The sequence below is a fragment of the Kogia breviceps genome, chromosome X, assembly GCF_026419965.1.
Source record: "Kogia breviceps isolate mKogBre1 chromosome X, mKogBre1 haplotype 1, whole genome shotgun sequence".
Classification (NCBI taxonomy): Eukaryota; Metazoa; Chordata; class Mammalia; order Artiodactyla; family Physeteridae; genus Kogia; species Kogia breviceps.
In genome coordinates, this window is record NC_081330.1 from 66,026,965 (window position 1) to 66,171,143 (window position 144,179).

Here is a 144,179-nt window from a genome sequence, read left to right on the forward strand (position 1 = left end):
TTTACCATTGTTCTCCTTACATGTATCTTGTGAGAAATGAGGTCCAACCAAAAAACTATATGCCTGTGTTTGATTCTTCATTAACTCATGGTTTACATACAGAAAGTTGTGACTGATGATGTTTATAGAGGAATTAATCTAGGCAGACCATGGCACGGTTGATTTTAATGAACGAATATAACAAAATATTTGCTAAATGAGTGTCAGTATATAAAAGCATACATTACATCACACATACAGACATCCAAGCAAAGAGCCTTCATTGCAAACTCTGAAATTCTGCAGTTCGTGAAACACATTAGGATACAATATTATTTTGTGCTTAAGCTGTATGTGTTGTGTGTGAATCTCATGATATTTTTGAGATATTTGGGATGAATCCAAATTATTTATTTCTCTAAGGGGAGAAAATGAAAGTCTCAGAGATATTCCAAGTTATAAGGATATTAATTCCCATAACTCCTAATAATATATTTTTTAACATCTTTATTTGAGTATAACTGTTTTACAATAGTGTGTTAGTTTCTCCTTTACAACAAAGTGAATCAGTTATACATATACATATGTTCCCATAACTCTTCCCTCTTGTGTCCCCCTCCCTCCCACCCTCCCTATCCCAACCCTCTAGGTGGTCACAAACCACAGAGGTGAACTCCCTGTGCTATGCTGCAGCTTCCCACTAGCTACCTAATTTACATTTGGTAGTGTGTATAGGTCCCTGTCACTCTCTCACATCGTCACAGCTTACCCTTCCCCCTCCCCAAATCCTCAAGTCCATGCTCTAGTAGGTCTGTGTTTTATTCCCATCCTACCACTAATCTCTTCATGACATTTTTTTTTTTTTTAGATTCCAGATATCTGTGTTAGCATACGGTATTTGTTTTTATCCTTCTGACTTACTTCACTCTGTAGGACAGACTCCAGGTCTATCCACCTCATTACAAATAACTCAGTTTCATTTCTTTTTATGGCTGAGTAATATTCCATTGTATATATGTGCCACATCTTCCTTATCCATTCATCTGTTGATGGACACTTAGGTTGCTTCCATATCCGGGCTATCGTAAATACAGCTGCAATAAACATTTTGATACATGACTCTTTTTGAATTATGGTTTCCTCAGGGTATATGCCCAGTAGTGGGATTGCTGGGTCATATGGTAGTTCTATTTGTAGTTTTTTAAGGAACCTCCATACTGTTCTCCATAGTGGCTGTATCAATTTGCATTCCCACCAGCAGTGCAAGAGGGTTCCCTTTTCTCTATACCCTCTCCAGCATTTATTGTTTCTAGAGTTTTTGATGATGGCGATTCTGACCAGAGTGAGATGATATCTCATTGTAGTTTTGATTTGCAATTCTCTAATGATTAATGATGTTGAGTATTCTTTCATGTGTTTCTTGGCAATCTGTATATCTTCTTTGGAGAAATGTCTATTTAGGACTTCTGCCTATTTTGGGATTGGGTTGTTTGTTTTTTTTGTTATTGAGCTGCATGAGTTGATTATAAATTTTGGATATTAATCCTTTGTGAGTTGCTTCATTTGCAAATATTTTCTCCCATTCTGAGGGTTCTCTTTTGGTCTTGTTTATGGTATCCTTTGCTGTGCAAAAGCTTTTAAGTTTCATTAGATCCCATTTGTTTATTTTTGTTTTTATTTCCATTTCTCTAGGAGATGGGTCAAAAAGGATCTTGCTATGATTGATGTCATGTTCTGCCTATGTTTTCCTCTAAGAGTTTGATAGTGTCTGGCCTTACATTTAGGTCTTTAACCCATTTTGAGTTTATTTTTGTGTATGGTGTTAGGGAGTCTTCTACTTTCATACTTCTACATGTAGCTGTCCAGTTTTCCCAGCACCACTTATTGAAGAGGCTGTCTTTTCTCCACTGTGTTTCCTTCCCTCCTTTATCAAAGATAAGGTGACCATATGTGTGTGGGTTTATCTCTGGGCTTTCTATCCTGTTCCATTGATCTATATTTCTGTTTTTGTGCCAGTACCATACTGTCTTGATTACTGTGGCCTTGTAGTATAGTCTGAAGTCAGGGAGCCTGATTCCTCCATGCTCCATTTTTCATTCTCAAGATTGCTTTGGCTACTCGGGGTCTTTTGTGTTTCCATACAAATTGTGAAATTTTTTGTTCTAGTTCTGTAAAAAATGCCTGTGGTAATTTGATAGGGATTGCATTCAATCTGTAGATTGCTTTGGGTAATAGAGTCATTTTCACTATGTTGATTCTTCCAATCCATGAACATGGTATATTTCTCCACCTATTTGTATCATCTTTAATTTCTTTCATCAGTGTCTTATAGTTTTCTGCATATAAGTCTTTTGTCTCCTTAGGTAGGTTTATTCCTAGATATTTTATTCTTTTTGTTGCAATGGTAAATGGGAGTGTTTTCTTAATTTCATTCTCAGATTTTTCATCATTAGTGTATAAGAATGCCAGAGATTTCTGTGCATTAATTTTGTATCCTGCTACTTTACCAAATTCATTGATTAGTTCTAGTAGTTTTCTGGTAGCATACTTAGTATTCTCTATGTATAGTATCATGTCATCTGCAAACAGTGACAGCTTTACTTCTTCTTTTCCTATTTGGATTCCTTTTATTTCTTTATTTTCTCTAATTGCTGTGGCTAGAACTTCCAAAACTCGGTTGAATAAGAGTGGTGAGAGTGGGCAACCTTGTCTTGTTCCTGATCTTAGTGGAAATGGTTTCAGGTTTTCACCATTGAGAACAATGCTGGCTGTGGGTTTGTCATATATTGCCTTTATTATATTGAGGAAAGTTCCCTCTATGCCTACTTTCTGCAGGGTTTTTATCATAAATGGGTGTTGAATTCTGTCAAAAGCTTTCTCTGCATCTATTGAGATGATCATATGGTTTTTCTCCTTCAGTTTGTTGATATGGTGTATCACGTTGATTGATTTGCATATATTGAAGAATCCTTGCATTCCTGGAATAAACCACACTTGATCATGGTGTATGATCCTTTTAATGTGCTGTTGGATTCTGTTTGCTAGTATTTTGTTGAGGATTTTTGCATCTATGTTCATCAGTGATATTGGCCTATAGTTTTCTTTCTTTGTGACGTCTTTGTCTGGTTTTGGTATCAGGGTGATGGTGGACTAATAGAATGAGTTTGGGAGTGTTCCTCCCTCTGCTATCTTTTGGAAGAGTTTGAGAAGGATAGGTGTTAGCTCTTCTCTAAATGTTTGATAGAATTCGCCTGTGAAGCCATCTGGTCCTGGGCTTTTTTTATTGGAAGATTTTTGATCACAGTTTCAATTTCAGTGCTTGTGATTGGTCTGTTCATATTTTCTATTTCTTCCTGGTTCAGTCTTGGCAGGTTGTGCATTTCTAAGAATTTGTCCATTTCTTCCAGGTTGTTCAGTTTATGGGCAAAGAGTTCCTTGTAGTTATCTCTAATAATCTTTTGTATTTCTGCAGAGTCAGTTGTTACATCTCCTTTTTCATTTCTAATTCTATTGATTTGAGTCTTCTCCCTTTTTTTCTTGATGAGTCTGGCTAATGCTTTATCAATTTTATTTATCTTCTCAAAGAACCAGCTTTTACTTTTATTGATCTTTGCTATTGTTTCCTTCATTTCTTTTTCATTTATTTCTCATCTGATCTTTATGATTTCTTTCCTTCTGCTAAATTTGGGGGTTTTTTGTTCTTCCTTCTCTAACTGCTTTAGGTGCAAAGTTACGTTGTTTATTCGAGATGCTTCCTGTTTCTTAAGGTATGATTGTATTTCTATAAACTTCCCTCTTGGAACTGCTTTTGCTTTATCCCATAAGTTTTGGGTCGTCGTGTCTCCATTGTCATTTGTTTCTAAGTACTTTTTAATTTCCTCTTTGATTTCTTCAGTGATCACTTCATTATTAAGTAGTGTATTGTTTAGCCTCCATGTATTTGTATTTTTTACAGATCTTTTCCTGTAATTGATATCTAGTCTCATAGCGTTGTTGTCAGAAAAGATACTTGATATGATTACAATTTTCTTCAATTTGCCAAGGCTAGATTTGTCACCCAAGATATGATCTATCCTGGAGAATGTTCCATGGGCACTTGAGAAAAATGTGTATTCTGTTGTTTTTGGATGGAATGTCCTAAAAATATCAAGTAAATCCATCTTGTATAATGTATCATTTAAAGCTTGTGTTTCCTTACTTATTTTCATTTTGGATGATCTGTCCATTGGTGACAGTGTGGTATTAAAGTCCCCTACTATGATTGTGTTACTGTTGATTTCTCCTTTTATGGCTGTTAGTATTTGTCTTATGTATTGAGGTGCGCCCATGTTGGGTGCATAAATATTTACAATTGTTATATCTTCTTCATGGATTGATCCCTTGATCATTATGTAGTGTCCTTCTTTGTCTCTTGTAATAGTTTTTATTTTAAAGTCTATTTTGTCTGATATGAGAATTGCTACTCCAGCTTTCTTCTGATTTCCATTTGCATGGAATATCTTTTTTCATCCCCTTACTTTCAGCCTGTATGTGTCCCTAGGTCTGAAGTGGGTCTCTTGTAGACAGAATATATATGGGTCCTGTTTTTGTATCCATTCAGCCAGTCTGTGTCTTTTGGTGGGAGCATTTCATTCATTTACATTTAAGGTAATTATTGATATGTGCGTTCCTATTACCATTTACTTAATTGTTTTGGGTTGTTCTTCTAGGTCTTTTCCTTCTCTTATGTTTCTTGCTTAGAGAAGTTCTTTTAGCATTTGTTGTAAAGCTGGTTTGGTGGTGCTGAACTCTCTCAGCTTTTGCTTGTCTGTAAAGGTTTTAATTTCTCCATCAAATCTGAATGAGATCCCTGCTGGGTAGAGTAATCTTGTTTGTAGGTTTTTTTCCTTCATCACTTTAAATATGTCCTGCCACTCCCTTCTGGCTTGCAGAGTTTCTGCTGAAAGATCAGATGTTAGCCTTATGGGGATTCCCTTGTGTGTTATTTGTTGTTTTTACCTTGGTGCTTTTAATATGTTTTCTTTGTATTTAATTTTTGACAGTTTGATTATTATGTGTCTTGGCGTGTTTATCCTTGGGTTTATCCTGGATGGGACTCTCTGTGCTTCCTGGACTTGGTTGACTATTTCCTTTCCTATATTAGGGAAGTTTTCAACTATAATCTCTTCAAATATTTTCTCAGTCCCTTTCTTTTTCTCTTCTTCTTCTGGGACCCCTATGATTTGAATGTTGGTGCGTTTAATGTTGTCCCAGAGATCTCTGAGACTGTCCTCAGTTCTTTTCATTCTTTTTTCTTTCTTCTGCTCTGCAGTAGTTATTTCCACTATTTTATCTTCCAGGTCACTTATCCGTCCTTCTGCCTCAGTTATTCTGCTACTGATCCCATCTAGAGTATTTTTCATTTCATTTATTGTGTTGTTCATCGTTACTTGCTTCCTGTTTATTTCTTCTAGGTCCTTGTTAACTGTTTCTTGCAATTTGTCTATTCTATTTCCAAGATTTTGCATCATCTTCACCATCATTATTCTAAATTCTCTTTCAGGTAGATTGGCTATTACCTCTTCATTTGTTAGGTCTGGTGTATTTTTATCTTGTTCCTTCATCTGCTGTGTGTTTTTCTGTCTTCTCATTTTGCTTATCTTACTGTGTTTGGGGTCTCCCTTTTGCAGGCTGCAGGTTCGTATTTCTATCTATTTTTGGTGGCTGTCCCCAGTGGCTGAGGTTGGTTCAGTGGGTTGAGCATGTTTCCTGGTTGGGGGGACCAGTTCCCCTGTTCTGGTGGATGAGGCTGGATCCCGTCTCCCTGGTGGGCAGGTCCACGTCTGGGGGCGTGTATGGGGATGTCGGTAACCTTACTGTGATTCTAGGCAGCCTCTCTGCTAATGGATGGGGCTGTAGACCTGTCTCACTCTTTGTTGGGTATAGGGTGTCCAGCACTGTTTGTTGCTGGTCCTTGAGTGAATCTGGGTCTTGGTGTTGAGATGGAGATCTCTGGGACATATTCGCTGTTTGATATTACGTGGAGCTGAGAAGTCTCTTGTGGACCATTGTCCTGAGGTTAGTTCTCCCACCTCAGAGACACAGCCTTGACACCTGGCTGGAGTGCCAAGAGCCTTTTGGGAGGTTTGAGGTCTTCTGCCAGCGTTCAGTGGGTGTTCTATAGGAGCAGTTCCACGTGTAGATGTATTTCTGATGTCTCTGTGAGGAGGAAGGTGATCCTCCCGTCTTACTCTTCCGCCATCTTCTCGCTCCCCCTTGAATTTCGGTGGATCAGCCCCCTTAGAACCAGTCAGCCCTCCTGTTAGGGATTCGATATCCTGCTGAGCCCTGAGCCCGAGTCCTTCTCGCCACCTCAGGAGGTGCTGGGTCGGTCGCTCGAGGAGCCTCCGCGACTTCTGCCTGAGGAGCTTTCAGACTGCGTTTGAACTTATCTTTTTCCAGGCTCACTGTGGAAACCTCAGACTGGGTCCGACTTAGAAACGGACCGACTCCTAATAATATTAATAAACATTTCTTCTTTAGGCTACTTTTCTCAAATAGTGCATATTTTCTTTTTTTTTACTTTTAATTTTAAAAATTTCCTATAAAGGATTACTTACATGGCAATACACTATCCTTGAGAAAAATGATAGACATAGACACAAATGCCTTGAACCTGTACCATAATTACATTATAAAATTCTGAAATTTGTTTATACTACCATCATGATAATACCAGGCTGCAAGCAATGAAAAAAGTAGGGCATATGTTTTTATTGTCTCAACGTCACAGTACATCCCTACATTTAAATGATCAAATGTATGGAAGATACTACATACACACACATTCACAAATATATTCTTTCCCTCATATATATAAATATTTTAATATGGTTTAATGCTTCCTCAGTTTACTAATTTGTGATCTTGTTATATTGGGGACATATCTAAGAACCCAGGCAAGGTAACTCTAGGTACTCTGCTTTTAATCACAGTAACATTGTGAAACATTATTTTCCTCTCCTCTGCAGACCTTTGATTAACATGTGGCACACCTGTGGTGTAATGTAAGTGTGTTGACTGCATGAAGTTTAGATAAATGCTTATTGTTATTGAGAACAAGGCTGTTCTCCAAAAAGTTTAAATCATCACCTTTGACATATTGTCAGAGAATATAAGTACAAAACAGGGTGATTCAAACAGAATGGAAGACTTTTAAAATGTTCTAGACTACCTGACTTCTTGTGGGGATTCATGAACAACCTTGGGTTTACATCTCCTTGTGGTCTTGAGGAAAGAAGTAACACTGTGGCTTCACTTCTACCTTCAGTGGAGATGTATACTCTAGGATGAATCAGCAACAATACTGATGTGGAACCTTTGACATGAGGGACGCAAAGGGAGCATCTGTAAGATTATTGGAAATAAACATGAAAGTTCCTGTATAAATTTATTTTTATTATATATTCATATAAAAACTATCTATCAAGTACTGAATGTTTGCAAGTGTTCAATTCTTTTTGAATCACTGTGTGTTGCTTTTTATATCTTTGCAGTCCTATGGAGCAACTACTCTAAGAATCACATATATCACAGTATGGTGAAATGGATATCATCCACATGCTCAGGTCCATGAAATCTCACCTTATATAATTTTTATAAATCACATTAATTTTGACTCTGAGCCCCCACTCATTAGAATAGATGGAGGAATGTGGGTGACCTCCCCCTCTTCAAGTTCCTATTCTAGGTACTTTGAGTTGCCTATAAATTAGGAGTGACTGCTGTAAGCCTTGGTGACTGCCATCATTAACATCAAACCTTCTGCTAAATGTTGTTTTCATGGATCCTGACCTTCCACATTTGGCAGGCACTGAAATGCCTCCCAGATTAGTCTTCCAAGCGATCACATGTCACACCAGAGAGATTCTATCAATGTGCTTAAGGTAACAGTGCTTAGAGTCAAGACTCCATGGCCATCCTGTAGTTACCATGCCATGCACAAGGAGCATGACCTTCCAACACTTGCAGAAACTTAAGAAAATCCAAACCTGTATGAGTTTTAAGAAAGGTATTCCTCTTTCCTCTAGTCTTGTCTCTCCAAAGCAGCAACATCAAACCCCTGACCTCTAGGATCACCCAGAGAATTAAGCCTCTTTAAAGGAGATAACTCTCAAGAAAAATTGTTAATTCCCCGGAAAGGAGCTTAGAACTCAACCTTCCTATTTTTAAATGTTTTGGTGAGAGGAAACGTGCTGGGTGTGTATGTAGAGAAACATCATCTATTTAATCTAGTGAGAATCTTTGTCAGCAACAAGAGCAATGTAGAAATTACTATAGAAATACATCATCCTCTCATCCTCTCAGGTAGCTGTTTTTTTTTTAATTCCACAGTGATCAGAATTTCCAGGGAGAAGGAAGAGTATATTTATGAAAGAGCATAGTCTCCAGAGGGAAAATCCTACTTACTAGTCCTGTGTCCTTAGGTAAGTTTCCTCTCTCTGTCTTTTCTCATCTCAGATAAATTGTGACAATTAAATGAGTTGATGTATCAGAAGCACTTACATGCCAGATGCATAGTAAGCGCTCGATAAATATTTTCAATTATTAAAATTGTCAGATATCAACATAAGAAGATATTTATTTCTTAAATATATTCTTTATATGAGAAAAAGAATGTTCTATATGGGTAGTCTGTCCACTGGGATAATTTTTGGTTTTTCACTTTGGAGACAAGAAGTTTCCAATCTGTGTTGAGCAAATTTTTTGATCCTGCCTTTTTTAGCTTGACAGAAACAAATGGTGGAATGATATTTTGTTGTCTTTTTGATACTCTTGAGCACATTTCACTCCTGTACTCCCCTAACAACTATCCAGATTTCTGTTAATACTTGTCACATGTACTTGTAAGACAAGGGTCTGTGTCTTACTTTCTCTTTTCTTCCAGTTTTATTGAGATATAATTGACATACAGCACTGTATAGGTTTATGGTGTACAACACAATGATCTGACTTACATACATCATGAAATGATTACCACATTAAGTTTAGTGAACATCCATCATCTTATATACATATAAAGAATAGCACCTGTCTTTTTCTATTTTATAAAGAAATAGAAAAAAAATTTGCCTTGTGATGAGAACTCAGGATTTTCTCTCAAAAATTTTCATGTATGATGTACAGTTGTTCTAGTTATATTTATCATGTTGTACATTACATCCCTAGTATTCATTTAATCTTATAACAGTAAATATGTACCTTATGACCACCTTAAACTGATTCCCCCTGCCCCCATCCTATGCCTCTCGTAACCACAAATCTGATCTCTTTTTCTATGACTTTGTTTGATTCTTTGTTTCTGAAGTATAATTAACCCACAACATTATGTTAGTTCCTGTTACACAACATAGTGACTTGATATTTCTATACATTTCAAAATGATCACGATGATAATGCTAGTTACCAACTGTCGCCACACAAAGATACTACATAATTATTGATTATTCTCCACACTGTACGTTTCAAACTTGTGATTCATTTATTTTGTAATTGAAAGTCTGTACCTCAATCTCCCTCAACTATTTCTCTCCCCCCGCACCCTCATTCCCTCTGGAAACCACCATTTATTTTCTGTTTCTATGTCTGTTTCTGTTTTGTTGTATTTGTCCATTTGTTTTGTTTTGTTTTTTATATTCCACATATAAGTGAAATCACACAGTACTTATCTCTGTCTGACTTATTTTACTTAAAACAATACTTTCTAGGCTCACTCATGTGGTCACAAATGCTAAGATTTCATTCTTTTTATGATTAAATAATATTCCATTATATATATGTATATACTACATCTTCAATATTCATTCATCTATCGATGGACACTTGGGTTGCTTCCATATCTTGACTATTGTAAATAATGCTGCAAAAACATAGGGGTGCATATATCATATCTAACTATTGTATTTGTCTTTTTAGGATAAATATCGAGGAGTGAAATTGCTAGTTTATATGATAGTTCTATTTTCACCTTTTTGAGGAATCTCTATAATTTTTTCCATAGTGGATGCACCAATTTAAATTCCCAGCAACAGTGCATGAGAGTACCATTTTATCCAATATTTGCCAAAACTTATATTTTTTATTCTTGATAATTGCCATTTGGACAGGTGTGAGGTGATATCTCATTTTAGTTTTTATTTGCATTTCCCTGATGATTAGTGGTGTTGAGCATCTTTTAATATATTAATATATTTGTTGGCTATCTGTATGTTATTTTTGGAAAAATGTATATTCAGTTCCTCTGCCCATGTTTTAATCAGATTTTTAGTTTTTTGATGGTAAATTATATATTTTGGATATTAGCCTCTTACCAGATATATCATTTGCAAATATCTTCTCCCATTCAGTATGCAGCCTTTTCATTTCATTCATAGTTTCCTCTGCTGTGCAAAATATTTTTGTTGATGTAGTCCCATTTGTTTATTTTTTTCTATTGTTTCCCTTGCCTGATGAGACATATCTAAAAAATATTGCTAATGCAGATTTCACAGAGTATTACCTATATTTTCTTCTAGAAGTTTTATGGTTTCAAGTCTTACATTTAAGTATTTAATCCATTTTTAGTTTACTTTTGTATATGGTGTTAGAAATTAATCCTGTTTTATTATTTTGCATGTAACTGTCCAGTTTTCCCAGTAACATTTACTGAAGAGGCTGTCTTTTCTCCATTGCATATTCATGCCTCCTTTGTCATAGATTAATTGCCCATATAAGTGTGTCTGTATCATAGAGTTTTGTTTTGTAGTATAGTTTAGCTTTGTAGTATAGTTTGAAATCAGGGAGCATGATACTTTGGGCTATTCAGGGTCTTTTGTGTTTTGTAAACATTTTTGAATTATTTGTTCTAATTCTGTGAAAAATGCCATTGTTATTTGATAGAGATTGCATTGAATCTGTAGATTGCCTTGGGTTGTATGGTCATTTTAGCAATATTGATTCTTCCTATCCATGAGCATGGTATGTCCTTGAATCTGCTTGTGTCCTCTTCAGTTTCATTCATCACTGAGCTATAGTTTTCAGAGTACAGGTCTTTTACCTACTTAGTTAGCTTTATTCATAGATATTTTACTCTTTTTGATGTGATAGTAAATAGGATTGCTTTCTTACTTTCTTTTTCTAATAGTTCCTTTTTAGTGTATAAAATTGCAACAGATTCCTATATATTAATCTTGTGTCCTGCACTTTACAGAATTCTTTAATGAGTTCTAGTAGTTTTCTTGGTGACATCTTTAGGATTTTCTATATAGAGTATCATGTCATTGGTAAGAAATAACAGTTTTACTTCTTCCTTTCCACATTGGATTCCTGATTGCTGTGGGTAGGACTTTCAATATTATGTTGAATAAAAGTGGTGAGAGTGGGCATCCTTGTCTTGCTCCTGATCTTAGAATAAATGCTTTCACCTTTTTATCATTGAGTATAATGTTATCTGTGGGCTTGTCATATACAGCCTTTATTATATTGAGATATATTCCCTCTATGCCCACTTTCTGGAGAGCTTTTTATCATAAATGGATGTTGAATTTTGTCAAAAGCGTTATCTGCACCTATTGAGATGATCATATGATTTTTTTCTTCAATTTGTTAATGTGGTATATCAAATTATTTTGCAGATATTGAACTATCCTTGTGTCCTTGGAATAAATTCCACTTGATAATTATGTATGATCTATCTAATATATTGTTGGATTTGGTGTGCTAATATTTTGTAGAGAATGTTTGCATCTATGTTCATCAGTGATATTCGCCTGTAATTTTCTTTTTTGTGTGATATATTTGCCTGGTTTTGGTAACAGGGTGATGCTGACCTCTTAGAATTAGTTCAGAAGCATTATGTGCTCTGCAAATTTATTGAATAGTTTGAGAAAACTAAGTATTAACTCTTCTCTACATGTTTGGTAGAATTCACCTGTGAAGCCATCTGTTCCTGACCTTTGTTTGATGGAAGCTTTTAAATTACTGATTCAGTTTCATTACTGATAATTGATCTGTTCATATTTTCTATTTTTTCCTTGTTCAGTCCTGGGATATTGTACATTTCTAGGAATTTTTTCCATTTCTTTTATGTTGTCCATTTTATTGGCATATAGTTGTTCATAGTAAGCTCTTATGATCCTTTGTATTTCTGTGGTGTCACCTGTAACTTCTTTTTCGTTTTTCATTTTATTGATTTGGGTCCTCTCTCTTTTTTTCTTGATGAGCCTGGCTAAAGCTTTATCAATTTGGTTCATCTTTTCAAAGAACTAACTCTTAGTTTTATTGACCTTTCTCTATTTAATTTATTTCAGCTCTGATCTTTATTTCTTTCCTTCTAGTAACTTTGGGTTTTGTTAATTCTTCTTTTCCTAATTCCTATAGGTGTAAGGTTAGGCTGTTTAATTTGAGATTTTTCTTGTTTTCTGAGAAAAGCTGGTACAGTAAGTCCCTTACATACAAACAAATTCCATCCCGAGAGCGCATGTGTAAGTCCAACAAATTTAGCATAGGTACCCAACTAACACATTTGGCTATATAGTGCTAGTTTTACACTTGGCTTGCAGACTTCCTGGGCTTGAAATAAAGATACTGTACTATGGTGCTCTATACAGTACTGTACAGTAAAGTACACAAAAGCAAAACCACTAATAGAGGATGCATGTATGAGACAATGTATGCCAGACAAATGAACTAACTTACGTGATTGGCCCTGCAAACGCATGTTCACATATTTGAAAGATTGCAACTTGAAGGTTTGTATGTATGGAACTTACTGTATGATATTTCTATAAACTACTCTCTTAGAAATGCTTTTGCTGAATCCCACAGATTTTGGATCATTGTGATTTCATTTGCACTTTTCTCCAGGTACTTTTGATTTTCTCTTAGAGATCTTCAGTAATCCACTGGTTGTTTATTGCACATTGTTTAGTCTCCATGTGTTTGTGATTTTTGCAGTGATTTCCATGTAATCAATTTCTAGTCTAGTCTCATAACATTGTGGTCCGAAAAGATGGTTGATATATGATTTCAATTTTCTTAAACTTACCAAGACTTGTTTTTTTATCTAGCATGTGATCTGTCCTGGAGAATGTTTCATGTGCACTTGAAATAATTTGTATTTTGTTGATGATCTAAAGTATCATTTAAGGCCAGTCTTTCCTTACTGAATTTCTGTCTGGATGATCAATCCAATGATGTAAGTGGAGTGTTAAAGTCCCCTACAATTATTGTGTTATTGTCAATTTATCATTTTATGTCTGTTAATATTTGCTTTATGTATTTATGTACTGATGTTGGATGCATATATATTTACAATTATTATATATTCTTCTTGTATATATTCCTTTATCATTATGTAATATCTTTTATTGTCTCTTATTACAGTCTTTATTTTAAGGTCTATTTTGTTTGATGGAAGTATTGCTACCCCTACTTTCTTTTTGTTTCCATTTGCATGGCATATCTTTTGCCATCTTCCCATTTTCAGTTCACATGTGTCTTGAGATCTTAAGGGAATTTCTTGCAGGCAACATATATATGAGCCTTGTTTTTGTATCCATTCAGCCACTCTATGTCTTTTGATTGGAGCATATATTCCATTTATATCTAAAGTAATTTTGGGGTTTCCCTGGTTGTGCAGTGGTTAAGAACCCACCAGCAAATGTAGGGGACATGGATTAGAGCCCTGGTACAGGAAGATCCCACATGTGGCAGAGCAATTGGGCCTGGGCACCACAACTGCTGAGCCTGTGCTCTAGAGCCCATGTGCCACAACTACTGAAGCCTGCATGCCTAGATCCCGTGCTCCCCAACAAGAGAAGCCACCGCAATGAGAAGCCCATGCACTGCAATGAAGAGTAGCACCCACTTGCTGCAACTAGAGAAAACCCACACACAGTGACAAAGACCCCAACACAACCAAAAATAAAAACAAATAACTAAATTAATTTATTTTTTAAATAAATAAAGTAATTATTGATAGATATAGTTCTTTTTGTTCCTTTCTTCTTCTTTTGGTCTCTTCCTTTGTGATTTGATAAATATCTTCAGTGGTATGCTTGGATTCATTTCTGTCTTTGGTGTTCTGTATCTATTATGGATTTTTGGTTTGTGGTTATCGTGGGTTTTATATATAGCTATCTATATATATGCATGGTATATAAGTTGCTGATTTCTTAACTTTAAATGCATTTTTCCAACCATGAATTTTTACTTCTCCCCCATTTATTGTTTTTGACATCATATTAACATCTTTTTGTTTTGTGTATCCCTTTAACTACTTATCATGTATACAGCTGATTTTACAACTTTTGCATTTAACCTTCCTTCTAGCTTTATATGTTGTTGATTTACTACCATTACAACATATTTGCCTTTACCAATGAGATTTTTCATTTTGTAACTTTCATATTTCTAGCTTAGGCCTTTCTTTTTCTACTTAGAGAAATCCCTTTAACAGTTCTTTTAAATCTGGTTTTGTGCTCCTGAACTCTTTTTGTTTTTGCTTGCCTGTAGAAATTTTAATATCTCCTTCAAATCTGAACGTAAGCCTTGTCAAACTGAGTATTCTTCATGATAGGTTTTTCCCCTTCATCCCTTTAAATATATCACAGCCCACACATCTACGTGCAGAGTTTCTGCCTAAAAATCAAAGATAGTATTACGGGGGTTTCATTGTATGTAACTTGTTACATTACCCTTGCTGCTTTTAATATTCTTTTTCTTTTACTTTTTTTTTCATTTTAATTAGAGTGTGTCTTTGTGTAGTCACTTTTGGTTTGATCCTGCTTGCAAACTCTCTGTGCTTCGTGGACCTGGATGGTTTTTCTTTTTTTTTTTCATTTCCCAGTTTAGTTAAGTTTTCAGCTATGATGTCTTCAAATATGTTCTTTGCCACTTTCTCTTTCTCTTCTCATTCTGGGACCGCTATAAAGAGAATGTTATTATACTTCATGTTGTCTCAGAGGTCTGTTAAACTTTTCCCATTTTTAAAAAATTCTGTGTTCTTTTTTCTGTTTAGCTAAAACAATTTCCACTACTATATCTTCCACTTTGCTAATCTGTTCCTATGTATCATCTAATCTACAATCAAGTTTCACTTAATTGATTCATTCAAGTTTAATTTTTAGTTTATTTATTATATTCTTCATCTCTGTTTGGCTCTTCTTTATATTTTCTAATGTTTTTTTAAACATCTTTATTGGAGTATAATTGTTTACAATAGTGTGTTAGTTTCTGCTCCACAACAAAGTGAATCAGTTATACATAAACATATGTTCCCAAATCTCTACCCTCTTGCATCTCCCTCCCTCCCACCATCCCTATCCTACCACTCTAGGTGGTCACAAACCACCTACCTGATTTCCCTGTGCCATGTGGCTGCTTCCCACTAGGTACGCACCCTACATTTGGTAATGTATATATGTCCATGCCACTCTCTCACTTTGTCACAGCTTACCCTTCCCCCTCCCCATATCCTCAAGTCCATGCTCTAGGAGGTCTGTGTTTTATTCCCATCCTACCCCTAGTGTCTTCATGACATTTTTTTCTTAGATTCCATATATATGTGTTAGCATATGGGATTTTTTTTTCTTGTTCTGACTTACTTCATTGTGTATGACAGGCTCCAGGTTCATCGACCTCACTACATATAACAGTTTCATTTCTTTTCATGGCTGAGTAATATTCCATTGTATATATGTGCCACATCTTCTTTTTTTTTTTTTTTTTTTTTTTTTGTGGTATGCGGGCCTCTCACTGCTGTGGCCTCTCCCGTTGCGGAGCACAGGCTCCGGACGCGCAGGCCTAGCGGCCATGGCTCACGGGCTTAGTCGCTCCGCGGCATGTGGGATCCTCCCGGGCCAGGGCACGAACCCGTGTCTCCTGCATCGGCAGGCGGACTCTCAACCACTGCGCCACCAGGGAAGCCCAATGCCACATCTTCTTTATCCATTCATCTGTTGATGGACACTTAGGTTGCTTCCATGTCCTAGCTATTGTAAATAGAGCTGCAATGAACATTTTGGTACATGACTCTTTTTGAATTATGGTTTTCTCTTGGTATATGCCCAGTAGTGGGATTGCTGGGTCATATGGTAGTTCTATTTGTAGTTTTTTAAGGAACCTCCATACTGTTCTACATAGTGGCTGTATCAATTTGCATTCCCACCAGCAGTGCAAGAGTGTTCCCTTTTCTCTACACCCTCTCCAGCATTTATTGTTTCGAGAGTTTTTGATGATGGTGATTCTGACCAGAGTGAGATGATATCTCATTGTAGTTTTGATTTGCAATTCTCTAATGATTAATGATGTTGAGTATTCTTTCATGTGTTTCTTGGCAATCTGTATATCTTCTTTGGAGAAATGTCTATTTAGGACTTCTGCCTATTTGGGGATTGGGTTGTTTGTTTTTTTTTGTTATTGAGCTGCATGAGTTGATTATAAATTTTGGATATTAATCCTTTGTGAGTTGCTTCATTTGCAAATATTTTCTCCCATTCTGAGGGTTCTCTTTTGGTCTTGTTTATGGTATCCTTTGCTGTGCAAAAGCTTTTAAGTTTCATTAGGTCCCATTTGTTTATTTTTGTTTTTATTTCCATTTCTCTAGGAGATGTGTCAAAAAGGATCCTGATGTGATTTATGTCGTAGAGTGTTCTTCCTATGTTTTCCTCTAAGAGTTTGATAGTGTCTGGCCTTACATTTAGGTCTTTAACCCATTTTGAGTTTATTTTTGTGTATGGTGTTAGGGAGTGTTCTAATTTCATACTTTTACATGTACCAGTTGAGTTTTCCCAGCACCACTTATTGAAGAGTCTGTCTTTTCGGTACTGTATATTCTTGCCACTTTTATCAAAGATAAGGTGACCATATGTGTGTGGGTTTATCTCTGGGCTTTCTATCCTGTTCCATTGATCTATATTTCTGTTTTTGTGCCAGTACCATACTGTCTTGATTACTGTAGCTTTGTAGTATAGTCTGAAGTCAGGGAGCCTGATTTCCCCAGCTCCAATTTTCATTATCAATATTGATTTGGCTATTCGGAGTCTTTTTCTGTTTCCATACAAATTGTGATTTTTTTTGTTCTAGTTCTGTAAAAAATGCCAATGGTAGTTTGATAGGGATTGCATTGAATCTGTAGATTGCTTTGGGTAGGAGAGTCATTTTCACAATGTTGATTCTTCCTATCCAAAACATGGTATATTTCTCCATCTACTTGTACCATCTTTAGTTTCTTTCTTCACTGTCTTATAATTTTCTGCATGCAGGGCTTTTGTCTCTTTAGGTAGGTTTACTCCTAGATATTTTATTCTTTTTGTTGCAATGGTAAGTGGGAGGGTTTTCTTAATTTCACTGTCAAATTTTTCATCATTAGTTTATAAGAATGCCAGAGATTTATGTGCATTAATTTTGTATCCTGCTACTTTACCAAATTCTTTGATTAGCTCTAGTAGTTTTCTGGTAGCATCCTTAGGATTCTCTATGTATAGTATCATGCAATCTGCAAACAGTGACAGCTTTATTTCTTCTTCTCTGATTTGAATTCCTTTTATTTCTTTTTCTCTCTGATTGCTGTGGCTCGAAGTTCCAAAACTATTTTGAATAAGAGTGGTGAGAGTGGGCGATCTTGTCTTATTCCTGATCTTAGTGGAAATGGTTTCAGTTTCTCACCATGGAGGACGATGTTGGCTGTGGGTTTGTCATATATGGCCTCTGTTATGTTAAGGAAAGTTCCCTCTATGCCTACTTTCTGCAGGGTTTTTATCATAAATCGGTGTTGAATTTGTCACAAGCTTTCTTTGCATCTATTGAGATGATCATATGGTTTTTCTCCTTCAGTTTGTTGATATGGTGCAACACGTTGATTGATTTGCTTATATAGAAGAATCCTTGCATTCCTGGAATAAACCACACTTGATCATGGTGTATGATCCTTTTAATGTGCTGTTGGATTCTATTTGCTAGTATTCAGTTGAGGATTTTTGCATCTATGTTCATCAATGATATTGGCCTGTAGTTTTCTTTCTTTGTGACGTCTTTGTCTGGTTTTGGTATCAGGGTGATGGTGGACTAATAGAATGAGTTTGGGAGTGTTCCTCCCTCTGCTATCTTTTGGAAGAGTTTGAGAAGGATAGGTGTTAGCTCTTCTCTAAATGTTTGGTAGAATTCGCCTGTGAAGCCATCTGGTCCTGGGCTTTTGTTTGTTGGAAGATTTTTGATCACAGTTTCAATTTCAGTGCTTGTGATTGGTCTGTTCATATTTTCTATTTCTTCCTGGTTCAGTCTCGACAGCTTGTTCTTTTCTAAGAATTTGACAATTTCTTCCAGGTTGTCCATTTTATTTGCATAGATTTGCTTGTAGTAATCTCTAATAATCTTTTGTATTTCTGAAGTGCCTGTTCTTACTTCTCCTTTTTCATTTATAATTCTATTTATTTGAGTCTTCTCCCTTTTTCTCTTGATGAGTCTGGCTAATGGTTTATCAATTTTGTTTATCTTCTGAAAGAACCAGCTTTTAGTGTTATTGATCTTTGCTATCGTTTCCTTCATTTCTTTTTCTTTTATTTCTGATCTGATCTTTATGATTTCTTTCCTTCTGCTAAATTCGGTGGTTTTTTCTTCTTCTTTCTCTAATTGCTTTAGGTGCAAAGGTAGGTTGTTTATTTGTGATGTTTCCTGTTTCTTAAGGTAGGATTGTATTGCTATAAACTTCCCTCTTAGAACTGCTTTTGCTACATCCCATAGGTTTTGGGTCTTCATGTCTCCATTGTCATTTGCTTCTAAGTATTTTTGATTTCCTCTTTGATTTCTTCATTGATCACTTTGCTATTAATTACTGTATTGTTTAGCCTCCATGTGTTTGTAGTTTTTACAGATCTTTTCCTGTAATTGGTGTCTAGTTTCATGACGTTGTCATCTGTAAAGATACTTGATACGATTTCAATATTCTTAAATTTACCGAGGTTATATTTGTGACCCCAGGTATGTTCTATCCTAGAGAATGTTCCATGAGCACTTGAGAAAAATGTGAATTCTTTTGTTTTTGGATGGAATGTCCTATAAATATCAATTAAGTTGATCTTGTTTAATGTGTCATTTAAAACTTGTTTTTCCTTATTCATTTTCATTGTGGATGATATGTCCATTGGTGATAGTGTGGTGTTAAAGTCCCCTACTATGACTGTGTTACTATCAATTTCCCTTTTTATGGCTGTTAGCATTTGCTTTATGTATTGAGGTGCTCCTATGTTGGGTGCATAAATATCTACAATTGTTACATCTTCTTCATGGATCGATCACTTGATCATTATGTAGTGTCCTTCTTTGTCTCTTGTAATAGTCTTTATGTTAAAGTCTATTTTGTCTGATATGAGAATTGCTACTCCAGCTTTCTTCTGATTTCCATTTGCATGGAATATCTTTTTTCAGCCACTCACTTTCAGTCTGTATGTGTCTCTAGGTCTGAAGTGGGTCTCTTGTAGGCAGTATATATATGGGTCTTGTTTTTGTATCCATTTAGCCAATCTGTGTCTTTTGGTGGGAGCATTTAATCTATTTATATTTAAAATAATTATCAATATGTATGTTCCTATTACCATTTTCTTAATTGTTTTGGGTTAGTTAATGTAGGTATTTTCCTTCTCTTGTGTTTCTTGCCTAGAGAAGTTCCTTTAGCATTTGTTGTGTTGCTGATTTGGGGATGCTTAACTCTCTCAGCTTTTGCTTGTCTGAGAAGGTTTTAATTTTTCCATCGAATCTGAATTAGATCCTTGCTGGGTAGATTAATCTTGGTTGTGGGTTTTTTTCCTTCATCACTTTAAATATATCTTGCCACTCCCTTCTGGCTTGCCGAGTTTCTGCTGAAAGGTCAGCTGTTAACCTTATGGGGATTCCCTTGTGTGTTATTTGTTGTTTTCCCTTGCTGCTTTTCATATTTTCCTTTTATGTGATGTTTGATTAATATGTGTCTTGGCATGTTTCTCTTTGGATTTATCCTGTATGGGACTCTCTGTGCTTCCTGGACTTGATGAACTGTTTCCTCTCCCATATTAGGGAAGTTTTCAACTATAATCTCTTCAAATGTTTTCTCAGTCCCTTTCTTTCTCTTCTTCTTCTGGGACCCCTATAATTTGAATGTTGGTTTTTATTATGTTTTTTGTGTGTGTGGTACGTGGGCCTCTCACTGTTGTGGCCTCTCCCATTGCGGAGCACAGCCTCCAGATGTGCAGTCTCAGCGGCCATGGCTCACGGGCCCCGCCGCTCCATGGCATGTGGGATCTTCCCAGACCGGGGCATGAACCCGTGTCCCCTGCATTGGCAGGTGGATTCTCAACCACTGCACCACCAGGGAAGCCCGAATGTTGGTATTTTTAATGTTGTTCCAGGGGTCTCTGAGACGATCCTCAGTTCTTTTCATTCTTTTTTTCTTTATTCTGCTCTGCAGTAGTTATTTCCACTATTTTATCTTCCAGGTCACTTATCCGTTCTTCTGCCTCAGTTATTCTGCTTTTAATCCCATCTAGAGTATTTTTCATTTCATTTATTGTGTTGCTCATCATTGCTTTCTTCCTCTTTACTTCTTCTAGGTCCTTGTTAACTCTTTCTTGCAATTTTTCTATTCTATTTCCAAGATTTTGAAACATCTTTACTATCATTATTCTGAATTCTTTTTCAGGTAGACTGCCTATTACCTCTTCATTTGTTAGGTCTGGTGTGTTTTTATCTTGCTCCTTCATGTGCTGTGTGTTTTTCTGTCTTCTCATTTCACTTATCTACTGTGTTTGTGTTCTCCTTTTTGCAGGCTGCAGGCTCGTAGTTCCCGCTGTTTTTGGTGGCTGTCCCCAGTTGCTGACGTTGGTTCAGTGGGTTGAGTAGGTTTACTGGTTGGGGGGACTAGTGCCTCTGTTCTGGTGGATAAGGCTGGACCTTGTCTTTCTGGTGGGCAGGTCCACGTCTGGTGTTGTGTTTGGGGATGTTGGTATACTTATGATTTTAGGCAGCCTCTCTGCTAATGGATGGGGCTGTAGTCCTGTCTTGCTAGTTGTTTTGCATAGGGTGCCCAGCACTGTAGCTTGCTGGTCGTTGAGTGAAGCTGGGTCTTGGTGTTGAGATGGAGATCTCTGGGAGATTTTTGCCATTTGATATTATATGGGGCTAGGAGGTCTCTTCTGCACTGGTGTCCTACATTTGGTTCTCCCACCTGAGAGACACAGCCCTGACCCCTCGTTGGAGCACTGAGAGCCTTCAATCCACATGACTCAGAATAAAAGGGAGAAAAAATAGAAAGGAAAGAAAGAAAGAAAGAAAGGAAGGATGGAAGGAAAACAGGAAGGAAAGAAGGAAGGGAGGAAAGAAGAAAGGAGGAAAGGGAAGGAGAAATGAAGGGAGGAAGGAAGGGAGGATGGAAGGGAGAAAGAAGATAAAATGAAGTAAGATAAAATAAAGTTATTAAAATAAACGATAATTATTAAGAATAAAAAAAGTTTTAAGTAAAAAAAAAATGCGGGTCGATTAGAACCCTAGGACAAATGGTGAAAGCAAAGCTATACAGACAAATCTCACACAGCAGCATATACATACACACTCACAAAAAGAGAAAAAGGGAAAAAATAATATATCTTTCTCCCAAAGTCCAAATAATAATATACCTTGCTCCCAATGTCCTCCTCCTCATCTTGGGATGATTTGCTGTCTATTCAGGTATTCCACAGATGCAGGGCCCTTCAGGTTGATTGTGGAGATTTAATCCTCTGCTTCTGAGGCTGCTGGGAGAGACCTCCCCCTTCCCTCTTTGTTTGCACAGCTCCTGGGCTTCCGTTTTGGATTTGGCCCCACCTCCATGCATACGTTTTCTGAGGGCATCAGCTCTTTGCTCAGACAGGACGGGGTTAAAGGAGCAGCTGCTTCGCGGACTCTGACTCAGGACAGGTGGAGGGAGGTGTACGGATGTGGGGTAAGCCTGTGGCGGCAGAGGTCAGGCTGACGTTGCACCAGCCTCAGGCATGCTGTGCGTTCTCCTGGGGAAGTTGTCCCTGGATCCCGGGACCCTGGCTGTGGCAGGCTGCACAGGCTCGCAGGAGGGGAGGTGTGGAGAGTGACCTGTGCTCGCACACAGGCTTCTTGGTGGTGGCAGCAGCAGCCTTATCGTCTCATTCCCGTCTTTGGTGTCCGCACTGATAGCCGTGGCTTGCGCCCGTTTCTGGAGCTTCTTTACTCGGCATGATTAATCCCCTCCCCTCTCACACCAGGAAACAAAGAGGCAAGAAAAAGTCTCTTGACTCTTCGGCAGCTCCACGCCCGTCTCTGGAGCTCCTTTAAGCTGCATGATTAATCCCCTCTCCTCACGACCCAGGAAGCAAAGGGTGAAGAAAAGGTCTTTTGCCTCTTTGACATCTCCAGACTTCTCCCAAACTCCATCCCTGCTAGCCGGGGTGCACTAATCCCTTCAGGTTGTGTTCACACAGACAACCCCAGTCCTCTCCCAGCTTCTGACGGAAGCCCAAGCCTCAGCTCCCAGCCCCCTCCCTTCCAGGCGGGTGAGCGGACAAGCGTCTCGGGCTGGTGAGTGCTGGTTGGCACCGATCCTCTGTGGGAATCTCTCTGCTTTGCCCTCCGCACCCTGTTACTGAACTCTCTTCCATGGTTCTGAAGATTCCCTCTCTGCCACCCGCAGTCTCCACCTGTGAAGGGGCCTCTAGTGTGTGGGACTTTTCCTCCTTCACAGCTCCCTCCCACTGGTACATGTCCCATCCCTATTCTTGTGTCTCTGTTTATTCTTTTTTCTTTTGCCCTACCCAGGTACATCGGCAGTTTCTTGCCTTTTGGAAGGTCTGAGGTCTTCTGCCGGCATTCAGTGGGTGTTGTATAGGAGCAGTTCCACGTTCAGATGTATTTCTGATGTACCTGTGGGGAGGAAGGTGATCTCAGTGCTCAGTGTCTTACTCTTCCGCCATCTTCTCTCTCCTCCTCTAACTCTTTTTTTTTTTTTTTTTTTTTTTTTTTACAATTCTCACTATGTTCATCCACTTTTTGTCCTGAGTTCTTTGAGCATCTTTATGATCATCACCATGAATGCTTTATTGGGTAGATTGCTTATCTCCAATTAAATTAGTTCTTCTTCTGGGGCTTATCTTGTTACTTCATTTGGAACATATTTCTCTGTCACTTCATTTTGTCTAGTTTGCTGTTTTTATTCCTATGTATTTGGTATACTGCTTATATTTTCCTATCTTAGAGAAGTGGCTTTATGTAGGAGATGTGCTATGGGGCACAGCAGCACATTCCCTTCTTGTCACCAGAACTATATGCTCTCAGGGTGCTCCCTATATGGCTATCTGGGTCTTTCTGCTGTGATAAGCTGACTACTATGGGTACTGGTAGGTGTAGCTGTCTCCTGGTCCAGTTGGTTGCCAGCCACTGCCTTGTGTGGAGACTACTGTCTTCTGGTGGGTAAGGCATAATCCTGCCATGACTAAGTGCATGACCAGGGAAATCCTGGTCCTGGTGCCAGCCTACTGGTGAGTTAGGCTATGTCACAAGGTGGCTGGCTGCAGGGTTAGGGTCCTGGAGCTAGTATCCACCTGCTGTTGAGCTGGGCCATGGCCAAGGGCAGGTGGCTGAGGGGCTCAAAGTGTCCTGGAGCTGGTTTCAACATTCTCATGGGAGGATATGGTGCCTTGGGCATCCTGATGTTGGTGCCTTCCCACTAGTGGGTAAGGCTTGGTTCCAGGGATACTACCAGCTCCTTGTGAGCAGAGTTAGGGCCCGAGGTCTCTGACTATGGTCTGGAGTCCCAGAGCTAGTGTCAACTCAATGGTGTGTGGAGTTGGGACCAAGAGGGTCCTTGGGCTAGTTCTGGCCCAATGGGCACAACTGAATCCTGGCTTGTCTGCCTGCAGTGTGCATGGGGTCCCAGAGTTGATGTCCACCCACATGTGGGAAGGGCTGGGACCCAAATATCCCAAGGCTAATTCTCATCCCTGGGGGTGTAAGGCTGTACCCCAGGGCTAGTGCTGGCCCTCTGTTGGGTGGAGCTGGGTCCTGGTTACTCTGGCTCTGGAGCCTTGATTTCACAGACCTGGTGTTGGCCTGTTGTGTGTTGGGCTGGATCTTGTGTGCTGTGGTGAACAAAGCCAGGTCCTTGGAAGCTCAGGGGGTCATAAATCAGCCAGCCTGCTAGAGGGAGGATCCCAAAATGGTGTTGCCAGCATCAGTGCCCTCATGGTATGATGAGTTTCCAAAAATAGCTGCTGTCAGTGTCAATGTCCCTAGGGTGAGTCCCAATTGCCTCCTCTCTGGGAGAGTCTCCAAGATCAGCAAGTGGGTCTAACCCAAGTTTGTTTCAAATTGTTGCTTCTGCCCTGGGTCTCAGAGCTTGTGAGATTTTGTGTGTGCCCTTTAAGAATACAGTCTCTATTTCCCACAGCCCTTCAGCTCTCCTGAAGCTAAGCCCCACTGACCTTGAAAGCCAAACAGTCTAGAGGCTTGTCTTTCTAGTGCAGGATCTCTGGGCTGGGGAGCTCATTGTGGGGCTCAGACCCTTCATTCCTTGTGGAGAACCTCTGCAATTGTAATTATTCTACTGTTTGTGGGTCACCTATCCAGGGGTATGGCTCTTGACTATACTGTGTCTCCACTTCTCCTGCCCATCTTGTTGTGGTTCCTTCTTTACATCTTTGGTTGTAAAATATCTTTTCTGCTAGTGTTCAGGTTGTTCTCATCAATAGTTGCTCTGTAAGTATTTGTAATTTTGGTGTGCCTGTGGAAGGAGTTGAGATCAGGGTCTTCCTACTCTGCCGTCTTTGCCACTCCACCTGTGTATAACTTCTTGATAAAGCAAGGATAGTATTGTTATCCTGTACATTTTAAATGTGTAGACAATTCATCTATGTTCATCTATTTTCAGTATGCATTTTGTTTCTAGCAGGGGAATGTGAAAATTTTGGACCTATTGCTGAGGAACGGGGGTGCAATTCATTCTGTTGTTCATTCTTTTGTGTAAATAAAGTTATTTTCTCATATGCTCCATAGAACAATATTTCCATTTGGACAGAAAATACAGGCTTTAATATTTTTTTCCAGAAGAATCATTTTGAGGATTAAGGGAAGGGAGCCATGTTTCATCAAGGCACTTAAGGGTACCTTTTTTTTAAGAAAGATCTTCAAGGTGACATAGGTAAACTGATAGAGCGTATAGATTATTCTAGGTAATTATTTGATTACATAGTTTTGGAATCATCCATAAATTCACGAGAGATAGTTTGAAGATCCTCCTTCCTATGCTGAATTTCCAAAGCACCATCCTTGCATTCCACACGTGACTGAAGAACCAAACTACCATGTTCCAAAAATCCATCACGAAATTCTGAGGTCATAAAATAATATACAACTGGATCAAGACAGCAATTTGAATTTGCAAGACACAGGGAAATTATGTGAAAAAATAGAGTGCTCTTAATAAAGGAGCAGTTTGAAAAGTTTCGTTGCTTCACCATCATAAAGAAAGGGAAGTTGAGGTGGTAAAGTGTGAAACACACAATGAATACCACTGCACACATCAAGACCATCCACAAAGCCTTTTTTCTCTCTTTGGCATTCTGAGGGGGAACTTGGAATTCCTGTAAAATTTTTCTTGTTCTCCATGTGCAATAAGTAATAATTACAACAGGTAAGACAAACTCTCCAAGTTCAGCTACAGTTACCATGCCAATAGTAGACGCCATGCTAATATGTTGAAGCCTAAATTGGCAAAGCAGGATTCAGTACTGTTGGCTAATCCAGCATTTCTCAGAATTGGAAGTGGCAAACAGGCAGTCCCCACGATGAACCAGATGGCAGCACTGATGGCCACATCATACCTACGCTTCCAGTCTCTGTCCCTGAAAGGCTTGAGGAGAAAGAAGCACCTCTGAAGGCTGATGCATGTCAGGAAAAAATTGCTGGCATACATGTTGAGATACTTTAGGTAGAAGCACAACAGGCAAAGGGCCCTCTGGGAAGGCCAGTGGTGGCTGATGTAATAGTAAATCTGGAGGGGTAAGGACAGCACATGAGCAAGGTCAGCCACAGAGAGGTTGATCATGAAAATGATGGCTTTATTTTTCTTGCTGATGAAGCGGCACAAAACCCACAAGGCCACACTGTTCACCAGTAGACCAGGGACAAATATGAGGATATAAGTAGTTGCATAGAGAGAGTACTGAAATGACATTTGAAGATCAGTGCACTTCGCTCTTGTACTATTTGTGCTGTTACTTCCCATCTTGAGAATTTGTGTTCTTTCCTTAGGGAAAGCATCAGAGTGATGATTTCTGCAGAAAATAGAGAAAAATAGGGTCAAGGGCATATCAGTCCATGTTTGAGTATACAAATCTATTTGTATTCTACCAAAGAGGCATTCAAGCGTGAACTTTCGTAAACTCAAAAGGTCTTTTCTATGTTAACTGAAAATATCTTGCCAATCTACAACTGGATAACAGTACTGTTGAAGATATTTTCATAATCAAAAAGATTACTATTTTGGCAATAACTTCAGTCAGCTTTTTCCCTTAGTAGTCAGAGGAAGTAATCAAATATGCAGAGATAAACAAAAAGTAAGTCTTCTGGGCAAATAGCCGCCAAACATACATTTCAAAATTATTGTTTTACATTCAGTTTTACAATTATCTCTATCTGTATTTTCAAACTTTGATATCCAGCTTTCCCTATCCTCAATGCTGAGAGAGATAAAACTCAATCTATTTTGAAAGTCAACCTTATCAGGGATTAGATGACTGCTGAGGTTAGTCAATGAACATTTAGGAATGAAACATGGGATAAAGGTCTGGGGAAAGGCTGGCAGGTCACTAGGCCTTGAAAGATAAGGGCTTGGAAAAGATATTACAACTCAGATAAACTTTGTCTCCTTCAGAATTTGGCTGAGGGCACAAATAGTTCTGCTTATATAGCATGGAACTTTCAGAAGCTTCAGTAATTTTAAAGATCAGTATTTATTAATAGAATTACAGTAGCTTCAGACATTCACATTTATTGAGACTATCCTTGCAAACATTGAAAGCAACTACCAGAATATGTGATGGACTAGAGAGTATCTGGTGGTAGATGCAGCAAAATGGACTACCTCTATTTCAGCTCTAGCTCTCAGGGCAACTTCAGTGAAAAAGTTATTAATGTGGATGGTAACATTTTTAACAATCATAATTGTTAAAAGTCCTCCCTTCTAGTGAGACAAAAATCCACATCCCTGACACTTCAACCTAGTTCAGCCTATCAAAGCCAAATAAAATAAAGTCTACTAAAGTTACACAAGACACTCTTCAAATATCTAAAGATAGGAATTCTGTCATCTCTCATATCTTCCCTTATCCAGGTTAAACATTCATTCCTAGTATGGCATGGTTCTTTTTCTTGGCTTGGATCAGAACATTTTGCTTTTAGCCAAAAGTCACTATAACACAGCTTATTTTACCCATGAAAAGGACAGATAAAGAACTCAAATATTTGTTATATTAAGAAATAAAACATATGCATTTGATTGCAGAACAAAAGCATAAATGGGATTTTAATACTCTCTTATAATTGTCATCACTTGCAAAAACATTTAGTTTGCTTCACAATTATAGAATTAAAAGGAAAATAAGACAGACTTAACATAACTATTGAAAGCAATATAGAGTCTAAGACAGTGCCTACTCAACCCTAAACACAACCAATTAAAAATGTAAAAATCAGAGGGGAAGGAGTCAAGATGGCAGAAGATGAGGAAGTGGAATTTGTCACTCCTCACAAATACATCAAGAATACATCTACAGAGAAAGGATCTTCAGATGGTGGAGGAGTAAGACGTGGGGATCATCTTCCGCCCCACAGATACATCAGAAATACTTTGACATGTGGAGCAACTCTTACAGAACACCTACTGAATGTTGGCATAAGACCTCAGACTTCCCAAAAGGCAAGAAACTCCACACGTACATGGGTAGGGCAAAAGAAAAAAGAAAAGAAAGGAGACCAAAAGAATAGGAATGGGACCTGCACCTCTGGGAGGGAGCTATGAAGGAGGAAAAGTTTCCACACACTAAGAAGCCCCTTCACTGGCAGAGATGGGGGATGGGCTGGGAGGAAGCTTTGGAGCCATGGAGGAGAGGGCTGCAACAGGGGTGCAGAGGGCAAAGCAGAGAGATTCCCACAAAAAGAATTGGTGTCAACCAGCATTCACCAGCCTGAGAGGCTTGTCTGCTCACCAGCAGGGTGGTGGATAGCTGGGAGCTGACGCTTAGGCTTCAGATGTCATATCCCAAGGAGAGGAATGAGGTTGGCTGCATGAACACAGCCTGAAGGAGGCTAGTGCAACACAGCTATCCAGGAGGAAGTCCAGGAAAAACTCTGGAACTGCCTAAGAGGTAACAGAACATATTTTGGGCTGCGTGTGGAGACAGAGTTCAAAGCACAACCTAAAGAGCTCTAGAGATAGGCGCAACCTGCGGCTATCACCATGGACACCAGAGACAGACATGAAATGCTAAGGTTGCGGCTGCAGCCACCAAGAAGCCTGTGTGCAAGCACAGGTCACTATCCACACACACACACACCTCCCCCAAAGAAGCCTATGCAGCCTGTCATAGCCAGGGACCCGTGATCCAGGGACAACTTCCCCGGGAGAACACATGGCATGCCTCAGGCTGCTGCAAAGTCATGCTGGTCTCTGCTGCCACATGCTCGCCCCACATTCCAATTATACCTTCTGTACCCCTACCTCCCCCAGGCTTGAGTGAGCCAGAGCCCCCTTATCAGCTGCTAATTGAACCCCATCCTGTCTGGGTGGGGAACAGATGCCCTCAGGTGGCCTACGAGCAGAGGCAGGGCCAAATCCAAAGCTGAACCCAGGAGATGTGCAAACAAAGAAGAGAAAGGGAAATTTCTCCATTCAGCCTGAGGAGGAGCAGATTAAATCTCCACAATCAACTTGATGTACCCTGAATCTGAGGAAAGCCTGAATAGACAATGAATCTTCACAAAATTGAGGCCATGGACTTTGAGAGCAACTATAGAATTGGGGTTTGCTTTCACAATTTAATTTCTTTCTGGTTTTATGTTTATCTTATTTAGCATTTAGAGCTTATTATCATTGGCAGATTTGTTTATTGATTTGGTTGCTCTCTCTTTATATATATATATATTTTTTCCTTTTTCTCTTTTTGTGAGTGTGTATGTGTATGCTTCTTTGTGTGATTTTGTTCATACATCTTTGCTTTTCCCATTTGTCCTATGGTTCTGTCTCTTGGTACTTTTTGTTTACTTTTTTAGCATAGTTTTTAGTGCTTGTTATCACTGGTGGATTTGTTTATTGGTTTGGTTTCTCTCTTCTTTCTTTCTTTCTTTTTTTTAATTTTTATTACTTCTTAATTTTTTATTTTTAATAATATTTTTATTTCAAAAACTTTATTTTATTTTATTTTTCTTTTTTTCTTTATTTTTTCCTCCCTTTTCTTCTGAGCGGTGTGGCTGACAGGGTCTGGGTGCTCCAACCAGGTGTCAGGCCTGAGTCTCTGGGGTGGGAGACTCGAGTTCAGGACATTGGACTACAAGAGACTTCCGAACCCCATGTAATATCAAACAGCAAAAGCTCTCCCATAGAACTCCATCTCAGTGTTAAGACTTAACTCCTCAACAGCCAGCAAGCTACAGTACTGAAATCCCATACCAAACAACTAGCAACACAGGAACACAAGCCCACTCATTAGCAGAGAGGCTGCCTAAAATCATAAAAAGTTCACAGACACACCAAAACACACCCCCAGATGCAGTTCTGCTCAACAAATAGACAAGATCCAGCCTCATCCACAAGAGCACAGGCACCAGTCCCCTCCAGCAGGAAGCCTACACAAGCCACTAAACCAAACTTAACCACTGAAGGCAAACAAACAAACAAAAACAACAACAGGAACTAGGAACCTGAAGCCCATGAAGAAGAGACACCAAACACAATAAGTTAAGCAAAATGAGAAAACAGAGAAACACAGAGCAGATGAAAGAGCAAGGGAAATACCCACCAAACCAAACAAATGAAGAGGAAATAGGCAGTATCCCTAAAACAGAATTCAGAGTAATGATAGTAAAGATGATCCAAAATCTTGAAAATAGAATGGAGAAAATACAAGAAACGTTTAACAAGGACCTAGAGGAACTAAAGAGTAAACAAACGATGAAGAACAACACAATAAATGAAATTTAAAATTCTCTAGAAGGAATCAATAGCAAAATAACTGAGGCAAAAGAACGGATAAGTGACCTGGAACATATAATAGTGGAAATAACTATTGCAGAGCAGAATAAAGAAAAAAGAATGAAAAGAATTGAGGATAGTCTCAGAGACCTCTGGGACAACATGAAATGCACCAACATTCGAATTATAGGGACCCCAGAAGAAGAAGAGAAAAAGAAAGGGACTGAGAAAATATTTGAAGAGAATATAGTTGAAAACTTCCCTAATATGGGAAAGGAAATAGTTAATCAACTCCAGGAAGCACAGAGAGCCACATACAGGATCAATCCAAGGAGAAACACACCAAGACACATGTTAATCAAATGATCAAAAATTAAATACAAAGAAAAAATATTAAAAGCAGCAAGGGAAAACCAACAAATAACATACAAGGGAATCCCCATAAGGTTAACAGCTTATTTTTCATCACAAACTCTGCAAACCAGAAGGGGGTGACAGGACATATTTAAAGTGATGAAAGGAAAAAAAAAAAAAAAAACTACAACCAAGATTACTCTACCCAGCAAGGAAATCATTCACATTCAACAGTGAAATTAAAATCTTTCCAAAAAACAAAGTTAAGAGAATTCAGCAAGACCAAGTCACGTTAACAACAAAAGCTAAAGGAACTTCTCTAGGCAGGAAACACAAGAGAAGGAAAAGATCTACAATAAAAACACCAAAACAGTTAAGAAAATTGTAATAGGAATATACATATCGATAATTACCTTAAATGTAAATGGATTAACTGCTCCAACCAAAAGATATGGACTGGCTGAATGGATACAAAAGCAAGACCCATATATATGCTGTATACAAGAGACCCACTTCAGACCTAGAGACACATACAGACTGAAAGTGATAAGATGGAAAAAGGTATTCCATGCAAATGGAAATCAGAAGAAAGCTGGAGTAGCAATTCTCATATCACACAAAATCAACATTAAAATAAAGACTATTACAAGAGATAAAGAGGACACTACATAATGATCAAGGGATCAATCCAAGAAGATATAACAATTGTAAATATTTATTCACCCAATATAGGAAGACCTCAGTACATAAGGCAAATGCTAAGAGTCATAACAGGAGAAATCAACAGTAACACATTAATAATAGGGGACTTTAACATCCCACTTTCACCAATGGACAGATAATCCAAAATGAAAATAAATAAGGAAACACAAGCTTTAAATGATACATTATACAAGATGGACGTAATTAATATTTATAGGACATTCCATCCAAAAACAACAGAATACACTTTCTTCTCAGGTGCTCATGGGACATTCTCCAGGATAGATCATATCTTGGGTCACAAATCTAGCCTTGGTAAATTTAAGAAAATTGTAATTTTATCAAGCATCTTATCCCCCACAATGCTATAAGACCAGACATCAATTACAGGGAAAATCTGTAAAAAATACAAAAACATGGAGGCTAAACAATGCAGGACTAAATAACCAGAGATCACTGAAGAAATCAAAGAGGAAATTAAAAATACCTAGAAACAAATAATGATGAAAACACAACAAACCAAAACCTATGGGATGCAGCAGAAGCAATTGTAAGAGGGAAGATTATAGCAATACAATCCTACCTCAAGAAACAAGAAACACCTCAAATAACTTAACATTACACTTAAAGCAATTAGAAAAAGAAGAACAAAGATGAAGGAAAGAAATCATAAAGATCAGATCAGAAACAAATGGAAAATAAATGAATGAAATGATAGCAAAGATCAATAAAACTAAAAGTTGGTTCATTTAGAAGATAAACAAAATTGGTAACCATTAGCCAGACTCATCAAGAAAAAAAGGGAGAAGACTCAAATCCATAGGTAGAAGTGAAAAAAGAGAAGTATCAACTGACATGGCAGAAATACAAAGGATCATGAGAGATTACTACAAGCAACAATATGGCAATAAAATGGACAACCTGGAAGAATTCGACAAATTCTTAGAAAAGCAAACCCTTCAGAGACTGAACCAGGAAGAAAGAGAAAATATAAACAGACCAATCAGAAGCACTGAAATTGAGACTAAATTAATTTAGTGATTAAAAATCTTCCAACAAATGAAAGACCAGGAACAGATGGCTTCACATGCGAATTCTATCAAACATAGAGAGAAAAGCTAACACCTATCTTTCTCAAACTCTTCCAAAAGATAGCAGAGGGAGGAAAGCTCCCAAACTCATTCTACGAGTCCACCATCACCGTGATACCAAAACCAGAAAAAGAAGTCAAAAAGAATGAAAACTACATGCTAATAACACTGATAAACACAGAGGAAAAATCCTCAACAAAATACTAGCAAACAGAATCCAACAGCACATTAAAAAGGTCATACACCATTGTCAAATGGGGTTTACCCCAGGAATGCAAGGAGTCTTCATTAGCCATATATCAATGGGATAAACCATAGTAACAAATTGAAGGAGAAAAACCATATCATCATCTCAACAGATGAAGAAAAAGCTTTCATCAAAATTCAACACACATTTATGATAAAAACCCTCCAAAATGTAGGCATAGAGGGAACTGACCTCAACATAATAAAGGCCATATATGACAAACCCACAGCCAACATCGTTATCAATGGTGAAAAACTAAAATCATTTCCACTAAAGTTAGGAACAAGACAAGGTTGCCCACTCTCACCACTATTATTCAACATACTTTTGGAAGTTTTAGCCACAGCAATCAGAGAAGAAAATGAAATAAAAGGAATCCAAATTGGAAAAGAAGAAGTAAAACACTCACTGTTTGCAGATGACATGATACTATAACTAGAGAATCCTAAAGATGCTGCCAGAAATCCAGTAGAGCTAATCAATGAATGTGGTAATGTAGCAGGATACAAAATTAATGCACAGAAATCTCTGGCATTCTTATACACTAATGATGAAAAATCAGAAAGAAAAATTAAGGAAACACTCCCATTTATCATTGCAGCAAAAAGAATAAATTACCTCAGAATAAACTTACCTAAGGAGACAAAAGACCTGTATGCTGAAAACTATAAGACACTGATGAAAGAAATTAAAGATGTTACAAACAGATGGAGATATATACCATGTTCTTGGATTGGAAGGATCAATATTGTGAAAATGACTCTACTACTCAAAACAATCTACAGATTCAATGCAATCCCTATCAAACTAAAAATGACATTTTTCACAGTACTAGAACAGAAAAATTTATAATTTGTATGGAAACACAATAGACCTCAAATAGCCAAAGCAATCTTGTGAAAAAAAAAACGGAGCCTAAAGAATCAGGCTCCCTGATTTCACACTATACTACAAAGCTACAGTAATCAAAACAGTATGGTACTGGAATAAAACGGAAAGATAGATCAATGGAACAGGATAGAAAGCCCAGAGATAAACCCATGTGCACATGGTCACATTATTTTTGTTAAAGGAAGCAAGAATATACAATGGAGAAAAGACAGCCTCTTCAATAAGTGGTGCTGGGAAAACTGGACAGCTACATATAAAAGATTGAAATTAGAACACTCCCTCATAGCATACACAAATAAACTCAAAATGGATTAAAAACCTAAATGTAAGGCCAGACACTAAAAAACTCTTAGGGGAAAACATAGGCAGAACACTCTATGACATAAATGACAGCAAGATCCTTTTTGATCCACATCCTAGAGAAATGGAAATAAAAACAGAAACAAACAAATGGGACCTAATGAAACTTAAAAGCTTTTGCATAGCAAAGGAAACCATAAACAAGACAAGAAGACATCCCTCAGAATGGGAGAAAATATTGGCAAATGACGTAACTGACAAAGGATTAAACTCCAAATATACAAGCAGCTTATTCAACTCAATATCAAAAGAAACAAACAATCCAATCCAAAAGGGGTAGAAGACCTAAATAGACAGGTCTCCAAAGAAGATATACAGATTGCCAATAAACACATGAAAGGATGCTCAACATCACTAACCATTAGAGAAATGCAAATCAAAACTACAATGAGGTATCACATCACACTGGTCAGAATAGCCATCATCAAAAAATCTACAAACAGTCAATGCTGGAGAGGGTGTGGAGAAAAGGGAATCTTCTTGCTCTGTAGGTGGGAATATAAATTGATACAGCCACTATGAAGAACAGTATGGATGTTCATTAAAAACTACAAATAGAACTACCACATGACCTAGCACTCCCACTACTGGGCATATACCCAGGGAGAACCATAATTCAAAAAGACACATGTGATAAAAAAAAAAAAGGACACATGCACCAAAATGTTCATTAGAGCACTATTTGCAATAGTGAGGACATGGAAGCAACTTAAATGTTCATCAATGGAGGAATGGATGAAGAATTTGTGGTGTATATACACAATGTAATATTACTCAGCTATAAAAGGGAATGAAATTGGGTTCTTTGTAGAGACGTGGATGGACCTAGAGACTGTCATACAGGGTGAAGTAATTCAGAAAGAGAAAAACAAATATCGTATGTTAACACATATATGTGGAATCTAGAAAAATGGTATAAATGATCTCATTTGCAAAGCAGAAATAAAGATACAGATGTGGAGAACAAATGTATGGATACCCAGGGCAAAGGGAGGTGGGTGGGACGAATTGGGAGATTGCGATTGACACATATACCCTCTTGATACTATGTATAAAATTGATAACTAATGAGAACCTACTGTATAGCACAAGGAACTCTACTTAATGCTCTTGGTGACCTAAATGGGAAGCAAATCCAAAAAAGAAAGGATATATGTATACATATAGCCGATTCAGTTTGCTGTACAGTAGAAACTAATACAACATTGTAAAGTAACTATACTCCAATAAAAATTAAATTACAAGAAATAAAAATCATTCCACCCACACACAGCTCTTACAGTGCCAAAACAACCTATTTGATGCCTTTGTGCTGACTACATGGGGTTCTCAGACTGTTTTCTAACTGAGAGATCATTGCAATCAAGCAGTTCATTCCAGTAAACAATTACTTTAAATGCATTTTTTTCCACGAGTTGACTGTTTTGCTTAATTGTCCAGTTAGTCTAACAAATTGTAGATAGGGCCAACACTATCATTTTTGTGGTTTGTTTGTTTATCCACTGAACCATCTAAAATAATTGACCTTTTGTTCTTTATACTGTCTAAATAAAAAAACATATAAATTGGAACCAGAACTTTTCTTGAAATAAAACTTAGGGAACAGTTAATATACATGAAATCTTCCCTGATCACCTTTGGTTTTGTTATAATAATAGTTAACAATCGCTGAAGACCTACTTTGGGCAAGGTCCTATACATTATATACACTCTCCTTTCACAGTAATCCTCTGCAACAATGAGGCCCCAAGAAAGGCAAGGCTCACTTCCTCCAAGAAAGCTTTTCCTGACCTCTTGCTACCATGGATCACTAATACAACCTCATAGTATCCCTAGCTCTGATAATTTTCTTTAGTGCACTTAACACACTACCATGCTGCTATTATTGGCCTTTCCATGCAGTTCATTTTGTTTCCCTGAATAGATTGCAATCTTCTACATGCATATCAAAAATGCATTCTCTTACTTCTTCCTTTCTTCCATAGTAAAGTGTCTAGTAATTATCTTGTACATATTAGAGATCCACTAAGTGTTTTTTGAGTGAGTGACTGAATGCATGATGAATGGATGAATCAGGGGAAAAAAGTCCTACTGAGAGGATGGGAATGAGTGTCTGGGGAATCTGAATTTAGCTGTGATGTTTGACTTGACCACCAGGTGTCATAAGTATACCAACATTCAAACATCTTGATATTTTTAACACATAATTTATTTTAAAATTTCATTAATGCAAAAATCATAATAAACGATAGAAGTATCAATAACATCCTGTGTAACACCAGAAGAAGAATATTTTAAAGGACATTTTAAAGAGTTTGAATTTATTTTATTTTATTTTTTTTTAGTCATCATACTTCCTCATAGAGTTCTCTGAATAAAATGTGGCTTCTAAATTCATTTCAGATTCCTAGAATATTAGAACTGTTTAAGGTCATTAGGATCTTCTGATCCTGTCACATTTTATAGATGAGAAGACAAAGCCCCAGACAGGGAGATTAAATTTTCCAAATACAAAAAGAAAATTAGCAGCAAAGGCTGAACCAGGATCTCTTACCTCCCTCTACAGAACAATTTTTACTTTTCCAGGAACTTTTAAGAGGAAAATCATATTTTTGTGATTAATAATAATACAAACTTTCAGAAGTAAACCAATGCCAGATTTTAGAACACTAACCTTGACAGTGAACTGTTACAACAAGACAAATTGGTTCTTTCCAAATATTCCAGGATAAATGTAGTGTTTTTTAAAAGCAGAATGAGTATTTCCTAGTCCCGAATGTTAAGACTGTGTAAAAAGTCTGCTTAAAAGCCTTAGTTTGTTTTGAAACATTTATTATTTCTTCACACAAGGAATAGAGTTTCACATTAGAAAATAGATATAGGCAAAAACAAATTGAAATATATACATATCTATCACCAATATTTCCACTGCAAACATTTTGGTGTACAAACATTTACATTTTTTCTGTGCCTATTGATCTATAAATGGATACATGTATCGATATTTTTACCAAATTTGACTCATATACATATATCCTTTTATAATCATAGTTTGAGTTTATATTCACTCATAATTATGAATGTAATATCTTGTCAATAAATAGACATCTAAATAGCCATTTGAATGGATACTTAGAATTCTTTTAGATTTATGTGTCATAATTTATTTAGTGGACACTGAGGTAGATTCCCATTTTTTTACTATTAGAAACAATGCTTGATAAACATTCTTGTACCCTCATCTTTGTACATTTGAGCAACTATTTCCTTTGAATAAATTCTTAAAAGTGGAATTGCTAGGCTTTTAACGTGTAATGCCAAATCATTCTCCACAAAGGCATCCTATATGAAATTCCAAAGCTAATGTTCTTTCCCATAACATCACAATATCAAATCTGTTAGCTTTAAAAATATATCAAATTCTTTTCAGCTTGAAGAAGAAGTATGGTATAGAGAACTCTGATTCATTCTTTAAGGCCTAGCCCAAAGCAATTACCTCTACCTAGCCACAAATCAACCCAGACAGAATTTTATTATTCCCACCTTAACACAGTTATTCTCAAACTTGGCCATGCCTCAGAATCATCTGAAGGGCTGTACCACCCACAAAGTTTCTGTTTCAGTAGATCTGGGGTAGGGCCCAAGAATTTACATTTCTAATAAGTTCTCATGTGATCCATTGACCACACATTGAAATCCACTGCCCTAAGACACTATTTATATGAGAAAATATTGTGTTTTGTCCAAAAAAACAAGTATATTGTCTCCTCACAAATATTGTGAACCATTTAATTAATGCTATAGACAATATTTAAATGTTTATGTAATCTCCAAATTCATATGTTGAAGCCTAATCCTCAATGCGCTGGTACTTGGAGGTGGGGCCTTTGGGAGGTGATTAGGTTATTAGGGGATTAGTTCCCTTATAAAAGAGACCCCAGGGAACTCGTTTGCCCCTGCCACCAGTGAGAAGATGGCCATCTATGACCCAGGAAGTAGGCTGTCACTAGACACAAAAACTGATGACATCTTGATCATGGAAGTCTTGGCCTCCAGAACAGTGAGAAATAAATGTTTAAGCCACCCAGTCTATGGCATTTTGTTATAGCAGCCCAAACAGAGTAAGCTGATTAATCATATATTTTTTCTACTTTGGATGAGGAAACTAACAGACAAGTTCAAGACCTAATTTTCTATTTATCTACATTCTATTATTTCTCCTGTTTTGACCACATAGAAGAGAAGTGATAATAAAACAAAACAAAGGCAATGAGGAAAATATTGCATTGTGTTTATTTTTTAGAAAACAATCAGTATTCCTATGTTTAAAAAAAATAGTCTGCAGTTCTCTTAATGCTATAATGAAAAGCTGAGTTTGAAAAAGCTATTTTTTTCCCACCACAATGGATCTTTGAGAAAGGCCTAATAAATTTATTCCCGAAGCATTCAAGTCCAACTGTTTCAATATAAAAAAAATTATTAATTTTCAGAATAACTACTGTTCGATGGATTATATGAACACTTTTTCCCAAAAACCAAGACTACTAAAAGACAAAACATGTATTACAGGAAAGTAAATTATGTGATCTCAGACTTCCTACTTTCAGTGTCAGAAACGTGAAAACAGTAAATTCAATCAAAGCAAAAAATGCATTTGTCTTGACTTTTCATTAACTTTCCATATCTAGCTGGTAAGCACTTTGTCATGACTGATTTTCATTTTAAAGAGATAACACATTTCTGATGTTTTTCCTTCAGAAATTGGAGAGACTTATAAACTTTATCCCAATTTAAAATTCTTTTTAAGAATTTAAAATTATTTTTCACCTGATCCCAATATGTTTCAAATTCAGTTTTCTGGATTGTTTTTCCTTAACAGTCAGTACAGTGTTCAAAACTATACTTTGGAGTCAGACAAACCTGAGTTTGAATCCAAGTTTCTCTGCTTGTGAGTTGCATTTCCTAATTTATCTACACAGTTTTGTCCACTGTACAATGTATCTAATACTTGTGTGCATTCAAAGAGATAAGATAATATATGCAATGCATGTATCTGGTACATAGTAATATCACAGTAATTGTTATTTTAATGTTCTTTGTGTGTGTCTTCTGAGCCACAGAAAAAGGTAAAATATAAATACATTTCAAAGCCCAATTCAAGTTCCAAATACTCCAGGAAGCTACCCCTTCCTTCTCTAGAGTCCTTGTTGACTTCAACTTTCTTGGGATTTCTGAAGTATGTAGCAAATTATGCTACATGGCATCATTATTTAATAACAATCACATTTACTGAGCATTTACTATGTGCCAGGCACTTTACATATATTATATTATTTAATCCTCATGACAATCCTATAAGAAAGAGAGATACTGTCATTATGCCCATTTGACCATTAAGAAATGGTAAAACTTTTAACTTATGCATATTATCTCCTATTAGTACTTTATTTTCTATTGTATCTAGGGTGTGGTCTATGAGTACAAATTCCTTCACAAACATCTTCCTTTATCTTCACTGAAACAAAGACTATGTCAATAGTGGTCAGAGAATCTTACTCTGGAAATTCTACCACAAGCATCCATGGCTGGTCACTGGCCTGTTCAGGATTTCCCCAGTTTCCCTTCATAGTCCTATAGTTAGACTATATTCTCTAGGGATTCTACCCTTAAAATTTCTTTATGAGTAGCAAGCTCCACTTATTTCTTTTAAAGATTTTAGCTCTTCCTGAAATACTAGCTCTGCAAATGGCTTTTAGATAAATGGTAATCCTTCTTGACTGGGGACCACATCCTCTTTTCTTCAACTACAGGACCATGAATGTTTTCCACCTCTGCCTGTCAGTGTTTGTTAGAGACAGCTGCTGGTTTTAGATAACAAAAGGCTTGGAAACAGAATAATCTCACTATTATTGTGCTCCTTTGGCTTTGTCTGAATTTCATGTTTCTTACTGAGGACTGAGCCAGCAGAGACGGTTGCAGAGCACTCCCTTTTCAGAAAGGTTAGCAACAAAAAGTTCCCTGCTTCTGCATGGCCCAACTCAATGGCCTCAGCAATGGGGAATTCTACCCACAGAAAATTTTTTGAAAAATTTGAATCTTCACATTCATGATCTCATTTGATGAGGCACAGGCACAAAGTGTTAAAGTAACTTCCCTAAGGATAAAGAACCCCATAGTTAGACTTTGAAATGTAGGTAGAAATCAGCCTTTCACTTTAATAATCTTTCTACTTGATGTGGCTGCCTTCCTGATGAGAAAATTAAGTTTTATGTGGACATCCCCAAAGGAGGGTGCACTGATGGTAGGAAAAGTATGGAGAAGTTGAGTTGTGGTTCAGTGGGAAAGAGAGATGGCATCCATAGGAATTTTTTATTATACTAATTTAACCTTTCTTATTCTCCTCCACCTATAACAGTCATTCTTTGAAGTACACATAGGACTTGGTGCCCTTCTATTGGTTAGTTCGCTTCATATTATTTCAAGTACAAAACAATCCATATCTGAGCCTTAGAATACAACTTTCTCTCTAAATATAATAAATATTATTTAATTAATGTAATATTTTACATGGTTTCAATGTATTAGACATTATTTTAGGTACTGATGATAAGGTGGTATAAAGACAGGCATAGTCTTTGCTTATAATCTCATTGTACTATATGAAGCTTATAATCTTCATGAAGCTCATAATCTCATTGTACTATATCCACCCTCCAAAATAATACTCATCCATCAAAGTTATATTTAAGTTGTACATTCTAAATGAAGTTTTCTCTGAAAGTCTTTCACAGCACTCTTGCTATAGTCCCTTTTTAGAAATAGGATCGATAATATAATGAACCAATTAACATTGAAATATTAGTGACTTGTTATTGCTTAAAACAGTATTCCTTGCAAGAACAGTATTCCACTTAAGGGGAAAAAGGTTAAAGAAAAAAAATAGCTTCATTTAAAGAATTGAATGGTGGAATTTCAAACAGTAGAGTTTCAGTTTAAAAATACCTGGGGCCAGGGAACTTTCTGTGCCTCTCAAACCATAGCTATGGCTAATAACTTATTTTGTACCTATGTAAATCCAGCTCTGCTCTAAAGCTTACTGTCCCTTGATGATAGTAACACAAAAGCTTATGCTACCTACAATAAGTTGTATTATTTTTCTGTTCCCATTTACACTCAAGGATGGTGATATAGGAAAATAGGACCCAGGGAAGGAAAGGAGTGACTAACTTTACAGAAAAACCCCAGTGTTCCATACAGAATCCAATAGCACTAAGGTAACTTTAAGTTCTTTATTTACTTCCTGTTACATGACTGCAGGAAAGCATAATGATTAGTAGTTCATGCACACCAGAGTGAAATAAAATGTTTTCTTCTTTCTCCAGGACCACTACCCTGTGTCTCTCATGCCACATAAGTGGCCAAATGTAGTCTACTAAGGAACTGAATGAGTAAGTAACATTCCATTGGTAATTTAGCATCTTGATAAAGAGCACAGAATTTGGTATTAAACTGTCTAACTTTGGATACTGGCTCTGTCACATACTAATTGTGGGCAAGTTTCTTGACCTCCATGTGCCTTAGTTTCCTCATTTTCAAATAGAAATAGCAATAGGGTTGTTGTGAGTACCTAACCTACAGTAAGCACTTAATTTATAGCAACTATTATCATTATTACTTAGCAGTTACATAGGCCTGTGGCCTGTCCTTCCATAAGGTCAATAGGAAAGGCAGCACTTTGGTCAAAAGTTATAGGAAAGGAAGAATTAAAGGGATTGGGGCAAAAACAAACTGACCTCTGTGACTGGGATACTTCTTGGCCTTGGCTTATACAGGAGTTATGAAATACTTGTGCAGTTATTTAACAATATGGTACTGCCATGCATTAAGTTTTTCACTGTTAACTTTTCCTTTGTTACATTTTATTCAGCACTTCTTCAGCTAAACTTGAGTCAGAGAATCATAGTTCCAGAATAGAACATAGGGATCATCTTGTCTATGACTTCTGTGCTAAAAATGAGTAATCTGAAGCCCTGAATGTGAAAGACTTTGCCCAAAGACACACAGAGTACTCCAAAATGCACCAGGTCTTGAATCCAGAATGTGCCCTGTTCATTGTAATTTTCCTACTATATCATATTATTTAATATTTAATTCCATTCAGATTTGAATTTTTCTATAGTTATTTCACATTTTACATCTGTTAATCTGCATTCTTCCTCAAGTCTGGATGCTGCCACACTGGGTGCAGAGTAGTGTTCAGTAAAGACTTGTCAATATGTTGATTACATTTGGGGATATAGAAGTTACATATTAGATGGTATCTAGGGAGTCACTGCAAGAGTACCACCATCCTGACTTTGGAAGGCTGTTTCAGAATATGTAAGAGCACATTCACCACTTAAGTATCCCATAGGATTGAGTAAAGATTCTGAATGCATGGACATTAATTCATTATAAAATCTAACATCACATAGATGCAAAGTTTAAGGATCCTAAGTTGCAAGCTAGAAGGAGTATAATAAACTGGTTTTAGGGCTGTCATACCTTCCTTCCAGTGCTCCTTTCCCAATTTTTGGTAACACATTCATCCCTATTCCACACCTAATGTTCAAGCCTTCTCACTATCCTTAGTTTACTGAAACCTCCTTTCAGGAGAAAGGAGGTTTCACTCCATCCAGAGAAAGTTATAATTTAGCAGTGATCAAAGCCATAACCTAATTCAAGTATTTTTTCTCATAAAAAACCCTAATGGAATTCTCACAGCTAAATACAATAGATTCATATATAACCTCATCATATCTGACTCCTGTTCAACTTTGGTTCTGTCAGGCACTTCCTACTTCTTGAAAGACTTTCTTTCCTTTGCTTTTGTGATTCCACACTTTTTTATTTCCTTTTTTCTGATTATTCCTTATCTTTTTCTTAACCTCCCTCTGATAATTCCATAAATCATAGTGTTCCCTCAGTGTTGTCCTAAGCCTTTTCATTTCACTCTACCTACCTGCATTCTATAGACTACTTTATCTACTACTATATCTTCAATTATTACATATAAGCTCATGATTCTCAAATCTGTATCTTGAGGATACAGCTATTTCCTGAGCTCTAGATACCTACATATAAATACAAATAGATAAAAGCACCTATTAGACTATTCGTATGTTCCATAAGTGTTTCAATTCAAAACTTTTCAAACAAAGTATAAAATTCCTCCAAAAGACTCTCTTCTTTCCTACCAGAATTACCATATACTAGGCAGACCATATATTCTGATTTGCCTGCAAATGTCCTGGTTTACACATGTTATCCTAGTGTAATATATAATTGCTCACCCTTTCATTTCAAATATGTGCTAGTTTGGATAATGTTTTATGATCACTCTGCCATCTGCCCATTCATACAATGTAGGTGATACCTTTAATTTCATCATCTACTAATAAACCCATGTACAACCAACAAATCCTATGATTTCTATCTTCCTAATTTTAAAATTTAGCCAACCCTCTCTTTCTGCATTATCTCTACCCTAATTCAGACAGCCATCATAAACACATAAAATAAATAAAACACATAAAATAAATGTCAGAATACTCCAAAATGTGGAGGAAATAAGAAATAGCAGCTAAAGATCTCAAGACTCAAGGAACAACATGACATTCGTTTTAGTGTATGTGTCTGTGTATGTGTGTTGCCTCCTATGTATCCTGGACTGGGCACTGGAATGCTGAATAAGCCCACAAGTGAGAAAAAATATTTGCCAAAAAATGGCTGAAAGTTTTCCAAATTTCATGCAAGACATAAAGCTATGAATTTTAGAAGTGAATGTACCATAAATAGAATAAATGCAAATAAATTCATATACAAGAGCATCATAATCAACCTTCTGAAAAAAATAAGACTACAATAAAATCTCAAAGGAGCCAGAAAGAAACAATACATTATTTAGAGAGTAACAATAATTCAAATGACAGGAGATTTACAATCTAAAACCATGGAAGTCAGCAAAATATCCTCTGCAAATACCCAGATGAGGTAAACTAAGTTGATGTGCTCTAAAAAAATTGCAAAATAAAGTTTTTCAAACACAAAGGATATGACAGAAAGAAAGGAAAAACCCGAACATTGAGATTGAAGAAGAAGCAACCTAAAGAATAATATATCCAGAAAACATATCCTTCAAAATGAAGGAAAATTAAGACATTCCCAAATAAACAAAAATTAATAGAAACCATTTATGGTAGTATTCTCCAACAAGAAATATTAAAAGGAGTCTTTTAAGATGAACTAAAAGGAAATGAGACAGTAACTGGAACCCAAAGGATGAAGTAAAGTTCACCAGTATGGGTGAGTACATAAGTAAATATAAAAGAGAGCATAAACATATATTTGTTTGTAGCACTTTTCTTCTACTCTATAATTTAAAGGAAAATTTCATAAAATATTATTTGCAAATAATTACATAACTCTGTTGATGGGTTGATAATATACAAAGATATAACAAGCATGACAATAATAGAATGAAAGAAAGAAGGGAATGAGGCTATATTGAAACAAGTATTTTTATACTATTGAAATTAAGTTGATATTAATCTGTACTAGATTATTGTACAGTAAGTTGTTAGTTGAAATATACAAGGAAACCACTAAGAAAATAAATCAAAAGTGAAAGAAAAAAACAACAAAGGAATTGAAATGGTACACAAGAAAGTGTCTATGTAACACAAATGAAGATAGAAATGGAAGATTAGAGAAGAGTGTCCTACAGTCATAAGACATTAAGAAAAAAACAGCAAAATTGAAGATCCATAATTGTGTTATCTGTAACTACATTAAATATAAATAGATTAAAGACTCCAATAACAAAGCACTGATTGGTAGAGTGGATTAAAATAAATAACAATATACAACCATATGCTGACTACAGAGACACATATTAGATTCAAAGACACAGATAGGTTGAAAGTAAAAAGAAGTTAAGAGATATACCATGCAAACAGTAACTAAAAGAGAGCTGGAAGGGCTATATTAATATCAGAAAAATTAAATTTCAGACATAAATTTCTATTCAAGACAAAAAGGACATTACATAACAATAAAGGGTAATTTAATAAGGAAGACATAGAAATTAAAAACATATATGCAACTAAAATTATAGCCTTGAAATACATGAACTAAAAACTGAGAAAGGAAAAGATAGAAAATTTAACAATAACTGTTGGAGACTTCAATATCCTAATTTTAATAATAGAAAAAACAACTTGGAAGAAGATCAACAAGGATATACAAGACTTGAGCAACACTATAAACCAACTAAACCTAACAGACAGTCATAGAATACTCCACCCAATAACAGCATAATATACATTCTTCTCAAGTAAATATGGAGTATTATCCAAGATAGAACATATATTAAGCCATACAACTTTCACAAACTTTAAAAGGATTAATATCACCCAAAGTGTGTCCTCTGACTATAATTAAATAAAAATAGAAATGGATACAAGGGAATGATGTCATCAAAAGTGTGGCACAGGAATTTTTAGCATTTGTCTCTTCCCATAAATATCAATTTGAGCAAATTTTCATACATTAAAATACCCTCACAAGAGCCAAGGATTCCAGGCGAGGGATTATAACACCAGAGTGAAGCATAGAAATGACAGACACATTGAGGAAGGTAGGAAAGATAGGTTCACACTACTCCCATTACACTTCCAACAAGCCTGGGAAGCCCAGTGCAGAGAGAGATACCCACCCCATGAGAGAAGAGTAAAGTGAGTGCCCAACTTCATCACAGGTAACAGAGCCAGCATGCCACAATACCAGACCAACACCTGCCACCTCAGATGATTCCTTGAGGGTTCCTACAAACCTAGTCCCTCAGCTCACCCTAATGCCAGCTGACTCTAGCAGCCTCAGGGAACTCCTGCAACCCCAGGCAGCATTTTTGGCACCAGTCTCCCAGTGGGCTCCTGAAAATTCAGGCCCTTATCTCACCACAATGCCTGCCAACTACAGTGACCCAAGGCAGCTTTCATGGGATCAGGCCCCCAGAAGGTTACCATGACCTCAGGCCCTTGCTCTCCCCAGTACTTGCTGGCTTCAGTGGTCCCAGGTGGCTGCTTCAGCTCCATGTGGCTTCCTTGGCTCCAGGCTCCCAGAGAGCCCCATGAATGCAAGACACCAGCCCAACCAGGCACCAGGAAACTCCAGAGGCCCCAGGTGGCTCCCAAGGCTTCAGGCAGCTTCTATGGCATCAAGCTCCTGGTGGGCTTTGGCAAATCCAAGCCCCTGATCCATTCTGACACCTGCTGCTTCCTGCAGCCCCAGAAGGATTTTAATAATCTCCTGTGATCCCAGGCTACCAGCTCACTTTGGTACCAGTCAATTACTATGGCATCACACTCCCAGTAGGTTCCCATGAACCCAGTCTCATATTACACCCAGGGCTGGCCAGCTCTCATGACCTAGTGTGAATCCTGTGGCTCAGGGTTCCAGTAAGATCCCATAAGCCCCTTCCAGTACTGTACTGGCTCCTGTAGACCCAGACACTGGGCCCACACTAGTGGTCCCCAGCATGTGATTGACACTTGTGTACCCTGGGTCCAGGATCACCCATGCAGACACAGACCCAAACCTATCACTACAAACTCAAGAGCCATGTCTTCCTCACTGAACCCAGGCTTCAGTTCCACCCCCTACACCCAGGCATGAGGCTGGTTCTTATGTACCCAAACACCAAGCCTGACTAATGACTGATGCAGGGACCAGCTTTCAGTCTCAAGGACAGCAGTAGCAAGAACACCCATTGACACCACCAGACCACCCAACCACAGTCTCTGGAGAGGCTGACTGGTAGTGTTTTGTCTGCCAAAGCCAGTTTATAAAAACTGGAAAAGGTGCTTACATCCTCAACATCTGTTTCATCCACAGAGACCAACACAAGGCCACAAGGGTCATGAATAATCAAGGAAATATGACTCCACAAAAGGAAAATAATGAAACATCAACAAGTGACCCTAAAAAATGGAGATCTATGAACTGTCTTAAAACAAAAGAATGCATAATAATCTTCTTAGAGGAAATAAGTAAACTATAATAAAACATAAATAGACAACTTTAAGAAATTTTTTTTAAGTGCACCAAAAAAATGAGAAGTTCAACAAAGAAATAGAATTTTTTTTTTTTTTTTTTTTTTTTTTTTTTTTTTTTGCGGTACACGGGCCTCTCACTGTTGTGGCCTCTCCCATTGTGGAGCACAGACTCAGCAGCCATGGCTCATGGGCCCAGCCACTCTGTGGCATATGGGATCTTCCTGACCGGGGCACAAACCCACTTCCCCTGCATCGGCAGGCAGACTCTCAACCACTGTGCCACCAGGGAAGCCCTAGAAATTATTTTTAAAAAACCAAAAACAAAGAGAAATCCAAAAGTTGAAGACTACATTCAAGAGGGAAGAGATATGGGAACATATGTATATGTATAACTGATTCAGTTTGTTGTAAAGGAAAAACTAACACACTATTGTAAAACAATTATACTCCAATAAAGATGTTAAAAAAGAAAAAAAAGAAAAAAATAAAATTCTTAGAAGAAAATATCAATGAAAAACTTCATGACATTGGATTTGGCAATGATTTCTTGGATATGAGACCAAAAGCACAGCAACAAAAGAAAAAAAAGATAAATTGGACTTCATCAAAATTTAAAACTTTTGTGCTTCAAAGGACACTGCCAAAAAAATGAAAAGACACATACAGAATGGAAGAAAATATCTGCAAATCATACATCTGGTAAAGGATTTGGATCTAGAATATAAAAGAACACTTGCAACTTAATAATAAAAAGACAATCCAATTCAAAAGGCGCAAAGGACTTGAATAGACCTTTCTCCAAAGAAGATATACAAATGACCAACAAGCCCATGAATAGATGCTCAATATCATTGGTCATCAGGGAAATGCAAACCAAAACCATGAGATAACACTTCACTCCCACTAGGGTGGCTATACTCAAAAAGTCAGCTTATAACAATTAGTAGAGAAAATGTGGAGAAATCGGACCCTCATACCCTGCTGGTGAGAATGTAAATTGGTTAGGCTATTTTGGAAACAATTTGGCAATTCCTCAAAAAATTAAACAGAGTTAACATTTGACCCAGTAATTCTGCTCTTAGGTATATACCCAAGAGAAAGGAAAACATATGACCACACAAAATCTTTTACATAAGTGGTTATAGAAGCATTATTCATAATACCCTAACATTCAAATGTCCATCAGGAAGGGATAAACAAAATGTGGTATATCCATATAATGAAATACTACTCAGCCAAAAAATGGAATGAAGTACTGATATATGCTATATAACATGGATAAAGCTTGAAAACAGTATACTAAGTAAAAGAAGCCAGACAAAAAGGCCACATATTGTAAGATTCCACTTATATGAATTTTCTAAAATAGGCAAATCTATAGAGACATAAAGTAGATTTGTGTTTGTTCAGCACTGGGGAGGATAAGGAAATAGAATAAGGATGGCTAAAGGAAACATCCATCTAAGTTTCCATATTCCAAATAGAATAAGGATAGCTAAAGGAAACATCCATCTAAGTTTCTTTCTTAGGTGATGAAAATGTTCGAAAATTGATTGTGGTGATAGTTGTACATACCCATGAATATACTAAAAAACGTTGAATTGTACACTTTTAATGAGTGAACTGTATAGTATGTGGATTACATCTTAATAAACCTGTTACCAAAAGAAAAAAAAAAAACAAAACAAAAACCAAAAACAAAGAGAAATCCAAAAGTTGAAGACTACATTAACTGAACTGAAGAATTCAATAGGAAGTTTCATGAGTAACGTTGATCACTCAGAAGAGAGAATTATTGAACACAATATGTGAAATCACCCTGAACAAGGAGCAAAAAGAAGACAGAATGAAAAGAGTGAAGAAATTTTTTGAATTATTGGATACCATTAAAAGAAAAAAAACTATGTGTAATTAGAGTCACAGAAGGAGAACAGCTTTTTCAAGCAAAAGCTTATTTAAAAAAATGATGAATGAGAACTTTGCATATCTGGGGGAAGATTTGGACACTCAAGTTCAGGAAGCTAATAAATCATCCCAAAATTTCAACCTCAAAATATCTTCTCTAAGACACATTATAATAAAACAGTGTAAATCAAAACAAGAGAAAATTTTTAAAAACCGTAAAAACAAATATACTCACATATAAGAGAACCCCTTTAAGACATAAACAATGCTGTAAGAAAAAAACTGGGAACCAAGAATAATTTACCCAGCAAAGTTATCTTTCATGAATAAAGGAGAGATAAAGACTTTCCAAACAAAGGCTGAGAGAGTTCATCATCACTAGACCTGCCTTACAAGAAATGTTGAAAGGAGTTTTTTGAGCTGAAATAAAAGGATGATAACTGTTAATATGAAAACAAATGAAAATATAAATAAAGCTGTTAAAGATAAGTATATAGTCAATTTTACAATTCTCCAACATTGTAATATAATGGTATGTTAATCAATTAACTGTAATATAAGGTTTTAGAACAAAATATTAAAAATAATATCAGCTACAATAAGTTTTAATGGATACACAATATAGAAAGAAGCAAGTTATGACATTGAAAATTAAAATATGTAGTGGTGTGGGGAAGAAAAATGATGGAGTTTTTTGTATGTAATCTAAGTTTAGTTATTATCAGCTTATAATAGACTGTAACACCTGTAAAAGGTTTTATGGAAGTCTTATAACAACCACAAAGTAAAATTTACAGTAGATACTCAAAAGATAAAGAGAAAGGTATCAAAGCATGCCACTATTGAAAATCATCAGTTCACAAAGAAGGACAACATAAGAGGAAGAAAGGAGCAAATGAACTACAAAACAAGAAAATAATTAATATGATGTCATTCATAAATCCTTATCTATCAGTAATTACTATAAATATAATGAATTTAATTCTTCAATCAAAAGTCATAGACTGGCTGAATGGATTGAAAAACAAGATCCAGCTAATATGCTATCTAAAAGAAACTCATTTCAGCTTTAAGGACATACGTAGGCCCAAAGAAAAGGGAAAAAAAAGGTATTGCATGCAAACGGAAAACAAGAAAGGGTTAGCTACATTTGTATAAGACAAAATAGACTTTCAGTCAAAAACTGTGACAAGAGATAAAGAAGGTCATTATATAATGATAAAGAGATCAATTCATAAAGAGGATATAACAGCTATAAATAAGTACCCAGCATCAGATTTCCTATAGATATTAAGCAAATAGTAACAGATCTGAAGGGAAAAATAGAAAACAGTACAATGATAGTAGATTTCAATAATCCACTTTCAACAATGGAAAGACAAGCCAGGCAGAAAACCAATGAGGAAATGCTTGTCTTGAGCTATACCTTAGATCAAATAGACTGAACAGCCATATTGAGAACACTCCACCCAACAGTAGCAGGATGTACATTCTTCTTAGATATGCATGCAAAATTCTTAAGAATAAATCATATGTTAGGTCAAAATAAGCCTTAATTGAAATCATACCAAGTATCTTTTATGACCACAATGGTATGAATCTGGAAATCAATAACAGGAGGAAAACTGGAAAATTTTCAAATGTGTGGAAATTAAACAACACAATCCTGAACAACCAATGGGTCAAAGAATAAATTGAAAGGGAAGTAAAAAGATATTTTGAAATGAACAAAAAGGAAACACAACATACCAAAACATATGAAATGCAGCAAAAACAGTTCTAATAAAGATGTTTATAACAATAAATTCCCACACTAAGTAATAAAAAAGGGACAACATAAATAACCTAACAGTACACCTCAAGGAACTAGATAGAAAAGAAACTAAACCCGAAGTTAGCATAAGGAAGAAAATAACAAAGATAAGAGCAAAATAAATTGAATAGAGACCATGAAAACAAGAGAATAGATCAAAGAAACTGAGTTGTTTTCTGTTTTTGTTTTGGGTTTTTTTTTTTTTTTTTTTTTTTTGTAAAGAGAAACAAAATTGGCAAACCTTTAGGTAGAATAACTAAGGAAAAAAGGGACAAGCCAAATAAATATAATCAGAAATGAAAGAGGAGGCATTACAACTGACACCACAGAAATACAAACAATCATAAGAAATCACAATGAATAATTATACACAACACATTGGACAATGTGGAAGAGATGAATAAATTCCTAGATTCATACAACTTACTAAGACAAAATCATGAAGAAATAGAAAATCTGAACAGGACAATAATGAGTAAGGAGATAGAATAAATAATCAAAATCCTGCCAACACAGGAAAGCCCAGGACCAGATTGTTTCACTGGTGAATTCTACCAAATATTTAAAGGGAAAATAACAACAATCGTTATAAAATATTTCAAAAAAATTGGAACACTCTCAAGCTAATTTTACAAGGTCAGTATTACCTGATACCAAGGCCTGATAAGGACACTAAAAGAAAATAAAATTAAAGGCAAATCCCTGATATATATAGATTAAAAATGCTGAACCGGGCTTCCCTGGTGGCGTAGTGGTTGAGAATCCGCCTGCCGATGCAGGGGACACGGGTTCGTGCCCTGGTCTGGGAAGATCCCACATGCCGCGGAGCGGCTGGGCCCGTGAGCCATGGCCGCTGAGCCTGCTCGTCCGGAGCCTGTGCTCTGCAATGGGAGAGGCCACAACAGTGAGAGGCCCGCCTAGCACCAAAAAAAAAAAAAAAAAAAAAAAAAAAAATGCTGAACCAATGTAACTTCAACAGCAAATTAAAAGGATCTTATGCCTTGATGAAGTGGAATTTATCCTGGGATGCAAGAATGGTTCAACATATGCAAATCAATAAATGTAATACATAATGTTAATAAAATGAAAGATAAAAATTATATATATAGTAGTCTCAATTGATACATAAAAAGCCTTTGATATAATTAAATATCCCTTCATATTAAAAATATAATTCTCGGGGGCTTCCCTGGTGGCGCAGTGGTTGAGGGTCTGCCTGCCGATGCAGGGGACACGGGTTCGTGCCCTGGTCCGGGAGGGTCCCGCATGCCGCGGAGCGGCTGGGCCCGTGAGCTATGGCCGCTGGGCCTGTGCATCCGGAGCCTGTGCTCCGCAACGGGAGAGGCCACAGCAGTGAGAGGCCCGCATACCACAAAAAAAAATAAAATAAATAAATAAATAAATAAAAAATAAAAATATAATCCTCAACAAATTTCTATAGTAAGGTACCTCAACATAAGGAACGTACCTCATCAAATATGACAAGCACAACTGCCATTATACTCAAAGGTGAATAGTTGAAAGCTTTGCCTCTAAGATGAGGAAAAATCAAGGGTGTCCATTATCACCACTCCTATTCATCATAGTACTGGAAGTCCTACCCAGAGCAATCAGTCAAGAAAAAAGAAATAAATGACATCCAAATAAGAGAAAAAGAAAATTTCTGTTTCCAGATAACATGATCTTATATATAAAAATCCTAAATATTCTACCAATAAACTGGTAAAAATAATCAACAAATTTAGTAAAGTTATAGGATATAAATTAACATAAAAATGTGTTGTGTGTTTATACACTAACAACAAATTATCTTAAATATAAATTAAAAAGAATTCACTTACAACAGCACCAAAAATATGAAATACTCAGAAATATATTTAACCAAGAATATGAAAGATGTAAATACTAAATCTACATAATTAATGAAATAAATTGAAGAACTCACAAACAAAAGGAAAGATTTTCCATGCTCATGGATCATAAGAATTAATATCATTACATTTATTCAAATGTCCATGATTACCAAAATAATCTATATATTCAATACAATTATCAAAATTCCAATGGCATTTTTCACAGAAATAGAAAAAAACAATGTCCAAAAACGTATACAGAGTAATAAAAGACCCCAAACAGTCAATGCAATCCTGAGAAGAAAAGAATAAATTTGGAGACATCACACTTCCTGATTTCAAACAATATAATACTGCTATATTAATCAAAATATTATGGTACTCACATAAAAACTGGCATATAGACCAATGGATGAAATCAAAAGCTATGAGATAAAACCCATGTATTTACAGTCAATTAATATTTGAGAAGGGGGCCATTACATCAAACCTTCTACACAGCAAAAGAAATAATAAACAAATTCAAAAATCACCATACAGAATGAGTAAAAATATTTGCAAACCATATATATAATGACTTAATATCCAAAATATATGAGGAACTCATACAGCTCAATAGCAAAAAATCTGACCAAAAATTGGCAAAGAAATTTAATAATCATTTTTCCAAAGAAGACATACAAATAACTAATAGGTATATACAAAGATCATCAGGAAAATGCAAATTAAAACTGCAATGAGATATCCACTCACACTTGTCAGAATAACTACTATCAAAAGCCAAGAGATAAGTGTTGGTGAGGATATGGAGAAAGAGGAACACTTGTGCACTGGTGGTAGGTATGTAAATTGGCACAGCCAATGTGGAAAAGAATACAGAGGTTCCTCAAAAAATTAAGAACAGAATTACCATGAAATAAATCAGTCACAGAGAGACAAATACTGAATGATTGCACATTTAAAACAAAACAAAGCAAACAAAACAAATGCATAGATATAGAGATCAGATTAGTTATTGCCAGAGATGGGGGTTGAAAGGTGGATGAAATAGGTGAATGGAGTCAAAAGGTACAAACTTCCAGTTATAAAATAAATTAGTCATTGGACTGTAATGTATAGCATGGAGACTACAGTTAACAATTCTGTATTGCATATTTGAAAATTGCTAAGAGAGAAAAAGTTAAAAGTTCTCCTCACAAGAAAAAAATTGTAACTATATATGGAGAAAGATGTTAACTAGACTTATTGTGGTGATCATTTCACAATATATACAAATATCAAATCATTTATGTATACCTAAAACTAATATCATGTAAGTCAATTATACCCCAGTAGAAAAATGAATTACTATCTCAAAGAGACATCCTCACCACTTTGTTTATCACAGCATTATTTACAATAGTCAAGACATGGAAAGAAATTGTGTCCATTTTCAGATGAATGGATAAAGAAAATGTCAAATATATATACCCATCCCTAAAAAAGAAGGAAATTATGCTATTTGTGAAGATATGGATGGACCTTGGGGGAATTATGGTAAGTGAAATAAGTCAGACAAAGAAAGACAAACACTACATGTTATCATTTATATGTGGAATCAAAAATAATCAAACATAGAAATAGAGAATAGAATGGTGGTTACCAGGGGTTGGGGGGTGGGCAAATGAGATGTTTGTCAAAGGGTACAAACTTTTAGCTATAAGATAAATGAGTTCTAGGAATCTATGTACAATGTGGTTTCTATAGTACACAGTATTGTATTATTTACTTGAAAGTTGTTGACAGAGTAAAACTTAAATATTATCAGCATAAAAATATAATTATGTGAGGAGATGGAAGTGTTTTTATTCTGGTAATCATTTTATAATACATATATGTATCAAGTCATCATATTCCATGCCTTAAATTTATATGTCATATGTCAACAATATATCTATAAACCTGAAAAAAATATAAAAAACACAACAAAATGAAAAAAAATGTGGATTAAAGCCGGAAAGCACAGTAAGGATCTCCACTGCTATAAAAGTGGCATTTTCTAAAAGGTTCAAGTATACAGCTGGGGCTTTATCAACTTTTATATCAAAAAGAATGGGGCATGAGAAGTTGGGGTTTTATATTTAGATTTAAAATTTCTATTTAAAAGAAACAGAAAAAGAAAGCTGGCAGATTTCTTCTCTCTTTTCTGGTGAATAACTGTTTAAATTCATCGACCTTTTGAAATTTCACAAATATATAAGAAATTAAATACATACTCATAAATAACAAATGAGTCTTAGGGGAAATCACAAGAGAATCTAGAAAATACTTTGAAATGAATGAAAATGAAAACACAATATACTGAAACTTTTTGGACACAACTAAATTAGTCCTTAGAGGAGAATTTATAGATATAAACACATATATTGAAAAAGAAAAAAACTCCAATCAATTATTGGATCTCTTACCATTGGAAATTAAAAATAGAAAGAAAATAATAAAAGTAAATCCAAAGCAAGTAGAAGGAAAAATAATAATAAATATCAGAGCAAAAATTAGTGAGAGAAGGAATAGACAGTCAATAAAATCAAAATTGATTCCTTGCAAATAACAATAAAATTGGCAAGGCTTTCACTACACTGAAACATAGAGAGAGGGAGAGAGAAAAATCTCAAATTACTAAAATCGGAATTGAAAAGAAGAATGCTATTACTGACTTAATAAAAATTTAAAAGTTTATATGTGACTATTGTGAACAACTGTGTGCCAACAAATTAAAACCACAGGTGAAATGGATTAAGTTATCAAACAGAAACGACTGAAACAGAATCAAAAAGAAATTTGAAAATCTGAATAGACCTATTATAAGTAAAGAGATTGGATTAGTATTCATAAAACTACTCACAAAGAAAAGTTCAGGAACAAATGACTTCATGAGTGAAATTTATTGTATTTTTAAAGAAGAATTCATACCAATTATTCACAACTTCTCCAAAAAGTAGAAGAGAAAACACCCCCAACTCATTTGACATGGAGACAAGTATCACCCTGACACAAAAGCCAGTCAAAGTTATCAAAAGGAAAGGGAAAAAAAATAGACAAACCAATATTCCTATGAATACACATGCCAAAATCCTCACTGAATTATCTACTAACTGAATTCAGCAATATGTAAAAAAGAACTATATACCATGACCAAGGTTGGTTTAACATCTGAAAATCAATCATTATATTACATTATATTAACAGAAGAAAAAAATGGAAGCCACAAGACCATATCAATAGATGGGAAAAAAAGCATTTGATAAATTCTAATGCCTTTTCATGATGAAAAATATACAACAAACCAGGAATTAAAATTTCACTTCCTCAACCAGAAAAAGTGCATCTCAAAAAATCCACAGCTTGGGCTTCCCTGGTGGCGCAGTGGTTGAGAGTCTGCCTGCTGATGCAGGAGATACGGTTTCGTGCCCTGGTCTGGGAAGATCCCACATGCTGCGGAGCAGCTAGGCGCATGAGCCATGTTTGCTGAGCCTGCGTATCTGGAGCCTGTGCTCCGCAACAGGAGAGGCCACAGCAGTAAGAGGCCCGTGTACCGCAAAAAAAAAAAAAAAAAAAAAAACCCACAGCTGATACTATATTTAATGGTTAAAACTGTATGTTTTCCTACTAAGGTAAGGAACAAGAAAATATCCACTCTTACCACTTATTTTAAATAATTTACTGTAAGCTATAGACAGTGGAATTAAGTAAGAAAGGAAAGGAAGTACAGCTATGCTTATTTGTCGATGCCATAATCTTATATATGGAAAATGCTAAATAATCTACTAAAATAATTTTTGAAGTAATGAAAAAATTCAGCAAGCTTGCAGAATACAGTTGAATATTTTAAGAATCTATCATATTTCTATACACTAACAATAACTAGTCTAAGAATGAAGTTAAAAAAGAAATACCACCTACAATAGTATCAAAAAGATTAAATACTTAGAATAAATTTAATCATAGATTTGCAAAACTTGTACAAAGGAAAGACTAAACATTGTTGAAAGAAATTTTAAAAAAACAGAATAAATGGAATGAGTACTATGCCTATAAATTGGAATACATAAAGTTGCTAAGATGGCAATACTATCAATCAATCTATACATTAAATGCAATGCCTAGCTAAATCTGAGCTGTCTTATTTGTAGAACTTGACAAGCTTATCTTAAATGTGAATGGAAATGCAAAGAATGCAAAATACCCAACCACACTTGGAATAGAAGAACAGAATTGGAGGACTGACACTTCTTGATTTCAAAACTTACTACAAATATACAGTCATCAAGCAACAGTGGTACTATCATTATGACAAACATATAAATCAATAGAATATAGTTTAAAATACAGAAATAAGCCCTTACATTTATGGTCAATTGGTTTTCAACAAGAATGACAAGAAAGGTCAAGGGGAATGGAATAGTCTTTTCAACCAATGGTGCTAGGACAATCAGACATTCACATGGAAAATAATAAAGCTGATAGCTGTGATAGTCTTTTTTTATATGTCAACTTAACTAGGCTACAGGCCCAGTTATTTAATCATATATTAATGTAAGTGGTGTTGTGAAGTTATTTTGTAGAACTGATAAAAATCCATAATCTGTTAACTTTAATTAAAGGATATTATTATAAGTAATCTGAGTGGACCAGATTTAATCAGTTAAAATGTCTTTAGGAGAAGATGGCAGAAGAGTAAGATGTGGAAATCACCTTCCTCCCCACAGATACATCAGAAATTCAACTCTATGTGAAACTGCTCCTATAGAACACCCACTGAACACTGGCAGAAGACCTCAGACCTCTCAAAAGGCCAGAAAATCCCATGAACCTGGGTAGGACAAAAGAAAAAAGTAAAACACAGAGACAAAAGAATAGGGATGGGACATGCACCGGTGGGAGGGAGCTGTGAAGGAGGAAAGGTTTCCACACACTAGGAAGCCCCTTCGTGGCTTTGTGGGTGGAGACTGTGGGTGGAGGAGGGGGGGAGAGGAGAATGCAGCAACAGGGGTGCAGATGGCAAAGTGGAGAGACTCCCATGCAGAGCATCAGTGCCAACCAGCACTCACCAGCCTGAGAGGCTTGTCTGCTCACCCGCTGGGGAGGGCAGGGGCTGGGAGCTGAGGCTCCAGCTTCCGTTGGATCACAGGGTGAGGACTGGAGGCGTGAACACAGCCTGAAGGGGTTAGTGCACCATGGCTATCCGGGAGGGAGTCCGTGAAAAAGTCTGGACCTGCAGAAGAGGCAAGAGACTTTTTGTGCCTCTTTGATGCGCTGTGTGTGAGAAGAGGGGATTAAGAGCCCCACTAAAAGGAGCTCCAGAGACAGGTGTGAGCTGCTGCTATCAGAATGGAGCCCAGAGATGGGCATGAGATGCTAAGGCTGCTGCTGCAGCCACCAAGAAGCCTCTGTGCAAGCACAGGCCACTATCCACACCTCCCCTCCCAGGAGCCTGTGCAGCCTGCTACTGGCAGGTTCCCATACTCCAGGGACAACTTCCCTGGGAGAACACACAGCATGCCTCAGGCTGGTGCAACGTCATGCTAGCCTCTGCCACTGCAGCCTCACCCCACACTCCGTACCCCGCCCTCCCCCCAGTCTGAGTGAGCCAGAGCCCCCGAATCAGCTGCTCCATTAACCGTGTCCTGTCTGAGCAAAGAACAGACGCCCTCAGGTGACCTACATGCAGAGGCAGGTCCAAATAAAAAGTTGAACCCAAGGAGCTGTGAGACCAAAGAAGAGAAAGGGAAATTTCTCCCAGCAGCCTCAGAAGGAGCGGATTAAAGCTCCACAATCAACTTGATGTACCCTGCATCTGTGGAATACCTGAATACAAAACAAATCAACCCAAATTGAGGAGGTGGACTTTGGGAGCAAGATATATTATTTTTTCCCCTTTTCCTCTTTTTGTGAGTGTGTATGTGTATGCTTCTGTGTGAGATTTTGTCTGTATAGCTTTGCTTTCACCATTTTTCTCAGAGTTCTGTCCGTCTGATTTTTAATTTCTTTATATATATTTTTTTTCTTAAAAATATTTTTCTTAAATTTTTTTATTTTAATAACTTTTATTTATTTTATCTTACTTTATTTTATTTTATTGTATCCTCTTTCTTTCTTTCTATTTTTTCTCCCTTTTATTCTGAGCTTTGTGGATAAAGGCTCTTGGTTCTCCAGCCAGCAGTCACTGCTGTGCCTCTGAGGTGGTAGAGCCAACTTCAGGGCACTGGTCCACAAGAGACCTCCCAGCTCCAAATAATATCAAAAAACAAAAATCTCCCAGAGATCTCCATCTCAACACCAAGATCCAGCTTCACTCAATGACCAGCAAGCTACAATGATGGACATTCTATGCCAAACAGCTAGCAAGAGAGGAACACAGCCCCATCCAATAGCAGAGAGGTTGCTTAAAATTATAATAAGGCCAGAGACCCCCCAAAACACACCACCAGACATGGACCTGCCCACCAGAAAGACAAGATCCAGCTTCCTCCACCAGAACACAGGCACTAGTCCAATCCACCAGGAAGCCTACACTACCCACTGAACCAACCTTAGCCACTGGGGACAGATACCAAACACAGCAGTAACTATGACCCTGAAGCCTGAGAAAAGGAGACCCCAAACACGGTAAGGTAAGCAAAATGAGAAGACAGAAAAACACACAGCGGATGAAGGAGAAAGGTAAAAAGCCACCAGACCTAACAAATGAAGAGGAAATAGGCAGTCTACCTGAAAAAGAATTCAGAATAGTGATAGTAAAGACAATCCAAAAATCTTGGCAATAAAATAGAGAAAATGCAAGAAACATTTAACAAGGACCTAGAAGAACTAAACAGGAAAAAAGCAATGATGAACACCACAATAAATGAAATTTAAAATAGTCTAGAAGGGATCAATAGCAGAATAACTAAGGCGGAAGAACGGATAAGTGACCTGGAAGATAAAATAGTGAAATAATTACTGCAGAGCAGAATAAAGAAAAAAGAATGAAAAGAACTGAGGACAGTCGCAGAGAGCTCTGGGGCAACATTAAATGTACCAACATTCTAATTATAGGGGTCCCAGAAGAAGAAGAGAAAAAGAAATGGTCTGAAAAATATTTGAAGAGATTATAGTTGAAAACTTCCATAATATGGGAAAGAAAATAGTTAATCAAGTCCAGGAAGCACAGAGAGTCCCATACAGGTTAAATCCAAGGAGAAACACGCCAAGACACATATTAATGAAATTATAAAAAATTAAATACAAAGAGAACATATTAAAAGCAGCAAGGGAGGTCTTCTCTGGTGGTGCAGTGTTTGAGAGTCCACCTGCCGATGCAGAGGACACAGGATTGTGCCCCGGTACAGGGACAACCCACATGCTGTGGAGCAGCTGGGCCTGTGGGGCATGGCTGCTGAGCCTGTGCTCTACAACGGGAGAGGAAACAACAGTGAGAGGCCCGTGTACAGAAAAAAAAAAAAAAAAAAAAAAAAGAGCAAGGGAAAAACAACAAATAACACACAAGGGAATCACAATAAGGTTAAAGCTGAACTTTCAGCACAAACTCTGCAAGTCAGAAGGGAGTGGTAGTACATACTTAAAGTAATGAAGGAGAAAAAAACTACAACCAAGATTACTCTACCCAGCAAGGATCTCATTCAGATTTGATGGTGAATATAAAATATTTACAGACAAGCAAAAGCTACGTGAGTTCAGCACCACCAAACCAGCTTTACAACAAATGCTAAAGGAACTTCTCTAGGCAAGAAACACAAGAGAAGGAAAAAACCTACAATAACAAATCCAAAACAATTAAGAAAATAGGAATAGAAACATACATGTTGATAATTACTTTAAATGTAAGTGGATTAAATGCTGCCACCAAAAGACACAGACTGGCTGAATGGATACAAAAACAAGATCCATATATATGCTGTCTACAAGAGACCCACTTCAGACCTAGGGAAACATACGAACTGAAAGAGAGTGGATGAAAAAAGATATTCCATGCAAATGGAAATCAAAAGAAAGCATGAGTAGTAATTCTCATATCAGAAAAAATAGACTTTAAAATAAAGACTAGTACAAGAGACAAAGAAGGACTCTACATAATGATCACCAGGTAGATCCAAGAAGAAGATATAACAATATAAATATTTATGCACCCAACATTGGAGCACCTCAATACAAAAAGCAAATGCTAACAGCCATAAAAGGGAAAGTGACAGTAACACAATCATAGTAGGGGACTTTAACACCCCACTTCCACCAATGGACAGATCATCCAAAATGAAAATAAATAAGGAAACACAAGCTTTAAATGATACATTAAACTAGATGGACTTAATTGATATGTATAGGACATTCCATCCAAAAACAAGAGAATATACATTTTTCTCAAGTGCTCATGGAACATTCTCCAGGATACATTGTATCTTGGGTCACAAATCAAGCCTTGGTAAATTTAAGAAAATTGAAATCATATCATGTACATTTATCAACCACAACACTATGAGACTAGGTATCAATTACAGGAAAACATCTGTAAAAAATATATACACATGGAGGCTAAACATTACACTGCTTAATAACCAAGAGATCACGGAAGAAATCAAAGAGGAAATTCAAAAATACCTAGAAACAAATGACAATGACAACACGATGACCCCAAACCTATGGGATGCAGCCAAAGCAGTTCCAAGAGGGAATTTTATAGCAATACAATTCTACCTTAAAAAACAGAAACATCTCAAATAAACAAACTAACCTCAAACCTAAATAAATTGGAGAAAAAAGAACAAAAAAACCCCAAATTTAGCAGAAGGAAAGAAATCATAAAGGTCAGATCAGAAAGAAATGAAAAAGAAATGAAGGAAATGATAGCAAAGATCAATAAAACTAAAAACTGGTTCTTTGAGAAGATAAACAAATTGGTAAACCATTAGCCAGACTCATCAAGAAAAAATGAAGAAGACTAAAATCAATAGAATTAGAAATGAAAAAAGGGAAGTAACAACTGACATTGCAGAAATAGAAAGGATCATGAGAGATTACTACAAGCAACTCTATGGCAATAAAATGGACAACCTGGAAGAAATGGACAAATTCTTACAAATGCCCAACCTGCTGAGACTGAACCAGGAAGAAATAGAAAATATGAACAGACCAATCACAGCACTGAAACTGAAACTGTGATTTAAAATCTTAGAACAAACAAAAGCCTAGGACCAGATGGCTTCGCAGGAGAATTTTATCAAACATTTAGAGAAAAGCTTACGCCTATCCTTCTCAAAATCTTCCAAAAGATAGCAGAGGGAGGAACACTCCCAAACTCTTTCTACAAGGCCACCATCACCCTGATACCAAAACCAGAAAAAAATGTTGCAAAGAAAGAAAACTACAGGACAATATCATTGGTGAATATAGATGCAAAAATCCTCAACAAAATACTAGCAAACAGAATCCAACAGAACATTAAAAAAGGATCATTCACCATGATCAAGTGGGGTTTATTCCAGGAATGCAAGGATTCTTCAATATACTCAAATCAATCAATGTGATACACCATATTAACAAACTGAAGGAGAAAAACCATGTGATCATCTCAATACATGCAGAGAGAATTTTGACACAATTCAAAACCCATTTATGATAAAACCCTGCAGAAAGTAGGCACAGAGGGAACTATCCTCCACATAATAAAGGCCATGTATGACAAACCCACAGCCAACATCATCCACAATGGTGAAAAATTGAAACATTTCCACAAAGATCAGGAACAAGACAACTCTGCCCATTCTCACCAGTCTTATTAGAAATAGCTTTGGAAATTTTAGCCACAGCAATCAGAGAAGAAAAAGATATAAAAGGAATCCAAATCAGGAAAGAAGAAGTAAAACACTCATTGTTTGCAGATGACATGACACTAGGCATAGAGAATCCTAAAGATGCTACCTGAAGAGTACTAGAGTTAATTAATGCATTTCGTAAGGTTGCAGCATACACAATTAATGCACAGAAACCTCTTGCATTCCTATATACTAATGATGAAATCTCTAAAATTGAAATTAAGAAAACACTCCCATTTACCCCTGCAACAAAAAGAATAAAATATCTAGGAATAAACCTACCTAAGAAGACAAAAACCTGTATGCAGAAAATTATAAGACATTGAAGAAAGAAATGAATAATGATACAAAGAGATGGAAAGATATACCATGTTCTTGGATTGGAAGAATCAACATTGTGAAAACTCCTCTACTACCCAAAGCAATCTACAGATTCAATGCAATCCCTTTCAAGTTACCACCGGCATTTTTCACAGAAGTAGAACAAAAAAATTCACAATTTAACTGAAAACACAAAACACCCCAAATAGCCAGATATTTTGAGAACGAAAAATGGAGCTGGAGGAATCAGGCTCCCTGATTTCAGGGTATACTACAAAGCTGCAGTATTTAAGATAGTATGGTCCTGGGAAAAAATGCAGAAATAAAGATCAATGGAACAAGATAGAAAGCCCAGAGATAAATCCACGCACATATGGTCACCTTATCTTTGATAAAGGAGGCAAGAGTATACAGTGGAGAAAAGACAGCCTCTTCAATAAGTGGTGCTGGAAAAACTGACAGATACACGTAAAAGTATGAAATTAGAACACTCCCTAACACTGTACACAAAAATAAACTCAAAATGGGTTAAAGACTTAAATATAAGGCCAGACACTATCAAACTCTTAGAGGAAAACATAGGGAGAACACTCTATGACATAAATCACAGCAATATCCTTTTTGACCCACCTCCTAGAGAAATGGAAATAAAAACAAAAATGGGACATAATGAAACATAAACGCTTTTGCACAGCAAAGGAAACCATAGACAAGGTGAAAAGACATCCCTCAGAATGGGAGAAAATTTTTGCAAATGAAGCAACTCACAAAGGATTAATCTCCACATTCTACAAGCAGCTCATGCAGCTCAATATCAAAAAAACAACCCAATCCGAAAATGGGCCAAAGACCTAAATAAACATTTCTCCAAAGAAGATATACAGATTGCCAACAAACACATGAAAGAATGCTCAACATCATTAATCATTAGAGAAATGCAAATCAAAACTACAATGAGATATCATCTCACACCAGTCAGAATGGCCATCATCAAAAAATCTAGAAACAATAAATGCTGGAGAGGGTGTGGAAAAAAGGGAACACTTTTACACTGTTGGTGGGAAAGCAAATTGATACAGCCACTATGGAGAACAGTATGGAGGTTCCTTAAAAACTGCAAATAGAACTACCATACGACCCAGCAATCCCACTACTGGGCATATACCCTGAGAAAACCATAATTCAAAAAGTGTTATGTACCAAAATGTTCTTTGCAGCTCTATTTACAATAGCCAGGACATGGAAGCAACCTAAGTGTTCATCAACAGATGAATGGATAAAGAACATGTGGCACATATATACAATGGAATATTACTCAGCCATAAAAAGAAACGAAATTGAGTTATTTATAGTGATGTGGATGGACATGGAGTTTGTCATTCAGAGTGAAATAAGTCAAAAGGAGAAAAACAAATACCGTATGCTAACACATATATATGGAATCTAAGAAAAAAAAATGTCATGAAGAGCCAAGGTTTAGGACGAGAATAAAACACAGATCTACTAGAACATGGGCTTGAGGATATGGGCAGGAGGAAGGGTATGCTGTGACACAGTGAGAGACTGTCATGGACATATATACAGTACCAAACATAGGGTGGATAGCTAGTGGGAAGCAGTCACATGGCACAGGGAGATCAGCTAGGTGGTTTATGACCACCTAGAATAGTGGGATAGGGAGGTGGTAGGGAGGGATATGCAAGAGGGAAGAGATATGGGAACATATTTATATGTATAACTGATTCACTTTGTTGTAAAGGAGAAACTGACACAGCATTGTAAAGCAATTATACTCCAATAAAGATGTTTAAAAAAACTGAAAATAGAATTACAATATGACCCAGCAATCCCACTACTGGGCATATACCTTGAGAAAGCCGTAATTCAAAAAGAGTCATGTACCGAAATGTTCACTGCAGCTCTATTTACAATAGCCAGGACATAGAAGCAACCTAAGTGTCCATCAACAGATGAATGGATAAAGAAGATATGGCACATATATACAATGGAATATTACTCAGCCATAAAAAGAAACGAAATTGAGTTATTTGTAGTGAGGTGGATGGACCTAGAGTCTGTCCTACAGAGTGAAATAAGTCAGAAAGAGTAAAACAAATACTGTATGCTAACACATATATATGGAATCTAAGAAAAAAAAAAAGGTCATGAAGAACCTAGCAGTAAGACGGGAATAAAGACAGAGACCTACTAGAGGATGGACTTGAGGATATGGGGAGGGGGAAAGGTAAGCTGTGACAAAGTGAGAGAGTTGTATGGACATATATACACTACCAAATGTAAAATAGATAGCTAGTGGGAAGCAGCCACATAGCACAGGGAGATCAGCTCGGTGGTTTGTGACCACGTAGAGGGCTGGGATTGGGAGGGTGGGAATGAGGGAGATGCAAGTGGGAAGAGATATGGGAACATATGTATATGTATAACTGATTCACTTTGTTAGGAAGCAGAAAATAACACACCATTGTAAAACAATTATACTCCAATAAAGATGTTAAAAACAAAAACAAAAACATCTTTAAGGCAGAGTTGAGGTTTTCCTGAAGAAAGTCTGCCTTTGGACAGTAGCTGTAGCTTGTCTTCAAGCCAACCCTTTCTGACACCCTGACCTATTATTGCTTAGCCAGCCCCCAAAATCAGATAAACAATTTATTGCAATGTATATCTTAATTTGTATCTCCAACTGGTTCTAGTTCACTGGTTGAACCTTATCCGATAATGGAAGTGGTTCTAGAGGAACAACAACTTAAGGATACATTTCTGAATTGCCTCTGGGTTTTTTGAAATTGATTCCCCAATCCAATTAGAATTAAGTGTATTAATAACTTTTTTCAGTGTTAAAGAGGCAGTGTAGGTCTATGGCATAATATGGCAATAGAGATACACAAAATATTACCATTGGATGCTCCTAATCAAATCCTTACATAAGTTGAGTGTCTGGGTGACCATTCACTTATTCCCTTAGAACATTTTAGTCAAGCTAAAGAGTATAATGGATTTCGCTGTTTTTTTTTAACTGTGGTAAAAGAACTGGCAAAAAAAACACGTTAGTTCCTTGCTTCAAATTTGCAGCTCAAGTTTTATATTAATGATCACACAGCCTCTTTATCTGCCCAGAAATAAACCCCCATCTTCTCTGGTCACAGAGCTGAGATATTTAAGACAAAAACAGTTCCAACCTGCAATTGGCTAAATTACAACACAAATTAGGTCCCCAGCCTTACAGGGTATCTTCTATTAAAGTGAGTTATTGATTGGTAAGGAATGGGACCATATGAGCAGAACCCAATGAGGTTTGGAACATCAAACCTCTATATTCTGCTGAATCTTTTTTCTAGTAGAAGAAGGCCCTCTATCCTTCCCTGAGGATGTTACTTCCCTTTTTAACTGAAGAATCTGTAATATCCTCCCTAGGGTAGTTGTCTTACAAGGCACTGCTAATTCTCTACAGGACCTACCTCAAAACTCTTATTTGCTTCCACATCTATAACTAAACTCAATTCCTAACAGGAGCCAAAAGATGAGGTACTAAATGTGACCCGTGAAAAGGTATGATACACACCAAAATAATTGCATAGTTTTCCTAACTGATATGGGAAATGTGTGGAAATTGATCTTAAGTGTGTGGAATAATCACTGAAGAAATGTAAAGTTGTATCAGGCTGAATGTATTGGTAAGGATCCACTAAACAGAGATTCTAGATTAGATTCAAAGTTTTAGCTTGAGAAGTTAGAAAGAACACTAAGAATTTGGTTGGTTGGTCAGTTGGTTTGTTGGTTGGCATGAATCCAATAGTGATCTACACTAAATTAAGGTGAAATGCTAAATTGCCTTCGTGTACTGTAGAGGAAGGAATCCAAAAGGCTTAAGGAGATTAGAATGTTAGAGTGGATTTATCATATAAAACTTGCTCACCCACTCTAGGAGAGTCCAGAAGACCAATCTTTTACTATACCTATGAGAAATACATGTGTGAAGGAAGCCCCAGCATTCATGAAGAGCTCTATCATTGTTCTTTGTGTCAGGGACCAAGTTACAGCACTTAATTGCCAAGAAGGTGGCCATGGTTAACATAATGGAGAATAGAGTCAAAATGGTAATCAGAATATTTTGATTCACAGGAACATATGGTGTTGGCTAGTTGATTGTGATGTCTCTGGAAAAGAAATAGATGGGCAGTCTATGCAATTCTTACTTAATCGGCATAAACCGAGAAATAAAATAGTTCTAGGACTGGTGAACAGAAATCTAACTTAAGCTACCAAAACAAAGTTTCAGGGCCACACAATGCACTCCCATACTTGAACTTATTTATAAACCCAGAATTCCTTGAATGAAGAAGGAGCCAAGTCCCCTTGAAGAATAATCTTTCTAAACTGCCCAAAATTTATATTCTTAGTCTTTCTCCAAGCCTTCCCTAAAGGGACATATAGCCATTTAAAAAAGTGACTGTGAACTGAGGAAAATGAAATAATCATACCTTTCAGGGATTGTTAGATACTGACTCTGAAATGACACTCATTTCAGTATACTCAAATTGTCACTGTGGTCCAACAATCAGAATAGGGGATTATGGAAGTCAGGTGATCAATGGGATTTTAGCTCTGGTTTATCTCACAGTGTGTTCAGTAACTTCCTAAACACATCCTATGGTTATTTCCCCAGTTCTGGAATGTATTATATAATTAAAATAGACATACAGCAACTGACAGAATCTCTATATTGGTTCCCTGACCTTTGAAGTAGGAAAACCCAACTGGAAACCACTAGAACTACCTCTACCTAGAAAAATAATCAAAAAGAATATAATTCCTGGAGGGACTGAAGAGATTAGTGCCACCACCAACGATTTGAACGATGTAGGAGTGATGATTCCTACCACACCCCCATTTAACTTGCCAACTTGGCCTGTATAGACAACAAATGCATGTTGAAGAATGATAATGTATCATCATAAACTTAATCAGGTGGCAGCTCCATTTGCAACTGCTATTCCAAATGCAGTTTTGTTGTTTGAACAAGTAGCACATTTGCTGGTACATATGTATCTCTCCTGAGCTGGCAAATGCTTTTTTGTTGATACCTGCTCGTAAAGACCACTGGAAGCAGTTGCTTTCAGCTGGCAAAGCCGGAAAATACCTTCTGTCCTATCTCAGGGGTAAATCAATTCCAACTTCATCATAGTTTAATCCACAGAGATCTTGATCACCTTTCCCTTGCACAACATTAGGTATATCATGCTTGTCCATTACATAGATGATACTATGCTGGTTGGATATGGTGAGTAGGAAGTAAGAACTGCTCTAGACATGACAGTAAGACACTTGCATGTCAGAAAGTATAAATAAATTCTACAAAAATTCTGAAGGCTTCTACTCTGTGAAATTTCTAGGAGTCTAATGGGGTTGGGCATTTTTGAGATATCCCTTCTAAAATGAAGAATAAATTACTATATCTGCTCCCTACTACCACCAAAAAGAGACATAACACCTAGTTGACCCTGCTGAATTTTAGAGGCAACATATTCCACATTTGAGTGAGCTACTTTAACCCATTTACTGAGTGACCCAAAAACTACTAGCGTTTAGTGGGGTCCATAACAAAGGAAGGCTCTTCAATAGGCCCACACTGCCATGCAAGCTGCTTTGCCATTCAAGCCATATGATGGAGCAGATCAGATGATACTTGAAGTGTCAGTGGAAGGTAGAGATGTTGTGTGCAGCCTTTGAGAAGATTCTTATGGAAGAATAAAAGTGCCAACCCTTAGAATATGGAGTAAAACCCTGTCTTCCTCTAAGAATAAATACTGTTCATTTGAGAAACACCTTTTGGCTTAATACTAGGCCTTAATAGAGACTGAACACTTAATAATGGGTCACTAAGTTACCATGCAACCTGATCTGCCAATCATAGATTGGATGGTATATGGCCTTCCAAGCCATAAATTTGGGCGTGCACAGCAGCATTACATTATCAAATAGAAATGGTGTACAGGAGACCAAGTTCAGACAGGTCTTGAAGGCACAAGTAAGTTGCATGAGGAAGTGGCCCAAATGTCCATGCCCTTAATCCTGCCACATTATCCTCTCTCTCGTATTCCACACCTATGGCCTCATGAAGAGTTCTCTACGACAAGTTCACTGAGAAATAGAAAACTCAGGCTGGGTTTACAGATGGTTCTACATGTGCAGGCACCACCCAAAGTGGTCAACTGCAGCATTAAGGCCCTTTTCTGAGACATCCCTGAAGAAGTATAGTGGAGATAAACCCTTCCATAGGCAGAACTCAAATGGTGCACCTGGTTATTTATTTTTCTCAGAAATGGAAGTGTCCAGAAGCATAAGTGTATATCTATTCATATACTGTGGCCTATAGTTTGGATGGATGCTCACAGATTCAGAAAATAAAAAAAGCACAATTGGAAAATTGGTGGCATTGAAGTGTGGGGAAGAGATACCTGTATACAACTCTCAGAATGGGTTAAAAATGTGAAGATATTTGGGTCCCATATGAATGCTCACTGAAAGATAACCTCAGTAATGGAAGATTTTGATAATCAAACATAGAGGATGACAGTTTTTTTGGATACTAGTCAACATCTTTCACCAGCTACATTAGTCATTGTACAATTAGCTCATAAACAAAGTGACTGTGATGTCAGAGATTGAGGTTATATATGGGCTCAGCAACATGTGTTTTCACTCTGCAAGACTGACCTGGCTATAGTCAGTACTGACTGCCAAATTTTCCAGCAACAAAGACCAATACCAAGTACCTGATGTGGTATCATTATTGGGATGATGAACCAGCTACCTGGTGACAGGTATATTACATTGGACAACTTCCTTCATGGATGGGGAAACATTTTCTTCCTGTTGGAACAGACATTTACTTTTGATATGGATTCTCCCCCACCCTCACCTCGCATGAAATGCTTTTTTCAAAACGATCATCTGTGGACCTCCAGCATACGTATCCACTGTGATTTTATTCCACACAACATTGTTTCTGAGCAGGGAACTCACATCAGAACAAAACTGAGTAGAAAAACGGGTCCATGTTCACAGTATTCACTGTTTTTTACTATGTTACCCATCATACTAAAGCAGCTGGTTTGATGATGTTTTTGAGGTGAAATGACCTTTTGAGACTCAGTTACAGCACCAGGTAGGTGGCAACCTTGCAAAGCTGAGACTATGTTCTCCAGGAGCTGGTAGGTACTCTAAATCAGTGTCTTGGTTGTTTCTTTCATAAGCCAGGATCTATGGGTCCAGAAATCAAGAGGTGGAAATGGGTGTGACTCCTCTCATTATTACCCACAGTAATACAGTACAATATTTTAACCTCTCATCCTTTCACCTTTAGGCTAGTATGTTCTAGAGGTTTTGCTTCCAAAGGGAAGAATGCTTCCAGCAGAAGACACAGGAATGATTCTACTGAACTGAAAGTTGATCCTGCCACTTGGGTACTTTGAGCTCTTCAAGTCTCTGAATCAACAAATAAAGAGAATTACTGTATGACTGAAATGATGGATTCCAATTACAGAAGGGATTTTGGATTGTTACTACAAAATGGATGTAAGGAAGAGTATATGGGTGTAAGGAACAAGGTGTCTTTATTACAGAAGATTCCTTAGAAAGTCTCTAAGTGCTACCATGTCCTGTGAGTAAAGACAATGGAAAACTACAAGAACCAAATTCAGGTAGGACTGCCAAAAGCCAAGAACATACAAGAATTAAGATTTGAATTCTCTACCAGGCAAAGGACCATGACAAAATGAAGTGCTTTCTGGGGAAAAATGGAAATGCAGGCCCCAAACTGTATAAACCAATTTTTGCAAATAACCCCTCTCTCTCTCTCTTTCTGTCTCTCTGTCTCTGTCTCTCTGTCTCTTTCTGTCTCTCTCTGTGTCTCTCTCTGTCTCTGTCTCTGTCTCTGTCTCTGTCTCTGTCTCTCTCTCTCTCTCTGTCTCTCTCTCTCTCTCTCTCTCTCTCTCTCTCTCTCTCTCTCTATATATATATATATATATATATATATATATATATATATATATATATCTTACTGGTTCTATTTCTCTGGTTGAACACTGAAATATAGAGTCCCGTAACTCACACAATATACAAAAAACTTACCTAAAAAATGATTATAGACATAAATGTGAGAGCTAATGCTATAATACACTTAGAAGAAGTAATCAGAACAAGTTTTGTGACCCTGAGTTAGGCAATGGTCTCTTAGATACAATGCCAAAAGCACATTCAAAAAAATGATAGACAAAAATATATAAATTGGACCTTATCAAGAATTAAAAAATGTAAAAAACCTTTGTACTTCATTGTAGACACTGTAGACATAAAAGCCTAACAAAAAATACTAGGGACAATTTTATGCACTTAAATATGAAAACGTAGGAGGCTTTCCAAGATGGTGGAAGAGTAGGAAGACATGGAGTTTGTGACTCCTCACAAACACCTCAATACACTTACAAATGGAACAATTCTCATAGAGCAACTGCTGAATACTAGCAGAGGACCTCAAACACATGAAAGGACAAGATCCCCATGTAACTGTGCAGGATGAAAGAAAAAAGAAGGGGAAAGAAAGAGGAGAGGAAACAGGACTGGACCTGAAGGTGAGGAGAGGTTCCTGCAGCTGGGGAAGCCCCCTCACCAGCATGGAGATCAGCTGGGACAGAAGGGGAATTTGGGGGGCTCGGGGAAGAGCCCAGCAACCAGTCTTTGGCAGGCAGGACAGAGTGAGACCCACACAGGTGGTCTGTGCAAAATACTTGCTTGCCCCAGCCCAAGAAGAGTGTCCACTGGTGTGCACAGGGGATGGGTGCTGGAACGTGGGGTTTGGAGAGCAGACCTGGAAAGGGGACTGCTGTTGGCTGTGAGGAGACAGCCTGAGGGGATGGGAGTGAGGAGCTTCTCAACCAGGAATGCTCATGGTAGAAGCCTGGACCACCATAGGAGTGAAGTGCTATTGTTGAGTGGCGTTCAAAGGGCAGGGCCGCCATTGCAACCTCTCTCCTCATGTGCTGGCCCCTGACACCACAGGCACTAGGGAGGGCTCCTGACAGAGCCAGCTCACACATCTCTGCTATCACCTCCCACATCCCCACCAACCTGGGTGATGTACCTGCCCTGATTGCTGACTGACCGTTATGTGTGTTCCAATCCTTACCCCAACACCCTCCTGCCTGGGTGGTTGTCTGCCCCCAATCCAGCCTGAGGTGCTCATATGTTCCAATTGCTACCATGGCATCCTACCACCTGGGTGGCCTGCTCCCCCAAATCACCGCCTCACCTCCTTCCTGCCTGAGGTGCTCATGTGTTCAGGCAACTTCTGAAGCAGACTCCAGTGGAAGGAACATATGCAGAGGTGGGGCTAAAACCACAGCTGAGCCCCAAGGGCCCATGACTAAGAAAGAAGACTTGAAACCTCTCCTTGCTACCTTGTGAATCATGGAGTTACACTTCTGCTGATGGCATCATAAATTCAGCGACTGTGAAACATCCCAAAGAACAAGTGCTCCTGCAACTAGGACAGCTCTAACTTTAGCAGCTGTGGGCTTTGTGGGCACATACATGTGAGGGTTGGGCCATGTCAGAGTCTGAGCTGCCTCCATAGCTCCCACAGTGGGTCAAGGTGCATGACTACTGCAGTCCTGGGACCTGACCTCAGTGGATCTGCATTGGTGGCCTGGTGCAAATAACACCTGAGAGTCACCAGGGCAAATTTCTGGCATACCCACAGTTAAGGAGGGACCAAGAGCAGTGCCAAAACAGTGTACATTGTAAGCCCACATAACCAGTGAAAGGAGACACAACAGAACACCCTCACAGGTGAGCAGCTCCAGAAGAGGAATACTCAGTGGCTTCTCTCCCAGTGGGAATGCCTTAATAATGCCCTCCTCATACTGCAGATAAGAAATTCAGCTAAAAAAGAGATCTGGGGCCTCTATTTGAACAACTAGGGGGCAGACTCCAACCCCAACAGGACAATGACAACTACAGAGCAAAGGGGAAGCCCCAATCAATATCCAGGGCAGGCCCCGGTCACCATAACACAAATCAAACACCCTGTCAAGGGGATAATGGAGCAATTCTCTGGAGCAACCTCACCCACCAGGGGGCAGACACCAGAAGCCAGAGGAACTATGATCCTGCAGCCTACAGAAAGGAGAATACAAACACAGTAAGTCTGACAAAATGAGAAGACAAAGAAGTATGTTGCAGATGAAGGAACAAGATAAAAACCTACAAGAACTAAATGAGGAGGAGATAAGCAATATACCTGAAAAAGAATTCAGAGTAATGGTAGTAAAGATGATCCAAGATCATGGAAAAAGAATGGAGGCATGAATGGAGAAGAACAAAGACCTAGAAAAACTGAAGAACAAACAAACAGAGATGAACAATACAAGAACTGAAATAAAAAATACACTAAAAGGAATCAATAGCAGGGAAACTGAGGCAGAAGAATGGAAAACTGACCTGGAAGATAGAATGGTGGAAATCACTGCCAGGGAATAGAATAAAGAAAAAAGAATGCAAAGAAATGAGAAGAGTCTCAGAGACCTCTGGGACATTATTAAATGCACAAACATTTGAATTATAGGGGTTTCAGAAGAAAAAGAGAAAGGGCTTGAGAAAATATTTGAAGAGATTACAGTCAAAAACTTCCCTAACATGGGAGAGGAAATAGTCACCCAAGTCCAGGAAGTGCAGAGAGTCCAATACCGGATATACCCAAGGAGGAGCATGCCAAGACGCATATTAATCAAATTTTAAGAAATTAAATACAAAGAAAAATATTAAAAACAACAAGGGAAAAGCAAAAAATAACATACAAGGGAATCCCCATAAGGCTACCAGCAGATTTTTCAGCAGAAACTCAGCAGGCAATAAGGGAATGGCATGGTATATTTAAAGTGATGAAATGGAAAAGCCTACAATCAAGAATACTCTAACCAGCAAGGCTCTCATTCAGATTCAACAGAGAAATCAAAAGCTTTACAGACAAGCAAAACTTAAGAGAATTCAGCTCCACCAAACCAGCTTTACAACAAATGCTAAAAAAAAAAAAACTTCTTTAGGAAATAAACACAAGAAAAGTGAACAACAGAATAAGGGAAGAAAAAGATCTATAAAAACAAACCCCAAACAATAAAGAAAACAGCAATAGGAACATATGTATCAATAATTACCTTAAATGTAAATGGATTAAATACTCCAACCAAAAGACACAGATTGGTTGAATGGATACAAAAATAAAACCCATGTATATGCTGTCTACAAGAGATCCACTTCAGACCTATGGACCCACACAGACTGAAAGTGAGAGGTTGGAATATTCCATGCAAATGGAAATCAAAAGAAAGCTGGAGTAGCAATAGACTTTAAAATAGACTTTAAAGTAGACTTTAAAATAAAGACTGTTACAAGATACAGGGAAGGACACTACATAATGATCAAGGGATCAATCCAAGAAGAAGATACAACAATAGTGATTATTTAGGCACCCAACATAGGAGCAACTCAATATATAAGGCAAATGTTAACAGGCATAAAAGGGGAAATCAACAGTTACACAATAATAGTGGGGTAATTTAACACTCCAATTACACCAATGAACAAATCTTCCAGAAAGGAAATTAGTAAGGAAACACAAGCCTTAAATGACACATTAGACCATATAGACTTAATTGATATTTATAAGATATTGTAACTGCAATCAGCAAAAATACACTTTAATCTCAAGTGCACACAGAACATTCTCCAGGATAGATCACATCTTTGGTCTCAAATCAAGCTTCAGGAAATGTAAGAAAATTGAAATCATATCAAGCATCTTTTCTGACCACATTGCTATGAGATTAGAAATCAATTACAGGAAAACAAAACTGTAAAAAAGACAAACACATGGAAGCTAAACAATATGTTACTAAATAACCAGTGATTCACTGAAGAAGTCAAAGGAGAAATTTAAAAAATACCTAGAGACAAATGACAATGAAAACAAATGATCGAAAACCTATGGGATGCGGCAAAAGCAGTTCTAAGAGGGAAATTTATAGCAATACAATCCTACCTCAAGAAACAATAAAAATCTCAAATAAACAACCTAACCTTCCAACTAAAGCAATTAGAAAAAGAAGAACAAACGAAAAACCCAAACTTACTAAAAGGAAAGGAATCATAAAGATCAGATCAGAAATAAATAAAAAAGAAATGAAGAAAACAACATCAAAGATCAATAAAATTAAAAGCTGGTTCTTTGAGAAGATAAACAAATTTGATAAATCTTTAGCCAGACTAGTCAAGAAAAACAGGGAGAGGGCTTAAATCATCAAAATTAGAAATGAAAAAGGACAAGTTACAATGGACACAGCAGAAATACAAAGGATCATAAGACTACTACAAGCAAATACACACCAATAAAATGGACAACCTAGAAAAAATAGACAAATTCTAAGAAAAGTACGACCGGCTAAATCTGAACTAGGAAGAAATAGAAAATATGAACAGAACAATCACAACTATTGAAATTGAAACTGCGATTAAAAATCTCCCAAAAAAACAAAATATTCAGAAGCAGATGGCTTCACAGGTGAATTATATCAAACATTTACAGAGGAGTTAACACCTACCATTTTGAAACTCTTCCAAAAATTTGTAGAGGAATGAACACTCCCAAGGTCCTTCTACGAGTCTACCATAACTCTGACACCAAAACCAGAAAAAGATTTCAAGAAAAAAGAAAATTATCAGATGGTATCACTGATTAACAGAGATGCAAAAATCCTCAACAAAATACGACCAAACGGAAGCCATCAACACATTAAAAGGATCACACACCATGATCAAGTGAGATTTATTTCAGTGATGATATAAGAATTTTTCAATATCCACAAATCAATCAATGTAATACACCACATCAACACATCAAAGAATAAAAACCATATGATCATCTCATTAGATGCAGAAAAGCTTTTGACAAAATTCAACACCCATTTATGGTAAAAACTCTCCATAAAGTGGGCATAGAGGCAACCTACCTCAAAATAGTAAAGTCCATATATGACAAAACCCCAGCAAACATCATTCTCAATGCAGAAAAGTTGAATGCATTTCCTCTAAGATCAGGAACAAGACAGGGATGTCCACTCTCACCACCATTATTCAACATAGTTTGGGAAGTCCTAGCCATGGCAATCAGAGAAGCAAAAGAAATAAAAGGAATCCAAACTGGAAAAGAAGAAGAAAAACTGTCACTGGTTGCAAATGACATGATACTGTACATAGAAAACCCTATAGATGCTACCAGAAAAATACTAGAGCTAATAAATTAATTCAATAAAGTTTTAGGATACAAAATTAATGCAGAGAAATCTCTTGCATTCCTATACATTAACAATGAATAATCAGAAAGAGAAATCAAAGAAACAATCCCATTTATCATTGCATCCAAAAAAATATACCTAGGAATAAACCTATCTTAAGGAGGCAAGGGAACTATACTCAGAAAATTGTAAGATACTGATGAAAGATATAAAAGATGACACAAACATTTGGAGACATATACCATTTTCTTGGATTGGAAGAATCAATACTGTGAAAATGACTATACAGTAAGTCCCCTACATACGAACCTTCAAGTTGCAAACTTTCAAAGATGGGAACATGAGTTTGCATGCCAGATGAAGGAAGTTAATTCACATGTCTGGTGTACATTTTCATGTGTGTGCATCCTCTACAAGTGGTTGTGCTTTTGTGTTCTTTACTGTATAGTACTGTATAGGGTACAGTAGTACAATATCTTTATTTCAAGCCCAGGATATCCAGAAGAAAGCATAAAAACATTGGTGATGTAGCTGGTACTGGTAAGAAACACCAGGATTGTAAGCCCAGAGAAAGTAAGAAGAGAGACAAGAGGAAGAAGAAGTAACTGTAGAACTGAAGAGATTCACAGTTCAGGAAATGGCAAGGGGATTTTCTTAATTTGAGGAGGCACTGTTAGTTTTTGAGGCACAGGACCTGAAAATAGATTGGTTATAGAAGGTTACAGCAGCTCTTCAGAAAGCAGTCTATTGCTACAATGTCATCTATAATGAGAAAAAGAGTTACTATCCAGACATCACTGGATCATTTTTTCAAGAGGGTAGATAGAATTGAATCCAGCAAGGAACCAGAACCTGTGTCATCAACATCAGGCATGAGTGAAATTGCAGTTTGCCCTCCATCTCCTACTGCTGATGATCCTTCAGCTCTACCATCTCCCACCTCCTCTCCCTCCTCCAGTCAGTAACACTTCTTGCCTGTTCATTTGATGCCAGCCCCTGTATGCCAGCTGTTGTACTGTACTACTGTACTATCAAGGTACTGTACTATAAGATTAAAAGTGTTTTTATGTGTGTTTGTTTTTTATGTATTATTTGTGGGAAAAGTATTACAGTACAGTACTATATAGCCAATTGTGTTTGTTGGGTACCTAGGCTAAGTTTGTCAGATTTATGAACAATTGTACTTACAAACATGCTCTCGGAACACAACTCGTTCATATGCAGGGGACTTATTGTACTACCCAAAGAAATCTACATATTCAGTGCAAACCTGATCAAATAACCAATGACATTTTTCACAGAATTAGAACAAAAAATTTTACAAGTTGTTTTGGAACACAAAAGACCTTGATTAACTAAAGCAACCTTGAGAAAGGAAAGTACAGCTGGAGGAATCAGGCTCCCTGATTCAGACTATAATACAAAGCTACAGTCATCAAAATAGTATGATACTGGCACCAAAACAGAAATATAGATCAATGGAACAGAAGAGAAACTCCAGAGATAAACCCATGCACCTGTGGCCACCTAATCTGTGAAAAAACAGGCAAGAATACACAATGGAGAAAAGAAAGTCTCATCAATAAGTGGTGCTCGAAAAACAGGACAGCTACATGTAAACAAATGAAAGTAGAACACCCTCAACACCATGCATGAAAATAAACTCAAAATGGATTAAAGACCTAAATGTAATGCCAGATACTATAAAAATTAGTAGTGGAAACATATGCTGAGCATTCTCTGACATAAATATCAGCAAGATCTTTTTTGATGCAACTCCTAGAGAAAGAAAAATAAAAATAAATAAATGGGACCTAATTAAACTTAAAATCTTTTGCACAGCAAAGAAAACCATAAAGAAAATGAAATGACAATCCTCAGAATAGGAGAAAGTATTTGCAAACGAAGCAACCAACAAGGGATTAGTCTCCAAAATATATAGACAGCTCATGCAGCTCAATATAAAAAAAAAAAACCCAAACAACCCAATAAAAAAAATGACAGACAGATGGCCTAAAAGCACATGAAAATATGCTCAGCATCACTAATTATTAGAGAAATGCAAATCAAAACTACAATGAGTTATCACCTCACCAGTCAGAATGGCCATCTTCAAAAAGTCTACAAACAATAAATGCTGGAGAGGGTGTGGAGAGAAGGGAACCTTTCTACACTGTTGGTAGGAATGTAATTGGTACAGCCACTATGGAGAACAGTATGGAGGTTCCTTAAAAATCCACAAATAGAGCTACCATATTATGCAGCAATCCCACTCCTGGGCATATATCCAGAGAAAATAATTATTCAAAAGAGTATATGCACCCCAATGTTCATTGCAGCACTATGTACAATAGCCAGGACATGGAAGCAACCTAAATGTCCTTCAACAGATGAATGGATAAAGGAGATGTTCTACACATATGCAATGGAATATTACTCAGACATAGAAGAGAACAAAATAATGTCATTTGCAGCAACATGGATGGACCTAGAGACTGTCATACTGAGTAAACTAAGTCAGACAGAGAAAGACAAATATCATATGATATCGCTTATATGTGGAATTTAAAGAAAGTGTAAAAATGAAATTATCTGCAAAACAGAAATAGAATTATAGATGTAAAAAACAAACTTATGGTTACTGGGGTAATGGGGGGAGGGATAAACTGGAAGATTGGGATTGACATATACACACTAGTATATATAAAATAGATAACTAATAATGACCTACTGTATAGCACAGGGAACTCTACTCAGTACTCTGTAATGGCTTATATGGGTAAAGAATCTTAAAAATAGTTGATATATGTATGTACATAACTGATCCACTTTAGCACAACATTGTAAATCAACTATACTCCAATAAAATTTGTTATTAGGAAAGAGTACTAGTATTAGCAAGAGATGAATTCAAAGTAAAAGTATAATATTATTGGTCTTCTCATACACAAAGCAATATAAATTCTAAGATTTCATGGACTCAGAGAATAGATAGTAAGCTTAATAAGAAACAAAATAGATCTGAAATTCTGTTATGGTAATAGGAAAGGAAAGATGGTTTTTGGCAATTTTTAGACAAAAAATAAAAGGAAGGTTTTAGCAACATAACAAATGAAATCAAGTAAATAATTGCTGTAGTTCAACATAGTTTAGCACACTTAATCTTGCACGTTTATGATATAGTTTATGTAAATCTAAAAAGCTATATAAATTGTGGAAGGAAACAACAAGTTGGTTTTATTCTCATCTATATGTAATTGCTTTGTTCAGGAAAATAAAGTCATGAGGAAAAAAATTTTGAAAACTTAGATGAAATGTACCAATTTCTTAAAAATTACAAATGACCAAACTCAGTCAAGAGAAAATATATAATCTGAATATTCCCATAGCTATTAAATAACTTGAAATTACAAAGTTAAAAACTTACAAAAAATAAAGTTTCACACCTAGATGTATTCATGGACTAATTCTACCAAACATTAAATGAAGAAATAATACAAACTCTATAAATCTGTTCCAGAAACAGAGGAAGAGAGAATATATTCCAATTCATTTTATAAGGTCAACATTTCCCTGATAATAAAACCAGACAAAGATACTACAAAAACCATAAAATACAGGTCAATATCCCTGATGAACATAGATGCAAAAATACTCAAAAAATATTAGCAAGCCATATTCAAATATACATTGAAAGGATTATATACAATGATCAAGTGGGATTTATCCCAAGGATGCAAGGATGGTTCAATACCCACAAATTAATGAACATGATACACCACATTAATAAAATGAAGGACAAAAGTAATATGATTACATTAAAAGATGCAGAAAAAGCTTTTTTCAAAATTTAACATGTATTTATGATAAAAAAACAACCTCAACAAAGTGAGTACAGAGAAAAGATACCTCAGCACAATAAAGGTCATATATGAGAAACTCACAGCTAGCATCATAGTCAATGGTGAAAAGCTGAAAGCTTTTCCTCTAAAATCAGGAAGAAGACAGGATGCCCACTCTTGCAACTTTTATTGAACATAATATATGAATTTATAGCCCTAGCAATCAGACAAGAAAAATAAATAAGAACATCCAAATTGGAAAGAAAGAAATAAAACTTCACTCTGCAGATGACAAAACCTATAAACCCCAACAAACTATTTATTAGTACTAATAATGTAATTCAGTAGAGTTGCAGGATACAAAGTTATAAACAGATCTGTAGAACTTGTATACACTAATAACAGTTTATCAGAAAGAGAAATGAAGAAAACAATCTCATTTACAATTGCATAAAAATAATAGAATACCTAGGATAAAATTTAACCAAGGAAGTGGAAGACCTGTACTCTGAGAACAATAAGACATTAATGAAGGAAACTGAGGACAAAAATAAATGGAACAATATTACATGCTCATTGATTAGGATAATTAGTATTATTAAATTGTCCATACTACCCAAGGCAATCTACAGATTCAATGCAATCCCTATCAAAACACCAGTGGCGTTTTTCAAATAACTAGAACAAATAATTGTAAAATTTGTATGGAACCACAGAAGACCCTGAATAGGCAAAGAAACATTGAGAAAGAAGAACAGAAGTGGAGGTTTCATATTCCTGATTTCAAACTATACTACAAAGCTACAGTAATCAAAACAGTATCATACTGGCAGAAAATCAGATAGATCAATGGAACAGAATAAAAAGCCACAAAGTAAGCCCATTCTTATGTGCTCAATTAATTTTCAATAAAGGACATAAGAATATTCAATGGGAAAAACAGCCTCTTTAATAAATGGTGCTGGGAAACTAGACAGCTACATGTAAAAGAATGTAACTGGCCCATTTTGTTACACCATATACAAAAATAAACTCAAAATGAATTAAAGACTTAAATGTAAGACCAGAAGCCATAAAACACCTAGAAGAAAACATGGGAAGTATGTTATTTTTTATTAGTCTTAATAATATTTCTTTGGATCTGTCTTCTTGGGCAAGGGCAACAAAACCAAATTATTTTTTTTAACTGGAACTGTGCCAAACTAAAAAAAACTTTTACACAGAAAAGGAAACCATCAACAAAATAAAAAAGAACCTATTAAATGGGTGAATATATTTGCAAATTATATATCTCATGGGGGGTTAATATCCAAAATATATAAAGAAGTCATATAACACAACATCAAAAAAGCAATCTAATTTAAAAAAGAACAGAGGACCTGAATAGATATTTTTCTAAAGAAGACATACCAATGGCCAACAGACAGTTGAAAAGATGCTCAACATCACTAATCATCAGGGAAATGCAAATCAAAACCACAATGAGTTACGACCTCACACCTGTCAGAATGGTTATCATAAAAAAGACAACAATTAAGAAGTGTTGGTGAGAATGTGGAGAAAAGAGAACCCTAGTGCAGTATTGGTGGGAATATAAGTTGGTGCTGTCACTATGGACAAAATATAGGATCCTCAAAATATTAAAAATAGAACTACCAAACAATCCAGCAATTCCCCTTCTGGGTACTTACCTTAAGAAAACAAAAACACTTGTTCAAAAAGATGTATATATGCACCCCTGGACTTCCCTGGTGGTGTGGTGGTTAATAATCCTCCTGCCAATGCAGGGGACATGGGTTCAAGCCCTGGTCCGGGAAGATCCCACATGCCACTGAGCAGCTAATACCATGTGCCACAACTACTGAGCCTGCACTCTAGAGCCTGAGAGCCACATCTACTGAGCCTGCGTGCTGCAACCACTGAAGCCCACATGTCTAGAGGCCATGCTCTGCAACAAGAGTAGCCACCTCAATGAGAAGCCTGCCCACCACAACAGAGTATCCCCCATGCACTGCAACTAGAGAAAGCCTGCATGCAGCAACGAAGACCCAATACACCCCAGAATAAATAAATGAATAATTTTTATAAAGATATAGGTACCCCTATGTTCACTGCAGCATTATTTAACTGCCAAGATATGGAAGCATCCTAAATGTCCATCAAGATATGAATAAACTGTGGAGATTTAAGAGAAGAACAAATACCGTATGCTAACACATATATATGGAATCTAAAATAAAAATGGTTCTGAATAACCTAGGGGCAGGACAGGAATAAAGATGCAGATGTAGAGAATGGACTTGAGGACATGGGGGAGGGGAATGGGAAGCTGGGATGAAGTGAGAGAGTGGCATGGACATATATACACTACTAAATGTAAAATAGATAGCTAATGGGAAGCAGCCACATAGCAAAGGGAGATCAGCTCGGTGCTTTGTGTCCACCTAGCAGGGTGGGATAGGGAGGGTGGGAGGGAGACGTAAGAGAAAAGAGATATGGGGATATAAGTTTATGTATAGCTGATTCACTTTGTTATAGAGCAGAAACTAACACACCATTGTAAAGCAATTATACTCCAATAAAGATGTTAAAATAAAAAATATATGAATAGGTAAGATTTTATATATATATATATATATATATATATATATATATATCACATATTACTCATCCAAAAAAAAGAATGAAATCTTCCATATGTGACACCTGGATCATCCTAGAGCATATTATGCTAAATGAAATAGGTCAGACAGAGAAAAACAAGTGTTATATGATATCACCTCTATATGGATTCTAAAAAACAAAACAAATGAACAAACACAGCAAAACAGAAACAGACATATAGATACAGAGAAAAATTGGTGGTTGCCAGAAGGGAGGGGATGTGGGGTTGGGAAAAATAGGCATTAAGAGGTACAAACTTCCTGTTATAAAATAAGTCACAGGGATATAATATATAGCATAATAAATATAGTCAATAATACTTTAATAATTCTGTATGGTTATAGATGGTTACTAGTTATTGTGGTGATCATTTTGTAATATATTTGATTACCAAATCACTACGTTGTATACGTGAAACTAACATAATATTGTATGTCAATTATACTTCAATTTAAAAGCAATAAAAATTGACAAAGGGCATGAATAGCCAATATCCTGAAAAGCACATGAAAAGATACTCAACATCACTCACTAGTCATTAGAAAAATGTGATTTAGAACCCCAGTGAGATATCATGGTATATCTATTAGATTGTATAAAATTAAAAATGCTAACAATAGCAAGTACTGACTAGGATTAAGAACTGGATCTCAAATGTGCTGCTGTTAGAAATGATAAATGGTACAACTAACTGGAAAACATTTTGACAGTTTTTTTGCAAAAATAAGCACGCACTTACTATATAACCTAGAAATTCCACTCTGGTATTTAAGTAAATATTGAAGAGAAATCAAGACATGTCCACAAGAAAAGGGAACCCTCCTGCACTGTTGGTGGTAATGTAAGTTGATACAGCCACTATGGAGAACAGTATGGAGGTTCCTTAAAAAACTAAAAATAGAACTACCATATGACCCAGCAATCCCACTACTGGACATATACCCTGAGAAAACCATAATTCAAAAAGATGCAAGTACCACAATGTTCATTGCAGCATTATTTACAATAACCAGGACATGGAAGCAACCTAAATGTCCATCAACAGATGAATGGATAAAGAAGATGTGCCACATATATATACAATGGAATATTACTCAACCATAAAAAGAATGAAGTTGAGTTATTTGTAATGAAGTAGATGTACCTAGAGTCTGTCATACAGAGTGAAGTAAGTCAGAAAGAGAAAAACAAATACCAGATGCTATCACACATACATGGAATCTAAAAATCCAGTACTGATGAACCTAGTAGCAGAGCGGGAATAAAGGCGCAGACGTAGAGAATGGTCTTGAAGACACGGTGGGGGAAAGGGGAAGCTTGGATGAAGTGACAGCGTAGCACTGACATATATACACTACCAAATGTAAAATGTATGGCTAGTGGGAAGCTGCTGTGTAGCAAAAGGAGATCAGCTCGATGCTTTGTGCTGACCTAGAGGGGTGGAATAGGGAAGGTGGGAGAGAGCCTCTAGAGGGAGGGGATATGGGGCTATATGTATACATATAGCTGTTTCACATTGTACAACAGAAACTAGCATGACATTGTAAAGCAATTATACTCCAGTAAAGATATTTTTTAAAAGACATGTCTACACAAAAACTTGTATATGAATTTTCATAGAAGCTTTATTTGTAATATTCTAAAGATAGAAACAACCCAAATACCCTTTCAGTGGATGAATGGATAAGCTTATTGTGGTATATACATACATTCTAATAGTACTTAGCAATATAAATGAAGCAACTGATACATACAATAACTTGCATAGGTCTCAAGGACTATTTCCTAAGTGAAAAAAAGCCAGTCTGAAATGGCTACATTTGTATAACATCCTCAAAATGATAGAATTATAGAGATGGAGAAATATCAGTAGTTACCAGAGTGTTAGGGATGGGAGGAATTTGTGTTGTAAAGTTGTAGCACAAATGTATTTTTTGCTGTTGTGGATGATGGAACACTTATGAATCTTGATTGTGGTTGTGGTTATACAAATATACACATATGATAAAATTTTATAGAATTATACATACAAACACATACAAATGAGTGCATGTAAAAGCTGACAGAATCTAAGTAAGGTCTACAGTCTAGTTAATAGTATTATGTCAATATCAGTTTCCTGGTTTTGATAATGTACTACAGTTTTTTAAGATTTTATCACTGTGGAAATCCAGGTGAAGTGTATATGGGGATGCTCTATACTATTTTTTATAACTTCTTGTGGGTCTAAAAATATGTCAAAAAAATAGTTAGAAAAGAAGTCTTCCTCCTGATATGCACTGAAGCCTAATTGGCTGGCTCCATGAAGAAACCAATCAGAAAGGACTTATCTCAGGTTTTTCATGTATAACACATTTTGGAGGAATCGTGTTATGATCTACCAAATCGTGGCTTCCCATGCTATTATTTGTCATAAATGTTGATCCACAATTATGAAATATGTTTCTGCTTGGTTTTGTTTGACATACAAATCACTATCTGGCTTTGACAAGTATAATTACAAATCTTTCAGAAGGCTCTCTGGAAAAAAAACAAAAGCAAAAAACAAAAAAAATGTGCTCATTCTGAAGCCATTGAATTGAATCTCTCATCAGAGCCAGCTCTCAGACAAGACAGTCAGGAAATCTTACTGTAAGTTCCTACCAACTCTGCAATCTCTGACTTACAGAGATGCAGCATCATTGTTGTATTCTAAAGTCAGGAAAGAAAATTTAACCGCAGGATTTTTCATAGTTATAAGTTGTTGGCTAGGTATGGAACATGTGCCTTAAACACTTCTGGTTAATAAGTAAGCAGGGTATGTGAAGTCAGTTTCCTTTCCATTACCCTGAATGTCCTCCCTTTTTGCTCCCATTGCCCTCTTTTCAATTACTTAGTACCTTCTGAAGTGCCAACTTTTCTTGTTTCAGAAAATCTAGCAGCTGACTGATAAATCTCGCTCATAAACTCATTCACTTAGACTTCTTACCACTCCCAGGAACATTTATGTTCAAGAAATAAGAATTTAGAGAGACAGTAAGTAACCTCTGAAAATAGATTACTAATAAGGGCATTTCTGGTTGGAGGCAGACACACGGGTAGAGCTAGGAGACACATCAGGTTGGGGGTGCCTCCTCCCAATCTCAAAAGAATACTTTTAATTTGTTGCCAATTTGTAAGTCTAATTCTAGGAATATGTCATCATTTAATACCCCCAGAAATTAGGGACATGTATTATTTTCCAATCTTGAGCAATAATTTTGACAAAGTGGAAAACTGTCTCTAGTCCTAGTGAATAATTTCTAGTCTTCTAGGACACCCACATTCACAACTGCAGAAAGCAAGACCTCAACACAGTCAGCCAACAGCAAACCCTCCCTCCCCGTAAGGCTCTACTAAGCACTAGATTTAGGCTAAACTTTGCTGTCAGGGATACAGAGATGATTAATTTCTCCCCCTCCCCACCAGCACCCAGTCTTAGAAACTGGTTAAACAGCCAGCCTCCTTCTCAGTCAACTTGCTTGATAGGTGGAGGAAGGGAAGAAGATTGGGAAGAAAAAACTCAACCCAGAGCTTTCAAGTCTGCTGAGGAGATATTTTCTTCATAGTCCCACCAAAGCACAATTCCTGGGGAAGATCATTTCAAGGAGCACTGCTGACCTCAGCTCTTTTGGAGGTTCCCAAAGCCCTGCAGCCGTCTAGCCTAACTGGATTTCATACATTATCTCATGTCTCAGCCACTTTGGAACTGCTTCCATGGAGGAAAACTCCACCTATACTTGTGGTCAGAGAGGTTAGGCAGAGCTGTTTTCAATATCCTACTTTATGGTGCCACTTGGCAACCATAATATGCATATGGTGTCATCCTGTGAGTCATGGTTATGTAGCCTACAGCTGTTAGTTACATTTCATTTCTGGAAAATAAAGCTAACAGTACAATAAAGTCTTTATCCTTATATTTCACTGTAAAATCTCCATTAAGCATCTTTTACTAAAAGGGAGTTTAGTGTCTCCAACTCTAACCTGGGAGAATTCAGTGTATAAAAAAATACACTGATTTGCTCATATCATGAGAAGGTATCAGTATTGCCAGATCTCACGGAGATCTTAGGTGGCTTGCACTAACTTCTCTAGGACCTATATAATTTTAACTTATTCTGAATAATCTTGCATACTTAAGAATCAAACTCCATGTGTGAAATTAACAGACTTTTTAAAGGGCAATGGCTCTTTTATTATTTCAAATAAGGAAAATGGAAGGAATTCCTTCTAAAAAGGATAGCACAGCACTTGGATTCCCTTCCTGAAATATTTCCCATGTTCTCAAATTAAAAATACATCCAAGGAAATGTTCATTGTAAATTGAGAATCATCCCCTCTGAGATTTGACAGCTGTTCTAGCTTCTATGGCTGGATGAAAATCTTTTTGTGCTATTTGAAGTTCTCATTTCAGACCCCAGAAGGCATGCATGAAAAATGTCCTAATCAAAGGAAACTGTCATATCTCATCTTATGAAAATATTTAGGCATTTAAATATGTTCACCATTTGAATGCAGCTTAATTTGGTTGACAAAACCCTGGATTTATTTTTTTTAGTTTTTTCCCCCACTGCACACACTAACAGAAATGCATTTAATCAATGACTATTGTAATTTTAACACAGATTTGTTAGAAACAGTGTTCAACTTTGGTCTCCTGGTTTATATATCAATGGCATATTGCAGAGAAAGGAGCTTTCTATCTAGACAGCCACATTTCTTTATACAAAGCATGCAGCAGTTTCAGTGAACATGTTAACCACTTAAGCTTATAAATAGATATTACCTCACTGGAGTCTCCATTCTTCATAACAATATATCCTTCAGAACTTCAAAAGATATTAGCAGATTCAGGATTACATTTTCAATGGAAGCAGCAGAAATTCACATTGTCGATTTCAATTCACAGAGATATTTAATTTAGATGTTTTAATGTATGAAAAGAAATCCAAGAACCTCACTCTTTTACCCAGATATCCTGTAGAGAACTGCAGGCTTGTACAGCTACAAAAGGAAGTAACGTAGTTTATTTAGTAAAACAGGAAGAAAAACAAAATAGTTTACCTCTAATGGGAGGTCGAATGTTAGTCATCATCACTCAGTTTAGGAAAACATTCCCCTTAGAGGATACTGTGGGCAAAGAAAATTGAAATTTTGGCTTTGATAAATTCAGAGTTTCCATGATTTGTACACTTCAATCAGGAACAGAGTATCTGACTTTAATTTGCCACATATTACCATAGTTTTCTCAGTTTATTCTGAAAGTTTAAAGTGCAAAAATCCAGCTTAACTGTTAGAATTTTACTTTGTTTTTAAAAAATAAAGTAAAAATAACTTGTAATATCTTTATAAAGCTGATCATTTTTTTAACAGAGAACATTAAACATTTTTTTAACAATAATTCCCCATTGTCTATTCATGTGTTTTGTTCCTTACCAATGACTTCTTCCTGCTTCAGAGTCTTGCAAGAAATCTACTTCTTGGAAGAAGTCATTTGTAATTCTCTGAAGACTATCAGCAGGCTATTCCATAACTTGCTAAACTTACAGAAGATATTATACTTCCAAACATCATTAGATCCCATAGATGATATGGCTGCTGTTTTTAACTAATGACATAAAGGTCGTGTGTCTTTGTTATTGTGCTTGTAAAGAGAATGTGTCAAAAATGCTCTGAACTTCTTGATATGCACACACCCATCTTACTATCATCTTTTTTCTTTCTTTCTTTCTTTCTTTCTTTCTTTCTTTCTTTCTTTCTTTCTTTCTTTCTTTCTTTCTTTCTTTCTTTCTTTCTTTCTTTCTTTCTTTCTGCTTTCTCTGTGTATGTATGAGTGCATGTGAGTCAAATATGATTTTTAGACAGGTTATACGAGCTACAAGTTTTTAAGCCATATTGAAGTATTTAGAACATTTGCTGTGCTCTTCCATATTGTCTGTTTCAAGTGTTAATGGGTGGTAATAATAGGAATTTCCTTGGGAATCTTGAAAAAGCTTATTGGGTTACCAAAATCGAATAATTGGAGGTCACCAGAAAGAATATGCTTAACGATGTCTCTCATAAAGCTTTCTGAGGCATTTGTGGGGGGTTAAGCATTGCCCTCTTCATACATTTGTCTTTGAAAATGCTAATTTTAACATATTATATCCTTAACACTATATTGGGAATTTGTTGTTTGTGTAACTTTAGGCATGGGTGGAAGATAAATAAAACGCCTAAAAACTGGAAAAAGTTGCTCAGAAAGGTGTGGTAAGGATTCCAAAGACAAACTTTCAGGATTTCATAAACTTGACATTGACAGGTCCCATTAGAAGGATTAGTTAATAGCCATTCAACTGAATTTTGCTTGATAACGTATTAAATGCAGAGATAGCAAAGCTTTGAAAACAAAAAAGTGGGTAAGCTATTTGGAGTAGGTCTCATTAATTCCTTCCCAAAATGTCAGTCTACTGTTGATGTAGTTATAGTTTGTGGGCATAAGATTTTAAGTGCCTCTTGGGGACCTTCATTTGCTTTTGGATCTTTTCCTTTCCATATTATTTTGGACCTGTTTATATGGAAGAAAAATCAAGTGATCATGACATTGTTATAAGCCATGGGCCTTCGATAAAAGTTTAGCATAGAGAAGTAATGTAAACAAAGCCAGGGCTGCTGGACAGGGTTATGCAGTATGAAATAGTGACTATCCAAGATGTTCATGGGAACTGAAATCTAAAGCAGCATTTAAGCATGGTACTGCTTCACCTAGAAGAAGATGTGTAACTGTTTTAATTTACAAAAGGCAAACCTTTTAACCAGAGGACTATGATAGGCTGAGAGGGACACTTGATTCCTAATTTTATTTTATTTTATTTATTTTTTTTTTTTGTGGTATGCGGGCCTCTCACTGCTGTGGCCTCTCCCGCTGCGGAGCACAGGCTCCGGACGCGCAGGCCCAGCGGCCATGGCTCACGGGCTCAGTTGCTCCGCGGCATGTGGGATCCCCCCGGACCAGGGCACGAACCCGTGACCCCTGCATCGGCAGGCGGACTCTCAACCACTGCGCCACCAGGGAAGCCCTGATTCCTAATTTTATAAAGAAACCAGATGAACTAAAAATTACATTGATAAAATATATTTCTAAAAATCTCCTGAAGATAGTTTACAAATAAAATGGTGATGCAGTGAGTCTGAAGGCAAGGAAAGCAGTCAGGAGTATTGTAATAGTGTAAGCATGAATTGATAAGGATTTGAAGTTGCAAACTGTCATGAACAATCCATGAGAAATTGAAAATTGGAGTTGAGAAAGAAAGACTCAATACCAAGAAGTGAGCTAGGCTATTAGAAAGTAATAGATTCAATTGTTATCCCATCAAAAGGAGGTAGTCAGGAGATTAGCTGCTTTAAAGAGTGATGTGATGATTATATAGTAGTACTGACAGACAATAAGACTGAGTATCCAACCAGTTTTACCTTTTCCTTGTTCTACTTTCTAGGACACTCAGAGCTGAGTTTAGTGTTTTGAATTCCTTTTTTCGTGTCCTTACCACAATCCTCTTCTCTTCTTCCTCTAAATCAGGACATCTCACTCTTGATTTCATGGATGGATCTCCATAGTCTCATAAAACTCTTGAAATTATGGGCAAACTGCTAATGGGCTTTTATTGTAAATTTAATATTATTTTAGCTATCATGTTTAGAATTGTTTTTATTGTAAACTACCTTCAAATTTACATTTGGGAAAATGAGTAGGAGACATAAAGAGATGAAAAATGATAGAGATAGATAGATAGATAGATAGATAGATAGATAGATAGATAGATAGATAATCATTACTGTTACAGCATCTGGAAGTGAGTAAATAGACTTGGGGGTCATCATTTCAAGATTCAAATAAGAAGAAAAGTTCAACTAGAAGTAGACTCAGTACTCAGAAATTTAGTTTAAGCAGGAAGAAATGGGAATGATAAAAATTCTAAAAAGAAATGTCTCATAGCCTATTACAGAGAATTAATTACACATCAGCAACACAGGGAAATTGTGACCAGTGTTCTGAGAAGAAATAATTCCTGAACTCGTATCATGTACTGGGTGTGAGTAAACAAGATTGTACAAGGTGTGGCTGTGTACTAAAAGGCCAAAGACGAACAAGAAGAAAGATCATTTTACTGTGTCATGAGACTAGCAGAAACCTTCTGCAAAAAAAAAAAAAAAAAATGCATGTACTTTCCCTTCACCAAATTCACATATATACTGACCTTCCCCCTACCTCTTTGGAGTAGTTTCTCAGAACTATCTGAAATGTTGTCTACAGGTTATAGTCCTCATTTTGCCCCCAATAAAACTTAACTCACAGCTCTCACATTGTGAAATTTTTTTAAGTCAGCAATGGTATCAAAAATCTATTCAACAAGTATTTATTAAGCAACTAGTACTTGGAAGGCACTCAGTGGTACAGTGATGAATAGGTCATGGCTCCTGTTCTCAAGATTTTTTTTTTACATATTGGAACTTTTGTTCCTACTAGAAGGAACATCATTAGAGAGAAACATCCTCACTCCTTTGAAGAGTAGACAGGAAGAAAAATAAGCTCATGGATAGTTTATCTAATAATCAAAAGCTAATTTTTCCATATAAATACACTGGGCATATATAAATTGACTTGTTAAGTGATCATCTTTCCTCTAATTTGTATGAGCCTATCCCCTAATACATCTTTATCTGAGCCCACTCTGTCCTTGCTTTCAGAAATTTATCCCACTGAAAAACAGTTTAACAAATTTCAGTATGGTTCACCTATTTGGGTGGCGGGAGAGATAGCTTTCTAGACCCCTTTAAACAACATTGATTTTTTCTTGACACCATTAAATAATGAGAATTTCTGTGCAGAGAAATTTGTGACATTGGAATATTACATTCATTGAAATGGTTGATTAGAAGTAATTGACCTAATTTTACCAGTGTTTTAACCTGACCAGAACAAGCAAATCTGCTTCAAGCCCTGTCACATATTTCTGTGAAATTAAACTGTAAGGATCCTGTTTTTACATTTCTTATAGTTTGTGATGAGCTTTCAAGAAAGTTGAAGTTGTTTTTCAAACTTGTAGCATTGTCTCAGAGACATTTTTTCTTTTATCTTTAGAAAACTTCGAATTCATTTTAAAAACTAAGCTATAGTTTCTCATGGGATGCTGAAGTTTTCACATTTGTGTATGCAGCAATAAATTTAGGCTTTTATGAATTTATTTTAGAATGAGGGTTTATTTAATTGTTGCCTATGTGGTAGGTCCTATTAAAATGCAAAAGTTGTTAATTTGCTTTCACTTTGTTCCTTAAAAAACTGGTTAAGAGGCCTTTGTTTCTGTACAAATGTACTTAACAGGTTAATTCCACAAACACTTACTGAAAATCTATAATATACCAGCAACTTCTGGGTGCATAACGAATACATGAGTTATGGCGAGCTGCGTCTGACCAGCAGAATAACAGTCGCCACACGCTAGATTCTTCTCGTATCACACTTTATTGGAGTACAGCTTGGTTGAGGAAAGATGGAAGGAAGACGCCGCAGCCTTAACGGCAGCTGCCTATATAAGATTCGGGATACTGTGCAAGTCTCTGATTGGTTCATATCGAAGGCATAATTACACGTCGCCTTCGGACTGGTTACTGCTCTAAAACCTTGTTAGCATATCTCAACGCATGCGCACTGGCTACGGGATGGATGACTCAGCTTTTTCTACCCTGCTTTGCGGCAACGCTTTGCCGCGCCCCACATCTCCCCCTTATTTATTTACTATAGCACAGTGAAGTTTTGCCGGTACGCATGCTCACACCATGGTGTGCTCACGGTTCAACGGCAGTTTTCCACTGGCACATCCATGACACCCTCCTGCGTGCAATGCCATCATAGGGCGGCAGGGTGCAAGGGCTGTCGATGGCACATCTACGACACCCTCCTGCGTGCAATGCCATCATAGGGCGGCAGGGTGCAAGGGCTGTCGAGACCTAAAACCAGAGCTCCCTATGGAGGTGCAATGGCAGCAAGGCCTCTCCGTGCAAGGGCAGTCATCTGGGATTATTCAGGGCAGAGAGCCAGGCAGCAGGGGAATCACCTTCACCGATAGCCAAAAGCGCCTGAGTGAGCAGAACCTTATCTCGACGCGCTCGGACACGAATTCGACAGACCAACCAGAGACATAGCACAATCCCAAACAGGCAGCAGGCTGCAAACGTAGCTACTCCCACCCACTCTTTGAAAAAGGAGAAAGCAGAGGAAAGCCAAGAGGTAAAGTCCCCGAAAGTAACTGGCTCCAGTTTGGTAGCATTAAGCCGCAATATTTGAATCTTCCGATCACTCTGCTTTTATTGAGTGCATGATCATCCATTGTTGCATCATCCGTGCGACACTCGGCATCCCTTTCGAGTTTCTCTTCCACGCTCCGTGTCAATCTTGACGGCACCCAAATCGGGTCCTGATCCTGTGGAGAAACACAAAGAGATCCCCTGGATCGAGCAATAACGCGATCCGGGCCTTTCCATTGGTTGGATAATACATCTTTCCACATCACTGTACTATATTCTTTATGAGTCAATGCCACATGACGCTCTGCAGCAGTTTTATCATCATCATGCACATTCAAAAAATTTATAGTAAATAAGGCAAGTGATACAAGCGCGGAAGCTCGTGCCGCAGCGGGGGCATATAATGGCGGACGAGCACACGGGGAACTCCCATACTGTCCCCGTTCATACTCTGCAGCTGCCTCTTCTTTGGAATTCAATTCTTCCTGAGATAAATGTAAAGCTTTAAACTCATCTAAGAGCGGATACAATCTTGGTGCCGGCCCTTGTTTTTCTGCTTGTTTTTCTTTTCTTCTTTTTGGATTTTTAGGCCTATTTACAGTAGTCCCTACATTTTCGCCTTCTGACGCACTATCTTGACACATACTAAGAGCCTTGCGTCCCCTTTGAATTATATCCTCACATCCTCCCCCTTTGAGACACGAGTGTATCAACTTCCACAACGGGAGGGTGCACCGAAAAAGCTCTCCCAGCTTACTGTGCTCAGTTAGATCTCTGCCGAGTTTTTCCCATGATGGAACAGTCAAGCTGCCAGACACTGCAAACCAGGGTGCAGCGCCATTAATATCTTGTAATAACTTGCTTATGGCTTTCTGTGACAGCTTAAGTCCCCGATCTCTCAATAAGGCTTGAATGGGTTCATGAAACTCAATGGCAGTTTCGGCAGATGAGCTATTCCCCATACCGCCGTTTCCTACTGAAAGCAGCTGGAGAACACTCGAACTGTTTACCGACCAGGGGTGCGCACTCGGCCACGCCGACAACACACAAAGGAAGAACGCGAGGACAACAAAAGGAACAAAAGTGAAAGCGAAAATTTTACCTGACTGGACTACTCACCGACGGTTCACTCCGACGGTTCACTCCGTGTGTCGAGTTCTGAATCGGTCCTCCATGCGAGGTGCAACGAATCCCGGGTTTCGGCACCACTTATGGCGAGCTGCGTCTGACCAGCAGAATAACAGTCGCCACACGCTAGATTCTTCTCGTATCACACTTTATTGGAGTACAGCTTGGTTGAGGAAAGATGGAAGGAAGACGCCGCAGCCTTAACGGCAGCTGCCTATATAAGATTCGGGATACTGTGCAAGTCTCTGATTGGTTCATATCGAAGGCATAATTACACGTCGCCTTCGGACTGGTTACTGCTCTAAAACCTTGTTAGCATATCTCAACGCATGCGCACTGGCTACGGGATGGATGACTCAGCTTTTTCTACCCTGCTTTGCGGCAACGCTTTGCCGCGCCCCACAATGAGTGAAAATCACAGGGTCTTCTGAGGAATCTCAAAGTTTCACTTTACAATGAAAATGTAAATTACATGTTATCTTGTAGTCCTTAGAGAAACCTTATATGAATATTATTACCTCCATTTTACTGATGAAGAATCTGAGGCTTAAAATCTTCCTCAAACAATTTGTCCAAGGTTACACAACTATAAGTAGCTTGGCCAGGATTTCAAACCATGCCCACCCAGGGCCTCTGTTCTTTTCAGTAAATTATGTTGCTTCTTTCATGAGAAGGATACTTTACCTTCTTTTTCACACCTTATATAATATTCAACATAAAATTTTGCATGGATTAATCAATCTTATGCTGACTAATTTATTAATAATATCCATCAGCTACATGAAAAAGGTCACTCTGGAAAGTGAGTGAAAAAGGACGTATTTTCATTACACACTGACTGTACAGCCTCATTTATTTTCTTGATGAAAGACTATCAGTTTTCAGGTGGGGAAGCACATAATATGAGATGTAACCACAACAAAAAAGAAGGAGAGGGCTTCCCTGGTGGCGCAGTGGTTGAGAATCCGCCTGTCGATGCAGGGGACACGGGTTCGTGCCCCGGTCCGGGAAGATCTCACAAGCCGCTGAGCGGCTGGGCCCGTGAGCCATGGCCGCTGAGCCTGGGCGTCCGGAGCCTGTGCTCTGCAATGGGAGAGGCCACAACAGTGAGAGGCCCGCAAAAAAAAAAAAAAAAAAAAAAAAAAAAAAAAAAAAAAGAAGGAGACCTTCTCACAGGGCTTTTCAGGTGCCTGAGTGCACTCTCAAGTACATTTCTGTGAGGGAAATATAGGGCATAGTCTGACCTGTAGTTTTTCCACCCTCTCCTATTGATTTACTTTCTAGAGCCAACGTTTCTTAAACTTAAGCACTTTGGTAGGTGCTGGATATTCAGCAATGATTAAAAACATAGTCCCTGACTTCCATAGATTTAAAATTTAATCAGATTTTTTACAATCTACTTCACTTTGTAAATCTATTATAACTCAATAAAGCTTAAAAAATAGTCTACTTTATAAAAGTTGTGTGACTTCCCTTATTTGAAGGACCCATTGACACAACCTGGACCTATTTTTAGAAGCAGCTGAGCCTTCTGGGAGTGATTTTAGTGTTCACCAAATGCTTCCCAGTAGTGCATAAAATGCCAAATGTTGGCAGTCCAGCTCTCCAACTGCATACTTTTATTTCAATTAAAATACCTACTCCCTCGCCTGTGTTAATATTTTAATCTGTGATCTACGAGATCCTTAATGGTAGATATTCTACCTAATTCACGCCTAGCACTAGCCCAGTGCCTTGTACATAGTAAGCACTGTAATTTGAGAATGAATGAACAAGTCACTCCTGCTTCAACATAAATAAAGGAAAATTTTTGAATATGAGGAAAAATGGCATATAAATACCTTTAAGGCAGAAATTGGAGGGGAACTAAGAAGAAGAGGAAATTGAAACAAAATTATTCTCCTTTACTTTTTGACAAAAGTTCAATTCTGGTTTACTAAAATATTGCAAATCTTCTTTGAGCTCTACTAATACTACCTGACAGTAAAACATTCCTCTGTGGCCAAGTCAGTGTCCATGTTCTATACCCCAGTGACCTTGGGCTGCCTAACAGATTACTTCTTTTGTTCTTTCCTATTAAATATATATTCTGAAAAGCCACCAATGGACCACAGTAAAACATATCATCTATTGAAAATCAATGAATATCATTTCCGTGCCCATATTTATACCTGGCTCTTGCTTCAGGAATCTATAGGGGTCATTGAGTATTCAAAATAAATGAGAAAAAGGAAATAAGTTCCTGAAATATATTGCTTATAACCTTGGGATGCCATTTAGAAGGGCTCTAAAACAGAGTCTATTCACAAGAGAGGAAAGAGTGATATAGGTTTGTTCTGTTTGTCTTTCAGAGAAATCTACTTAATATTTCCTCTAGAGGTAAATCCATGGGAAATAATACTTTGGTCTTCTTATGATGCAATTTAATTTGGTTTGATCTGTTTTCACATATTTAATATCCAAACAGATGTCAGCACTTTTTGTGGACGTAAGACTCCACTTCTTTTTTTTTTTTTTTCAGTCTGTATGATACTGATACTTAATGTCTTAGACAGGATCTTGGTTTTGGTAGGAACATTTCTAGGTTAAGGGCCAAACCCTAATTCTTAATAAGAAAGTTGGTTTGGGTAGGGCCTGGAAATCATCTGAGCCACTTATAATAAGCTGGTGAAAGTCCTGCTGATTATTAAAGACGAGTTGTCAACATTAATATGTTTTGAGAAATCACAAAATTAATGTACATAAATCTGTTGCATTTCTATGTGCTAATAATGAGCTATCAGGAAGAGAAATTAAGAAAACAATCCCATCAAAAAGAAGAAAATACCTAAAAATAAATCTAACTAAGAAGGTAAAAGACCTATACTAAGAAAACTATAAGACATTCATGAAAGAAATTGAAAATGACACAAACACATGGAAAGATATACCATGTTCCTGGATTGGAAGAATTAATATTGTTAAAATGTACTACTACTCAAAGCAATCTACAGAACTAATTTAATCCCTACCAAAATACCAATGGCATTTTTCACAGAACTAGCACAAAATAATTTAAAAATTTGTATGGAAACACAGAAGACATGAATAACCAAAGCAATCTTGAAAAAGAAGAACAGAGTTGGAGGTATCATGCTCCTTGACTTCCAACTATACTGCAAAGTTACCGTAATCAAAAAAATATGGTACTGGTACAGAAATAGACACAAAGCTCCATGGAACAGAGTAGAGAGCCTAGAAATAAACCCACATACTTATGGTCAATTAATCTATGACAAAGGAGGCAAGAATATACAATGCAGAAAACACTGTGTTTTCAATAATAGTGCTGGGCAAACTAGACAGCTACATGTAAAAGAATAAAATTAGAATATTCTCTAACACCATATACAAAAATAAACTCAAAATGAATTAAAGAAATCCATTACTAAATGCAAGGCAAGAAACCATAAAACTTCTAGAAGAAAATATAGGTAGAACATTCTTTGACATAATCTTAGCACTAATTTCTTGAATCTATCTCCTAAGGTAAAGAAAACAAAAGCAAAACTGAACAAATGAGAACTAATTAAACTTAAAGCCTTTTGCACAACAAAGGAAACCATCAACAAAACAAAAAGACAACCTACAGAATGGGAGAAAATATTTGAAAATGATATGATCAATAAGGGACTAATATCCAACATATATAAAAACAGCTCATTCAGCTCAACATCAGAAAAAAAAATCAAAAAATGAACAGAAGACTTGAACAGACATTTTCCAAAGAAGACATACAGATAGCTAACAGGCACATGAAAAGATGCTCAACATGGTTAATTATTAGAGAAATGCAAACCAAAACAGCAATGATGAATCACCTCACAATGGCCAGGATGGCTATCATTAAAAAGTCTACATATAATAAATGCTGGAGAGGATGTGGAGAAAACAGAACCCTTAGACACTGTTGGTGGGAATGTAAATTTCTGCATCCACTATGGAAAACAGTCAAGGTTCCTCAAAAAAACTAAGGATAAAACTATCATGTGGTCCAGTAATTCCACTCCTGGGTATATATATATGAAGAAAATGAAAACACTAATTGAAAGAACATATGCATTCCAATGTTCATAGCAGCGTCACTTACAATAACAAAAATAAGGAAACAACCTAAAGGTCTATCATCAGGTGAATGGATAAAGAAGATGTGGTATATACATACAATGGAATACTACTCAGCCATAAAAAAAGAACTTTTGCCATTTGCAACAACATAGATGGACCTGGAGGGTATTATATTTAGGTAAATTAGTCAGACTGAGAAAAACAAATATTGGATGTTATCACTTACATGAAGAATCTAAAAATATTATTTTTAAATGAATGAATATAACAAAAAAGAAAAAGACACAGATATAGGGAATCAAATAGTAGTTACCAGTGGAGAGAGGGAAGTGGGGAGGGTAAGATAGAGAGAGGTAAGGGAGTAAGAGGTACAAACTACTATATATTAAATATGTAATCTATAAAGATATATTGTACAGCACAGGGAATATAGCCAACATTTTATAATGATTTTAAATGGAGTATAATACATTAAAATTTTGAATCACTATGTTGTACACCTGAAACTAATATAATATTTTAAATAAACTATATGTCATAAAATAGATGTGCTTTGAGACTTATTCAGGAGAAATCTAAGTGCAAGATTTCACAAAGCTAATTCTTATGTCAAACAACTTTAAAAAGATTCAAGATTAAGGGGATGGAATAGGAAGTACAGGAAGAGAGCCAAGTATACATAAGAATTTAGCATCAACTCATGGCACTGATCAGCTGAGACAGGTATAACTTACTTTCTGTATACTATACATTAACTTACAAATGAAGCCTATTTGTGGCAATGAGAAAAGAAATCAACCTTTGCTGAAGCCAACATTTCAAGCCAGTGAGGTAATATTAAGAAGATATTTACATAATTTTGTTATAGGGAAAATAAAACATCAAATGAAAGAGAAAAGAAACTGGGGTTGACACTTTAAAAATTAAAAACATATGCATTAAAAAACATTATAAGAAACATAAAGTAAATAACTAGCTCTGGGAAAATATTTGTCATCAATATTTGGGTTATATCATTAATGAAGAGCTTTTAAAAGTCAGTGGAAAAACTTTAAAGTTTTAATACAAAAATGAACATCAGACATGTAGGAAATAAAGGGGAGAGGAAACAATAACAGCTGATAAACATTTGAACAATCCTTTCTCCTCATACTCAATTAAAGAAATGAAAATTAAAACTATTAAATGGGTGACTTTTACTTCTGGAACCCTGTAGTAGATGTGCTTTTCCCTGTTTTTCCCACTAAGTACAGCTAAAAGCCTTGGACATTATATATTAAAAAACATGAAAAGACCCTAAAAGATATAAAGAAGACAGATTGTTTAGGAACTGTAGGAGCTGAAAATCAACAGAGCAGTGAATTTCCTAGATTTTCTTTTTGGCTCATATATCACAAATTTGATGCTAGAGAAGCAGAACCTAGGAATATCAATGGGTACAGATTAGAAAAATCCCACAAAACCCTTTTTTTCTCAAACCAAAGGAAAAGAAAAGGTGCATCCTAGCACTGGACAGGGTGGAATCAGAGGAAATCTTGTAGAGATTCAGGATTTTCACCAGTGATAACAAGGGTACCATCCTTCACAGTATCACTAGAGGCCACATGGGAGCAGAAACAAGGTGCTCATCACCCACAAGTGTCAAAAGAGGTAAACTGGGGGAATAAAAATTCCATGTCACCTGTCAGTAATAAGATAACATTCTCAAGTGACTGGAGAAGATGGTGGAAGAGCAAGATGAGAAGATCACCTTCCTCTCCACAGATACATCAGAAATACAACTACACGTGGAACTGTTCCTATAGAACACCTACTGAAGGCTGGCAGAAGACCTCACACCTCCCCAAAGGCAAGAAATTCCCCACATACCTGGGTAGGGCAAAAGAAAAAAGAAAAAAAACAGAGACAAAAGACTAGGGCAGGGACCTGCACCAGTGGGAGACAGCTGTGAAGGAGGAAAGTTTTCCACACACTAGGAAGTCTCTTCATGGGCAGAGATGTTGGTGGCGGAGGGGGAAATCTTCAGAGCCACAGAGGAGAGTGCAGCAACAGGGGTGCAGAAGGCAAAGTGGAGAGAGTCCCGCAGAGAGGATCGGTGCCGACCAGCACTCACCAGCCTGAGAGGCGTGTCTGCTCACCCGCGGGGAAGTGTGGGGCTGGGAGCTGAGGCTCAGACATCAGTTGGATGCTGGGAGAGGACTGGGGTTGGCAGTGAGAACACAGCCTGAAGGGGTTAGTGCACCACAGCTAGCCAGGGGGGAGTACGGAGGAAGCCTGGAGCTGCCGAAAAGACAAGAGACTATTTCTTGCCTCTTTGTTTCCCAGTGTGCGAGGAGAGGGGATTAAGAACACTGCTTAAAGGAGCTCTAGAGATGGGTATGAGCCACAACTATCAGCGTGGACCCCAGAGACGGGCATGAAATGCTAAGGTAGCTGCTGTCACCACCAAGAAGCTCAAGGGCGAGCACAGTTCACAAACTGCATCTCCCCTCCCAGGAATCTGTGCAGCCCACCACTTCCAGGGTCCCATGATCCAGAGACAACTTCCCCAGGAGAACACACAGTGAGCCTCAGGATGGTGTAAAGTCACGCCAGCCTCTGCCACAGCAGGCTCACCCCACATCTGTACCCCTCCCTCCCACTGGCCTGAGTGAGTCAGAACCCTAAAATCAGCTGCTCCTTTAACTCCACCCAGTCTGAGAAAAGAACAGACACCCTCAGGCGACCTACACGCAGAGGTGGGTCCAAATCCAAAGAGGAAACCTGGGAGCTGTGCGAACAAACAAGAGAAAGGGAAATTTCTCCCAGCAGCCACAGAAGCAGTGGATTAAATCTCCACATTCAACTTGAAGTACTCTGAATCTGTGGAATACCTGAATAGACACTGAATCATCCCAAATTGAAGAGGTGGACTTTGAGAGCAAGACAGATAATTTTTTCCCCATTTCCTCTTTTTGTGAGTCTGTATGTGTATGCTTCTGTGAGAGATATTCTCTATATAACTTTGCTTTCACCATTTCTCCTAGGGTTCTGACCGTCGAGTTTTTTTCTTTGTTTGTTTTTCTTTAAAAAATATTTTTCTTAATAATTATTTTTTATATTTTATTTTATGCTCTTTCTTTCTTTCTTTCCTTCTATTTTTTCTCACTTTTATTCTGAGCTGAGTAGATGAAAGGTGCTCCAGCCAGGCATCAACGCTGTACCTTTGAGGTGGGAGAGCCAACTTCAGGACACTCTTCCACAAGAGACCTCCCAGCTCCCTGTAATATCAAACAGTGAAAATCTCCCAGAGATCTTGATCTCAACACTAAGACCCAGCTGCACTCAATGACCAGCAAGCTACAGTGCTGCACAACCTATGCCAAAGTACTAGCAAGACAGGAACACAGCCCCACCCATTAGCAGACAGGCTGCCTAAAATCATAATAAGGCCACACACACCCCAAAGCACACCAAGAGATGTGGACCTGCCCACCAGAAAGACAAGATGCAGCCCCACCCACCAGAACACAGGCACTAGTCCCCTCCACCAGGAAACCTACACAACCCACTGAACTAACCTTACCCACTGGAGACAAACAACAAAAACAATGGGAACTATGAACCTGCAGCCTGAAAAAAGGAGACCCCAAACACAGTAAAATAAGCAAAATGAGAAGACAGACAAACACAGAGCAAATGAAGAAGAAAGGTAAAAAACCACCAGACCTAACAAATGAAGAGGAAATAGGCAGTCTACCTGAAAAAGAAATCAGAATAATGATAGTAAAGATGATCCAAAAATCTTGGCAATAAAATAGAGAAAACGCAAGAAACATTTAACAAGGAACTAGAAGAAATAAAGAGGAAGCAAGTAACGATGAGCAACACAATAAATGAAATGAAAAATACTCTAGATGGGATCAATAGCAGAATAACTGAGGCAGAAGAATGGATAAGTGACCTGGAAGATAAAATAGTGGAAATAACTACTGAAGAGCAGATTAAAGAAAAAGGAATGAAAAGAACTGAGAACTGTTTCAGAGACCTCTGAGACAACATTAAATGCACCAACATTCAAATTATAGGAGTCCCAGAAGAAGAAGAGAAAAAGAAATGGTCTGAGAAAATATTTGAAGAGATTATAGTTGAAAACTTCCCTAATATGGGAAAGGAAATAGTTAATCAAGTCCAGGAAGCACAGAGAGTCCCATACAGGATAAATCCAAGGAGAACACAACAAGACACATATTAATCAAACTATCAAATACAAAGAAAACATATGAAAAGCAGCAAGGGAAAAACAACAAATAACATACAAGGGAATCCCCATAAAGTTAACAGCTGAACTTTCAGCAGAAACTCTGCAAGCCAGAAGGGAATGGTAGGACATATTTAAAGTGATGAAGAAGAAAAATCTACAACCAAGAGTACTTTACCCAGCAAGGATCTTATTCAGATTTGATGGAGAAGTTAAAACCTTTACAGACAAGCAAAAGCTGAGAGAGTTCAGCACCACCAAACCAACTTTACAACAAATGCTAAAGGAAATACTTTAGGCAAGAAACACAAGAGAAGGAAAAGACCTACAATAACAAACCCAAAACAATTAAGTAAATGGGAATAGGAACATACATATAGATAATTACCTTAAATGTAAATGGATTAAATGCTCACACCAAAAGACACAGACTGGCTGAATGGATATGAAAACAAGACCCATATATATGCTATTAACAAGAAACCCATTTCATACATAGGGATACATACAGATAGAAAGTGGGGGGACGGAAAAAGATATTCCATGCAAATGGAAATCCAAAGAAAGCTGGAGTAGCAATTCTCATATCAGACAAAATAGATTTTAAAATAAAGACTATTACAAGAGACAAAGAAGGACACTACATAATGATCATGGGATCGATCCAAGAATATATAACAATTGTAAATATTTTTGCACCCAACATCGGACCACCTCAAAACAAAAGGGAAATACTAGCATCCATAAAATGGGAAATCGACAGTAACACAATCATAGTAGGGGACTTTAACAGCCCACTTTCACCAATGGATAGATCATTCAAAATGAAAATAAATAAGAAAACACAAGCTTTAAATGATACATTTAACAAGATGGACTTAATTGATATTTATAGGACATTCCATGGAAAAACCAACAGAATACACTTTCTTCTCAGGTGCTCATGGGACATTCTCCAGGATAAATCATATCTTGCATCACAAATCGAGCCTTGGTAAATTTAAGAAAATTGAAATTGTATCAAATATTTTTTCTGACCACAATGCTTTGAGACTAGATATCAATAACAGGAAAAGTTCTGTAAAAACTAAAAAACACATGGAGGCAAAACAATACACTACTTAATAATGATGTGATCACTGAGAAATCAAAGAGGAAATCAAAAACTACCTAGAAACAAATGACAATGGAGAAAAAACGACCCAAAACCTATGGGATGTGGCAAAAGCATTTCTAAGAGGGAAGTTTATAGCAATACAATCCTAACTTAATAAACAGGAATCATCTCAAATAAACAAACTAACCTCCAACCTAAATAAATTAGAGAAAAAAGAACAACCCCCCCCAAAATTTAGCAGAAGGAAAGAAATCATAAAGGTCAGATCAGAAAGAAATGAAAAAGAAATGAAGGAAATTATAGCAAAGATCAATAAAACTAAAAGCTGGCTCTTTGAGAAGATAAACAAAATTGATAAACCATTAGCCAGACTCATCAAGAAAAAATGAGAAGACTCAAATCAGTAGAAGTAGAAACTAAAAAGGAGAAGTAACAACTGACACTGCAGAAATACAAAACATAATGAGAGATTACTACAGGCAACACTATGCCAATAAAAAGGACAACCTGGAAGAAATGGACAAATTCTTAGAAATGCACAGCCTGATGAGACTGAACCAGGAAGAAATAGAAAATATGAAGAGTCCAATCAAAAGCAATTAAATTGAAACTGTGCTTCAAAATCTTCCAACAAACAAAAGGCTAGGACCAGATGGCTTCACAAGAGAATTCTATCAAACATTTAGAGAAGAGCTAACACCTATCCTTCTCAAACTCTTCCAAAAGACAGCAGAGTGAGGAAGACTCCCAAACTCAACCTACGAGGCCACCATCACCCTGACATGAAAGCCAGACAAAGATGTCACAAAGAAAGAAAACTACAGGCCAATTTCACTGATGAACATCGATGTAAAAACCCTCAACAAATTACTAGCAAACAGATCCAACAGCACATTAAAAGGATCATACACCATGATCAAGTGGGGTTTATTCCAGGAATGCGAGGATTCTTCAATATATGCAAATCAATCAACATGATACACAATACTAACAAATTGAAGGAGAAAAAACCCTATGATCATCTCAATATATGCAGAGAAAGCTTTCGACAAAATTCAACACCCATTTATGATAAAAACACTGCAGAAAGTAGGCATAGAGGGAACTTTCCTCAACATAATAAAGGCCATATATGACAAACCCACAGCCAACATCGTGCTCAATGGTGAAGAACTGCAACCATTTCCACTAAGATCAAGAACAAGACAAGGTTGCCCACTCTCACCACTCTTATTCTACATAGTTTTGGAAATTTTAGACACAGCAATCAGTGAAGAAAAAGAAATCCAAATCAGAAAAGACGAATTAAAACACTCACTGTTTGCAAATAACATGGTACTATATATACAGAATCCTAAAGATGCTCCCAGGTAACTACTAGAGCTAATGAATGAATTTGGTCAAGTGACAGGACACACAATTAATGCTCAGAAATGCCTTGCATTCCTATACACTAATGATGGAAATCTGAAAGTGAAATTAAGAAAACACTCCCATTTACCATTGCAACAAAAAGAATAAAATATCTAGGAATAAACCTACCTAATGAGCCAAAGGTTCTGTATGTAGAAAATTATAAGACACTGATGAAATAAATTAAAGATGATACAAATAGATGGAGAGATATACCATGTTCTTGGGTTGGAAGAATTAATATTGTGAAAATGACTCTACTACTAAAAGCAATCTATAGATTCAATGCATTCCCTATCAAACTACCACTGGCTTTTTTCACAGAATGAGAACAAAAGATTTCACAATTTGTATGCAAACACAAAAGACCCCAAATAACCAAAGCCATCTTGAAAACGAAAAATGGAGCTGGAGGAATCAGGCTCCCTTACTTCTGACTATACTACAAAGCTACAGTAATCATGACAATATGGTACTGTCACATAAACAGAAATATACATCAATGGAACAAGATAGAAAGCCCATATATAATCCCACGCACATATGGTCAACTTATCTTTGATAAAGTAGGCAAGAGGGCTTCCCTGGTGGCGCAGTGGTTGAGAATCCGCCTGCCGATGTAGGAGACACGGGTTCGTGCCCTGGTCCGGGAAGATCCCACATGCTGCGGAGCAACTAAGCCCGTGAGCCATGGCCGCTAAGCCTGCGCGTCCGGAGCCTGTGCTCCGCAACGGGAGAGGCCACAACAGTGAGAGGCCCGCATACCGAAAAAAAAAAAAAAAAAAAAAAAAAAGTAGGCAAGAATATACAGTGGAGAATAGACAGCCTCTTCAATAAGTGGTGCTGGGAATACTGGACAGGTAGATGTAAAAGTATGAAATTAGAACACTCCGTAAAACCATACACAAGAATAAACTCAAAATGGATTAAAGACCTAAATGTAAGTCCAGACACTATCAAACTCTTAGAGGAAAATATAGGCAGAACACTCTATGACATAAATCACAGCCAGATCCTTTTTGACTCACCTCCTAGAGAAATGTAAATAAAAATAAAAATAAACAAATGGGATCTAATGAAACTTAAAACCTTTTGCACAGTGAAGGAAACCATAAACAAGACCAAAAGACAACCCTCAGAATGGGAGAAAATATTTGCAGATGAAGCAACTGACAAAGGATTAATCTCCAAAATTCACAAGCAGCTCATGCAGCTCAATAACAAAAATCAAAAAAACCCAATCCAAAAATGGGCAGAAGACCTAAATAGACATTTCTCTGAGTAAGATATACAGATTTCCAGCAAACACATGAAAGAATGCTCAACATCCTTAATCATTAGAGAAACGCAAATCAAAACTACAATGAGATATAATCTCACACCAGTCAGAATGGCCATCATCAAAAAGTCTAGAAACAATAAATCCTGGAGAGGGTGTGGTGAGAAGGGAACACCTTTGCACTTCTGGTGGGAATGTAAATTGATACATCCACTATGGAGAACTGTATGGAGGTTCCTTAAAACCTACAAATAGAACTACCAAAGGAGCTAGTAATCCCACTACTGGGCATACCAAGAGAAAACCATAATTCAAAAAGTGTCATGTACCACAATGTTCATTGCAGCTCCATTTACAATAGGCAGGACATGGAAGCAACCTAAGTGTCCATCAACAGATGAATGGATAAAGAAGATGTGGCACATATACACAATGGAATATTACTCAGCCATAAAAAGAAACGAAATTGAGCTTTTATTGGTGAGGTGGATGGGCGTAGAGTCTGTCATACAGAGCGAAGTAAGTCAGAAAGAGAAAAACAAGTACCATAAGCTAACACATATATATGTAATCTAAGAAAAAAAAAAAGGTCATGAAGAACCTAGGGGTAAGACAGGAATAAAGACACAGACCTACTGGAGCATGGACTTGATGATATGGGGAGGGGTAGGGGGAGGCTGTGATGAGGTGAGAGAGTGGCATGGACATATATACACTACAAAGCATAAAGTGGGTAGCTAGTGGGAAGCAGCCACATAGCACAGGGAGATCATCTAGGTGATTTGTGACTGCTTAGAGTGGTGGGATAGGGAGGGTGGATGGGAGAGAGATGCTGGAGGGAAGAGATATGGGAACATGTGTATATGTATAACTGATTCACTTTTTTATAAAGCAGAAACTAACACACCATTGTAAAGCAATTATACTCCAATAAAAAAGTTAAAAAAACAAAAAAGATAACATTCCCTCTCTTGCACTTGAATGGTGTCAGAGGAGGCCTACCTAAAGAGAAGATTTAAATAAGGTTCAGTGTCTCATAACATAATAACAAAATTTTCCAGGTTTTAATTAAAACCTACTAATCATAACAATAGCCAGAAAAATTACAATATTAATGTGAAAAGATAAAAAGAGATGACAACACTGAGAAGATGCAGATGTTAGAATAACCTGGCAATCATTTCAAAGTAGTCATCATAATAATTCTTCAGTAATTATGAACACAGTTGAAACAAATGAAAAAACAGGAAGCATCAGCAAAGAAACAGAAAGTTTCCGAAAAAAAAGAGAATATAATGAAAGATCAAAAAGGAAAATTAAATCTGAAAAAATAAAATTAAACAAAATAAACAACAGAAATAAAATAAACTGAAAAAAATTTTTGAAAACATACTCAGAGACCTATAGGACTCTAATAAAATATCTAACATTCATGTCTTTAGAGTATCACAAATAAATCAAAATGTATTCTAAAAAAAGTAAAATTATCCACAAAGAGGCAGGGAAAAAAATAGAGAAAATAAAACAGAGGGAATAAACAGCAAACTAGAAGTAAAAGGGCAGACATAACCTCTAATATTTCAATAATTCCATTAAATGTAAATGACCTAAATATCCCAATTAAAACACAAAGATTAGTGAGGTGTATTAAAATAGAAAAACACAGATGAACTAACTGTGTCGTACCTACAAGACACTCACATCAATTATAATGATACAGGTAGATTGAAGGAAATAGGATGGGAAAAGATATACCATGTAAACATTAATTGAAAGAAGCAAGAGAGATCAACTTCCAAAATGGTGGACTATGGAGTGCAGTGGACAATCTTTCCTACAAAACAACTATTTAACCAGAAAAAAAATTATGAATGTTTATTTAAAGTATCTAGAAATTTTCTGAAGGACATACAGCAATCAGAAACACATTCACTCAAGAAAATCTACTTAATCCCATAATTGCATGAAACAAACCATTCACAGAGCAAACGTAAGAGAGCTGAGCTGATTAAACTAATATCAGACAAATATAAATAAAAAACTATTAGTGGAGATAAAAAAGAACATTTTAATGGTAAATGGGTAAATCCATCAGGAACATATTACAATTATACACATATAAACACCTATAAACAGAGTCCCAAAGTATATGAAACAAAAAGATAGACTTGAAGAGAGATAAACAATTCAAGATAATTGAGATTTCAATACCCAACTTTCAATAATAAACAGCAGACAAAGCAGAAGTTCAACAACAATACACAAAACTTGAACAACACTAAAGCAACTGTACTTGCAGGTGTTGTCAAAACATTCCACCCAACAAAATCAGAATACACATTTTTTCAAGTGCACATGGAACATACACCAAGGTAGAATCTATGTTACATCATAAAATAAGTCTGGATATATTTAAAAGTATTGATATCATATAAAGTATATTCTCAGAAAAAAAAGTGGAAATTAGAAAATGAAAACAGCAGGACATTTGGGAAATTCGTAAACATGTGGAAATTTAAAATCACACTCCTGATGACCAATGAGTAAAAAATGAATCACAAAGGTAATTGAAAATACTTTGAGATAAATGAAAGTGAAAACACAACATACTAAAATTTATTGACCACAACAAAAGTGGTACTTTGAGTGAAATGTATTGATGTAAACACCTATATTACAAAGAAGAAAGATCTGAAATCAGTGTCTTAATCTTCCATCTTAAGAAAATAATAATAAAGTAAACCTAATTCAAGCAGAAGGATGAAAATAATAAAAATTAGTAGAGAAATAAATTAATTACAGAACAGTACAACAGGAGGAAAAATCAACAAATCAAAGAGTTGGTTAATTTAAAAGGTTTTTAAAAATGACAAATGTCTACTTAGATTGAATAAGAACAAAGAAAGAAGATTCAAATTACTAAAATCAAAAATAAAAGAGCAATTATCACTAGTGAACTTAGAGAAATAAAATGGATTACAATGGAATAAAATGACAACTATATGCCAACAAATTAGATAAGCTAGATGAAAGGGATAAATTCATAGAAAGAAACAAATCAAACTGAGTCTAGAAGAAAACAGAAAGCCTGAAAAGACCTATAAGAATGAAAAGGAAACAGTATTAAATTTACTGAAACATTAAGTAAAATCTTCCTACAAAGAAAAGCCCCAAAACAGTTTCATTGCTAAAATCTACTAAATGTTTAAAGAAGAATTAACACCAATCCTTCACAAACTCTTGTAAAAAAATTTAAAAATAGGGAACACTTCCCAGTTCATTCTAAATGGAGGCCAGTATTATAGTGATATCAAAATATGACAAAGACACCACAAGAAAAGTTCAGAGTAATATAATTTATGAATTCAGATGCCAAAATTCCCACAAAAATACTAGCCAGCTGTATTCAGCCACATCTAAAAAGAACTATACTTCATGACAAAGTAGAAGTTACCTCATTAATGCTGACTTGATTTAACAGCTGTAAACAAATTGATGTACTTCATCTTATGAATAGTATATGAGGGGAGAAATGTAATCATATCAGTAGATTCAGACAAAGGATTTTATATAATCCAATACATTTTCATCATAAAAATCCTAGGAAGAGAAGGCATAAAAGGAAACTAGTAATGCAAGGAAACTTCCTCAACCTGATTAAGGGTACCTATAAAAAATGTGAATAACATCTTTCTTAATTTTCCTTCTAAGATTAAGGGAAATTAAATGAGGAGAAGAAATAAAATTCTTTCATATTGGAAAAGAAGTGTAAAACTCTAATTAAAGATGACATGATCTTGAATACAAAATATCTTAAGGAATATTAAAATTCATTTGAATTAATAAATGAGTACAGAAAGTTTGCAGGATATAAGATCAAAAACAAGAACAAATGTGATCTAGAGATTGGCCAAGATGTCAGAGTAGTAAGACCCTGAGCTCACCTCCTCTTATGAGCACATCAATATCACAACTATCTGCAGAACAACCATTGATGAAAAAGACTGGGATATACCAGAAAAGATCTTCTACAACTAAAGACGAAAAGAAGGAACTAAAACAAGACAGATAGGAAGGGTGGACACGTGATATAATCAAGTCCCATACCCCTAGGTGGGTAACCCACAATGTGGAGAATAATTACATTGCAGAGGTTCTTCCACATGAGTGAGATTTCTGAGCCCCACAATGGGCTCTCCAGACCAGGGGTCCTGCACCAGAAAGATAAGCCTCCAGAGCATTTGGTTTTAAAGGCCACTGGGGCTTAATTTTGGGATGCCCAAGGGACTTGGGGAAATAGAGACATCACTCTTAAAGGACACACACAGATTGGCCAGCAAGACGGCAGAGTAGAAAGGTGTGAGCTCACCTCTTCTTACAAAAACACCAAAATCACAACTAACTGTTGAATAAACATCGACAAACAAAATGCTGGAATCTACCAAAAAAGACACCCTAGATCCACAAAGAAGTAACCACAATGAGAGGGTAGGAGGGAGAAAATAACAATAAAATCAAATCTCATAACTGCCAGGGGGGTGACTCACAAACTGGAAAATGGTTATACCACAGAAGTTCTTCCACAAGAGTGAAAGTCCTGAGCCCCAAGTCAGGCTTCCCAGCCTGGGGGTCTGACAATGCAAGGAGGAGCCAACAGAGAATCTGACTTTGAAGGTCAGTGGGGTTTGATTACAAGAATTCCATAGGACTGGGAGAAACAGAAAGTCCAATTTTGGAGGGGACAAACAAGGTCCCATGCATGCCAGGACCCAGGGGAAAAATATCAGTGACCTTATAAGAGACTGGGCCAGACCTACCTGTTAGTATTGGAGGGTCATCTGCTGAGGAGAGTGTTGCTCTGGCTCACTGTGGGGACAAAGAAAAAGGCAGCAGCAATTCTGATGAGTACTAATTGGTGTGAGCCTTCATGGAGGTTGTCATTTCCTCTCCAAGACCTAGCTCTACCCAACAGTCTGTAGGTTCCACTGCTGGGATACCTCTGACCAAACAACCAACAGGGCAAAAACACAGCCATAACCATCAACAGACAAGCTGCTTAAAGTCTTCCTGAGCATGGCTCTGCTCACCAGAGGGACAAGACCATCTCCACTCACTAGCAAGCAGGAAACACATGTTCCCAGCAGGAAGCCTGCACAAGACTTTTAGCCACATCCACCAGAGGACATACAGCAGAAGTGGAAAAAAAACTATAATCTTTCAGCCTGTGGAATGGAAACCACAATCATAGAATGTTAGACAAAATGAGAGAAAGAGGAATATGTTCCAGATGAAGTGATAAGATAAAGCCCCAGAAAAACAACTAAGTGAAGTGGAGATAGGGAACCCTACAAAAAAAAGAATTCAGAATAATGATAGTGAAGATGATCCAAAATCTTGGAAAAAGAATGGAGGCACAGATCAAGAAGATGCAATAAATGTTTAACAAAAGGGTAGAAAAGCTAAAGAACAAACAAGCAGAATGAATAATACAATAACTGAAATGAAAAATACACTAGAAGGAATCATTGGCAGAGTAACTGAGGCAGAACAGATAAGTGAACTGGAAGACAGAATGGTGGAAATCACTGCTGTGGAACAGAAAATAAGAAAAGAATATGAAGAAATGATGACATTCTATGAGAACTCTGGGACAACATTAAATGCATCAACATTTGCATTACAGGGGTCCCAGCAGAAGAGAGACAGAAAGGACCTGAGAAAATATTTCAAGAGATAATAGCTGAAAACTTCCCTACCATGGAAAAGTAAACAGTAACCCAAGTCCAGGAAGTGCAGAGAGTCCCAGGCAGGAAAAACACAATGAGGAACATGTCAAGACACATAGTAATCAAACTGACAAAAAATAAAGACAAAGAAAAACTATTAAAAGCAACAAGAGAGAAGGAACAAATAACACACAAGCAAACTCCCATAAGGATATCAGCTGATTTATCAGCAGAAATTCTGCAGGCCAGGGCTTCCCTGGTGGCACAGTTGTTGAGAATATGCCTGCTAATGCAGCAGACAGGGGTTCGAGCCCTGGTCTGGGAGGATCCCACATGCCGTGGAGCAACTAAGCCTGTGAGCCACAACTACTGAGCCTGCGCGTCTGGAGCCTGTGCTCTTCAACAAGAGAGGCTGCAATAGTGAGAGGTACTTGCACTGTGACGAAGAGTGGTCCCTGCTTGCCACAACTAGAGAAAGCCCAGAAATGAAGACCGAACACAGCAAAAATAAATAAAATAAATTAATAAACTCCTACCCCCAACATCAAAAAAAAAAAAAAAAAGAAATTCTGCTGGCCAGAAGGGTGTGGCACAATATATTTAAAGTAATGAAAGGGAAGAACCTACAACCAAGAATACTCTACCCAGGAAAGCTCTCATTCAGATTTAACAGAGAAATCAAAAGCTTTACAGATAAGCAAAAGCTAAGAGAATTCAGTACCACCAGACCAGCTTTATAGTAAATGCTAAAGGAACTTCTTTAAGTGGAAAAGAAAGGGTCACTATTAGAAACAAGAAAATTACAAATGGAAAAGCTCACAAGTAAAGGCAAAAAGAAAGTAAATTTAGGAAATCATCAGCATGCAAATATGATATCAAAACCAGGAATGGTGAGGAGAGCACAAATGCAGGATATTGGAACTGTATTTGAAATTGAAAGACCAGCAACTTAAAACAACCTTCTTTACATACAGTTACATCAAAATGTCATGGTAACTGCAAACCAAAAATCTACAACAGATACACACATAAAAAAGAAAAAGAAATCTTGATACAACACTAAAGTTAGTGATCAAATCACAAGAGAAGAGAACAAAAGAAGAAAGGAAGAAAAAAGACCTACAAAAACAAACACAAAACAACTAAGAAATGGCAATAGGAACATATATCTTGATAATTATCTTAAATGTAAATGGATTAAATGCTCAAACCAAAATACACAGACTGGCTGAATGGATACAAAAACAAGGCCTGTTTATATGCTGCCTACAGGAGACCAACTTCAGATCTAGGGACATATACAGACTGAAAGTGAGAGGATGGAAAAAGGTATTCCATGCAAACGGAAATCAAAAGAAAGCTGGAGTAGCAATACTCATATCAGACAAAATAGACTTTAAAATAAAGACTGTTACAAGAAACAAAGAAGGACACTATGTAATGATCAAAGGATCAATCCAAGAAGATATAACAATTGTAAATATATATGTACCCAACATAACAGCACCTCAAGATATAAGGCAAATTCTAATGGCCATGAAAGGGGAAATCCACAGTAACGCAATAAGAGTAGGGGATTTTAACACCCCAATTTCATCAACGGATCAATCATCAAGACAGAAGATCAATAAGGAAAAATTGGTCTTAAATCACACATTAGACCAGATGGACTTAATAGATATTTACAGAGCATTCCAGCCAAAAGCATCAGAATACACATTCTTCTCAAGTGCACATGGAATATTCTCCAGTATTGATCACATGCTGAGCCACAAAGCAAGCCTTTGTAACTTTAAGAAAATTAAAATTATACTAAGCACCCTTTCCAACCACAATGCTAAGAGATTAGAAATCAGCTACAAGAAAAAACTATTAAAAAAAACACAAACACATGGTAGCTAAACAATATGCTACTAAACAACCAATGGATCACTAAAGAAATCAAAGAGGAAATTAAAAAAACAAACAAACAAACAAACAAAAGAGACAAACAAAAATGAAAGCATGACAATCCAAAACCTATGGGACACAGCAAAATCAGTTCTAAGAGGGAAGTTTATAACAACACAACCTTATTTCAAGAAACAGAAAAATCACAAATAAACTACCTCACCATACACCTAAAGCAACTAGACAAAGAAGAATAAATGAAACCCAAAGTTAGTAGAAGGAAAGACATCATAAAGATCAGAGCAGAAATAAATTAAATAACAATGAAGAAAACAGTAGAAAAGACCAATGAAACTAAAATCTGATTCTTTGTAAAGATAAACAAAATTGAAAAAAACTTTAACCAGACCCATCAAGAAAAAGAGGGACTCAAATCAATGAAATTAGAAATGAAAAAAAGACAAGTTACAACCAACACCAAAAAATACAAAAGATCATAAGAGACTACATCAAGCAACTATATGCCAATAAGATGGATAACCTAAAAGAAATGGAAGAATTCTTAGAAAGGTAAACTCTCCCAATACTGAACCATGAAGGAATAGAAAATATGAACAGACCAGTCACAACTACTAAAATTGAAACTGAGATTTTAAAACTCCCAACAAGCAAAAGGCCAGAACCAGATGGCTTCATGGGCAAATTCTATCATTTAGAGAAGAGTTAACACCTATCCTTCTGAAACTATTCCAAAAATTTCCAGAGGAAGGAATACTCCCCCACCATCTCCATAATACCAAAATCAGACAAAGATACCACACACACACACAAAAAGTACAGGCCAATAACACTGATGAACATAGATGAAAAAATCCTCAGCAAAATACTAGTAAACCGAATCCTACAATACATTAAAAGAATCAAGTGAGATTTATCCCAGGGACACCAGGATTTTTCAATATCTGCAAATCAATCAGTGTGATGCACCACATCAACAAATTGAAGAATAAAAACCACACAGTCATCTCAATAGATGCATAAATCCTTTTGACAAAATTCAGCACCCATTATGATTAAAAAAACCAAAAACTCTTCAGAAAGTGGGCATAAGTGGAACCTACCTCAAGGTAATAAAGGCCATATATGACAAACCTACAGCTAAAATCATACTCAAGACTGAAAAGCTGAAAGTGTTTCCTCTACAATCAAGAACAAGATAAGGATATCCACTCTCACCACTTTTATCCAATACAGTTTTGGAAGTCCTAGCCATGGTAGAGAAGAAAAATAAATAAAAGGAATCCAAATTGGGAAAAAAGAGCAAAACTGTCACTGTTTGCAGATGACATGATATTATACATAGAAAATCCTAAGGATGCTACCAGTAAACTACTAGAGCTCATCAAAGAATTTGGTAATCTTGCAGGATACAAAATTAATACACAGAAATTTCTTGCATTCCTATACACTAACAACAAAATATCAGAAAAAAATAAGTTAAAGAAACAATCCCATTTACCATCACCTCAAAAGGAATAAAATACCTAAGAATAAACCCCCCTAAGGAGTAAAAGACCAGTACTGCAAAAACTATTAGGTACTGATGAAGGAAATCAAAGATGACACAAACAGATGTAGAGATATACATTGTTTGTTGGAGAAAACCCAAACTAACGTTTTGGCCAACCCAATATTTGCAAATGATGCAACTGACAAGGGATTAAACTCCAAAATTTACCATAAGCTCATGCGGCTCAATATAAAAACAAACAACCCAATCAAATAATGGGCAGAAGACCTAAATAGACATTTCTCTCAAGAAGATATACAGACAGCCAAAAAAAAAGAAAACATGAAAAGATGTTCAACATTGTTAATTATTAGAGAAATGCAAATCAATACTGCAATGAGGTATCACCTCACACCAGTGAGAATGACCATCATCAAAAAGTCTACACACACTAAACTCTGGAGAAGGTGTGGGTAAACCAATATCCCCCTACATGGTTGGTGGGAATGTAAATTGGTAGAGCCACTATGGAGAACAGTATGGGAGTTATTTAAGAAACTAAAAATAGAGCTACCCTATGATCGACAATTCCATTCCTGGGCATATATCTAGAGAAAACCATGGTTTGAAAGGATATATGCACCCCAATATTCATTACAGTGTTGTTTACAATAGCCAAGACATGGAAACGATATAAATATCCACTGATGGATGAATGGATAAAGAAATGTGCTACATATGTTCAATGAAATATTGCTCAGCCTTTAAAAAGAATGAAATAATGCCATTTGTAGCAAGATGGTTGTACCTGGAAGTTATCATACTAACTGAAGTAAGTCAGAGAGAGAAAGACAAATATCATATAATATAGCTTATATGTGAAACCTAAAACAATGATGCAAATGAACTTATTTACAGAACAGAAACAGACTCACAGACTTAGAGAAGAAACTTACAGTTACCACAGGGGAAGGGTTGGGGAGATGAGTAGATTGGGATTTGGGGATTGACATGTACACACTCCTACATTTAAAATATATAATCAACAAGGACCTGTATAGCACAGGGAACACTGCTCAATATTCTGTAATAACTTAAGTGGGGAAAGAATATGAAAAATAATAGATACATGTATATGTATAACTGAATCAGTTTTTTGTACACCTGAAACTAACACAACATTTTAATCAACTATGATCTAATATAAAATAAAAATTTAAAAATAAGGAAAACAAACAAACAAACAGAAAAAGCATTAAGGAACAGTATGAAATGCTCTGGCTCTTGCAAACATTTTCCTAAGCTCTTTTCCCTCTTATCATCATTAACATTCCAGCAGGCTTTCTTCCTGTTCTCACTTAAGAGAGATAGTGTGTGGGGCTTCCCTGGTGGTGCAGTGGTTGAGAATCCGCCTGCCGATGCAGGAGACACGGGTTCGTGCCCTGGTCCGGGAAGATCCCACATGCCGCGGAGCACCTAAGCCCGTGAGCCATGGCCGCTAGACCTGCGCGTCCGGAGCCTGTGCTCCGCAATGGGAGAGGCCACAACAGTGAGAGGCCCGCATACCGCAAAAAAAAAAAAAAAAAAAAAAAAAAAAAAAAAAAAAAAAAGAGAGAGAGATATTTTGGACTATTGGCAGAAGTAATCTACCACTCAAATCCAGTGTGTTATAACATCCCACTCCAGAATAACAACATAACATCTTGATTTTAATTTAGAATTTGAGATTTTAAAATGTTTAGTGGAACTTTAAACAGACAGTATAGACTGAGAATAAGAGAAGTAAAGAGATCTTACATAAGTATTCTTAAATAAGAATATCTTAAGAGAAACTACAATGAAGGGGAGGCATCAAGTAAATGTCTTGGAGATAAATTATTATTAAATTAAACCTAATGTATAAATTCACATGTGGTTTTATAATTTTAGAGAGAGAGAGAGAATGTTGGTAAATTACCTCATCAAGATTTGATAAATAAGTTTAAAGTTTTAGGAATTTAATATTATATTTACATACCTCAGGAATATTTTCTTGATTGATAGATAATCAATACACAATTAAAATAAAGAAATAAAATAATATGAAAATAAATGGACACACACAAAATGTCATGTGCACTGGTACCCACGGCAAAAGCACTAATTTGATTGGACACTGTGCCAGTCCTACCTTTTGGTCTTAGAGAGTCTCTAAGAGAGGCTGGGGGAAGCTGGAGCTCACCTTGGAGACGTTGACACTGGTGATAGCCACAGTTGGAATCTATCTCTGGAAAGGACACTCCCTGGGTACATAGACTCTGGTGGCAGTGATAGTGGGGAGCTCTAAACTGCAAGGACACTCCTGCTGGTGGCTGCCATCTTGATATCCTCCTTCTAGTTTATTAGTGCCAAGACCTGGCCCCACTGAACATCCTGTAGTCACCAGGGCAAACAACTAATTAGGCAGGGACAAATGACAACCCGTCAGCTGACAGGCTGCCTAAAGAATTCCTGAGCATACAGCTGCCTCTAAACATGGCTCTAGGCATGGTCCTGCCCAACAGAGACCCAAGACCCAGCTCCAATCACCAATGGACCATCATGAGCTCTGCCTTCCAGGAAGCCTGAACTAGCCTCTAGACAAGACGCACTAACCAGGGGCAGATACCAGATGCAGGAAAAACCCCAAACCCCAGACTTCAGACCCAGCCCACCCACAGAAGGCCAGATCCTACCCTGAGTCCTGCTGGGCCCTGGCCTTGTTCACTAGCATGCCAGTGCGAGCTTCATGGCACCCCAGAACCCATATCCAACTATCTCATGAACCAACCTCACAACCAGCAATCTGACACAAGCTCTGGGATCTCTGGGCCCTACAACCGGATTCCAAGACCCAGCTCTGTCTGCCAGTAACTCGGCACTAACCTAAGGACCTGGCTTCATATACCAGTTGGCATGCAACAGTCCTGGAGTTTGCTGAGCCCTGACTCCACACATCAATGAGCCAGCACTAGCCATGGGACCCCTTAAGGTTCTGCATCCAGCTACTTTGTGACTGACCCCCACTAACAAGTAGCCCACAACATCCACACAAGGCAAAGGCTTGCAAATAATCGGGCTAGGGGCCAAAAAACTCTACCAGAAAGCACACATAGTCAGCCCACCAGAAAAGAAGAACCCACACATCTCTCTTTGGGGAAAATCCTAGAGCATATAGCTTCGGTGACAAGAGGGGAGTGTGCTGCTAGGACACATAAGATGTCTCCTACAGAAGGTCTCTTCTCCAAGGTTGAGAAATGTAACCTACCAAGTAGATAAAAATACAAATAGCAACATAGACAAAATGTGGTGGTAGAGGAACATGTTCCAGATATATATATATGGAGAGAGAGAGAAAGCTATACAAAAACCTAATGGTAACCTCAAACCAAAAAACTGTAATAGATATACACTCAAAAAGAAGAAAGAACTCCAAACACAACACTAAAGATAGTCATCAAATCACAAGAGAAGAGAACAAAAGAAGAAGAAAGGGGAAAAAAGAGTTACAAAAATAAATCTGAAACAATTAACAAAATGGCATAAAGAACATATATATCAATAAAATTACCTTAAATGTAAATGGACTAAATGCTACAATCAAAGGACATAGAGTGGCTGAATGGATACAAAAACAAGACCCTCATATATGCTACCTACAAGAGAGTCACTTCAGATCTAGAGACACACAGACTGAAAGTGAGGGTATATAAAGACGTATTCCAGTTAAATGGAAATCAAATGAAAGCCCGAGTAACAATACCTATAAGACAAAATAGACTTTAAAATAAAGTTTATTGCAAGAGACAAAGAAGGATACGGCATAAAGATCAAGGGATCAATCCAAGAAGATATAACAACTATATATATATATATATATATATATCTCCAATATAAGGGCACCTAAATACATAAAGTAAATATTAAAATCAACAGAAACATAATAAGAGTAGGGGACTTTAACAACTCTTTACCTCAATGGCCAGATTATCCAGATAGAAAATCAATAAAGAAATATTGGCCTTAAATTTCTCATTAGAACAGATGTACCTAATTGATATACATAGAGCATTCCATCCAAAAGAAGCAAAACACACATTCTTTTCAAGTGCACTTGGAACATTTTCAAGGAAAGATCACATACTAGGCAACAAAAGAAGCCTTGGTAAATTTAAGAAAATAGAAATCATATCAAGCACCTTTCCTGAGCAAAACACTATGAGAATAGAAATCAATTCCAGGAAAACACTGCAAAAAACACAAACACATGTAGGCTAAACAATATGCTACTAAACAACTAATGGATCACTGAAGAAATCAAAGAGGATATTAAAGAAATGCCTAGAGACAAATAAAACTGAATACACAATGAGGCAAAACATATAAGATGCAGCAAAAGCAGTTCTAAGAGTGAAGTTTATAGCAATAAAGCTTACCTCAGGAAACAAGAAAAATCACAAAAAAACCCTAACATAACTCCTAAAGGAACTAGAGAAAGAAGAACAAGCAAAACCAAATGAAATAAATCAAATAGATTAGAGCAGATATGAATGGAATAGACATTAAAATAAAAATATAAAAGATTCATGGGAGGAACCAAGATGGCAGAGTAGAAGGACATGCTCTAGTTCCCTCTTGCAAGAACAGCAGAATCACAACAAGCTGCTGGACAATCACCAACAGGAAGACACTGGAACTCACCAAAAAAGATACCTCACAACCAAAGACAAAGGAGAAGCCACAATGAGACGGCAGGAGGGGAGCAATCACAGATAAATCAAATCCCATAACTGCTGGGTGGGTGACTCACAGACTGGAGAACACTTATACCACAGAAGTCCACCTACTGGAGTGAAGGTTCTGAGCTCCATGTAAGGCTTCCCAACCTGGGGATCCGGCAATGGGAGGAGGAATTCCTAGAGAATCAGACGTTGAAGCCTAGTGGAATTTGATTGCAGGACTTTGAAAGGATTGGGGGAAACAGAGACTCCACTCTTGGAGAACACACACAAAGTAGAGTGTGCATCAGGACACAGGGGAAGGAGCAGTGAGCCCGGTGGAGACTGAACCAGACCTACATGCTATTGTTGGAGGGTCTCCTGTAGAGGCAGGGGGTGGCTCTATTTCACCATGGGGACAAGGATATTGGCAGCAGAGGTTCTAGGAAGTACACCTTCGCATGAGCCCTCCCAGAGTCTGTCATTAGCCCCACCAAAGAGCCCAGGTAACCTCCAGTGCTGGGTTGCCTCAGGCTAAACAACCAACAGGGAGGGGACCCAGCCCCACTCATCAGCAGTCAAGCAGATAAAAGTTTTACTGAGCTCTGCCCACCAGAGAAACAGTCAGCTCTACCCACTACCAGTCCCTCCCATCAAGCCTCTTAGATACACTCATCCACCAGAGGGCAGACAGCAGAAGCAAGAAGAAATACAGTCCTGCAGCTCATGGAACAAAACCCACATTCACAAAAAGATAGACAAGATGAAAATGTAGAGGGCTATAAACCAGATGAAGGAACAAGATAAAACCCCAGAAAAACAACTAAATGAAGTGGAGATAGGCAACCTTCGAGAAAAAGAATACAGAATAATGATAGTGAAGATGATCCAGAACCTCAGGAAAACAATTTAGGCAAAGATCGAGAAGATGCAAGAAATGTTTAACAAAGACATAGAAGAATTAAAAAACAAACAAACAGAGATGAATTATACAATAACTGAAATGCAAACTACACTAGAAGGAATCAATAGCCAAATAACTGAGGCAGAAGAATGGATAAGTGACCTGGAAGACAGAATGGTAGAATTCACTGCTGTGGAACAGACTAAAGAAAAAAGAATGAAAAGAAATGAAGACAGTTTACGACACTTCTGTGACAACATTAAATGCAACAACATTCGCACTATAGGGATCCCAGAAGGAGAAGAGAGAGAGAAAGGACCAGAGAAAATATTTGAAGAGATTATAGTCAAAAACGCCCCTAATATGGGAAAGGAAATAGCCACATAAGTCCAGGAAGCGCTGTGAGTCCCATACAGGATAAACCCAAGGAGAAAACCGCCATGACACATAGTAACCAAATTGGCAAAAATTAAAGACAAAGAAACATTATTGAAAGCAGCAAGGGATAAATGAGAAATAACACAAAAGGGAACTCCCATAAGGTTAGCAGATTTCTCAGCAGAAAATCTAGAATCCAGAAGCGAGTGGCATGATATACATAAACTGATGAAAGGGAAGTACCTACAACCAAGACTACTCTACCCGGCAAGGATCTCATTCAGATTTGATGGAGAAATTGAAACCTTTACAGACAAGCAAAAGCTGAGAGAGTTCAGCACCACCAAACCAGCTTTACAACAAGTGCTAAAGGAACTTCTCTAGGCAAGAAACACAAGACAAGGAAAAGACCTACAAGTACAAATCCAAAACAATTAAGAAAATGGTAATAGTAACATACATATCAATAATTACCTTAAAGGTAAATGGATTAAATGCTCCCACCAAAAGACACAGACTGGCTGAATGGATACAAAAACAAGACCCATATATTTGCTGTCTACAAGAGACCCACTTCAGACCTAGGGACACATACAGACTGAAAGTGAGGGAATGCAAAAAGATATTCCATGTAAATGGAAACCAAAAGAAAGCTGGAGTAGCAATACTCATATCAGATAAAATGGACTTTAAAATTAAAAAAATGTAACAAGAGACAAGGAAGGAGACTACATAATGATCAAGAGATCAATCCAAGAAGAAGATATAACAATTATAAATACATATGCACCCAACATAGGAGCACCTCAATACATAAGGAAACAGCTAACAGCTACAAAAGAGGAAATCGACAGTAATACTATAACAGTGGGGGGCTTTAACACCTCACTTACACCAATGGACAGATCATCCAGAAGGAAAATAAATAAGGAAACAGAAGCTTTAAATGACACAATAGACCAGATAGATTTAATTGATATTTATATGACATTCCATCCAAAAGGATCAGATTACACTTTCTTCTCAAGAGCACATGGAACATTTTCCAAGACAGATCACATCTTGGGTCACAAATCAAGCCTCAGTAAATTAAAGAAAATTGAAAAAATATCAAGCATCTTTTCTGACCACAACACTATGAGGTTAGAAATTAATTACAGGGAATAAAACGTAAAAAACACAAACATATGTAGGGTAAACAATACATTACAAAATAACGAGGAGATCACTGAAGAAATCAGAGGAAATCAAAAACTACCTAGAGACAAATGACAATGAAAACACGATGATCAAATATCTATGGGATACAGCAAAAGCAGTTCTAAGAGGGAAGTTTATACCTATACAAGCCTACCTCAACAAACAAGAAAAATCTCAAGTAAACAATCTAACCTTACACCTAAAGGAACTAGAGAAAGAAGAGCAAACAAAACTCAAAGTTAGCAGAAGGAAAGAAATCATAACGATAGAGCAGAAATAAATGAAATAGAAACAAAGAAAACAAGAACAAAGATCAATAAAACTAAAAGCTGGTTCTTTGAGAAGATAAACAAATTGATAAACCATTAGCCAGACTCATCAAGAAAAAGAGGGACAGGACTCAAATCAATAAAATTGGAAATGAAAAAGGAGAAGTTACAACAGACACTGCAGAAATACAAAACATCCTAAGAGACTACTACAAGAAAGTCTATGCCAATAAAATGGACAACCTGGAAGAAATGGACAAATTCTTAGAAAGGTATAACCTTCCAAGACTGCACCAGGAAGAAATAGAAAATATGAACAGACCAATTGCAAGCACTGAAATTGAAACTGTGATTAAAAATATTCCAAGAAACAAAAGTCCAGGACCAGATGGCTTCACAGGTAAATTCTATCAAACATTTAGAGAAGAGCTCACACTCATCCTTCTCAAACTCTTCCAAACAATTGCAGAGGAAGGAACACTCCCAAACTCATTCTATGAGTCCACCATCACCCTGATAACAAAACCAGACAAAGATACTACAAAGAAATAAAATTACAGATCAATATCACTGATGAACATAGATGAAAAAATCCTCAAAAAAATACTAGCAAACAGAATCCAACAACACATTAAAAGGATCATATACCACGATCAATTGGGATCTATCCCAGGGATGCAAGGATTCTTCAATATACACAAATAAATCAATGTGATACACCATATTAACAAATTGAAGAATAAAACCTTATGATCATCTCAATAGATGCAGAAAAAGCATTTGACAAAATTTAACACCCATTTATGATAAAAACTCTCCAGAAAGTTGGTATAGAGGGAACCTACCTCAACATAATAAAGGCCATATACAGCAAAGTTACAGCAAACATCATTCTCAATGGTAACAAACTGAAAGCATTTCCTCTAAGATCAGGAATGAGACAAGGATGTCCACTCTCACCACTATATTCAACATAGTTTTGGAAGTCTTAGCCATGCAATCAGAGAAGAAAAAGAAATAAAAGGAATACAAATTGGAAAAGAAGAAGTAAAACTCTCACTGTTTGCAGATGACATGATACTATACATAGAGAATCCTAAAAATGCCACCAGAAAATTACTAGAGCTAATCAATGTATTTGGTAAAGTTGCAGGATAAAAAATTAATGCACAGAAATCTCTTGAATTCCTATACACTAATGATGAAAAATCTGAAAGAGAAGTTATGGAAACACTCCCATTTACCATTGCAACAAAAAGAATAAAATACCTAGGAATAAACCTACCTAGGGAGAAAAAAAGACCTGTATGCAGAAAATTATAAGACACTTATGAAAGAAATTAAAGATGATACCAACAGATGGAGAGACATACCATGTTTTTAGATTGGAAGAATCAATATTGTGAAAATGACTATACTACCCAGAGCAAGCTACAGATTCAATGCAGTCCCTATCAAATTACCAATGGCATTTTTTACAGAACTAGAACAAATCATCTTAAAATTTGTATGGAGACACCAAAGACCCCGAATAGCCAAAGCAGTCTTGCGGGGAAAAAAAGGAGCTCGAGGAATCAGACTCCCTGATTTCAGACTATACTACAAAGCTACAGTAATCAAGACAATATGGTAGTGGCACAAAGAAAGAAACATTGATCAATGGAACAAGATAGAAAGCTCAGAGATAAACCCACTCACCTATGGTCAACTAATCTATGACCAAGGAGGCAAAGATATATAATGGAGAAAAAACAGTCTCTTCAACAAGTGTTATTGGGAAAACTGGACTGCTACATGTAAAAGAATGAAATTAGAACACTCCCTAACACCACACACAAAAATAAACTCAAAATGGATTAAAGACCTAAATGTAAGACCGGACACTATAAAAATCTTAGAGAAAAACATAGAAAGAACATGCTTTGACAGAAACCACAGCAAGATCTTTTTTAATCCACCTCCTAGAGTAATGGAAATAAAACCAAAAATAAACAAATGGGACCTAATGAAACTTCAAAGCTTTTGCACAGCAAAGGAAACCATGAACAAGACAAAAAGACAACCCTCAGAATGGGAGAAAATATTTGCAAATGAATCAATGGACAAAGGATTAATCTCCAAAATATATAAACAGCTCTTGTAGCTCAATATTAAAAAAACAAACAACCCGACGCAAAAATGGGCAGAAGACCTAAATAGATATTTCTCCAAAGAAGACACACAGGTGGCCAAGAAGCATATGAAAAGGTGCTCAACATCACTAATTATTAGAGAAATGCAAATCAAAACTACTATGAGGTATCACCTCACACCAGTTAGAATGGGCATTATCAGAAAATCTACAAACAAAAAATGCTAGAGAGGGTGTGGAGAAATGGGAACACTCCTGAACTGTTGGTGGGAATGTAAATTTATACAGTCACTATGGAGAACAGTATGGAGGTTCCTTAAAAAACTAAAAATAGAAGTACCATATGATCCAGCAATCACACTACTGGGCATATACCCAGAGAAAACCATAATTCAAAAAGATGCTTGCACCCCAATGTTCATTGCAGCAGTATTTACAATAACCATGTCATGGAAGCAACCTAAATTCCCATTGACAGACAAATGGATAAAGAAGATGTGGTACATATATTCAATGTAATATTACTCAACCATAAAAAGGAATGAAATTGAGTCATTTGTTGAGAGGTGGATGGATCTAGAGACTGTCATACAGAGTGAAGTAAGTCAGAAAGAGAAAAACAGATATTGTATATTAACACATATATGTGGAACCTAGAAAAATGGTACAGATAAACCAGTTTGCAGGGCAGAATTTGAGACAGAGATGTAGAGAACAAAAGTATGGACACCAAGGGTGGAGAACCGTGGTGGGTTGGGGATGATGGTGTGCTGAATTGGACGATTGGGATTGACATGTTTACACTGATGTGTATAAAATTGATGACCAATAAGAACCTGCAGTATAAAAAAACAAACAAACAAAACAAAAAACAGCTAATACTGAACTTTCTTTGGATTATTTGTATGGAAATATGTTAGTATAAATGTTTCAGACATTACATTAAATTTCTAAAAATCATATATGTTCTGGTACAAAGTTATAAGTCATAATTCTAGTTATTACTTTAAAATGTATATCTCAGAAATAACTTAAAAAAATTCATGAAACAGTTGGTTCTTTGAAAAGATAAACAAATTTGATAAACCTTTCACCAGACTCATCAAGCAAAAGTGGAGGCAGCCCAAATCAACAAAATCTGAAATGAAAAAGAAATTGCAAATGACACCACAGAAATTCAAAGGATCATAATAGACAACTATGAACAAATATATGCCAATAAAATGGACAACCTAGAAGATATGGACATTCTTAGAAAGGTTTAATATACCAAACTGAACCAGGAAGAAATAGAAAATGTGAACAGACTAATTACCAGTAGTGAAACTGAATCAGTAATTTTAAAACTCCCAACAACCAAAGGTCCAGGAACAGACGGCTTCACAGGCAAATTCTACAAACCTTTAGAGAATGTTAACATGTATGCTTTTCAAACTACTCCAAAATATGGCAGAAGAAGAATCACTTGAAAACTCATTCTATGAGGCCATCATCCTTATACCAAAATCAGACAAAGATATCACACAAAAAAAGAAATTACTGGCTGATATCACTGATGAACATAGATGCAAAAGTCCTCAACAAAATACTAGCAAACTTAATACACAATACATTGAAAGGGCCATACACCATGATCAAGTGAGATTTATCCCAGGTAAGAAAGGATTTCTCCATATCTGGAAATCAATCAATGTGATACATGACATTAAGAAATTGATGAATAGAAAACATATAATCACTTCAATAGATGCAGAAAATGATTTTGATAAAATTCAACATCTATTTATAAAAAAAATATATACTCTCCAGAAAGTGGGCATAGAGGGAACATACCTCTGCATAATAAAGGCCATATATGACAAACCCACAGGTACCGTCATACTTTATGGTGAAAGCATTTTCTTTAAGATTAGGAACAAGACAAGGGTGCCCACTCTTGCCATTTTTATACAAAATAATTTTGGAAGGCCTAGCCACAAGAATCAGAGAAGAAAAAGAAATAAAAAGAATCCAAATTGGAAAGGAACAATTATATATGACATGTATAATATCAGGTCATGTTTTCATATGACACAATATTATACATAGAAAATCCTAAATATGTCACAAGAAAAGTACTACAGCTCATCAAAGAATTCAGTAAAGTTGCATGATACAAAATTAATATACAGAAATCTGTTGCATTTCTATAAACTAACAATGAACTCTCCAAAAGAGAAATTAAAGAAACAATCTCATTTACCATCACATCAAAAAGAATCCAATATCTCAGAATAAACCTACTTTATGAGATAAAAGAGCTGTGCTCAGAAAATTATAGGACACTGATGAAAGAAATTGAATATGACACAAACAAATGGAAAGATATGTTCTTGATTGGAAGAATCAGTATTGTTAAAATGACCATGCTAACCAAGGCAATTTGCAGATTCAATGCAATACCTATCAAAATACCAATGACATTTTTAATTTTGGCTGCATTGGGTCTTCATTTGTTGCATGTGGGTTTTCTCTATATGTGGTGGGTGGAGTCTACTCTTTGTTACAGTGCACAGGCTTCTCATTGTGGTGATTTTACTTGTTGTGGATCATTGGCTCTAGGTGCATGGGCTTCAGTAGTTGCAGCACACAGGCTCTAGGGTGCAGAAGCTTCAGTAGTTGTGGCACGTGGTGTCAATATTTGTGGCTCGTGGGCTCTAGAGTGCAGGCTCAGTAGTTGTGGTGCATGGTCTTATTTGCTCCACAGCATATGGGATCTTCCCAGACTAAGGATCAAACCCATGTCCCCTGCATTGGCAGGCAGATTCTTAACCACTGCACAACCAGGGAAGTCCGATCAATGGCATTTTTCACAGAACTAGAGCAAATAATTTAAAATATGTATGTTAACACAAAAGACTCTGAACAGCCAAAACAGTCTTGAGAAAGAACAGAGGTTGAGAAATCATGGTCCCTGACTTCACACTATACTACAAAGCTATAGTCATCAAGAGTATGGTACTGCCAGAAAAAGAGACACATAAATCACTGGAACAGAATTGAGCACCCAGAAATAAACACACACATCTAGGGTCAATTAGCCTATGACAAAGAGGGCAAGAATGTGCAATGGAGAAAACAGTCTCTTCTTCAATGAGTGGTGCTGGGAAAACTGGACAGCTACTTGTAAAAGAATGAAATTAGAACATTCTCTAACACCATATACAAAATAAACTCAAATTGGATTAAATACCTAAATGTAAGACCATATGCTATAACACTCCTAGAGGAAAACATAGACAGAACACTCATTAACATAAATTGCAGCAATAATTTGTTAATCCCTCTCCTAAAGCAAAGGAAAGAAAAGCCAATGTAAACAAATGGGACCTAATTAAACTTAAAAGCTTTTACACAGCAAAGGAAAACTATCAACAAAAGAAAAAATGACATACTGAGTGGAAGAAGGTATTTGTAAATGATATTACCTATAAAGGGTTAATAGCCAGCATACATAAACAGTTCATACAATTCAACATCAAAAAAACAAACACCCCAATTCAAAATTGGGCAGAACTAAATAGACATTTTTCCAAAGAGGAAATGCAGATGGCCAAAATGCACATGGAAGGATACTCAACATCTCTAATCATCAGGGAAATGCAAATCAAAACTACAATGAGATATCACCTCACCTCTGTCAGAATGGCTACCAACAAAAAGAATACAAATAAAAAATGTTGGTGAGAATGTTGAGAAAAGAGAACCCTTGTACACTGTGGTGGGAATGTAAATTTGTGCAGCCACTGTGAAAAAAGGTATGGAGGTTTCTCAGAAAACTAAAAATAAAACTACAATATGACCCAGAACTTCCATTCCTGGGTATTTATCTATAAGAACAAAAACACTAATTTGAAAAGATGCATACACTCCCATGTTCATAGAAGAATTATTTACAATTCCCAAGATGTGGAAACACCCTAAGTGTCCACTGCACTTATATATACAATAGAATACTACTCAGCCATTAAAAAGAATAAAATTTTGCAACTTGCAGCAACATGGATGGATTTGGAGGTCATTAAGTTCAGTGAAATAAGTCAGAGAAATACAAATACTGTATAATATCACTTATATGTGGAATCTTAAAATTATAGCAAACTATTGATTATAACAAAAAAGAAGACTCAGATATAAAGAACAAATTAGTGGTTACTGGTGTGGAGAAGAAAAAGTGGAGGGGTAAATAGGGGTAAGGGAGTAAGATATACAAAATATTTGTAATAAAACAAACTAAAAGGGTATATTGTACAACATGGGGGATATAGTCAATATATTTAATAACTATAAGTGGAGTATAATCTTTAAAAATTGTGAATCACTGTTGCAACCATGTAAATTATATAGTATTGTGAAGCAACTATACTTCAATTAAAAAAATACAAAAGTATTTTACACACTAGCAATAAACAATTTAAAAATAAAATTAAGAAAGAAATTTCACTTACGGAAGCATAAAAATAGAATAAAATTCTTAAGAAAAAATTAAAAGAAGTGCAATTCTTGTATATAAAAAACTATAAATTTTATCAAAAGAAATTAAATATCTAAATTAATTAAAAGTTACTCTACATTCATGATTGGAAGATATTGAAGTATAGTTGTGTATATATTAAATGACTAATTTGAAGTGCATGAAGCAAAAATGAATAAATTCAAGAGAGAATGGGACAATTTCACAAATATGGTTGGAGATTTCCATACCATCTCTCAACAACTAATATAATAATTGGATATAATTTTAGCAAAGATAAAGGAGAAGTAAACAATACCACCAATCAACAGGATCTAAGTGACATAATTAGAATGTTCCACCCAATAATAACAGAACATACATTATTTTCAAGCACCAAAAAGGCATGTTCCAAGGTAAATTAGACCATGGACCATAAAACAAGCCTCAATCAACAGAAAAATTTTGAGTTCATATATAGTGTATTTTTTATCATAATGGAATCAAACTAGAAATCGGTAAGAGGAAGATATCAGGAAAATCTGCAAACAACTGAAAACTAAATAATATCCTTTCATATAATCTGTAGATCAAAGAGTAAGTCTGAAGGAAAATAAAAATATACATTGAACTAAATAAAAATGAAATAAACATCAATATATGTGGGATACACAGCTAAAGCACTGATGAAATGGAAATTTATAGCATTGCATCCCCACATTAGAAAAGAGGTAAATTCTAAAATCAAATATCTACATTCCCACCTGAAGAAATTAGAAAAAGGGGTTCCCTGGTGGCGCAGTGGTTGAGAATCCACCTTCCGACGCAGGGGACACGGGTTCGTGCCCCAGTCCAGGAAGATCCCACATGCCATGGAGCGGCTAGGCCCGTGAGCCATGACCACTGAGCCTGTGCATCCGGAGCCTGTGCTCCACAATGGGAGAGGCCACAACAGAGAGAGGTCTGCGTACTGCAAAAAAAGAAAAAAAAATTGAAGAAAAGAGCAAAATAAACTGTAAGCAAGTGAAAGTAAGGGAATAGTGGAGATAACAGAAGAAATTGATTAAATTGAAAAGAGAAAAATAATAAAGCAAATCAATGAAATAAAAATCTGGTTCTCTGGAAAGTTTAATACAATTTAGAAATATCAAACAAGACCAACAAAGAAAGAAAAATAAAAGATAAAAATGAGCAATATCAAAAGAAACAGAGGATATCACTAAAGGACATGCAGATATCAAAGAATAATTTAAAAATACTACAAATATCTCTACATATACATTTGATATCATAGGAAAAAATGGAACAATTTCTTAAAAATTATAAACAACCACAACTCAATATGAAATTTAAAAATTGAGTAGCCTATATAACTAAGAAGGACATTGAATTCATTATTCAAATATCTTGAAAATGTAATCTCCAGGTTTGATTTGTTTCACAGGAGAATTCTACCACACTTTTAAGGAATTAACATCAATTCTGCACAACCTGTCATAAAGTAGACATGGAAATACTTCCCAACCTCTTAGGAAAACAGTATTATTCTGATATCAAAACCAAAGACTGTTGAAAGAAAGAAAGAAAGAAAGAAAGAAAGAAAGAAAGAAAGAAAGAAAGAAAGAAAGAAAGAAAGAAAGAAAGAAAGAAAGAAAGAAAGGCTACTATAGACCAATATCCCTAGTGAACATAGATGCAAAAATCTTAATATACTAGCAAATAGAATTCAGCAATATATAAAAAAGGAATACAAACCATGACTAAGTGATTTCCCCCCCCCCCAGGAATGCAAGGCTGAATTTACATTCAAAAATCAATTAATCTATCCTTTATAAGCTAAAGAAAGATTACATAATCAAATTAATTGATACAAAATGAGTATTTGGAAAATTTAATATCCATTCAGAGTATAAACCTCTGAAAACTGGAATTAGATGAGAACTTCCTCAACTTGTTAAAAAGTATTTACAAAAAAATGTACAGCTAGCATCATACATAATGATGAAAACTGAACATTCCCTCCCCCATGACCCCAATACTGGGAACAGGACAAAGATGCCTAATCTCACTGCTTAACATAGTAGTTTTTAAAAACATAATGCTACTTTTACAATAATACTGGAAGTTCTAGCCAGTGCAATGAGGAAAAAATAATGTAGAAGATAAACAGATCTGGAGTATCCTGTTTGTAGATGACATGCTAGTCTATGTAGAAAATCCCAAAGAATCTACAAAAAAATCTCACAGAATCATTAGGCAAGTTCAGCAAGTTGACAGGATACAAAGATGAGGGAGTGACATCATCAAGATCGAGGTGTAGATGACCCTAGCTTCTATCTCCCCACAAAAGTCAACAATTAGACAGCTATCTATGAACAAAACAGCTATCAGAGAGCTCTGGAGTCCATTTAAGAAACTTCAGCAACTCAGTGGAACCAAAGAACTGGAGATTACCACACAAAAAGGGAAGAAGAGCTTTATGTTTTCTGCATCACTCATTCTGCAAGCTGGAATTGCTCAGCATCATAAAGGAACTCCCCAGCAAGAAAGAGTTCCCCCCTCATCAAGAAAGAAGGAGAGTGTGAGTGACAAGCTTCCACAGATTTTGGCACACAACAAGTTATCTGCTTCAATTTCACCCCATCTTGAGACCAGCAAAACCAAGGCTTATGGAGATGGTTAGGAACAAAGAAAAAAAGAAGGGGCTACCAATATCACCTATGCAGCTGGGCGTGACTATAGTTCACAGTGACCTTCTCTGTAGAAACCCTAGCAGCTTTGCCATTGAAGAAACCAGTGACCACCATAACCACCTCAGACCCCCCTGCAGATTTCACTGGCTTTTACCACACAGGTATTTGCATTCACTGATACCAGTCAACTGAGTCCCTCCTCACTTCCTCTCCTACCCTACCTGTACCAGAGTCCCAGGAACTGCACTAGAAGCCAATCCAGTTTTCTTTAGCTGTGTAAGTGTAACATTCCAGGCTTGACAGCCCACAGCTGACCTCCACCCTGCATGTTCTCAGAACTAGCCCCTCCAAATTTCCACATACATGTCTCCCAGCCATATTCAGACCCAGGGGGAGACTGTGCAACCACTAGAGAGCACACCAACAGCCAGGGCTTCCACAGATGCTTGTGGGCCCAGATCAGGCCCTGTCTCCTGTCACTGTCTGTGTCACAGTGTTAACCTGAAGCTAGCCACACCAACTGTGAATCTATGTACCCCTGACCCAACAATCATCACAAGCCTCCACTGCCATACACCTGTGGTAAGAACCAGCAACCATGATAGTGCATGCCGACATCCAGGGTCCCTGCAGCTGCCAGTTGCACCCAGTTGACCTTGGCCCTTGCTGCCTGCCCTGGTCCCTGCCACTCTACAAATAACTGCAGAAGGCCCCCACAGTTAACCATGTGCACAATATCTGTTTCAGCCAACACTGCTGCTTGCCTTGGTCCCTAGCCACTTGACCTGAAGGTGCTGCTGAAGACCCCAGAAGCTCTTGCAGCCTCAGCAGACCCCCTGAAGTGATCACCATGAATCATGAAGTTGATGATGCTGTGGAGCCCAACAGCCTGAGCCAATGAGTCACCACCCTTGGACCAGCTCCCATCACATGTTCCTGGACTTGAACCCCTGCATCACTAGAACAGTGGTCAAAGCACAGTCCAGCATACCCCATACACAGGTTAGGGTTACTTCTACAGAAGTCAGAACATAAAATCTAGAAGAGGTGACTGTTTTTTTTAAATGCACAGATACATATGCAAGGCTACAAGGGGCCATGAAGAATCAGGGAAATATGACTCCACCAAAAGAATACAATAAACTTTCAGTACTTGTTCCAAAGAAATATAGATACAGTGATTGCCCAAAAAAAGAATTCAAAATAATTGTTATAAAGATGTTCAGAGAGCTACAAGAAAACACATATTAACAATTTAACAATATTAAGAAAACAATATAAGAACAAAATGAGAAGTTCAATAGAGATTTTTTTTACATCTTTATTGGAGTAATTGCTTTACAATGTTGTGTTAGTTTCTGCTGTACAACAAAGTGAATCAGCTATATGTATACATATATCCACATATCCCCTCCCTCTTGCATCTCCCTCCCATCCTCCATATCCCACCACTCTAGGTCATCACAAAGCACCGAGTTGATCTCCCTGTGCTATGCAGCAGCTCCCCACTAGCTTTCTGTTTTACACTTAGTAGTGTATATATGTCAGTGCTACTCTCTCACTTCATCCCAGATTCCCCTCCCAAGCCCCATGTCCTCAAGTCCGTTCTCTACATCTGCGTCTATATTTCTGCCTTTCCACTAGGTTCATCAGTACCATGTTTTAAGTTCCATATATATACGTTTGAATATGGTATTTGTTTTTTTCTTTTTCTGACTTTCTTTACTCTGAATGACAGACTCTAGGTTCATCTACTTCACTACAGATAACTCAATTCCATTCCTTTTTATAGCTAAGCAATATGCCATTGTATATATATGTGCCACAACTTCGAGAAATTTTTAAAAAACAGAAATTTCAGAGCTAAAGAATACAATAACTGAACTGAAGAATTCAATAGGGAGCTTCAACTAACAGGCTAGAACAATCAGAAAAGCAAATCAGTGAGCTTGAAGACAGCTCATTTGAAATTATCCAGTCAGAGGAGCAAAAAAAAAAAAAAGAATAAAAATAAATTTAAAAGCCTATGGGTCTTATGGGATATCATTAAGAAAACAAGTGGAGGATCAGAAGAAGAGAGGGAGAAAGGTGTAAAGAGTTTATTTAAAGAAATGATGCCTGAGAACTTCCTAAACATGGGGACATATATTGGACATCCATGTTTATGAAGCTAATAGGTCACACCAATAGAAAATAATCTTCTCCAAGACACATTATAATAAAACTGTCGAAAGCTAAAAAGAAAGAGAATATTTTAAAAGCAGCAAGATATATATATATATATTTTTTCTTGTACATGGAAATTTCCATATAAATACAATTAGACTTTCCAGCAGAAACCTTACAGGCAAGGAAAAAGTGGGAAGTTTTATTCAAAGTACTGAAAGAAAATAACTGCCAACCAAGAATATTTTACCCAGCAAAGTTGTCATTTAGAAATGAAGGAAAGGTAAAGACTTTCCAAACAAACAAAACTGAGGGAGTTTATCACCACTAAGCCTATCTTAGAAGAAACGCCAAAGGAGTTCTTCAAGCTGAAATAAAGGACACTAGCTAGTAACATGAAAACATACAAAAATACACAAAATACTAGTAAAGGCAAGTATTTAGTCAGATTCAGAATATTCTAAAATAGTGGTGTTATTCACTTAACTCTAGTTAAGTTTAAATTACAAAAGTATTAAAATAGATAGCTATATGTATAATAATTTGTTGATGGTTACACAATATAAAGAGATGTAAAGTGTGACATCCAAAATATAAAATATGTAGGGAAAGTGAAAGGGTAAATATATTGTATACAATAGAAGTTAAGTTATTATATGCTTGATAGACTGTTATAGCTATTAGATGTCTCAAGTAAGCCTCAGGGTAACCACAAAACAAAACCTATTGTAAATACATGTAACATAAAAAAAATGAAATCGGGCTTCCCTGGTGGCGCAGCAGTTGAGAATCCGCCTGCCGATGCAGGGGACGCAGGTTCGTGCCCTGGTCTGGGAAGATCCCACATGCCGCGGAGCGGCTGGGCCGGTGAGCCATGGCTACTGAGCCTGTGCATCCAGAGCCTGTGCTCCACAACGAGAGAGGCCACAACAGTGAGAGGCCCGCGTACCGCAAAAAAAAAAAAAAAAAAAAAAAAAAAAAAAAAAAAAAAAAAAAAAAAATGAAATCAAAGTACACCACTACAGAAACTTGTTAATTTACATAGAAAGATGTCAAGAGAGAAAAAAAGGAACAAAGAAACTATAAACAGTCAGAAAACAATTCAAAAAGTGGCTGTAGTATTAATGTATTCTCTATTAATAATTAATTTAAATGTAGGTGGATTAAGTTATCCAATAAAAAGGCATAGAGTAGCTGAATGGATTAAAAAACAAAACAAGATCGAACTATATGCTGACTACAAAAGACTCATTTCAGATTTAAGAACACACACGGGCTCAAAGTGGAAGGATAGAAAAATAAATCTTATGGAAGTGAAAGACAAAAGGGAGCAGGAAGAAGGGATAGCTGTACTTATAACAGACAAAATAGACTTTAAGCCATAAAAGGGAACAAGAGACAAAGAGGATCATTATATAATGATAAAAGGGTCAATTTATCAAAAAAGATATAGCAATTGTAAATATATATCCACCCAACACTGGAGCATATAAATATATTAGGCAAATTTTAACATATCTGAAGGGAAAAATTGCAACAATACAATAATAATAGGGGACTTCAATATCCTATTTCCAACAATGAATAGATCATCCAGACAAAAAATCAATACCAAAATATTGGGTTTGAATTAAACTTTTCCAAATGGACCTAAGAGACATATACGGAACAATCTATCCAGAAAGCAGAATAAACATTCTTCTCAAGCACAGAGGAAACATTCTTTAGGATAGATTATAGTTTAAGCTTAAAATACAAGCCTTGTCAAATGTAAGAAAATTGAAACAAAACATATACAGAATCTCTATGTTGAAGACTAAAAATGCTAATGAAAGAAATTTAAAAGTATCTAAATAAATGGAGAAATAGACTGTTCATGGATCAGAAGAATCAATTAGTAAAAATAACAATTTGCCTAAAATTTATATATTGTTTTAGTGCAATTCCTATAAAAAGTCAAGCAACATTTTTGTAGACATATATAAGACAATTATAAAATTTTGGGGAAAGGCAAATAAACTGTAATAGCTAAGACAATTTTGAAAAATAATGAAATGTTAGGAATCACTGTACCTAATTTCAAGATGTACTATATAGCTACATCAACAAAGACAGTATGATAGTGACAGAGGGATAGCTAGAAAAGAATAGAGAACCTCCAAATAGGTCCACACATGTACAATCAAATGATTTTTGAAAAAAATGTATTAAAGCGATTAAATGGAGGAAAAATATGGTTTCCATTCTAGGAAAGGATTCTAGAGTAATTAGATATCCATAGGCAAGAAAATGAACCTGACTTAAATCTCACATCTTCTAAAAAAATTAATTCAAAATTTTAAATGTAAAATGAAAACTAAAAATTTTTTTAAGGAACACATAGAAGAAAAATCTTAAGGACCTAGATCTTGAAGAAGAGTTCTTAGACATGACACCAAAAATATGATCCATCAATTAAAATATCATTAAATTGGACTTCATCAAAATTAAACACTTTTGTGAAACACCCTGTTAAGAAGATAAAAAGATAAGCTACCCATAAGGAAAAAATATTTACAATACACATATCTGAAAAAGTATTCATATCTAGCATATGCAAAAATGCACAAAATTCAAAAGTAAAATAACAAACTATCAAATTAAAAAATGGGCAAACAATGTGAAAAGACATTTTACTGCAGAGGATGCACCAATGTCAAGAAATAATATGAAAACATGCTCAAAGTCACTAGCCATCAGGGAAATGCAAATTAAGAACACAATGTGATATCACCACATAACTATAAGAATGGCTAAAATAAATAATAGTGACTGTAGCAAAAGGCTGTTGAAGATGTGAAAAAACTTAGTCTTTCATATATTGCTGATAGGAATGTAAAATAGTACAGCCATTTTGGGTGGGGAAGGAGATCAAGATGGCAGAAAAGGAAGATGCTGGGCTTACCTCACCTCACAAACACATGAAAACCACAACTACGTATAGAGCAACTCTTGCTGAAATCAACCTGGGGACTAGCAGAACAGTTTTTCTACAGCCAAGCCTGTAAAGAATGATCAATAAGGAGTTGGCTAAGAAAGGAAGAGAAGTGACCTGATCAGGACCTGTACCCCTAGTGAGGGACACAGAAAAAGAGGGGGATATCACAGACTCGGGGATCCTCCCTGAGAAGTGAGGGGTTTAAGCCACATATTAGGAACCTCAGCCCTGGGGTCTGACACTGAGAAGCTGAGCCACCTTAGCTGGTTTGAAAAACAGTAGGGCATAATAGAGAGCTATAAGAGACAGAGACTGCTCTTGAAGAGCATGTGCACAGATTTGCTTTCTCCTGGTCATGACAGGAAAGCAGAAGATTGAAAACTTCCTGGGTCAGCTTTCCAGGATAGTCCCACCATGTCCCCCAGTCCACACCAGGCACCTGCTCCAGCCTTATTTTCTATGGCAGTGTTCTCCACTACAGTGGAGGCTGCCATTGCTTAAGAGAGTGCACACAGCTAGGGAAACAGAGCCAGATCAGACCTTACCCTGCCTCAGATAAGTAGGGAGGCAGCCATGGATAGCACATCTGTCCCTGCCCACACTTAGGAGAAGCAAAACTAGCTGCATGGCAGAGACCAACATAACCTGCAGGAGAAAAACCAGCTCAGTGGTGTACCAACAACCACTCTGACCCCAACCCAACAACTAACCAAGGTTCAAACACTAGGGGAAAAGGTGAAATGAGCACAGAAGTGCAACTGCAAGTCCTCAAGCCCTGGCCATGTACCTAACCAAGGTGGAGGCTGCCAGCACACCCAGGAGAAACCCAGCTCCTTCAGGGCTCTTGCTCCAGTCCCTTGGCTCCCAACCCCCACCCTAATTAAAGGCAGTGATAGCCAAAGAGCATAGGAGAAGCCCTGGTTTGCACCTAGATCTGGTTCCAGCATATCCAACTCTAGCCCTACCTCCCAAGAAGGCAGTGGCTGCCAGCACACCCTGGTGGAAGACACAGCCCATGCTCACTACAGATTCAGCTCTCCCACCAAAGACATTGGGTATAGGCATACTGCAAAGTGATGCTCCCACACAAGGACAAAACTTAAATATTGGAATAAATAACTATACCACCTAATTACATAGAGATGCATAAAGTTTAAAAAATGGGAAAACAGAGGAATGTTTCAAAAGAAAGAACAAGGAAAAAACATGAAAAAACCCTAATGAAATAGAGATAATTTATCTGCTAAAGAACTCAAAGACATAGTAATAATAATACTAACTGAACAAGGGAAAAGAATAGATGAATACAGTGAGAATTTTGACAACTAGAAAATATAAAAAAGAACCAGTCATGCTGAAGAATACAAAAACTGAAATGAAAAATACACTAGAGGTAATTAAGAGAATAGGTGATACAGAAGAATACAAAAGCAATCTTGAAGATAGAATAATGGAAATCACCCAATCAAAATAGCAAAAAAAACTTTATAAAGATAAGAATGGTTTATGGGACCACCAGTACAAAATCAAGTGTACTAACATTGACATTACAGGAATCAAAGAAGAAGAAGGGAGAGAGGAAAAGGCTGGAAATATATTTAATGAAATTATGGCTGAAAGCTTCCCAAACCTGAAGTAGGAAACAGATATACAGGTACGATAAACACAGAGTTCCATACAAGATGAAACCAAAGAGACCCACACCAAGACATACCATAATTAAAATTACAAAAGTTAAAAATAATAAGAGAATTTTAAAGGCACATACAAGGGAACCACCATAAAGCTATCAGATGATTTTACAGCAGAAACTTTGCAGTTCAGAAGGGAGCAGCATAATATATTTGAACTGCTGAAAATAAAGAAGCTACAACTCAAGATACTTTACCCAACAAGGTTATCATTCAAAATTGAAGGAGAGATAGAGTTTTCAAGCAAGCAAAAACTAAAAGAATTCATCAATACTAAAACAAACTTACAAGAAGTGTTAAATGATCTTTAGGTGAAAAAAAAAATACCATAGCAAGAAATAAGAAATTAAAGGAAAGAAAAATCCCAACTATAAAGGCACATATATTGTAAAGGCTATGGTCAACCACTTAAATAAGCTAGTACAAAAGTTAAAAGACAAAAATTGTAAAATCAACTATAGCCACAATAAACAGTTAAGAAATAGACATGAAGTTGTAAAATATAACATCAAAACCACAAACTATTTGGGCGAGGGCAGTAAAAAATTTAGAGTTTTTAGAATGTGTTTGTACTCAAAAAACTATCAGTTTAAAACAAGTAGATATGATTATAAGTCAACATATATGAAGAACATGGTTACCACAAATCAAAAATCTACAAAATATGCAAAACTAGAGCAAAAGGAGCATAAATATAACACTAAAAACATTCAAACCACAAAGGAAGAGACTAAAAGAAGAAGAAAATAGAGAACTACAAAGCAAACAAAAAACAAGTAACAAAAGGGCAATAGGTAGTCAACAATCAATAATCACTTTAAAATTCAATGAATTAAATCAAAAGACAGAGGGTTGCTGATTGGATTAAGAAACAATACTCATCTGTATGCTGATTATAAAAGACTCATTTCAGAGCTAAAGAGACACACATACTGAAAGTGAAGTGAAGGAAAAAGATATTCCATACAAATGGAAATGAAAAAAAGCTTGGGTAGCAATACTCATATCAGACAAAGTAGACTCTGAAACAAAGTCTATAAGAAAGGACAAAGAATGGCATTATATAATAATAAAGGAATCAGTACAAGAAGAGAATACAACATTTGTAACATATATAAAACTAATACAAGGACATCTAAATAAATAAACAAACATCAACAGGCATAAAGCAAATATGAACAGACATAAAGGAGAAATTGACAATAATACAACAATAGTAGAGGATTCTAATACCCCACTTACATCAATGGACAGATTATCCAGATATAAAAATCAATAAGGAAGCAGTGGCCTTAAATATGCATTAGAAAAGTTGAACTTAATAGATATCAATAGGACATTCCAACCAAAAATAACAGAATAAACATTCTTTTCAAGTCTACAAGGAATGTTCTCCAGGATAGGTTACATGCTAGGCTACAAAACAAACATCAACAAATTTAAGAGAATAGAAATTATATCAAGCATCTTTTCTGACCACAATGGTATAGAACTAGAAATCAAATACAAAGAAAAGGGAGAAAAATGTGAACACGTGTAGACTAAACAACAGGATACTAAAAAAACCAATGGATCACTGAAGATATCAAAGAGGAAATCAGAACGCACCTTGATACAAGTGAAAATAACAATACAACTTCTACAATCTATGGGACAAAAAAAAAAAAAAAAAAACAGTTCTAAGAGTGAAATTTATAGCAATACAGGCGTACCTCAAAAAATAAGAAAAATCTCAAATAAATAGCCCAACCTACCTTTTAAGGGAATTAACAAAAGATGAACAAACAAAGGCAAAAGTCAACAGAAGGAAGGAAATAATAATGATCATAGAGGAAATAAATTAGAAACCAAAAAAAAAAAAAAAAAGTAAAGATCAGTGAAACCAAGAGCTGTTGTTTTTGAAAACATAAAAAACACTGATAAATCTTTAGCCAGTCTCATTAAGAAAAAAAGAGAGAGGACACAGGTAAACAAAATAAGAATGAAAGAGGAGAAATTACAAACTATATCACAGAATTGCAATCATAAAAGAATACTATGAACTGTTATATGCCAAACATTTGCACAACCGAAAAAAGAAAGGGATAAATTCCTAGAAACATTCAATTATCCAATACTGAATCAGGAAGAAATAGATAAACTAAACAGATGGATTGCTAGTATTGAAACAATCAGTAATAAAAACATTAAAAAAAATGAACTCCCAACAAAAAAATGTCCAAGACTGGACAGCATCACAGGGGAATTCTACCAAACATATAAAGAAGAGTTAATACCCATCCTTCTCAAACTATTCCAAAAAACTAAAGAGGTGGGGACACCCCAAATTAATTATATGAGGCCCCATTACCCTGATACCAAAATGAGAAAAATAGACTACAGAGAAAGAAAATTATAGATCAATATCTTTGATGAATATAGGTGCAAAAATCCTCAACAAAATATTAGAAAACTGAATTCAACAACATATAAAATGATGATACACCATGATGAAGTGGAACTCATTCAAGAGATGCAAGGATAGTTCAATATACCAAATCAATCAATGTTATATGCACATTAAGAAAACAAAAAATAAAAATCAAATGATCATTCCAAGAGATGCAGAAAAAGCTTTTGACAAAATTTAGCACTATTTCATAATAAAAACTCTCACCAAATTGGTAAAGAGGGAACATACCTCAATATCATGACAGACATTTATGACAAACTTACAGCTACCATCATACTCAATTGTGAAAAACTGAAAGTTTTCCTCTAAAATCAAAAACAAGACAAGGAGGCACATTCCCACTATTGCTATTTAACATAATACTGGAAGTCCTAGCCACAGCAATCAGACTAGGAAAAGAAATAAAAGGCATCAAAATTAGAAGGGAAGTTGTGAATCTGTCACTATATGCAGGTGATATAATACTATATATAGAAAACCCAGGACACAGGAATAATATACATAAATCTGTTGCTTTTCTATACACAAATGAACTATCAAAAATAGAAAGCAAGAAATCAATCCCATTCAAAATCACATCAAAAAGAATAAAATACCTAGAAATAAACTTAAGGTGATGAAAGACCTATACTCTGAAAATTATAAGACATTGATGAAGGAAATTGAAATGGTTCAAATAAATGGAAAACTATCCTGTGTTCATGGATTGGAAGAATTAATATTGGTAAAGTGTTTATATAACCCAAAGCAATCTACAGATTCAAGCTAATCCCTGTCAAAATACCCATAACATTTTTAACAGAACTAGAACAGTCAATCCTAAAATTTGTATGGAACCACATAAAACCCCCAAAAGCCAATGCAGTCTTGGGAAAAAAGAACAAAGCTAGAGATATACACTCCCTGACTTCAGACTATACCACAAAGCCACAATAATCAAAGCAGGGTATTACCGGCACAAAAACAGACACATAGATCACTGGAACAGAATAGAGAGCACAGAAATAAACCCATGCACATTTGCTCAGTTAATCTTTGTCAAGGGAGGAAAAATATACAATGAGGAAAAAAGAGTCTCTTCAGTAAATGGTTTTGGGAAATCTGGGCAGCTGCATACAACAGAATGAAATTAGAACGTTTTCTCACATAATCTTAAAATGGATTAAAGACCTAAATGAAATACCATAAACCATAAAACTGAAGAAAACATCAGCAGATCAGGCTTTGACATAAATCTTAGCAGTAGCTTTTCTGGATCTGTCTCCTCAAGCAAAGGAATGAAAAGTAAAAATTAAAAAATGGGACCTAATTAATCTTAAAAGCTTTTGCACAGCAAAGGAAATCATCAACAAAATGAAAAGGCAGCCTACTGAATGTAAGAAAATATTTGCAGATGATATGTCTGATAAAGGGTTAATATCCAAATTATATAAAGAACTCACACAACTCAATATTAAAAAGCAAGCAAGCTAATTTTAAAAATAGGTGGAAGAAGTGAATAGTTTTTTTTCCCAAAGAAGACACACAGATGGCCAACAGACATATAAAATAATGTTCAAAATCACCAAGCATTAGGGAAATGCAAATAAAAATCACAATGAGATATCATCTCTCACCTGGGAAAATGGCTCTTGTCAAAAACAGAACAAATAATAAATGTAGGTGAAGATGTGGAGAAAAGGTAACCCCACTTCACAGTGGGTGGGAATGTAAATTGGTATAGCCAACATGGAAAACAATATGGAGGCTCCTCAACAAAACTAAAAATAGAACTACCATATGATTCAGCAATTCCACTCCTGGGTGTATATCCAAAAAACAAAAAGCAAAAAACAAAACACTGAAATTTAAAAGACATATGCACCACAATGTTCGTAGCAGCACTATTTACAATAGCTGAGATATGGAAGCAACGTAAGTATCCATCAACAGATGAATGAATAAAGAAGATGTGTGATACACAGAAACACACACACACACAATGGAATATTACAGGGCTATAAAAAATAAATTTTTCACTATTTGGGACCACATGGAAGGATACAGAAAGTATTAAAGTTAGTGAAGTAATTTTGACAAGGGAAGAAAAATACTGTATGTTTTCTCTTATATGTGGAATTAAAAAAAAAAAACAGTGAATATAACAAAATAGAAACAGACTCTTAGACATGAAACAACCTAGGGGTTATCAGAAGGGAGAGGTATAGGTGGAAGGGCAAAGTAGGGGAATGGGTGAAGTGGTACAATCTACTAAGTAGAAAATAAATGATACAAAGCTCTTACTCTATGTAATGTAAAGTACAGTGAATATAATAAATATTTTATAGTAACTTTGGAGTATAATCTATACAAATATTTAATTACTATTTTGTATACCTGAAACTAATTAACAGTGTAAATCAACTATACTTCAATATAAAAATAAAATAAAATGGTACAGCCATTTTGGAAAACAGTTTGTCTATTAGTTTAAAAACTAAACATATGAGGTTGAGCATCTATTCATGTGCCTGTTGGCCATCTGCATTTCCTCTTTGGAAAAATGTCTATTCAGCTTTTCTGCCCACTTTTAATAAGGTTGTTTTTTTGTTTATTGAGGTTTTTTTTGTGTGTGTGGTATGCGGGCCTCTCACTGTTGTGGCCTCTCCCGTTTCAGAGCACAGGCTCCAGACGTGCAGGCTCAGTGGCCATGGTTCATGGGCCTAGCCGCTCCATGGCATGTGGGATCTTCCTGGACTGGGGCACGAACCCGTGTCCCCTGCATTGGCAGGCGGACTCTCAACCACTGCACCACCAAGGAAGCCCC

The 144,179-nt window shown here is 36.7% G+C and overlaps 1 protein-coding gene across 1 annotated transcript; it reads right to left on the minus strand.

Annotated features, from left to right (window-relative positions):
* Window positions 1–25,195: 25,195 nt before the first annotated feature.
* On the minus strand, window positions 25,196–87,456 carry LOC131748107 (putative P2Y purinoceptor 10). The gene is given in 4 exon segments (XM_067023164.1): window positions 25,196–25,228; window positions 25,230–25,729; window positions 25,732–26,303; window positions 87,377–87,456. Coding segments are annotated over 4 exon segments (1,122 nt in total). The 5' UTR covers window positions 87,394–87,456.
* Window positions 87,457–144,179: the final 56,723 nt, after the last annotated feature.